At 40.2% G+C, this 144179-nt stretch overlaps 7 protein-coding genes across 10 annotated transcripts in view; 2 read left to right on the top strand and 5 right to left on the bottom strand.

The window, feature by feature from the left end:
- The window catches only part of LOC122640487, an 8109-nt gene extending 396 nt beyond the window's left edge, over positions 1-7713 (top strand). Inside the window, exons 2-3 of the mRNA XM_043833706.1 lie at positions 2149-2315; positions 7507-7713. Of these exons, the coding sequence (XP_043689641.1) occupies positions 2149-2315; positions 7507-7524 (185 nt within the window). The 3' untranslated portion in view covers positions 7525-7713. The remainder of the gene's footprint in view (positions 1-2148; positions 2316-7506) is intronic.
- Positions 7714-10529: 2816 nt separating this feature from the next.
- Positions 10530-14997, bottom strand: LOC122640498 (probable F-box protein At3g61730). Its single transcript, XM_043833716.1, has 8 exons — positions 14899-14997; positions 13502-13701; positions 13361-13405; positions 13078-13242; positions 12839-12886; positions 11541-11711; positions 10856-10963; positions 10530-10632 (listed from the first exon to the last, which is right to left on the bottom strand). The coding sequence occupies exons 1-8, from the start codon at positions 14985-14987 to the stop codon at positions 10550-10552; spliced, it is 909 nt and encodes a 302-aa protein (XP_043689651.1). The 5' UTR covers positions 14988-14997; the 3' UTR covers positions 10530-10549.
- Positions 14998-22611: 7614 nt separating this feature from the next.
- LOC122640469 (glutamate synthase [NADH], amyloplastic-like) lies at positions 22612-36409 on the bottom strand. Of its 3 annotated transcripts, XM_043833677.1 has the most exons (22): positions 35839-36409; positions 35600-35719; positions 35246-35359; positions 34206-34358; positions 33665-33765; positions 33409-33505; positions 32780-32889; positions 32205-32308; positions 31769-31948; positions 31318-31661; positions 31166-31236; positions 30624-31093; positions 29567-30436; positions 28984-29138; positions 28503-28664; positions 26676-28277; positions 25469-25684; positions 25018-25286; positions 24430-24735; positions 24001-24268; positions 23435-23692; positions 22612-22986 (listed from the first exon to the last, which is right to left on the bottom strand). In XM_043833677.1, the coding sequence occupies exons 1-22, from the start codon at positions 36217-36219 to the stop codon at positions 22720-22722; spliced, it is 6618 nt and encodes a 2205-aa protein (XP_043689612.1). In that variant the 5' UTR covers positions 36220-36409; the 3' UTR covers positions 22612-22719. The 3 variants fall into 3 exon arrangements, with proteins under 3 accessions (XP_043689612.1, XP_043689630.1, XP_043689621.1); XM_043833695.1 differs by lacking the exons at positions 33409-33505; positions 33665-33765; positions 34206-34358; ... (1 more) ...; positions 35600-35719; positions 35839-36409 and adding an exon at positions 33067-33094 and having other exon boundaries at positions 22617-22986; XM_043833686.1 differs by lacking the exons at positions 33409-33505; positions 33665-33765; positions 34206-34358; ... (1 more) ...; positions 35600-35719; positions 35839-36409 and adding an exon at positions 33015-33047 and having other exon boundaries at positions 22617-22986.
- A 17449-nt stretch (positions 36410-53858) lies between these two features.
- LOC122662971 (vesicle transport protein SFT2B) lies at positions 53859-69003 on the bottom strand. 2 transcript variants are annotated; one of them, XM_043858682.1, is made up of 6 exons: positions 68781-68999; positions 68609-68662; positions 63335-63408; positions 62197-62314; positions 55707-55765; positions 53859-54157 (listed from the first exon to the last, which is right to left on the bottom strand). In XM_043858682.1, the coding sequence occupies exons 1-6, from the start codon at positions 68877-68879 to the stop codon at positions 54079-54081; spliced, it is 483 nt and encodes a 160-aa protein (XP_043714617.1). In that variant the 5' UTR covers positions 68880-68999; the 3' UTR covers positions 53859-54078. The 2 variants fall into 2 exon arrangements, with proteins under 2 accessions (XP_043714617.1, XP_043714619.1); XM_043858684.1 differs by having other exon boundaries at positions 54113-54225; positions 68781-69003.
- Positions 69004-73585: 4582 nt separating this feature from the next.
- Positions 73586-89787, top strand: LOC122655926. Its single transcript, XM_043850319.1, has 7 exons — positions 73586-74743; positions 84629-85277; positions 86892-88308; positions 88400-88477; positions 88709-89392; positions 89513-89609; positions 89720-89787. Exons 1-7 carry the CDS (start codon positions 74011-74013, stop codon positions 89785-89787), a joined length of 3726 nt encoding a protein of 1241 aa, XP_043706254.1. The 5' UTR covers positions 73586-74010.
- A 1271-nt stretch (positions 89788-91058) lies between these two features.
- Positions 91059-93812, bottom strand: LOC122640410 (pentatricopeptide repeat-containing protein At3g57430, chloroplastic). Its single transcript, XM_043833593.1, has one exon. The coding sequence runs from the start codon at positions 93795-93797 to the stop codon at positions 91131-91133; it is 2667 nt and encodes an 888-aa protein (XP_043689528.1). The 5' UTR covers positions 93798-93812; the 3' UTR covers positions 91059-91130.
- Positions 93813-96699: 2887 nt separating this feature from the next.
- LOC122667891 (histone-lysine N-methyltransferase ATX4-like) lies at positions 96700-119977 on the bottom strand. The gene is given in 24 exon segments (XM_043864369.1): positions 96700-96948; positions 97478-97578; positions 97838-97912; positions 98648-98734; positions 99085-99174; positions 99266-99322; positions 99435-99521; positions 99847-100054; positions 101580-101644; positions 107754-107858; positions 108480-108625; positions 109081-109205; positions 109337-109436; positions 109563-109668; positions 111046-111181; positions 115128-115220; positions 115295-115386; positions 115512-115580; positions 115682-115750; positions 115854-115979; positions 117872-118085; positions 118169-118224; positions 118373-118786; positions 118789-119977. Coding segments are annotated over 24 exon segments (3354 nt in total). The 5' UTR covers positions 119431-119977; the 3' UTR covers positions 96700-96857.
- Between the last annotated feature and the right edge of the window lie 24202 nt (positions 119978-144179).

Raw genomic sequence — 144179 nt, 5'->3', positions numbered from 1 at the left:
TATGGCTTTTGATTTTAGGTTTTATTGTTTATATATTGATTTATTTAGCTGAAAAATCTCGAATCGATCTACACCGCTTGGATTCTGTGAAGAAATCCAAATCAGATAACTCAAGTATTGAATCATATGCCTGTTAGACAAGCCGATCAAACTAAGCTCAACTTTATCCTTGCCCTGGTTGTTAATTCCTTGCCGCCGGTGCATTTGACACAGATTGGGGTTCTGCTACTTATACATCACTTTGTTGGATCAAATTTTAAATCCATCCCCATGGCCTTATCAAATAGAAGAACTTTAAAAGCAAAATGTAGGAAATAAATGCCTCTATAGGAATAACGTAAGACTTTATTTTATGGCAAATAATTCTTCAATCAATGTCACACTTGGAGAGTTGGTATTTGGATCACAATCACGTGTATCAACGATAGAAGCAACAACAAGACTGAGGCGTGCCAATAGGTCACTCTCCTTAAGATTGTATTTGCCCCCTATAGGTGCAAACTAGGTTCACTTGCAACCCAATCTCTCAAGATACAACTGCCTACAAGCCCACCCAAGAGTCCTTGCACTTGACTTGAGGCCACGTTGGTAGACAAGGTTGTGCTTAACACTCAATTAAAACTCACAAACATTAATACGAGAGAGAGAAATGCCTAATTTTTTGAATTCTTTTATTTTATTTAATCATTAAAACCACAATTCCCCCACAAATTCAGAATTTGCGATAAAACAAAGATAAAGTATTGAGCACTTTAGAACTTATAGAACACATCGTTGTAGATATCTTTTGGACTTGAATCTACACTAGGTCTCACAAGACATGCTACTGAGTATGGGTGAAAACATCGTTTCTTGAACCTTTCCTCATCAGTGTAGCTGACTAGCCTGCTAGTCATATCCTACAATCCAACCTTATGTTATCCTGTTCGAATAAATGGACAATTCTCCTTTTAAAGGACCAACCTTGTCCAATTGTTTAGAGAATTTCCCTTTTAAATTCTCATCAAAAGTGGCCCTACTTCTTTCAACCACTTAGGTCAACTCATGGTGTGCACCACAGATAACACACCACCACAGTTGTGAGATGTAGTTGATTAAGGGCTATATACTCATCCTCTTGTCATTGTGGTGAGTACTATTTTCCCATCTAACCAAGATGTGCCAAAATTGTAGTAGTACTTGCAAGTCATCCGGTGATTTCGTTTTTGCCATTTGAACCTAATTCCAGGGATTCTCTCTCACATAGGTTGAGTTTCCATCACATGACTTATGTCACAAGTCTTAGACTCATCCCTTTAGATGTATCATGTATAATCTTGGGAGTTTGTGGTTTTGTAAACATGTAAGTTAAATTCATTTCTGATCGTACAAAGTCGATAGCTATCGTTCCATCATTTATCAACTGTCTTACCAAGTTATGCCTCAGGCGTATATGTGGTGTAGATCGAAGCATAAAGAAGAGAAGGACCAAAATAAAAGTTGGTAAAAATTACTTTTCATGTGAACAGTACCCGAGATACTATTCATCCCGTACTGTTCACATGAATAGTGTCACAGTCATATTGCCTTGGTGGGAATGTTACTAGGGTTTTTGGGTTCCCTAAATATTGTCTCTGTATGGAAAACCCAAGACACAAGGAAAGAGAGATCACTTTGTGAGGTCGAGAGTGGTGTAGAGCATTTTTCAGGTTGTGTGGAAAATCTCTGGTTTGCTCGGATGGATGTAGGCATTCGTGACAAACCACGTTAAATTCCTTGTATGGTGTGTGGTTGTTTGCTTGGTTTCTTCCTCGTGGTTGCGCATTCGTCCTCAACAACTATTACATAGTTTTCATTCATTAATAGCTTATCTAATTAAACTCTTTCTTTATTGTTTTTATTTAATGTTCTATGCATATTATGTGGAATAAATAGTTTTAGAAATATAACTTCTGATTAATCAAACAAACTGAATGGGCTGCATTTCAACAGTTTTGAATTTGTAATGGAAACTACCCTCTTTACCTGTTTTTGAGCTCTGAAAGATATCTTAGTTCAATAAAGGCTTTTTCCCTGTGCTATGAGCCTCTCTCTCTCTCTGTCCCTCCTTGTCTCTGCATGTGTGCCCTTGTTTTTCTGAGCTTACACTGTACTTTGACGAATGAACAGGCTCTGCTTCACAACCTGAAGCAGCATTAACAACTGGAGATGTTCATTCAGCTCTGTTTTCCAGGTCAGGAGTCCCAGGGACACCTACCAACACTTCTGTAGGAGGGAAGGCTTCTTCTCAGCCAAAACGCACACCAGTCACTGACAGGGAGATTGAAGCTATTTTGGTATGCACACTTCACTTTGTAGTTTTCTCTGTGGAATAAAATATTAACTTGGCACTGCTTGAGAAAGAATTTAATTGTGGTTGCCGAGGTCAGCGACCCCGAAGACGTTATGTGATCACCCGGCTGGTAGCATAGTTAATTGCCTAGGTTAGCTAGGGGGTTCCAATGCATTGGATGGGTTCATTTTTTTTCCATGCCTCTTGCTAGTATAGTATATGTTAGATGTTTGAAGTGGAAGGCGAAAAATATTTTTCCCTCCATCCTACATTGATTGCCCCCGTTTTTTTTAGTTTGTGTGTACGTGCCTGTGCGTGTGTGTGTGTGTGTGTGGGATAGCAATGTCGGAAAGTAAGGGGGTCATAAATGCTTTTTAATACAACAACAACACCAACAACACCAACAACATCCAAGCCTTACATCCAAGCCTTATACCAACTTAATGGGGTCGGGTACATGGATCCTATAAGAGAATAATAATAAACAAGTAAAAAAGGGGGGGGGGGGGAGGAACAACATCGACACAATCTCTAGGGCATCAACTCTTCTTAACTACGTACTGCTTCTTAATTGCCCAACATTCTGCACTTGGTCTCGAAGATGAGTGTAATACAAAAAACAGCATCACAGCAACAAAGACCAACTAAATGGGGTCGACCACATGGATCTTTGATCTCCAATCAGCTCTATTTGAGGTCATACTAGGAGCAAGACCTAAGCTAAGCATGTCTTTCTTCCCCATTTCTCCTAAGGTTATCTTAGGCCTACCCCTGGTTCTTTTGGTTCCCTATCAAGATCATGTCGCTCCTCCGGACTGGGGCCCTTAAAGACCTCCGTTAGACATGGCCATACCACCTCAAACGACTCTCTCTAACTTTATCATGAATCAGGGCTATTCCCAACCCAGCTCTAATATGATCATTCCTTACTTTATCCTTCCTAGTTTCCTACTCATCCATCTCAACATCCACATCTCTGCAACACCAAGTTTATTTATGTAGCACTTCTTCACAGCCCAACATTCCTACCCATACATCATAGCTGGTCTAATCCTGTAAAAAGTTTTAAAAGGATACGCTGATCATGCAGTATTCTGGTCATGCCTCTCCACTTCCACCCTATTTTAATCCTTGGGGCAACATCGTCATTTATGTCTCCTTTCTTGTTTACGATTGATCCCATATATATAAAGTGGTCATTTTGCAGGATCTCCCTCTCCTCAATAAGTCAACATTCACCACTTCATTATTCGTCCCAGAGTTGCTAAAGTTACACATCATGTATTTGGTCTTAGTTCTACTTATCTCAGACCCTTTGATTCCAAGGTTGTTCTCCATAGTTCCACTTTGGCGCTAATCCCTGCTTTTATCTCATCTACTAAAACAATATCATCTGCAAAGATCATACATCATGGGACCTCTCCTTGTATACTTCTCCAGATCTATAAAGACCATATGAAGATCTTTCTTGCTCTCTCTATATCTTTCCATGAGTCTATTGCCTCCATTGAGGTCTTCCTGGCATAAATCCGAATTGGTTTTCCGTTATAGTAGTCTCCTCTCTCAAGTGAGCTTCAATAACCCTCTCCCATAACTTCATCGTATGGCTCATTAACTTTATGTCCCTATAGTTATTACAATTATGAATATCTCCTTTGTTTTAAAATTGGGACCACAAAGCTTCTCCTCCATTCATCTGGCATTTTCCTAATGATCATAATCTTGTTAAACAACTTGGTTAGCCAGGATAGACCACGGAGTCTTACGATCTTCCACACCTCAATTGGGATCTCGTCTGGGCTTAGAGCTTTGCCTACTTTCATCCTTCTTATTGCTTCTTTTACTTTGGGCATCCTAATTTTGTGTACATATCTACGCGAAGAGGAATCCCTATGAATGACTCTTTCTGCAGCCCTGTCACTCGTGGGGTCTTCATTAAGGAGCCCGTAGAAGTACTCTTTCCATCTCTCTTCAATGTCCTCATCCTTTATAAGAACTCTACCATTAATGCTTTAATCACTCCTTAAGATTTTAGGTGTTTCAAAGAGGACAATGATTGGTTTAAATATGTTGTCTTAGCTTAATTGGTTGCTTCATGGAATTTGGTCAATATGATTGTGGGTTCAGAAGTATAACAATAACATTTAAACAAAATTACAAGGTAGGTACAAGCCAAAAACCAGGTCTAACTGTCAGTCATCTAGGTGCACTTAGAACCCCAAGCCACCTCTTAGTTATGCATTCCCTAAGTTGTTTTTCCTGGACACCTTTGGGTCCACTGGTCTCCTAGAAAACAGTCAAAACACCGGCTGAGTAGACTCCAGAATGTTAGCCACATTGCATCTCCTTGTGCTCTACATTTCATCCTTGTATCCTTCTGCCTTGTGGCAAAAAGTATGCTTCTTTACTGATTTCTTTCATAAGAAGAAAATGTGGCTGTTGTTCATTAGGGAATCATCTAATTCAGGTTTTGGTTTAGATTTGAATTGTTTGACATTGAAGGGTGTTCTCATAGCATGGCCACTCTGGGAGGAATGGACTCGCTGTCTCATCCCTCCACTTAAAGAGCAGTAACTCAGTAAGGGCTGTTGGAAGATAGTATCTGGAAATTCCATCAAGCAGTTCTTTTCCAATTATCATTTACTTGTGATTTTATTGAATGCGGATGCCATTGATCCTTTGATCAGGGCCACTAGTCACTTACAAAATCGACAAACTACGAGAAGAAAAGATATAAATTATGATTCTTCTCGCATTCTCTACCATGTTGATGTCAGATCTGTTAGGGGCAGAACATAGATTTTGGGGGTATGTATAACAAAAGGCTTTAACAAGTTGGTTGTTTGATGATTGTGGTGTTTCAAGGGATTGATTGCAAGTGTTACAGAATAATGGTGTTGGATTTTGGTTAAGGATTTTATTTCCTTTCTGGGTTGCGCCTCATTCCTCTTAGTTCCATCTTCCATTTTCCTTTTATTTGTTTTTGTTTTTGTTTTGTTTTTTTTTTTTCATTTCTCATTCCTCATCTCATTTCCCATCTCTCTTTTCTCCATTTCTTCATTCCCTTTTTTTGTTTAGACCTCAATTTTCCCTACTTTGTTTTGTTCGGATCCATGTAACCGACCCCTTTAAGTTGGGATAATAGTGTTTATTATTATTGTTTTGGGGTGGGGGGGGGGGGAGGAGGGGTTGGGATGTGGTCAAGGTTGTAGAATATGGTCATTGGTTGAGAATCAGTGAGTGATATCTTAAGCAACCAAGAATTGTGAAGATCTTCACTAGAATCGCACCAATATTATTGCTATTAGTCTTACCTAGTAGTAGTTGAAAGCATCACATCTTCAAACAAATTGGATGAAACACCATAACAACATTGAGCTAAGCAACACAATATTCTTTGTTAACTTTTTTAAAAGAAAATTCAGTTGTGAAGCTTTATATAAAATGTCTTCATGATACAGGCCCAATTACAACACATTAATCCAGACAGATGCCAATATGATACCTTATTGTGGCCTAGGATGTGTAGGCAATTGCAGCCTGGGTGAGCTATAACTCAGCGCTAAGCTGCGCAACTAGGCCGCAACATAGACATTGGTTATGGCTAGGCGCCCACTTGACATTTTACTTTGAGATCATATACCTTAGTGAGTCTCTTCAGTTTGTGTGTTCTTGTTCTGTGACCCAAGAGCAATTACAGAATAGACAAACCTTGAATCCAACTCCAGACATAAGAAATTTTTTGTCAATGTTCTTAGTATACTCTTGGGATGGAGATTTCAACTCTCTCCAAAATCCAAAAGTACCAACCATTCCAGCCATTCCCTTTGTTTTTATGCTCTATGCAATCCTGTCTTCCACTCATTTATGCCTCATTGCGCCACTTGGAACAGAGCCTTGACTTTCGCAGGGTGGGCTTTGTTCAATCACTAGGTTTCCTTTTTAAATTTATGATACCTGATTTTAAATGGCAGCTTACATAATAGCATCTCTACATATGGGAGTGAATTAGAAATCTGGCGCGGCCTCACTCAAACTCTGCCTACTACCATAGTTTTAGTCATTCTTGGACCACCTCTTAGATTTGTAGTAGCACAAGATAAGTAAGATAGGTGATCCCAAGCATCTGGATTAGATGATACCTTCTGAAATTTCACTCTTACAGAAGGTAGTCCATAAGATTGATCGTTATGGACATTGGAATACCTGATCCTTTAGAAATTTCGTTTTACACTGTTACATGTGTTGTTTAGAAGCATGAAACATCATAGTTAATCTCCGTTGGTTTCTGGGTGAGCTACTTAGTGGTGCACCTTCTTACATTTGTAATAGCTTAAAATCACCCTTATTAGACCTTGATAATTGTAGGATTTTTTCTGCACCATCATAAAATCCAGGAATGGGTAAAATACAATGGGTGGTACTATTCGGGTATAATTTAGTGCGATAAAATACAATGGAAAATTGGGTATATATGTATGAAATAATATACTTCAATGCATTATTTATATAAGTTGATATTTTAAAAATGGGAAAAGGAAGCATGCACCGCCCTTGTACAGATTCTTTTATACCCTTCTCACATAAGAAACAGTGGGGCCAACATTGACACTCTCTCCTATTCTGATCATGTGGACCCCATATGGATGATACCATTTTCTAGCTCCTCATTGGTGTAGCATGTAGATTCCTTCTTACACTGCCGTTGTAGGAAGCCCTCCCGCTTAATATATATATACACGAATAAAAATACAGGAAATATTTGGAATAATACCAAAAATATGGTGAAAGTTCTCAAATAATTGATTTATAAAAATATATGCACTTTTCCGTAACTTTGAGAATTACAAAATTCAGTACATGCACAAGTAAGTTGCAATTGAGAAACAAAGTTACTATATTCTGGACACTGCTAATCAGTGATGTAGTCTGTATTTCATAGGGTTTGTACTAATTTATGCTATAGGGTCCTCCAAGGAGGGTTAGGAGGCACCACTGGTTAATGGTTTACTCCATATGCACACCAAGAAAGTAATAACTAATTTACTGGGTAAAATTCCTCCTCTCCTCCCCACCTTTCTTCCCCGGGGAGCATTTTACTCTTGTGTGTGTGGCCTTTGATTTCTTCTTGTTTTCCTGATTTGTTACCAAATTGGTCAATTGTTTTTGATTTTGTTTGATTCATTTATTGGCAGTTGGGTGGCTGCACCTGATATTTTGACCTACAACTCCAACAGAAAGGAGGGTATGTTGGGTTTGTTTTACCCCTTTATTTGTCTTTCTTTTGTGAAAATGTCAAACATATACCTAGTGGATAATTTTCTTTCTTCATCGTGTTATATAGAAGAAGGGATGGAATAGTTGGGTACTTCACTAACAATAACCCAATTAAATATTTGTCATGTAAACTATTTACCAAAAAATAAAAAATGAGAGTTTTTGATCTTTTAATATTTCTGCTGCCATACTTGTATAGCTTGTAAGTTGCATTGATCTGAGAAGAAAAAATATAGAAGCCTGCTTTTAACAACATTCGAAGTATTTTTCACCAAAAGAGAAAAGATTTGAAGCGTTAACAGCTACAGTTGACCATTCTGTGGAACAGACAACTCACATAGGAGGATAAAAACTCTACAACTCTCCAATCTACCCACCCACCCTTTTCATGTGGGATTTAGATTTTTAAAAATTTTATGGGTAAATTACTTCTGAGGTGCCCAATGTTTGATAACAGTATGTTTTGGGTACCTCAAGTTTTAAAAGTAACGTTTGGGATTCCTTGTGATTTTAGTCCTACCCCAACTGAATGCATTTCCAACTTTACCCCTCCACCTCCTCTTCACCCTTCCCCCCCCTCCCCTCTGTCCCCACCTCTGTCCGTACTCCTCTTGCACAACCCACACCCACCCCCTCTCCACAAGCCCCATCCCATCCCTTTATGCAAATGCAATCTCAAGTTCAAAGACCAAAGTCATCAAACAACCAAGGCATCGAGAATTTAATTGCCAGTCTTAGCATTGGGCTACTCATATCGGCCACTTACGTGGTCTTTAGGAATTCCGATGGGTTATTCATGGATGAGAGTGAAGCTGCGTCCACGGATTTGATCAGATCGTCCAGTTCCAGGTATGGCGTGATGATATGAGATGAGATCAATTCAAGTTCAAATGATCTCAAATTCATGGCTGATGAAGAGGAATGCCAATGAAAAGTCCTAGCTTCTTTCTTCCCCACCCACCTCCCTCTTTCCCCTTTTCTGGATTTGATCTTCGTACTTTGCTAGACCCTGTTTCTTTTTCTGGAAGAAAAATAACTGTGTTTGGGTTTTTCCCGCTTCATTCCAAATTTCTAATTCCAATTGAAGATCTTATACTGCTGCCCTGCAAAAGAACATTCCCAATTCACAAATGGGCTACTGGAAGGCAAAACGAAAGATGAGGATGAACAGTTTACGGCCGAGAAAGAAGGGATAGGATGCGGTTGACCTTTCTCTGTTTCTTCATCTTTAATGCAATTCAAATTCTCGTGTGTGCGTGAATGCATTCTCACAATCTCACTTGGAGGGATTTTCTGTTTGTTTCCGACGGTCGAGAGAAAGGACCTCGTAGGGAAATGAGGACAGTGACTGTGACAGTTTTAACTGTCCTGATGCTAACACAAGCCCTACAGAGCTCTTCACCACTATAAAAATTCCCACCTCTTTAAAAACTACTTAGCTCTGGTTTCAAGCAATGTACCCTTCAATAACGTCAGATCTTGCCAAACATACTCATCCTCCTCATGGTTAAACTGTGATTTTACACATATCGTGTATGTGAGACAGGATTTCTCGACCTCTTCAAGGACATTTGTGCAGGACTTCATAAGCTACAATGCAGGGTTGCACTGTGAGAACATCATAAAAGTCCAGACTGATGAAACTAAGGAGAGCTGTCTTCTTGATGAATAGAACCATATCCATTACTTTCAATTGAACAAGGAGAAATCAGATTTGAATCCAACAAGGAATGCAGAAGCCCAAAGTTGGTCAGAGTGCAGCACTTGATTCCCTATCCTTCTTACACCTTGGGGGAGGGAGATAGGGATGGTGGTGGTGGCCATGGTGGTGGGGCAGAGAGGGGAGAAGGGTGAAGAGGAGGTGCAAGGGTAAAGTTGGAAATGTATTCAGTTTGGGGTAGGACTTAACTTACAAGGAATCACTTTTAAAACTTAAGGCACCTGAAACGTACTTTTATCAAACATTGGGTATCTCAAATATAATTTACCCAAAATTTATTCACAGTTTGCAAAGTCCACTAGTAACAGGAGGCATTTTGTAGACTTTACTCTCCCTGTGTGTTTCATAGGGCTAGCATTTATTTTCATATAGGATTTTCTGTTTGGGACAATAATGGTTGCTAAGGCTGCAATTGTTTTTGTGATAAAATATTTTAAGGGACCTGTTGAAAATCAAACAAAAATGTATAAAGATTAGAAAGGAGAAAATTATTTTACTCGAATGAAATACAAAATATTAGAAAGCAATTACCGTGTCAAAACTCAGTGATTGTAACTCTTGGAACCTATGGAGGATTCCACTCCCATTGTATGGTTGGATTATTTCAATTAATCATAGTCCCCTTGGTGGCCAACTGCTGGCCATAACCTGCATATGTATTGTGATGGTGTTTCTATAATTCTGGTCCAAAAATTTATTCCAGCAGATTTTCTTTTCAGAATTTAATCTGAATTACCTGAAGTAGTGGAGTATCAATAATAATAATAATAATAATAATAATAATAAATAAGTGGGAGAGGGTTCTCTGAGCAAGCTGCATAGAGGACAGCACAAATAGGGTGCAACGAAACGGTACGGAGAACCTTTTCCCTATATAATAATCTAGTTTACTTGGTGAGGCCCCTTGTATGGGCTTGAAACAGTTGTGTTCGTATTGAGGAATCATAAGAACTCTTGTGAAAACCACGGAAAATATAAAAAACAGGCAGAGAAGTGATTGCCTTGCCCAGATTAAAAAGAAATATCTACACAGGTGAAGGCTACCCTTATACCATAGTTGTCATGAAGACATGAACAGCGCAAGTATCGGGAGGCAGGAGAAAAGGCAAATCTAAGCTACTGAAACTATTTTTTTTTTGTGTGTTGGGGGGGGGGTTTGGTTTGGGTTTGCTGTTAAGGAAGATACATGGATTTGGTGGTAAATCACTAATCAGATTTTTTTTTGGTCAAGAAATCACTAATCAGATAAGTTGCTGAGAGATTCGTATGGAAACAATTTCGCCTTCAGGTCCTCCCTTCATTGCATGGTATTTTACTTGAATTCCTGAAAGATAGTAACAGGGTTAGCTGAAGTAGACATTTTAAAATTATGTTTTTGGAAATTTTAGTCGCTGATTGAACTAAAATAACAGGAAACTTTGGTTTCTAGCCAATCATCAATTATGAAATTTTCTGTGCTATTTGTTATGGTCTTCATAACAAGGATCAGAGGATCAGGTGTGTTTGCACTCCACTGGGGAAGTGTGTCGAAGTGGGTAGTGGCATACCTTCATTCTGTTGCAAGTTGGTGCTCACGGCGACTGCATGTAGAGTTATTCGAGCCTTGGGTTGCCAGTCGATGGGTTTCCCTACCCATGATCGGAGATCCAAAACCTCTGCCAATATAATTGTAAAGTAAATATGATTATAGAACATTAAGGCTGCGTTTGGTAGGCATTCCAAGAAATCATATCAAATGCAACCCAGGCAGTGTTTGGTATGCATTCTAAGTCGATTTCACATTCTCAGATGATAAAAACATGCGAAATCAACCTACAATGCATACCAAATACAGCCTTAATTGAAAAAAAAAAAAAAAAAAAAAAAACCCACTATATCATGTTAAACGCTTTCAAAATATAAAAATATAGTTCATTCTCTTTGACACGTTTTGGAGTTGAAATTTTCAAGAGGGGTTGTCATGACCCACAAAAGATATCTTGAGATTGAGAAGATGAATGACAAATATACGATAAACCAAAATAGTTGATCCGTATATTTAAGATTATGGGTGGAAGACTAAACTGCATTTGGTATGATTTCTTGAAATGCATTATCGACCTGGAATGCATTTCAAGAATGCATACCATATACAGCCTATTAAGTTTTCAAACAGACTAAAGCTTCCTGTGCAGTTAACTGAAGTACTAAACTAGTAAGGTGCGAAATTCATTGGATTGTTTTGACAGTTACCAGAGGTAGAAGAATCCTTCAGGTGCCTGATGTCGAAAATGCCTCCGCAGGCCCAGTCTGTGTGCTTCTTTATGTCGTGGCTTCCGATTTCCTCATACTGCCAGCTCCCTTTCTTGAACTCCTCGTTTAAGAACAGCTCAATATGCCTCACATCTAATGTCTGCATCGTCCCTACAAAACAAATTAAGCAAAGAATAGTTTACGTGGACAGGAAACTACATCTCTAAAAGTAGACACATTAATCAGCTGCGTTTCCTGGTTAGGGTCGGTTGGTCCCTCAACCCAACCAGCTGAGGTTCAGGGCCTGAACCTCAGGCAGACATCAAAATCCCAAAATCAGCTCATGCTTTCAATAAGATTTGTACACCTGACTGGAGCCCTTGTACTCTAACGCATCGAGTTGTGTAAATTGTAATAGACTTGAGGATCTCACTCGGGACATGGTCATCATCTGATATAAAACAATGGGAAAAAGATCTAGAAGACCAACAAATAGAGAGCCAAGATCCTAATTATTATCCTGCAAATGATACTCCCTTTGCAAATTCTACAGGGCCAGAACATTTTATCAACTTCTGGGAAAAGATTATCATCTAATGATTATTCTGCAAATGATATACAAGCCCAAGCATTGTTGATCAGTGGAGCCTACGTCATTCCACATCCCACCCCTGTTGAAGGGCGACGAGGTCATTCTTACCGTTGAACGTGTATTGCAAGTTCTACAACCAGTGGGATATAATTCACTAGGAATTTTGCATGGCAGGTAACTTTTCTACTTCAGAGTTGTTCTTTCTTTTTTTGGCTCTATTATGCCCACTAATGGGGCCAGAAGATGGGATTGGGCGCCCAAGAGGGCCGCCCTTAAGGGGGTGGGGTGGGTGCAAGCCACGCACTGATGCACATATGTGAGTATTTGATCTACTGACCAAACCTCGTGCACTCCTAAGTGAGCAGTGCCAAACTCCCAGGCCAAGCCTGGGAGTGCACTTCAGAGTTCAGTCTCTCCTCCGTTTGTCATGGCTTGTTTTCTAAATCCTACAGATTGTGTTACAAATTGTAGTGTCTCGTAGAGCAAGGGGACCATAATTCAATGAATTCCACGCTGATTTGATGATCAAAACTAGAAACTTGTCTGTTTAATTGGTTCTGTCGCGGCTGGATTGTTCAAATTGCCATACTCTTCCTCTTGAGTTGTGTGAAGCAGAAATCTCCCGTGATGAGGGCAAGGTGTTTAGCTTTTATATCTTAGGATACGGAAACACATCTCATTTATTTTAAACTCATGAAATTCTCACCTTCGCAGGTGTTAAGGTTGCAGACAGGGCATCTTACGAGCTGTAGATCTGTAAAAACAAGGGCCCATCGAACACTCATTAACTCTATAATGAATTATGAAAAAGTTTTCCTTTACAGGTTAGGTTATTGCTGTAAGTTAACGCGCTGGTTCGTCTGATGAGCAGTGACACTACCAAAATAAAGAAGAAGGTGGACCATTTAAGTCAGTTCAGACTTCAGAGAGGGGAGATAAACTTACCAGCTATCCAAATTCCAGTTTTAATGTTGCTCAAGACACAAGAGCCGGTACTTTGCACCATTTTCTTTGTGGTCCCTCCTCGTGGGATTTCTACGGGAGACGACAGCTTCTCCGTCAGCAGCGCAACCGGCGAATCAAAGAAAAACGCGCCGATTCTCATCCAATCTGTCTCGTACAGTGGAAAACAGAGTTAATTAAAAGCATATTTTATAATTAGGAACTCAGTCACGGTCATCATGTCAAAGCCTTAATGTTCAACAGGTAATTCACCATTTCACCGCACCTATGTGTTTGTCTTGTTGATCAAACGAGTAAGAGTGACTCCCATCTGTAGAGATCGAAAGTTGGCGCAGTGAGGTACTACTACACTACACTACTATGCTAGTTTTATTGCCATGACATGTAACGTTACTTAAAACGTTACCAAAAGCTGAAGCGTAAAGTTCAATCCAGTTGAAAGCCACGCGTTCGGGTTCCGGGACTTGAAGATCTCGCAGACATGCAAATTTCCATATGCACTCTTCCATGGCGATGCGATGGAACCAGCGATTCGTTGCTCCGAGCATCACCAGAGATTTTCCATCCAAGTATTTGGCGATCTCCGTCCATATATCCTCTTCGTACCTTCGTGTGTGCATGTACACGAAATCAAAAGATATAGTAAGAAATTGTACAACTGAGTAATCAACTTTACCAAAGAAAAAACACAGAAATTCATCTCACATGGTTGTAGCATGCAGGATCATAGATTCATAGTTTGTAAATCCTTCTTCCAATCCAGGCAAATTTTAAACAGTCGGATCTACGTTTAGGAGTTTGAATGAGCACCATTCACCAACAAAACTATATTGGAAGTTCAGTTAAAAGAACGATACCAAAATTTCAAACTGACTTACGGCCGGGAAACTAGATCGTAGGATCTGTTGAGAATGCTGATCACTTTTTAAAAGAATTTGATTTTGAAAACTTCAGAAGCACATAGGAAGTAGAATGCTAGTAGCACTACTAGCGAATACATCTTTTGTTTCACATTTCACAATGAGAAGCTCAGTTCTAGATCCAGTATAAATTTTGATTTCAATTTGTTCGGTTCGGGTACAATTACTGATTCTATCACAAGCTATAATGAATAACTAGGAATGAAACTTTAAAATCGATGCCAGGTTACAAATAGTGCTGAATGAAGAAGAGTCTCCGCAGTTATAGTTTCTAGAAACCGTTCCACTAATGGAAGCTAGTCAAATTCTTAGATCACCAGATGAATGAGTTTGTATGGTGAAAAATGTTTTTGGAGAACAAACGAATTAAGCTGGTCAGAATTCCATGCTATAACTACAAAATCAACCGGAAACTGAGGTATAACCTTCCGAGAAAAAAGCTCGTCTCGAGCAAAACAAATCAGATTCATTGAATCGGCTAAAGTTCAAAAGTGTCGATCCATTCGTTTATTCCAATTTTTCAGAATGTCACAACGACGGACGAGAAGTTTTTCTATCTTAAATTTCAGATAAAATGACGGTAAGCTAGTACACAACTTATCGGTCATCGAGTTTCTAACTGAAAACACTGTCGGATGCAATGTTATCGATCAGAAAGAAAGTAATATGCTCTAATAACTTCCGAAAGTAAGATCTACTCAGGGAATAAGTATCGGTACGATAAAGAAAGAAGATTCCGGTGGATTTCTTGGTTCTCGCCTTCAGAACAGAGCACTTACCGCCAGATCTTATAGTTTTCATCATTTAGAAACTTAAAAATCCGAATTCACTTCGATTAAATTACGCGCAGAGAGAGCGAGAGAGAGAGAGAGAGAGAGATTACCAGGAGAAAATAGAGTTTGGATTGAGAGAACTCGATCGGGGAGAAGAACAGGAGCAAATTGAGCTGCCTCTTCGCATTCGCTTCCCCATTTGCCTTCTACTTGCGAATTCGAAAAATCAGAGGCGCCAGAAGACCGAAACGGCTATTTATAGACGCGGGAGTGCGGGTAGAGATTTAAAAAACAGAAGAGAAAGAATAAGAAAATGTACAGAAGGGTAGTTTTGTCCAACGATGTCGCTCTTTTCTTTTTTATTTTTGCCGGTTTGTAATTTGCCAAGTGGCAGAATACAGGAGAATGTGTTGAGCATTCAAGCGAGCATTCAAGGGATGCTTGGAGCCATGGCCATACATGGGAAGTATCTTATACAAGTGGTGAAGGTAAATGATTGGTTTAGGTCTGAAAATTTACATGGGACGAATCCAAATCAAAAAATGCGAACCCAGGGCACGAGTCTACCACCACGGTAGGGTCTCGGAGGGTCATAACGCACATAGTTTTACCACTGTTTTCACAGAGAGATTGTTTCTAGACTCGAATTCGTGACCACATAATCACAATTGAGCGACCTTATCAAATCATTCCCTACATATCTAATTATCATAATCACTAAATCACCCTTTCACATATCAAAATTGCCATGCTCATTCAGAAAAATCTCTAGATGTGCCTATAGAGATATTTTTGCCTATAAATTTTTTTTGGGGTAAAATTTTTGCCTATAAATTTGCAAAACTTGTTTACATAGATAGTCCTCCAATTCTTAGCTACATGGGTAGCTAGTCTAAGCTAATTGACCGTTAGATTAATTGTACATTTAATGAATTAACCACTTGTCGAATTTGAAACTTTAATTCAATCAAGTATCCTCTCATATATGTACAAGCATTGTTGTTTTTTTCAGCTATCCGTATATAGTCATGCACCCTCTCGTAATCATATTTGTATAGTTTTGCTAAATTATTAAGCCAATTCTGTTTAGGCTGAAATTCAACTTGTCGTCAGGGTATCTTTGATTGATTCTTGAGGAGGTATTCACAAAATTTGGGCCCATCCAATCCCCACATGGCAGATATTTGGACCATCCTGGATTACTCAGTCCATATAAATTATAAGGCAAATGTCTCTGTATTTTCGTGGAAAAAGTTAAAAATTTCTTTATATGGCAACCTAGACTTGGAATTTGTGTACATATGCACCTCATCTGACAAGTGGAAGAGTGAAGTGACAATTTTGAAAATTGGACATTTAGAGAGTGACATAGACTGATCACGTGTCAAATTTCAAATTAAAATTCAATCATTTGTTGTTTACGTAATTGCATACCTTCTCAGTATGTCATTTCAAATTTTTAGTGTTTTTCTTTTACCACTTGACCAACTCTAATCGAGCTAAAATTTATCATGTGAGCAAGTAGGAACACCACGAATTTTTATCTGCTACTGTGCACTACAGTGCTGCTGTGCCGCATGGGTTTGGAACACCACCATCTTCATAAACTAAGATTATTCTAAAGCATGTTTTTAAGATAGCATTCCTAAATGGATCTTTAAATTAACAGTCAAATAATGGGGCATGAAGTACTAGTCAAAATTGAAAGACTAAAAAAATATAAAGGGCTTGACCTTAGTTATCATAGCCTTTTAAGTCTTAACAAATACATAATATATAGGGTTAGGATGTGAATTTGTATCAGTTCCAACGATTCCTAGTTGGTCTATCGGTTCTAGAACTATTGAGAGACCAATAATTTAATTAATAGATCTAAAATCGGATCAATAAGCTATTGGATGGGTCGATTGCGATTCCTAGCGGAGCGGAGCGGACCGGTTCCGATCCAATTCCCAATTCTAATCCATTGGTAGAAAGTCTAATCCAAAATTGACACCGTTATTCAGGTATTTTTATCTGCTTCGTTTCTTGTCCGATCCATTTCTCTAAGTTCCTCTAATAGAGGGGGTTGGACCCCACCTTGGCAGTGTGTTCAGATAAAGGTAGGGTGGTCATTTCTACCCCCACTTTATTAGAGGAACTTGGGGAAATAGAACACCCAGGAAATGAAACAGATAAAGATCCTTCAGAGGGCATATCAGATTCTCGTACGGCCATAACCGCATAGATGGAATCTATTTACTCCCTTAGATTGCATATGTGCGGCGAAGACTGTAGGAGAATGGTTCTCGATCCAGCCTCTTTGATTCTTGTGTTTAGATAAAATATTCCCAATAGATTGATAGGGTGTGAGCCTGGAAAACCCTAAAGGTGTCTTATAAAAACCATATCTTTGAAAGCTAGACCTGGTTCAATCCAGCCTCTTTGATTTTAATCATGTTTTCCCATCGATTTCCGGATCTGGATGTTTTGGTTTCTGATTCAATTTCAGTCGCAATTTTGCTAATAACAAGGTTTGATTTTTTTCCATACAAGCTATAATTCGCTCGTCCTATATTTTTGTTTTCCAGATCCGGAGGTTCTGGTTTCTGAGTCGACCTCGGTCGCAATTTTGTTAATAGCAAGGTTTTATTTTTTCCATACAAGCTATGATTTGCCCGTCTTATTTTTTTTTTTATCTGATTCTGGCTTCTGAGTCGATTTCAGTCACAATTTTGCTAATAGCAAGGTTTGATTTTTCTCCATACAAGCTATGATTCGCTCGTCCTAGGTTTTTTTTTCCCGATCTGGATGTTTTGGCTTTTGAGTCGTCCAAACTCCTTTTCTAAATCTTGTTTTTGAAACCCAGCTTGGTGTCGTTCTATCTATATTTTCTTAATCTTAATCAATCTCTTGTTAGTTGTCTCTATTTTCTTCGATTTCCCGTCTTATGGGTTTTGGATTTCCCATCTTATGGGTTTTGCTTTCGATCAGGAGGTTTTGAATTATTACAAAAAAAAAAGAAAAAAAAAGGTCAGAAGGGAGAGTGAAAGTGAGAACTAGGGGTCTCGAACCTGAGACCTAGTAAAATGGGTTTTTTACATCTCAAATTTGTGCTTCATTTTGTACGGACGGGATTGGCCGAGTCATCAATGGAGCCTGTTCGATGTGCTGGAGAGAAAAACGAAAAATCCTTGAACCCTAATCCGCTGTCGTCACAACCACTGTTAAACCGTACCCCGCCGCCCTCACAACCTCAACCCTACTGGAAAATTCTTTCCATCTCTATAGTACAGGCATCTATCTCTTCTTATCTTTCATTTCATACTAATTACTTAAACCTGACCCGTTGGATGTGCTAGAGAGGATTAACGGCTCCATTGATGACTCGGCCAATCCCGTCCGTACAATACGAAGCACAAATTTGAGATGTAAAAAACCCATTTTACTAGGAGGTCTCAAGTTCGAGACCCCTAGTTCTCACTTTCATTCTCCCTGACTTTTTTTTTTTTGTAATAATTCAAAACCTTCTGATGGAAACCAAAACCCATAAGACGGGAAATCGATGAAAATTGAGAGAAATAACAAAAGATTGATTAAGATTAAGAAAATATAGATAGAACAACACCAAGCAAGGTTTCAAAAACATGGTTTAGAAAAGGAGTTTGGACAACCCAGAAGCCAGAACATCCAGATCGGGAAATTGATGACTCGGTCAATCCCGTACGTGTGGAAAAAAAAAAGAAAAATAGAGGAGAGACTGACCAGGTACAAACTATCCGGACTACATTGATTATAGGATGTTATCTCTTACCTAAACCATTTTAATGGTTGGTATGTCGTGGATGATTTAGAGAGATCTTTAGTTAGAACAAGAAATGAAGATTTCAAAATGACCAGAACTAGAGTGGCGAAAGTAACGACAGAATTTGTATAATCAATCATTGTTTGGATGCATTACAAGCCTTGATTGTTCGGAACTCGCAACACTATCGTTGTTCATTCATTTCCGATTACAGTAAGTAATTTTTCAGAAATGAATGAACAATGGTAATGCTGCGAGTTCTGATATCAGGACTTGTAGTGCATTCAAGCAGTGATTGATCATACCAATTCTATCATTAGTTCCCACCACTCCAATCCTGGTTATTTTGAAATCTCCATTTCTGTTCTAACTAAAGATCTCTCTAAGTCATCCACAACATACCAACTATTAAAATGGTTTATGCAAGAGATAACATCATGGTTTTGGTAATAGAGGGGTATGCAGGTCCCATGGATCCTTAAGGTAATCTCAGCCTCTCTTGTCTCGATCAGGTATCTCTCTCTTTTCATTGCCAACATAGTACCAAAGGAACTTACTTATTGGGGAAAAAATTTGCATTAAATTTGACTGCGAAAATGCGAAAATTTGCATTGAGTGATTATGGAGAAACACTATGAAAATATCTGCAGAGTGGCAGCCAAGAACCCCATGGTTCCCATTGATTTTGATTATGATTCCCCCCCTCCCCCCGGTCCCTTGACTTAGCATGATGTATTTAGCTAGAGGTTTTATTCTTTATTTACTTGGTTTTATCATTACTATGGTTAGTTTTGGGCCATTTTCTGTTTGATCTCTTGTAATCTTATTAAACCCTTTCCAATTTTTTGTTAAGTATACCTTATTGATCCTAATTTACAAATCATATTGGACTACAAAATCTATTCTATACTATCCCAGGTTTATGTTAAATAAAATAACTGAAACGTAACCCTAACTTAGGAAATAAAGAAATAGATTAACTAGGAAGGAAACTAAAGGTATACCACACAATAGGGACAGCCCCCCAATGACGCAATCTTTAACAGAAGAAACCTATACTCTTCAAATTAACCAAGAGTGAGAACCTTTTTTAACAGCAAACAAAATGAAGAAATTTTAACTATATTGATACTACAATAATCGTATGAGTTGTGTATTCAGTTAATAATCAGTGATTACATTATAAGATGGCAAAAAATATTGTACTTACAGTGGTACCATACTGCCATTGATGCAACCTGGAGCATTGTGGAGTTGCAACTTTGAAAATAGAATTATTAATGCACTGCTGAGACTAAAGATTTAAAATTCGATATTATAAATTTTTGTATAGCTTGAATTCCTTAGTGTATTGAGCAGTTCTTTGGCATTGATAGTATGATGATTCTTTATAACTTCTCTTTCTTGTTGGACCTTCAGAAGCTGTTGAGAGATCAAACTTTTGTTCCCCTAACCACAGTAAAGCTTCTGTGTGGCAGAGAGAAAGACTTATTTCAATTGCCCCCAAACTTCTAGTCACAGGTCAATACTACGCTTGGAAAAAAAAGACCAGAAAATAGGTTGAAATCAAGAACTCAAACAATTTCAAAATACATACTAGGATTTTGGTTTAGTTTTCAGATGGAGTTCATGGAAAAATTGGCTGAGGGATTTGATGGGATTTTAGATATTGTATTGGTATGGTGGAACAAGAATTCCATATTTATATGAAATGTAGATCTTCGTATACATGGATTATGGATAAGCACGGGAATGAGGACATCAATGAAGATTGATGTTGGGGTCGTTGACACAGGTTGTTTTGTGGGGGGAAGGAAGAACAAATAGGACTTTCTAAAAATCTGGACAGAATATTATTGGAATTTTCTTTAGTTCAGACTGGTATGATTTGAGACTAATTAAGCAGGCTTATGTTTGAGTTATCTGGTTTTGGACGTCATTACATTTACAGCTTTTACTTGTAGAGATTACATGGTTTTCAGCTTTTTGTGTATTGGGTTATATCTGGTTTTGGGCATCATTACTTTTAGGGTTTTTGATTTGGACATAATAGCAGGCTTATAGATAACCTATCTTGTGTTAATATTTGGTAATGTTTCATACTGGTGGTGCCTTTAGGTGAAACAATTACTTGGATAGGAAATAAACATGTAGAATAGAACACGGTTGGTTCTTCATCTATTGACTATTGCAGTTGTCCTTCATTTACAGTTGCTATCCTTGAGTCGCTACTGATGTTCTTGATCATCTGCTGTTGTTTGTTATTGGTATTAGACTGTTGATGTTCGTTATGCACTTATGCTTCATATTCACTATATTTGTCATTTACAGTTGCTATCCTTGTGTCGCTACAGAAGAAAATCTCTGTCGTCTAATCCCAACGGTTGTGGACTGATGGAGACGATATTGGACTCTTACAAGGTCTCCTCGAGTACACGATGCAGAGAGGATCCCACAATTCTTCCCAGCAAGCATCGTGACACGCCCCCCTTCTACGACCAGATCAAGACTCGATTGCAGCTCGATTTCAACAAGAATCAGCTCGTGGAGAAGCTGCAGCAAACACTGCCCTTCATTATTGATTTCAGATGGCTAAGATATCGAAATCTACATGGAGAATTTGGGTTTGATGTATTGCAAGATGTCCCGAAGAAGCTCTCTTGTGTTCGTCTTTCTTATCTCACATCAGGTTTGTAATATTTCCAGCAACATCAGTTAGATCTTGTAGGTATATATACTGGTTTGTTTCCGCAATTTGATTGTACTCTGTACCAAGTCTCAAATTTCTGTTCTTTTCTGAGATTACTGAAGATAAACAAGCAATAAAAATAAATAAAATTTTTTGGGTAAATTACACATCACCCCTTAATTTTCAAACAAAACTCAAATCACCCCCTGATTTTTGAAAATACCAACTCTAATGGAGCTAAAATTTATCATGTGAGCAAGGGATTCATATATGGCAAACACCACTACATCACAGCCATCCCACTTCTTGCGAGTGCAAGCATTTGCTTTGGCATGGATATCAACTCATCTTAAGAACACAAGAAAAAATTAACTGCTATGTTGCAATTACAAGATCGGTCAAAGTGACTGCAGTCTAAGGAGACTCGATGGTATGCTTGGAACACACTCCCATTGTCCACCATACAGGAGAGGGTTGGCTTTGTTTAATTATAAATTTAAAAGGACCATCACCTTTGGTATTCGGCTCTCCTCCAGCTGTGGCGGGAGTTGGAGGATCAGCCCAGCAAGAACAGGGGGGTTTGGGTCATTTCACAGGCACCCCTCCCCCCTATGCAATGACCAACCCCCCGCCCCCTTGTTTTTGCTGGGCTGGATCCTCCAGCTCCCGCCACGGCTGGTGGAGAGCCAGGTCCCCACCTTTGAGCCAGACTTCTACAATTCCTATTTAGGTGTCATTATGGCTTAATCTTTTGAACTCACTCTAAAAGCGATCTTTACTTTTAATCATGGTGACATGGTTTTAAAAACTGGTATCAGTCATATCAACTAAGGGTGTCAAAATCTAGCCTGAACCAATAAGACAGACCAAAACCGATTGAAAAAACCTGGATCAAACCAAACCGATCCTTAGCGGATAGATTTTGGACTGTAGAATGCTAGAAGATGAGGTCCTTGTACTTCAATTCACTCATAGGAACCATTCATATAAAATACAAATCTGAAGAGGAAAAAAAGGCCCCATATAATTTCAGCAGAATTAAAATTAACTGTACATTATTCTTTAACCACACAAAATAAGGCTTTCCACAAGAATAAACCAAATAAATATGAGCATCTATATTGTAAGGGCGAGGGCTCTCTGAGCAAGTGGCATAAGGGAGCACACCAATGAGAGGCAACAAAACGGTTTCATAAATAGGGTGCTAGCATACCTCACGGTTGGCTTAGAGAACCTTTTCTCGTATAGTAATCATAGCAAAATCTTCCAATAACCCCATCGTATCCCGCTTGTAACCACCATTTCACGCCGCCACCTCTCAACTCCAAGCATGCCCACACTGCCCAAGTGCCTCTTGCCATTAGCACCCTCCACAGCCGGGAAGCTTTTTTTTTGGAACATATCTTCTTCTCCTTCTGGGTTCTATTCGAAGAAGGGGAAAGGGGGAGAGCAGGTCATCTACGTCCTCACGGTGAGTCTGCTGTTATTGATGGCATCTCCCTTGTCAGTGGCTATGCTGAGGTCCATGTCTTCCTCTCTCATCAGATACTTGTCGACCTGGGATGCAGCTTTTCGGCCTTCTGAGATTGCCCATACCACCAGTGATTGTCCACGTCTACAGTCTCCAGCTGCAAAGACCCCTTCTACATTAGTTGAGAACTGTCCAAACTCAGACTTCAAGTTTGAACGGTTATCTCGCTCCAAGTGTAGCTGGTCCGCAATTGTCTGCAGATATCCACCAATACAATATTCACAAGTCAAACATTGGTGAGTCCAAACCAGAAAGAGAAAATCTTATTGTAACCAAAGTTGATGAAAAAAAGTTGTAACCTTACTTTATTTACCCTTCTAGTATAACACATTTTTTTTTCAACAAGAGCAAATCCTGTCATTTCACTTTCAACTTATTTTGAAACTATTTCATGTTAAAAAGTTGGAACCAACATATCAAAGCTCCAACATTATAAGGCCCCTTTTCTTTTTCTTCCCCTCCCCCCCTCTTTTTTTGTCTTTGTTATTCTCAAATCCTATCTCTTCCAAGCCAAATAGCAGTGTTAACCAAATCGAGCCTAAAGCAAATGAATCTGAATAATGCACTTCTGGAACTGGTTGCAGTGTACAAATGCACAACCAGGTCCAGGGGAATTACAAATGGAAGATCGAGAATACTAACCGACTCAGGACCGAGGAAACCCAGTGCTAGGAGTATGAGATCAGACTCGATTATTTCCTCAGAGCCCTCAACTTCCTTAAACTGAAACTTCCCACTGGCATCCTTCTCCCAGCGTACTTGCACCACCTCAAGTCCTTTCACAGCCCCACTATCGTCTCCTACAAACCGCTTCGTCATGACCTCAAAAGTCCTTGGATCTTTCCCAAACTTTGCAGCTGCTTCCTGATGGCCATAATCGACACGGAAAATGCGAGGCCACTACAAAACAAGAGTAGGACAATCAGAATGTATCGCTCGACTACATCCAAACAGAATGTACCTTAATGCAACTTCCATAGGAGGCAAATGCTCCACCAAAGCAATTAGTAAATGAAAATATTAACCCAGACAACAGAAACCATTCAATTGATCTGACCACCACATGATCAGACAATATTTTGAATATTAGGCACAGGACAAGACCCTACACGCCACTTTCTCACGGAAAATAGAACCTCTTTCCTTTTGAAAATTTGGATGTTCTAGTGAACAGATGCTTTAAAGAAAATCTAGTGAAAGGGCTGAACCTGTGGCCAAGGGTTGCCCGGAGCCCTGGTCTGAGGTGGTTGAGGGAGAATCTCTAGATTTATGATGCTGGAGCAGCCATGCCGGATTGATGTCCCTATGCAGTCAGTGCCAGTGTCTCCCCCTCCTAGGACCACCACCCTTTTCCCCTTTGCAGATATGTAGTTTCTATCCTGGAGGTTACTATCCAGCAAGCTTTTGGTATTCGCATGAAGAAACTCCATGGCAAAATGTATTCCAGTGAGTTCCCGTCCTGGAACAGGAAGATCCCTGTAGACCAACAGTGCAAGAGATCTTAGTTTTGTACTACCATACGGCACCAGTTAATGACCAACAATCAACATGCATGGCCATTTTAAATCCTCATGTTGAAAAATGATCTTGGAAATCATCATGAAAAGGATTGCAACAGTGTCTGTATTTTCAATTACCTTGGCTTTGTAGCTCCCAAGGCCAAAACAATGGCATCATTCTCTGCACGAAGATGTTCCAGAGAGTACAAGGGATCTGTTCCAACGCTTGCATTGACAACAAAATTGACACCTTCCTCAGCCATAAGATTGACCCGCCTTTGAACGACTTCCATCTTATCAGCCTTCATGTTGGGAACCCCATACATCATGAGTCCTCCTATTCTGTCAGCACGCTCAAACACCGTCACCAGATGGCCCATTTTGTTCAACTGGTCAGCAGCAGCCAAGCCAGCAGGTCCACTACCCACAATAGCAACTCTCTTCCTGCATTTAGAGGCACATACAGATTTTTATTTTGAACAATTTCTAAAAAGAATATTATAGATATTGTTCACCAAAAAACTAATGGGCAACTTCATAACTCCCACAAAAACATGGGCAACTAGGTACCATAGTGGACAGAGGTAAGGGGGGAGGGGAGTATCTAGATCACGATTTGAGAATATTAAAAAGCGGGCCTCCAAACGGGATCTCAACAGTGTGGGGCCAACCTATCAAAAGAGCAACAATCTCATTGGTTAAAGCTTATAAGAAGGGAAAGCATACCCAGTCCTCACAGGGGGAGGTTGAGGTACCATCCACCCTTCCTCAAAAGCCTTGTCTATGATGGAGCACTCTATGCTTTTGATAGATACAGGATTCTCAATAATACCAAGAACACAAGAACCTTCACAAGGTGCTGGGCAAACTCTGCCAGTAAATTCTGGGAAATTATTTGTCTCTAAGAGCCGATCCAATGCTTCACGCCATCTGTTTTGGTATACCAACTCATTGAATTCTGGTATCTTATTCCCAAGGGGACATCCTGAGTTATCCTGATATAAGACGAAATGAGAAACAGGCAAAGAAAAAATTGAATGAGAAAAATAATCCTTGCCATAGAACCTTCTTTCAAAAGTATTTTATTTTATTCTTTTTTGGATGTGGGGTGGGAAGTGGGAACAGAGGTACAGAGAAGAAGACATTTAACCATAAACAGGAGCTCTGTGCCACTCACCTGATGGCAGAAGGGAGTTCCACAGTCCATGCAACGAGCTGATTGGGTCTTCAAAAGTTCTCCTGGTTTTGACTCTTCCATAACTTCTTTCCAGTCATTAATCCGAGCATTAGGATCCCTGTATGAATTGCTCTCCCGCTCATAAGCAACAAAGCCTCGATGCTTGACAGCATCAGCAACCCGGGTTGGCCTCTTTACTAGTTCTTCCTGTGCCACCTTCAGTGAATACAGTAACTATTGTCAGAGAATTAAAGGAAAAAAGAAGAGATGGGAGAGGGGAGAAAAACCCAAAACAAGCTTAAAACTAGTAACATCCACACAGTAAAGGATGTCATGTATTCACCTCTAGAAATAGTAGAGCTTTCCTGCTTTTCCCACTAATGCTATAATTTCACAGAACAAGACAGAGAACTATAGAAACCTTTTCCTTTTCCTTCATTTTTAGGGGGGAGGTGGGGTCGAATGTGGGTATCTGAGTAGACTTGGTGGACATACAAGTCATTGCAATTCAAGGCTCCAGCCTCATTACAAGTACCTGTGTTTGGCTACAAAAAATCTTGTTCTCCAAATCCTCTTTAAAAAAAGGGTGTACCTACTGCACAAGGATCCCGCCACTGCGGGGTCTGGGGAGGGTCATATTTTATGCAGCCTTACCCCTGGCTCCCCCTTCGTGGAGAGGCTGGCTGTTTCACTAAATCCTACGCAGTAATGTCTTTCACTGATCTTGAAACCTAGTTTCAATAGCATAAAAATGAACTACTTTTTAATTTCAACTCCCCACCCCCACCCCCACCCCATAAAAAGACTAATTACCAGAGTAAAAAAGGAAAAGCAATATTCATCCTTCAACTTCCTTGGATAAAAATTTTACACACTATATCAGCTGGACAATCCATTTGGTTCATTGTCATGTTACTCAGATGACCCAAAAAGGACCCAACCAATTTTGCAAGAACCACAGGACTGTCAATTGTAATATTTCAATAGCCTACATTGTGCATGAAACTTTTCTGCTTAGACATTTTTACTTGGCTCAAAATTAAGAAGCTGCAAACAGATGAAGACCACAGCCTGTTGTTCTTTTGGTCCACTAAAGCATATGTAGGATAAGCCTGTACTATATACTAGAACGACTACTAGAATGAAAAAATTAAAAGAAATTTTTACGATAATACCTCAATAAAGGTCATTATATCAACCACATTACCTGACTTGCATTCCCATTTAAGGATGCAGCTGCCAACTTCTTGAGCTCTTCAAAAGCATCCTTCTCCATCAACTCTACCTCATCTTGTTCTTCAGATTCTCTGGCAGCTCGTTCCTCTGCTTCTTTATTGGCTTTCTCAGCCTTCATGTTTGCAAGAACCCATTTATAATCCCTTGGGAATACTTTGACAAACTTTGGAAGAAGATTCTCAAAGTCAGCAAGGACTTCCCTAGCTAATTTGCTGTCAGTGTGTCGCTGATGTTGCTGTATCAACATTCTTAGTGTCATAATATCCTCTTCATCCTCAACTTTATCAAGATCTACCAGCTCAAGATTGCACCGGGTTTGGAACTTCTCATCAACATCAAGAACATAAGCAATCCCACCACTCATACCGGCAGCAAAATTCCTCCCAGTTTTTCCAAGCACAACAACAACACCACCTGTCATGTACTCACATCCATGATCACCAACACCTTCTACAACTGCCCTAGCTCCTGAATTGCGCACACAAAACCTCTCAGCTGCCATCCCATTGAAATATGCCTCCCCACTTGTTGCACCATAGAGAGCCACATTTCCAATCACAATGTTTTCTTTAGGATCAAATGTACTTTCTATCGGAGGGTAAACTACAATTTTACCCCCCGATAATCCTTTCCCAACATAGTCATTGCTGTCACCTTCAAGTTCAAGCATGATGCCCGGGCAGAGGAAGGCTCCAAGACTCTGTCCAGCACTCCCACTGAGCTTGATGTGGATTCTATCTGCCGGAAGACCTGACATGTGGTAACGTTTAGTGACTTCGTGGCTGAGCATGGTTCCAACAGCACGATTCACATTCTGGATTGACATTTCGATGTATACGGGAAGACCTTCCTCAAGAGCAGCTTTGGATAGAGAGATAAGTTTTTGGTCTAAAGCCAAGTCCAATCCATGATCCTGCTTTTGGATACAGAATTGGGCTACTTCCGGACGGATATCGGCAGCAGGTCTGAGCAGTAGTGAAAGATCAATGTTCTCCAGTTTCTCATTGTTCTTAATAACTTCCTTATCGATTTCCAGCATATCTGAACGACCAACCATCTCATTGATGCTTCGGAATCCAAGCTGAGACATGATTTCACGCACCTCCTCGGCTAGCATAAAGAAGAAATTTATGACATGCTCAGGCTCTCCGGCAAATTTCTCCCGAAGAACAGGATCTTGGGTGGCAATACCAACAGGGCATGTATTCTTGTGGCATTTACGCATCATAATGCAGCCAAGGGTAATCAAAGGAGCAGTGCTAAAGCCAAACTCTTCCGCACCAAGAAGTGCTGCAATAGCCACATCCCTTCCAGTTTTAAGTTGGCCATCTGTCTGGAGAGTAGTTCGACCACGAAGGTCATTTGCAACTAATGTTTGATGAGTCTCAGCCAAACCAAGCTCCCATGGTAGCCCAGCATTCTTGATACCGGTCCAACGTGAAGCTCCTGTTCCTCCATCATGACCGGAGATCAAAACATGGTCTGCATGGCCTTTCACTACCCCACTAGCAATAACTCCCACACCAGCTTCAGACACCAGTTTCACACTGATTCGAGCACCAGGATTAGAGTTCTGTATAACATAAAATTGAAATAAGTCAGTCACAGAAAACTACCAAAAAATAAAACTATATACGCTGCTGCAATTAGGAGGAAATAGCACAAATAAGAATCTATCCCAAAATAAGAAAAGAAAGAAAAAGAAAATCGCATATACAGGACCAAAAGGGGATGCATATCATGAGACAACCCTCCCCTACAAACACACACACACATACAAAATGATACATATTTGTACCTTTAGATCATGAATTAATTGAGCGAGATCTTCAATAGAGTAGATATCATGATGGGGGGGAGGACTGATAAGCCCCACACCAGCAGTAGAGTTTCTAGTGACTGCAATATCTCCTATAACTTTGTGGCCTGGAAGTTCACCTCCTTCACCTGGCTTCGCACCCTGCGTGAAAAGGTAACCTTATTTCAGATAAAAAAAAATCCACTCCACAAGGAAAAGTAAAATACCAGTTCACATAAACCCTCACCAAATGCCAGAGGTGTATCAGTTAAAAGATGCAAAGACACCCAGGAGGTGCTTTGCAGATTCAGCGACATCTGCCCATGAACATAAATAAATAAACAAGAGGAACTTTTGTTCCGATAGGAATATAGGGGCTAGGTAGGAAAATAACCTCGACAGAGAAAAGAAAAGAAAAGGGGGGGAAAAAGGGGTCTAAACCAGAATGGAGTTTAACTAACATATCGTATCCAGCAATTACCTGAGCCATTTTTATCTGTAGCTCATCAGCATTTGTAAGGTAAAAGCTAGAAACCCCAAATCTCCCGCTGGCAACTTGCTTAATTGCACTCCTCTTAGAATTCATTGAACCATCTGGAAGAGGCTGCATTCGAGATGGATTCTCACCTCCCTCACCTTCAGTAACAACAAATTAATGATTATAAAACTCGGGCAATCAACGAAAAAAATGACAAGAATCCAGAAAAGTTGTTCTAAACAAATTAATACCTTACCACCTTTGACCACAAAAACCCCACCCCCCCCCCCCCCCCAAAAAAAAGTTATAGCATACATACTATGCTACTCAAAACACTTCTAAAAGGAGTCAAAACCCAAAACCCAAAACCTAAATGATGAATGTAAGCCTAGATTTACAAATAAAAAACAGTATTTAGATGTTATCAATTGATTAGAGTTAAGATGATTACTGTATTCAACAATTGATTACTGAATTTAAAAATTCTAGTAACTGAAAAAAGACGACATAATGAAAATTGCCAAACAGCTAAAAACTTCCTCAAACAACTACAATCTACTAATGAAATTCAAGTGTCGATCAATACCAGTATTTGATTTCCCCCCTATTCTGTTCATGGCGATAGCAAGGGTAGTATGAGCTTCTAGCGATATTGAGCCATAACTCATGGCCCCTGTACAAAAGCGCTTCACGATCTCGCTAGCTGGTTCAACTTCATCCAAGGGAACGTTAAACTCTGATTCCTTAAACTTCAACATCCCCCGCAAGTTGCAGGATTTATTTAGTTCTTGGATGTGCTTGGAGTACTCTTTATATGCAGCTACACTGTTTGCTCTGGCAGCCTCTTGCAGCTTTGCTATAGCAAGAGGGTCATTAAGGTGCACCTCTCCATCTTTTCTCCAATGATAATCTCCAGGATTTGGCAGTGCAACAGCTTCTGCACTTCCAGGAGGCAGAACCCTAGTTGGAAAAGCCAATTCATGTAGTTGAAGTGCATCCTGAGCAAGCATTTCAAATGTTGCACCCTCAACCCTGCTTGGAGTTCCATTAAAACATTTCTGGATCACCTCGGATGAAAGACCTAGAGCCTCAAAAATCTGAGCACCCTTATAAGAGGCCAAAGTCGATATTCCCATTTTCGCAAGAACCTTCATCATTCCATAGTTGCTTGCTTTAAAGTATTTCTTCACCAGGTCCTCCTTAGAGTGGAACTCACCATTTGCTTTAGGCGGGATCTTCCCATCAATCTGCAGTCTCCAAATGGTTTCTATGGCCAAGTATGGGCATATAGCATCAGCACCAAATCCAACCAGGGTACAGAAGTGGTGCACTTCACGTGGCTCAGCAGATTCAACTATTAAACCGATTCGAGTTCGCTCAAGTTTTGAGACTAAATGGTGATGGACAGCACCAACAGCTAATAGGGAGCTTACAGCAACACGATTTGGTGAAAAAGCTACATCAAAACGATGAAAAGAGAATGATTAGAATGGTACTGCAAATGGATATCTTAAAAAAACAATTAAGTCAGGTCAAAGAACAAAAAGATGTTTGAAATTTTGGCATGGTTACCTTTTTTTTTTTTGTAAGCATTTCATTCACAATAGAGGTTTATCAGAGTCTCATAAGTTGAGAATTGTTACCTCGATCCGAAAGCACCAGCGTGGTATAACCTTCCTTGATCGCATTACGTGCATCAAGGCAGATCCTATCCAATGTCTCCTCCAAACCTCTCCTACCACAACTTTTAGAATAAGTAATGTCAAGCACCTTGCTCCGCCAATCTCTGTAGTTCATCTTTTTTATTGCCTCCATTTCTCCAATGGATAGGAGAGGCCCTTTCAGTGAGAGGCGATGGCACTGTTCTTCAGTAGTCTCTGTCAGATCACCTTCTGGGCCAATCATGCACTCCATAGAGGTGACTATCTTCTCCCGGATTGGATCGATTGGTGGGTTCGTTACCTGAGCAAACATCTGCTTGAAATACTCAAATGTGAGCTTCTCCCTGTTTGACAGAACAGCCAGAGGAGCATCATTTCCCATTGAGCCAAGGGCCTCAGTTCCATCTTTGGCCATGGGAAGTAACAGCATTTCCAAGGCTTCAACTGTGTAACTGCACAACAGAAGCATTCAGCTCAGTTTTGTGCAAAGTGCAAGAAGGCTGAATGGGTTAGGATTTACTTACCCAAAAGCCTTCAGTGGAGCCAACAGACCATGAATACCCATGCTCTCCATGCTCTCATCATGGCCAGAAGCCTAGACATAAAAATAGAGTTAAACCTGACACAAAATCTCCCAAACAGATGAAACTGCAAGAGAAAACATTAATGTACTCACTGGCACTGCTCCGGACAGTGCTGGTGGAACCCTGTTAGACTCAGGAACAGAATCAACTATATCTTTCAGTTCTATCTTCTGTCTACTGAGCCACTCGCCATATGGCTTTGCAAGAGAATACTGCTTTTTCAGGGCCTCATCATCTACGACAATATGCTTCTCAAAATCTACTAAAAGCATCATTCCAGGGTTCAGTCTTCCTTTCCGACACACATCTTCAGGTGGAATGTCCACAACACCCACTTCACTTGCCATGATAACACGCCCACTATGAGTAATGTAAAAGCGACCAGGTCGCAGTCCATTTCGATCCAATGTGGCTCCAAGATAACGGCCATCAGTAACTGCAAGTTACCATAAAATATATTTGTGGAGATAAAAAAGAGGCATTTATTTATAAAAACAGATATTTCTTAAGCAAGGGGAATCTTATTTAAATTGGAATTATTACATGAAATAAGAGCAGGCCCATCCCATGGCTCCATAAGAGCTGAGAAATACTCATACAAGGCCTTCCTCTCAGGATCCATAGTCTTGTCATTTTGCCATGCTTCAGGGATCATCATCATGACCGCTTCAGGAAGGCTTCTGCCAGCTCGAACCAGAAGCTCCAGGACACCATCAAAAGCCCCTACAAGGATCAGACATGTTTCGATTACGATAAAGAAATACTCATAAAAGCAGAGATAAGCTGTCTGACTTCCTCCCTCCTTACTCATACTGTTCTCCCTAGGTACTGAATCATATATATGCCTTATAAACATAACATAGCTTTACATATGTATGTTTAGAAACAAATATGCAATCATATGCAAATGCATGCACATGCCCAAGCATATGTGGCATTTGCATATGAACAGATACACCATGTTAGGCTACAGTCTCACCTGAATCAGACGAGCTAGCATCCACAATAGGTAAAAGCTTCTTCATCTCATTCTTCGACAATGCAAGCTCCTTGCACTTAAGAAGACCTTCACGTGCCTTCATCCTGTACAAAGGAAAACGCATTAGCATCCCATAATCTAATAAATCCATTATCAACAAGTGTAATAAAGTTCATCATCTGGTGATATTCTTCAAATCATTTTAGTTTGCAATGTTCACTACACACAGCACAAATCTACGAATGGGCCCTAGAGTAGCAATGTCCACAGACATGATATATCTATATCATATTGTGCAACAAATAGATGTCAGGAAACACGGGAGAAGAAGAGCAAGAATAATATTAATAACATAAAAATACAACTTGTTGAAAAAAAATAAGTAGAAATTCTCTTGCAACTTCAACCACTGGGTAAACTCATTACTTTCAATGTAATTGAATAACATAACACTCAATCTTAAGCAGCTAGAAGTTTCCTAACGGCTACTTCATATAAGAAAATCACCAGAATCTCTCCCCTAAAAAAAGGAGGGGGGAAGGGTAGGTTTGTATTCACTGGAATTGAGCACATACCAGTTTACATTGCCTCGAAGAGTGTTGATCTCCCCATTGTGGCCCAGGACACGCAAGGGTTGAGCACGGTCCCAGCTAGGAAAAGTGTTTGTTGAGAACCTGGAGTGAATCTGCCACAATTGAGACAAATCCACATTGTCACTGACAATTCCATCTATTCTTTTCATGGTATGGAGAAGTCATCTCAGAAACGAAAAGATAAATGTGTGTTCAGGACACCCAATAAATATTATACATTTGCCATATCTGCGGTGTCAATGCAATACATGGTGAGAACCCTAAGCTACCTTGAACAAATCAATTTCCTTTTCCACCTCCAAGTCTCATCCTCAAGAATTGACCAGAGCTCATCCTCAAGAATTGACCAGAGAGAGGAGCACTGCATTCTGCAACATGGTTTACTAGGCAATAAGGTTCCTCACCAACTCACCCAAGGCATGCAAATCCAGCATCCAAATTCAAACAGTAATCAATAAGAGTACAAGCACTTAAAAATCATTCAAATTTCGTCGCCTTAAAAGTCATTGTAACCTTACATCTTTTCAGTTACCAGTGAATTCCTCATGCGGCAGGTTGTTGAAGAATGAAGTTTGGGGAGAAGAAAGCAAGGGGATGGGAATTATATTTACCAGGGCCATGTAGCTCGTAAACCTTTCGTTGCCAAGATCTTCATAGTAATAGTTCTTCAACTGATCAGGCTTTAATTGACCTTTGTAAACAATAGTCCTGGACAAAAAGGGGGTAAAATATAAATTATTTGCGTCTAATACGTAAAATAAATAAATAACTAATTTAATTATCTTGATGCAAAGCTACAATACCCTTGAAAGTTAAATTTTCTAACTCATATAAATATAAATAAATAAAACTTTCCAAACACCACACCTTGAAGAGAGAGAACATATATAGAAGTCCCTGACTCTACCATGTTGGAGGTTTAAAGCAGCACGGATAGCAACCATTGAAACCCTCCTCAATATGTACATCTGCAATATAAACAGATCATGGTGAAAAAATAATCATAAATGATGAGAATGAAACAACAATAAATTAAAAAGGAACAACAGGCTACTAATATAGTAATACTGCTCATTTTCCTTCAGCACAGACGCATTATTTAGGTTGTGGAGGGGGTTGAGACCTCCAGTGAATGCAGTTCAGTAAAAAAAATTGCTCCCAACTGCTAAATTCTAACCCTCTGGGTCAAGCTAATTTTTTATTGGAGACCATAGGCCATGGTTTAGGTAGAGAACCATAACACGCTGGTAACTGGTAAGCAAGTGGACAAAGTGTATGCTATAGAACCCAAATTTCAATAATTACAAATTCATAATACCCTAATGTACCCCAGTATACACCATGTAACTTGAAAGCCGCAATTAAATGAAATACTGATAGAATAAATATAACCAAGAGAGGTGACTACCTGTTGCTCAAAATCAGCTTCTGATCTAGGATTTGGGGTAAGAAATGCTTGTTCAATAACAGGTTCTGTTTGCAGAGCAGATTTGCCCAGTCCTGTGTTATCGGTTGGAACAGAGCGCCACCCAAGAACAACATGTCCCAGTGACTCAGCTACCTTCATGTACAATCAAGAACTTGAGTAAATAACGTATTCAAAAATTCAAACAATAATTTTTTGTACAGAAGCAAGTCATATAAGTGACTAGATGACGTTGCCGATTTATGTTGATTTGTGCCTATGAGCATACATCAATCTCTGAGTAGGGGGCTGAATGTTGGAATCATCCATATCCAAAGTTCTGGCCATATTGCCTTGAATGGCCAGAGCCAGAGGAGTGATAGAGAGTGAGGAATCGAAGGAAGAGAAACTCCTTCTATCCCAATGATGAATACAAAGGTTACAGCAGAGGATATAACTAGTATCTATACTGAAATACAAGGCAACGACCTCTAAAAATATCAGAGGTTGTTGACCGGATGTAGAACGTGTAGTATAGCCAGTAACAGTATGATGGATCAATTATTTATCCAACACTAAATATGAACATGAGAATAACCTTGAAGGCAGTATCCTATTCTACCTGGGAAAGAGTTTTCTACCATCATGCTTATGTGAATGAAGCACTAACCTTTATATCAAGTTATTCACAGTCAATAACCAAGATGCATACACAAAGAGTAGAAGTCTTACATTAACCTATCCTTGCTTACAATACAGACCATTACATGTTAACACAACATAAAAATACAGAGAGATGGTCTATGGCTCTATGCACATAAACTTATAAGGAAATACAGAAGATTATCTTGAATAATTTACAGTAAAACCAACATAAGATGAATGAATTGATTTTGAACCAATTAACATGTTATTTAGACCCACCTTACATATGAGCAAACTTGTCATATATCAGATTTGAACCAGCTACAAAAGCAAATTCCTACCTAATAACGATATACCTAAATGGGAGCATGACTAATACTGTAGTGTCACAAAATTACCTTTGCAAATACTAATTTACTTTCTTCCCTGCGACTTTCAGATGTTGGCAAGAAGAACATACCAACTGCATACTGTCCTGGTGGGGGTAGCTTAAACCCAATATCCTCAGTAACCTGGTAACGGTCGAAAAAGGAAATAAATATCAAATAACAATATCATTTGTGTATCCCATCACGAAACAAATCAAGTTAAAACCAATAGTATTCCAGGTCCAGTCTAATTGGATCCCGTAGCTAGTGTTCATTAATGAATAATGCAAAAATCCCGAGTTAAATGTTCGGAACCTCAACCAAGTGCACTCTCAAAGCCACGACAATTAAAGGTTTTTAAATTTTTAAAAGAGGAGGACATGCCTCGGTAAAGAAGCCATGCGGAAGAGCCACAAGAATGCCCGCTCCATCACCAGTGTTCGTTTCGCAGCCACATGCACCTCTATGTGACATCCGGACCAACATCTCCATTGCATCCGTTACCTGCAAACAGGAGCCGCTAATGCAGAGTTAAATAAATACGAGGGCAGGAGAAAACCCAAGAGCACCCACAGGAAAGCTGGGGGAGGGAAAAGAAGATAAAATGTTAGGAAGGGGCTTACAGTTTTCCTGCTGCTTTGTCCCGACAACTCGGCCACAAATCCAACTCCGCATGAGTCCTTATCAAAAGACGGATCATACAAACCCAATGGTTTCTCAGGCACCTGCGACAATGCCGAGCGCACCATTACCCTGAGCTTTGGCGTATGACCAGGACCATCCGATCTCCATAGATGGAAACGTTCGGGAGCCGATGAAGACAATCTTGTCCCGAAGAACTTGTTCTCAATAGCGTTTTGGCGTTTGTTAGCAGAGCAACATGAAACTTTCTTCTGACGGCTAGGAGCAACATTGCACTGATAATTCAAAGAGGACCCTTGAATAGAAGGGAAGGTTCCCGATTTGATTCGGAGTTGAAGAGCGGAACCCGATAAAACCGACATATTGTGAAAAGGATGATTTTTTACAAGGAGTTCAAAAGAAGAGTTCTTTTTATTGATCGATTTCACTGTTCGGAAGATTCATCAATATGCTTTGCTTCAAATGTTTGTACGATAAAAGATCGAACTCTCAATGCAACCTCTCGCAAGAACTTTCACCAAAAATAATGTATTTCTTAGGCTTCACAACACAAAAGAACCCCTTACCATCCGTACAAAAGAAAAATCTATGCTATAATTCTCACACCCAATTCACCATTTCTTCCGGTTCTGCAACAATAAACGCAGAATTTTGTCAGATCACACGATTTTGAACAGATTCTTCACCAAATCTCTGAGCTTTTTCACCTGGAGTAAAATTTGAAGCTCTAAAAACACGAAAGTAGTGCTTATAGACAGAAACTAATTGATTTAGAACAAAAGACACGATTTTCAGTCTATGATTCGCAGATAAACAGCCTCTGGTTTCAAATATAAGGCTCAAGCCGATTTGATCATCAGTCGAAGACGCTCCAAGGAGGTAGAGTCGAAGAAGCTAGAATGCAATTCATAAAAGAAACGGTAGAGAATACGATTCACAGAGAGAATGAGCACAGCCGAGAGCGAGAACCTCCTCACTCATACCGCTAATCCCCTCCTCAAAGAGTCCTCAATCCTCCCTATGAAGAAGAAAACCCGTTATTTATAGGGAAAGAATGTTGAACGGAGGGTAGGTTTGTGGGACCAACACCCCCAATCTACCGTTGAACACTAGAACTCCTCCTCTACCAAGAGAGTTTGTGGGCTCCACTCTCTGTTTTCGTCCGAAATGACAGGTCGGATTTCTTTATCAATTACACGTGGAATAGACACCGATGCGGCACGCGACAGCCGCTCATGGTGGGTCCCGAAATTGACGACTTCACGACGCCCCGAATTTTAACCATAGCCGGCTGTAGGTTCGGTTCCAAGCCTCCGCCGCTTATTCTCGGTAAAATCAAAAGGGCTTTCCACAATCAAGCTGAAAATAGATGACGAATTACGAAAGAATAAAAATGGTATGAGATGATAAGTCAAATACCAATATACCCTCGTCCATTGTATGAAACCGAAAATAGCACGAGATGATCAATCAAATACCAAAAATATCCTCGACGGAGAAAACAATTGGGACCTAGGTAGTGCACTATTGGTGATAGGTATCTAAATGGATATACGAAAATTCAAATTCGATCCACATTCGAATTCATTTAGAGATATGTGGAAAAAAATACGAATACTTCGATAAAAATCAGTCTGAAAAATAAAATTCAAATATTTAATAATAAAAAATTAAATAAATAATGATTTTGAGGGTTTTTGAAGATTCAAGAGGTTCTAGAATATGAGGAAAAGAGAATCATGATCTAAGAGATATGGATTGAGAATGAATTGTATCCGCTAAGGGGAGGAAGGTCTGGGGTGCACAAGGCAAAGATGTAAACGGATGATCGAAAATCTAAATCCAATCCGTATTTGAATCCATCCGAATCCATTTAGAGTTATTCATATTCGGCCAAGGAATATCTGGATCCAATCCATATCCGAGCATCCGTTTACATCCTTAATTGGTGGGGTGGGGTGGGGTGGACTGCTATACTGAAGTGTGATGGAATGATTGCATACATAAAAGGACAGAGGGGTAATTTTGTGTAGCTGAGATGAAGCATTTTTCATCATTGTTATTGGTCATGCCACCTAAGAAGAGAATAAAGTGAACTTCCAAAATTGCCCCATTCCTCAGTTATCATTTTAGACAGCTGATCTGGATAATCTCCTAGATAATTGAATTCATGCCATATTAAAAGTGAAAAAATAATTGTTTTACACCAGGAAGATTGAGGTGTTCTGGGATGAGAAGATTATGATAAGTGCTCCTTAATCTTTGGAGTACAAATCAAACCTCCTATTACCTTTAAAAAAAAATTCTAAAAATAAAATCAAAATTATTACATCATCACTAGCACCTTAATTGTTGAGATAGTAAACAAATGAAACCGATCAAAAGAAAGGAAAAAAAAGTCCAAACCCATCATCTAATCCTAATTTTTATTTTTATTAAACATCTAATTCTAATTTGTTTCAAGGCATTGTCACTCATCCATTCTCACCATCTAATGTTAATTTGCTTCTTTCATTTGTTTGATTACAAATCAAAGCTCCTATTATTAGTTTATTATTCCAACAAAAAAAAAAAAAACTCTAACGACAGAGTCTAAACCAAGGTTTTAGTAAGCGACATCGGTCTCTGTCAATTCCAATCCAGATAGGCCATATCGTAGGTCTAGATCGGTCCTCTTTTCTTCAAAACTTTAGTTTTTCTTTTCTCTCCTTATTTTTGAGCCAAAATCACATTCACGTACGTGAACGTTCGAGATGGAATCCACTCTGTGGGACCCACATGGAGTGGATTCCATCTGAACGGTTGGGAGACGTTTTTGTACGTAACGTGAACCCAACTCCTTATTTTTTCCATTTCAATTTTCATTTCTTGACCGCACGGTCTTCCCGTTTATTTTTCCCAAATTAAATCTTTTATTTTACCAAAAAAATTTCAATTTTGATAAAAATAGTTGTTTTTATCGCTCAAGAATGTGAAATAGAACTAGAATGCATACCATACACAGCCTAAGTGCTTGGAATATCAATTTTTGGATCGTTCTGAATTTCATTACAATTTCCAAGTGTTTAAACCCTGATTCAACTCTCCTTTGGCCTACCTATCTCTCTCTCTCAAAAAAAAAAAAAAAAAAAAAAAATTAAAATATTTTAGGGAATTAGTTCTCTGCCCGGGAGTGTGGCTTACACTAGCACTCTCATATGTTTATCTCTCTCTTCTTAAAAAAAAAGAAGATAAAAATGTCTTTTCATATAAGGAGAAGAGAGATAGACTCATGGGAGTACTGATGTAAGCCACACTCCCAAACAAAGAACTTTCTCCCAACAATTAATTTGGTGACCAACAAACATGATTAGGATGAAACGAAGGCGTGGCTATTTTTATTTCTATTCCTCACAAGTGAATATAGCTTCAACTTCCTACACTCGAGTGTAGACGACTTAAAAGAAAAAGATATAAAAAAAGAGGTAGGCCTTGAATAGAAGTCATGGGTCCCTCCTTGAGAGGACCTCATGAGGTCAATATCTCTCAATCGGTCCTTGTCAAAATTAACATAATACCCATGTCGAGGTGTATCAAATGAAGCCATGAAAACAACATTTTTCAATAATTGTTAAGGTTGATAAAATTGTATTACATAATATGAAAAGCCCATGGCAAGAGTTCTTTTCCAAAGTCCAAAACCCTTGAAAAAGAAAGTCAAGAAAATGTAGAGCCCACGATAACAAATTAATCATATAAATTCAAAATCTCCAGGGTAGGTAATTGTAAATTTTGCACGTTTTGTTTCTATAAATCTATACTTTCTCCTACCCACTTAACGTTACAATCAAGTAGAAAGAGGGGTGGCTGTTGGCCTTTGCAGCAAAGAGAGAAACCACTTGGCCACCAAATCATTAAAGGGCAAAAGAAGGCTGCCAGGTCGCCAGGCCCTTGCGCTAGTGTGGGGGAATTATAGGAGCTCGTGCACAAGTATTTAGCAGGGGTGGGTGGGCTCACGAGGGCGGGTTGGTAATTTCACCCTCTTCTTGTGTCTAGCTCAAGGTCACAAAGGATTATTATCCTCTAATTTCTAAAATTCGGTAGTGCTAAGTGGAGATGTTGACATGTGGCAATTTAGACATCCAACGGTCCGAGCTCAACATAGTCAATGAGCTCGGATCATTGGATGACTGAGCTACCATGTGTCGGCATCCCCACTAGCACTGTCGCACTGCCGAACTTTAAAGAATTGGAGAGGATAATTTTTCGATGACAAGGGCCAGAAACCTGACAGCAATCCCCACCTATCAATAAATTACTACATTTTTAGCATTTAAAAGAAGAAAATTTTACCCTTTTTTTTCTTAAAATAAGGGACAATTTTCAGTTTTCATCAAACCATGGTGAATGAGGAATTCCTTCACCATTAACCTTTATTGCCATAGGATGGGTGTCAGAAAATAATTAGGGGTAATTCGGACCTCCAACAAATAAAGGGAGTAAAATGGGCTCTAAATTCATCATTAATTGTCACCCTTTATTATTTATGGTCCCAAGTACATTTTTCTAGTCTAGTCAAAGAGTTAGATGGGTTGGATGAAGAGATTCTCTCTTTACCATGGGTAGAGAGTCATTGTAAAGAGAAATTGGATATAAAAAATATAAAAAAATTATTGTTCCATAAAAAATAAATAAACAATCTTACATGGGAAAAAGGTTTCTACACGCTTGTGGTGAGAACCATTCCAACATGTGCACTATTCTTTTGTCATGTGGACAATTGATGTGGCCACTCTAAACGTAGGATAGAGGTTATGGTGTGGATTAGTCATATATCAAATTTTTTAGAGCCTAATTCAATTAAATATCTTATCATGTATTGCCATGCATTTCATTTAGGCTATGTTTAGTTATAAAGGAAATTAAAGGGAAGGAACTGAAAATTTCAAAACTAAAAAGAGAAACTTTTGTTTCAACCCAAAAAAAAAAAACCTTTTGTCCTACTAACCCCAAATTATTCCATATTTATTTATAAAATTTCACTTTACTTTGCTTCTAAAATTCTAAATCCATTGGATTTGGAAAGTAAAATAAAAAATATGTTTAAAAAACATCATTACTAAATATGATAAGAAATTTAAACAGTTTATAGAATCATGTTGAATAATGATTACCAAAGTTTTCATTTCATATTAAATTTTTCGCTTCCCGGCCTTCCCTTTAAGTTTCCTTACACCAAACGGAGTCTTACGTCGTTGCAATAGCACTACTCTAATCAATAATATGCACTTTGACATTGTCCTGACTTTTCAAAGATCTATTTTTATCATGTGGCAACTTTTATAAGGATTAAAACTTAACATATGAGGAGTTTATTTATCCACAATATTTGGGTCTCACCTAATCTATGTTGGCATTTAAAGTGGTTGTGTGAAAAAAATTCCTACTATAGGCATGTAGTAATGGGATTTGGTAGGAACCAGATTTTTTCAGTGACGAGGGATGGTACCAATAGTGATAACATATTCTTGTGTACAGCAGGTTCCTACCCTTTGGAAAACCCAATGCTTTTAGGTTCTGTTTGATTGGATGGAGAATGATGACAAAGAAAAGCATGTAAACTTTGAGGCAAATTTAAACCAGGGAAAAATCCAAGCAATCATTTCTTAAATCTAAGCGATCTTTTTGTAGGCGTTTGTCTCTAATTGGATTAGGGGGGATCAAATTGATTATATATTTTTCTTTTTTAAGGTTTTCTTGTTTAGAATCTAGGTGTTACGTCAAGAAACTTCCACAAGTTGTCTTTCTGCACTGTAGCCTGCAGAAAAGAATAGAGGGGATACCAGAGAGTCAATTTGTACCAACGGGAGACTCTCTGATGCCTAAGTCATATTTCTCTAAGCAACAATCAAGAATAATCAAGATAGTTTGTATGTTATTATACCTGAGCATATATAGAGTTTGTGGTTGATTGAGGCGGTGAAGGAGAGAGTCTCAATATGGCAAGCTTCATCTTTGGTAAGAGGATTGCTAGGTAGAGTCCCCTTAAGAGTGTGATCCCAAATTGGCCGGGATCGTGAGCCACTTTTCTAATAGTTTCCTTAAAGGGATAGGTTGGCACAAGAAGGGATTACTCTATGTCAACGTAGCACATTGGAACGTAAACACATTGATGAATTAAATTGTCATGTCAAGTAATTTGCTTTAGCCGGAAAATTAAAAAAAGAAAGTAATTATTTCTTTAGCAGGTATAACAAATTAAGAGAGATTGCTTCTATTAATATGTTGCATAAAATTATTAGCAGAATACTAATAATTTAGAGGGTGGATTATGGATAATAGTTAGTCATAATTGAGAATTTCATTTTTTTTCTTCTTCTTTTTTAAATGTCTGATCAAAGAATTAGAAGAGCATTTGATTTAAATTTATTTTGATTACTCATCTATTGGGGTTAGAAACAAATTAGTTTTGTTTCCAATGTAAGCAACTTACGAAATTATGTGTGACACACAAAATAAAATTGATGTTCAAAGCCAAAAGCCAAATGGAGATACTCTCATTTGGAAGAATCAAACTATCCAGCTATTCTTCGGGAATATTAAGTGAGCTACTTTAACTTAATAATTCTAGCAGGGCATCCCACCATTCAAAGGTATTAGATGTGGAGCATCAAAATCATAGAAGCATTTTGTTCCATAATGCTAAAGATTCCATACTCTTTACTAAGACCAAATTCATTTATGTAGCTTGTTGATTTACATAACATGCACGATAGTGGTGAATATTTATTTTAAAGTTATCAAAAAATTATCTACTTAAAAGGGAAAAAGTTCTCTAATTCACCAGGGGAGGGTAGTCTAGCATCCTCTCTCTATGTCTCTCCTCTTGACGTAAAATGACTTCATTGCACCTCATTGGAGTACTCCTCTATGCCACTTGCTCAGAGAACCCTCTGCCTCTTCTTAAAATTTGACAACTAAATTAGAGTATAGCACAACAAAAACAATGTATATATTGTTGGATCATTTCCAAGTGAAATATAATGCTTTACTATTTACCACATGACAGTACATGGGTTGGTTGGTCCATGTGATAAAGGACCAGACAAATATCTCATTGGTCGATTGGTCCTCTATCACATGGACTAATCCATGTACTACCATGTGGCAAATAATAAAGCATTATACTTCACTATGGATAATGACACTTAAGAAGATGAAGAAGTGGCTCCTCTTTTTTTCCCACCAAAATTTCTTCTTGCTTTTATGCGGTGGGAAGATTAATGGTTCATTGGGAACAAACATTTAGGCTGCATATGGTATGCATTCTTAGAATGCATTCAAAGTCGATTTTGCATTCTCAGATATGATAAAAATAATTGTTTTTATCATCCGAGAATACAAAATTAATCTAGAATTCATTCCAAGAATACATACCAGACACATACTCACTTTCAAGCAAATAATTGCTATCTATTGAAGAATATATACTCTATCATTAAGAAAAAAATGCAAGGCATTTTCCCATCTTAAGTTACTTTATTCTGTTTCAAACAAGAAAACCAGGAACTCATTGCTGTATTTTTGATGTGATATATATCTACCCTCTAATAGATCTCAGAATAACACTAAACATTATGTCACCAGTGGGTGGGTGAGAGTTGTGTGAAATAGACTATACATTTTGCACCATTTTCATTGATCTACCTAACAACTATATATGCATGGCCCATCAGCTGATCAGCCATCTCATTCAATCAATTTTGAACTACATTGGATTAAGCATAAGGTGAAAGTTTTTTCCCCCATCGTGGGTGAAGAGAATCTAGTTTTTTTTTTTTTTTTTTTTTTTGCTTTTTTCTTTTTGATGATGAAAGTGAAGATAATCTAGTCATTGGCGCATTATTATTGAGTCCTGATCAGCTCCCCATACGTATAGTTTCATGACAGTAAATGTATTTTTTTTTTTTCCTTCTACACATACCCCTCTAAACACTCGTAATGGCAACATGGAGGGGCATTTATGGAAGTAAAAGGATATATGCCGCCACGAAACTGCACGTGAAACCTTCACATATAGGAAGCTGATCCAGTTTCGTCATTGTTCCCTCTGCCCATTGTTTTATGAAGTCTGAAATGCCCTTGGTATTATTTCAAGAATCGTATCAAACTATTGTAACACATAGATTAAGAGATTCTCTCTACATCATGGATGAAAAAACAACTTTAGTAGTCCTTGGACATAAACTATTAGAAAACTGATTAATCGTTTTTTCACTTTTAACCAATAGCAAAGAGCAAATAATTGCAAATAACTCCCAACTAGTTTTTATGCATCTAAACTTCTGCATTACTTTTCTACCAAAAAAACAAAAAAAACTTCTTCATTACTTCTTGTTGTTGTGTGATATCATCCATCATTTACCTTAAAAGGGTTCCTCGGATGTCAATGTGTGGGGAATCTCCCATGCCACATCAATGGTGATGCAAGAAATGGTATAATCCACATAGGATCCACATAAGTAGGGTATGGAAGATAGAATAATAAAATTTAAAAAAAAAAACATGTGAGAGAGCGATAGTACACTAGCATCAACTGTAAGGGGAAACTTTCCATTAATCTATTTGTTGGTATATCACAAAGTCCATGTTCCAATTAATCTAGCTTTACAGGCTAAATCATGTACTACTTTATTCACTTTCCTACTAATGAAGCTAAAGAATGCTACAAAGATATTATTACATCAATGTTCACCATAATATAAAAAAGTCAAGATTTACAAGAAGACTTTAAACTTGCCAAATCCCCTATCTAATTAGTAGGATGACAAGAATCACTATGAACATGTACAGTTAAAGGAATGCATCTAATTCTGCCACTTTTTTTTTTTTTTTTTGTAAATAGGGGTGAGAACTTGATCACCCATAGTATTGTGGACCTGGCTCTCCTCCAGCCATGGCGGGAGCTGGAGGATCCAACCAAGCAAAAACAGAGAGGGGGGGGGGGGGGTTTGGTCATTTCATAGGGGTGGCTTGCCTTTGAAATGACCCAAACACCCCTGTTTTTGCTGGTCTGGATCCTCCAGCTCCCGCCACTACTAGAGAAGAGCCGAAAACTAGTATTGTGAAATTGGTTTTGAGTTACCCTCGTTAGGGTTTGTTTGGGATTCCTCCTATCCGAAGATTTTATTTTGCATGATAAATCAGTTTTTGCCTAGGGTGGAATAATGAGTTTGCCCCACTAAATTTATTTATGTTTTTTTGGTAATGCATGGATAGGTGGAGGGGTGATTATGAATTGCCTTAAAAATAAGGGAAAAAGATCCCCGTAACAACAAAGTGTCACTTACTTACATTTTGTGGGTTTTGCATGATTACGTGGGTCTCCTGGGACAAAATCATCTCCCACACAATAAATAGTGTAAGGTAGGAGATTCTCCCGCATTGTTGGCATGAGAAGAGAAACTCCCTCTATTCTTACCAAAACAGGAAGAAAAAAAAAAGAAACTCTCTCCGTAAAAATTAATACGCTACTTCATTGCGCCTAAACTTCTTATTGGATTGTTTTCTGTATGTTAGAGTCAATTGGTTTTGAATCTCAGCGTTGAGAATTTCAGTGTAAACAGCACTTTATATTTCTCTCTAACAATCAATGAATTTACATGAAATAAATCCATAATTTGAGATAAATTTACATGATTGACCTCCACCAATTCCTATTTTGGACCAACTAAAATAGGCTGAGAATTTGTCGGAATCACCTAAACCCTAAAAACCTCTCAAATCGTCCGGAATTGAAATTAATCAATGTCGATTCAATCTTTTCTGATTTCGATTCCCAAATAAATATTTATTTTACATTATTTTTGTCTTTTTAGTATGATATACAATTTTTTTTTCAATGAGGATAATAATACCATTTCAATTGTATATTCCAAAATGTGCATGATAATGACATTTTTTTATAATGATATGTCATTTTCAAATTATTTTGAAAGTCATTTTATACTCATATTTTAAACAACTTTTGGGAATACGATAAAGGACAATTAAACAAAGGTGTCAAGTTCTAAAATACACCTATAGAGGTGCCATTCAAACTTGAAAAAAGGCTGTGAAAAGATATTAATATCCTCCTTAGAAAAAAATTATATTATCGAGTATATTGGTGAAATGATTATCAAAAGATGTTATTGTGATATACATTTTTCAAGTAAACTTGTGAAATATATTATTATCCTCATTAGAAAAAACATATATATACCATACTAAAAGGATTAAAAAAAAAATTATACATCACAAAAGCGATTCTTTGAATTTTATCCTAGAAATAAATATTAAGAATAATTTGTAATCTAATGAATGGAGATACATTTTGCATTCTCAAACAATAAAAACAATTATTTTTATCACTTAAGAATACAAAATTGACCTGAAATGTATTCCACGAATGCATACCAAACACAGCCTTATGATAACAACATTTTTGAGGCTCAAAAGAAAAAGAAAACCTTTTTAATTGCAAACCATTATAACCGACCATCATTTCATATACGTTGGAGAGAGACAAAATTCTTCCATGGAATTCAACAAATGTGAATCTAATGAAGATAATGAAGAGGGCATGCATTGAATTGAATTTCCCATACCTTATCAACTACACACAAAAGCTTCAATTCATAGATCTATGTAATAAAATGATATGTGAGATAGTGAGAGTGAGAGTGAGATCTTTCTTACATTAGCGAGGTAGGGATCTCCTTTCGATTGTGGTAGGTGGAATGATGATTGATAGATCCCACATTACCTGCCAAGAAAGAAAGATCATTCTTTCTATGAATCTCAAGTTCATTGATGTGACAAGCAATGAATTGAAAGCAAACTCATGAATCCCCAGAGCCCTCCTCCTGAGCCCTGCGCTTTAGCTTGGTTCACCTTAAAATGGTATAACTTGCAGCCATTGGTGTTCCGAACCTGGTTAAAAGTTAAAACCTACGTTCGGTCTCCTCCGAACCAAGACCTTGAGAAAATGGAGATAGCTCCCTCACGGTAATTTAAATCAGGGTATGATGGATTGGACTGTTTTACCCCTCAAAATACGAAAGAAGAATATTGTCAGGTCGTGTGGCCCCTTGCTAGCGCGAGACCAATGAGGGGGGATCTTTATCACCTTCAGTTCCCTGCCCAGCCAGTTCCCCAGTTCCTCTAACAAGGGGGGTTGGAATGAGCACCCTACCCTTGCCCAAACACTCTGCCCAGGTGGGGTCCACCGCTCCCCTATTAGAGGAACTGGGGAACTAGGCCGGGCAAAAAACTAGAGGAGATAATTTTCCACAATGCACAGGTGCGGATCTTTATCCCCTCAATTTGCCTGCCCCTGAATTTTCTCAAGTCCATCTAATAGGAGGGCAGAAATGATCACCCCATCCCCTGCTCGAACACACTACCCGGGGTGGGGCCCAACTCACTCTATTATAGGGAATTGAGGAAATCGACAGGCAGGCAAATTGAGGTGATATTTCAATGGGGGCTGTGTAAGGGCCACATGACCAGGCAGCCTTCTTTTTACTCTCAAAATATCAATACTTTGGTTTTTTTATCATTTTACCCTCCTTTATACTGATACCACTACTACAGTATCAATATCATCTCAGTATTGAATGCTGACGATACCAAAACGTATCGATGGTTGATTTGATACTAATACCTGAACCGTGTATAGGTTTTTTTTTTGATAAAAATATTTCATTAACGAGGGAACAACGTTCTGGAAGCATATATTAGATTGATTCAAGATTTTTTTAAAATTCATTTTTATTTAAAAATAATTTTTGGCGTAAATCGTTCGAACTATATTAGATTGATTCAAGATTTTTTAAAAAATTCATTTTTATTTAAAAATAATTTTTGGACGTATCGACTCAATATTGATGTCGGATCTGGCCGATATCGATACATATTAGCTGATATGCCAACCAGATACTAATATTTAAAACCGTGCTCCTTCAAAGCAAGGTTTAAAACTCCAAAACACTTCCTGAATCGTACATGGGATCGATCTCCACCAGCTCTGATTTTGATTTCGATTTCGATTTTGATCCAAATGATCTATTGGAATCAACTTGCAATTGGTATAAACCTTAGAAATGGAATCGAAAATAATAACCAACTATTTTTCTATAAATTTTTTTTAGTTTTTTATTTAAAATACTTGTAAATCTTGCTACAAAGCTTCTTTTTTTTTTTTTTTTTTGGGTGGGGGAGGGGGAGGGGCTATTTTAGAGAAGAAAAATGGCAAAAATAATGATCCAAATGCATTTGTATATATGGCTACAAGAGATAAGTTTTGTCGATTTTTTGCTATTTTACTACAATAAAAAAAATAAAATTCTCTACATTGAGGGCACAGGGTACGCCCAGATACATGGGGTTGAAATAACCCCCAAATGTCCAAAATCCTATCCCATGTATCTGGATTCTGGACGCTAGGAGCGTCCAAATGTGCTCCCAAACAGAGAACGTGCTATAGTAAAACTAAGGATCCAAATGCTTTCTTTGGGCTATTTCAATATAATAAAGTTACAGAAATCGAGAATAATTGAAATTAGGGTTGACCCGTTCCAGTTCAGCTTAAACTAGGGATTCTACAGATTCAGATCCGAGTTCTAGAGCCATGCTGAAGCATGGTTCTACGTATCGTCTGTATCGTGTTGTCCGTATCAGGAGATACATATCGATTTTACTAGTTACCGATATCAATACCGTGTCGATACTATATCGATAGCACGGTACGGATAAGGAGTAAAATGGTTAGAAAACTAGTTTTTTAAGAAAATTTAGGAGTATTTTTGTCTGATATAACCGATCCAAGCCGATATCGTATCGATATTGTATCAATTTTATGGGTCACCGATACCCATTTCGATACCGTGCACGAAAACCATGTGCTCCAGTGTTCAACCATGCAAAAAGAAAAACAAATTTGTGACGTCTCTTTCATGGTAGATATATAAGAGGGAAGAAAGAGCAAATGCAGTTTTTCTCTGTGGTCCCCAGGAAATTTCCTCTTATTTTATCCACAATAGACAACAAAACGTGGTAGCTGGGAAATTACACTTGGAAGGTGAATCTCACATGGCTTATTTTAATAATAGAGTTTATTATTATTTGTCATTAAAGGCAAAGAGTCAACCAAGATTAAAGAAAACGTAATTAAAAAAAACGAAAGTTATTGGCAAATAATAATATATTATGAAGTGTGGTCCCTAGAATTTTTTTCCCCATGCAATCCCTTCCCATGGAGGTGTGAAATGACGACTTAACCTCGTCCGGGCAGTATATTTGGGTAGGGGATTAAGTCATTATTTCGCACTCCCATGTGAGGAGACAGCACGATCCTGTCCGGACAGTGGATAAGAGAGGATAACGATTTGTGGTCCCTATGGATCCTTGTTGATCCCCTTCATGGAATTTTTATCCTCTCCTGTTATAGCACGGTATTGTACTGCATCGTGCGGTGACTGCAGAGGCCATGTGCACCATGTGAGGCCCACTGTGTCACATAGCCTCTGTAGCACCGCATGATGCAGTACAGCACTGTACTGTAACAAAAGAGAATAATGATTCCCCCTTCATGGGCATCTGTGTTGACCCCTATAGTCAATCGTCATGCATGGCTTCCGGGCCTTTGAATGCGCCCCTTCTCCCCCCACCCCCCCCAAAAAACATAAAATAGAAATGTGTATTTATATACATAGTAGAAAAAGAGTGTTGTGGAGGCCGAAGGGTGAACGATATAAAAATTGGATTGAATCGACCAATTAGGGTTGATTTGGATTAGAATCGACCGAGTCCAATCCCGATTCTTGTTGATTTGAATTGGACCAATCCGAAGTGAATCGTAGAGTTAAGGATCTACAAGCTGATTCTGGGGTTCTCAAGTTCGGGACTGATCCAGATTCAGATTCCTTCGCTTCTTCGTATAAATGTTTTGTCAAATGGTCTTAATTTTTTGGTTCCTGATGACAGCTCTATAACTCAATTGGTGACTAGGATAGCCCTCTTTGCTATCAGCCGTAAAGATTTTGTGTACATCAAAGACAATATAGATATTTCTATTTTCTTCTAGTTAATTTTATTTTCCTTTCATCAAAAAAAAAAAAAAGGGCCAAGACTGATCCAGATTCAGATTCCAGGTTTATAACCTTATAGAGGATACTTTAGCACCATCTATCTTAGTTCTTCATAGGAAATGACCTTTTTGCCTCATATTTACAAAACTGTTCTTTGGCCCCTTATTGTTGTGCTCCTTTATACCGTTTGCTCATAAAACCCTCTCCACACACATAGAGGGTTTGTGAGCTCGACATGTGGAAGATGCTTCATCCAATGGTGGAAGGAGCTCGAGTAGACCCAGTTGTTATAATTTTTTTTTCTTTTTGCTCGAGGTCGTACTGTTGGATGAAGCATCTTCCACGTATCGAGCTTGCAGACCCGAACTGCAAAGGCACCACAAGATTAAGCACTGCAAAGGATTTTTATCCCCAATTGTCGGGGCAGCGAGCTTGCTATGCCTCTAGAGTCCTTCAATTGTATTGTAGCTCAAGATTCAGCGTGGCTCCATTGGCTTACAACTTAGCATAAGTGAGAGAAAATAAAAGATAGAGTTTCTCTTAAACCATCGATGAAGAGAACATCTTAAGCCACGACATTTGAACTTTGGATTGTATAGAAACGATTGTTTTGATTTTGTACACCAAGGGCGGGAGATAATGATGAAACTCACCTGCCCAAGAATCTAAGAGAGAACTCTATGTCATGAGAAATTCATGATTGGGGAAAGTTTTTCATTGCCCACAATGGGGAGAGAATCTCTTCATCCACCAAGATATGATGATCTTATGATTGGCTTTTTGAGTAAGCAAGATTGCGAAAATCAGAATTAGATCAGTCGAATAGCCAATTCAAATCGGAATCGGCCATGATTGATCCCCAATCCTGGCTGTTTTGAAGCGATTGATTCTAGGGGTTTTGGGACCCATTGGGTTTCATATTTGAGGGGCAGGTTCTGGGGTTTTTAGGATCGATTCTGACCGATTTCAATCCAATCTGTATTATAATCAGTAAGGACCGATTCGACCCCAATTCCAAGTTTAAATCCTTGCATAAAGATGGGTAACTTCGTTCACTCCCACCCTCTTTTAAAAGATGTCAAAAACAACTATTTTTCGATCCAACTAAAAGATCAAATATTGTGACTTAAGATGTTCTTACTTCACCGTAAATAGAGGGAAAAGTGGTTGGTAGCTTCTCTAATGATGGTTAGGTCCCGAGGGAGCAGCTTTGCACCTTCCAACAGGATTAGTTGGACCATCACAGTCCTGAAAATACCAATTACTAAATAGCAAGCAATAAGCCAATAACAACATTAGAAATTTAGAATAGGGGTGAGCTCAAGGTCTAGTGCAAATTATAGAATCATGATTAGCAAAAATTTCATGTTTCTTTTTGGAAAAAGTTTTGTTTCCCCTGGATTCAATGATTCATCCACAAATCTAAGATCATCATTTCTTCCCCCACAATATGTTGAAAGTCTGAAATGCCCTTCACTATTCCCTCACACCCATTCAAGCTTAATGATGGTCATCGATGAAAGAATTCTTCCTTCACAGTGGTTTAAAAGCAAACTCGGTCCTTACTTTTTTGAACTTGTTTTCTTTCCCCTCCTTTTACTTGCAATTAAACAAAGTAACACCCCCCCCCTCCCTCCCACACACACACACACACACAGTATAACTAATTTCTAGATTCCCACCTCGACGTTGAGTAAACCATCTTGATAAACCTAAAATCACACCGATCAATCGTAAATCGCCACGTGTCCCGACCCAAGTGGGAAGGCTATCCCAAGCCCGGCCCCCTTACGTTTCACTTGATTGGCTCGAATAGGAAACTACCACCACCAAGGTCCAAGTCCAGATACTACAAGCTACTATCACCTCCAAGGAAGTCCAGGTACTACAGGCTACCATCACCGCCAACAACAAGATATACATCATCTCATGGACAAAAGGCACCGCCTACCAGCAACATAGTCCCGGATGGACTCAAGCACCAAGAATCTTATCCAACACGTCTAAGTGTCTATCTACTAGGGACACCCACCCTACCGGGACTCTACCTCCCGTAGGGAGACAATCAACCAAGAAAGAATCCTACTATCTAGGAACTCTATCAGCTATGAGGACTACTCGTCATCAACTGGGACTCTCCACACCGCCACACTCCACTATAAATGCGAAGGCACTCTATTCCATCAACCCATCTAGAATATCTTGAATTCTAACTATTCATCTGTTTGCTCAGAGAGATCTAACTTAGGCATCGGAGAGTCCTAGGCCAGAACCACACTGGTTCTCCTTTGTCACCCTGGTCCTTTTACAGGTTACGACACTCGAAGGGGCCACCGAATGATTTCTTGACGCAACACATCTGAATCAAGACCTTGTAGTAGAACTTCATCCAAAAAGAAAACTGTATAGTAGAACTTCAAATATTTTCCAATGCATCAAGAGAAACATTCTTGAATTCCATCTTTATGCTCAAGCAAAGATTTGATTTAAAATAGGCTAAACTTTCTTCACCCCATGATTGGACTCTGAGGTCATCATAATACTCCCCCCTTGGCAACCCAATGGTACAAACGCCCATGGTGAAGGAATTTCGAAGGGAAACTTGGTGCTTCGAAATAAACTTGCAAACTTCGTTGAAGCTTCTTCCACCCATCGAAAACCCTTTTGTTCCTTTCAGCCCATAGTCACCAACAAACTCTAGAGGTACCATACAGGCCTACACAATAGTATCTTCCCTTTTTGCCCCAATAGAACATCAGCCAACTGCAATAAAAAGGAAATGTCTTCTGTTTCACATAAGGCACATCTACTTGCCAAATCAAAGCCTCTTGTCATTATCTCATGTTAAAAGCTCATCAAGAGCCAAAATTAATCCCAAAACTTCAACACAGGCAGCACTAGTTTACCCCAATACTAGTTCAAATCTGAAAACTGCATATTTAAATAAAAAAGATTTAATAGAAATGATACCAGATTGGATCACTCCCCATCTCCTTTCATCCCTTTCATCAAAATAATTAATTGGCACTCCTGAAGTCTTGATGGCAATCTCCATTGTCCCAATTCATGTCCCACTGAGAATCTGAAACTCCATTTCCATGAATCTGCACTTCTTGAAATATAATCAACAGACCCACTCTTTCTTTCAATGATTCTGTAACTTAGGAAATTTGTCACACAAACACCCTCCTTCACAGCACCAGTCTGCCCACATGCTATTTCTCTTACCCTTACCAACTACCAATTTCATTGTTCAAAAACTTATCATTAACTGAAATGATTCCTTTTCAAACCCCTCTTCCACATGACATTGTAACCATCTTAGATTCCATCCAGAGCTGCCTCACCATGCTTCATTTCTATGACATCCTTCCAAAATGCACCTTGCTCACATTCAGGTCTCCATAACCATTTTCTCAACGGTGCTTCATTTCCATGAATCTGCACTCACAATAGTGCCTAATCAGGCAATTAATATTCAGCCAATACAAATGCAATGGAAGAGTATCCCAATAAATATACACATAGGCTAAAGCACCCAATGCATAGTCGAAGGTGAGTGCTATCACCACATGTGCCGTGTGACACGCTGATCGGATCCTGTGGGTTCCATGGGCCAGGATCCCAGCTGTTCATAAATTATTCTCCAAAACATGGTTGTATTTTCACTACCCCTGGATGTGTCAGGAGCTCAAAGGCAAACGCACAGGACAGACCTGTCTGTTTACAGTCCAGTTGAGTAGATTTTGATCTAGTGGAAGACATAAAAATGTTATATGCCTTAGAGAGACAAAATTAAGTCAATACAGTTATATTAATCATAGCATCAAAGAATTGTCATTAAATTGTAGTGTTTGAGATGAAGAGCCAAAGTATTGAGAAAACAAACGTAAGCAAACAATTGGAATACTTCCTCAAATCACCAATCTCATAGGGAACACAAATACACCCTCTTAGGCGTCAAAAGGCCCAAAATCAAAACAAATACCACCATTCATGCACACACAAAGAAATTATAAAAGGAAGCCAAATCTGGAGGCTTCATGACACTCCAAGATGATCATTCTCACAGACTCCCATTTCGGGGTCTGAGTACGGGAGGAATCTCATCTATATCTCAGTGTCACAACAACTGATGAACAATTCAGAGACCATTCTACGAGCAAAAGGAATGTAACTTAAACCGTACCTGGAAACAGCACAAAATAGGAGTGGTCAGCACTATCCACTGCATCCAGCCATTAAGTATTAAAACGGCCGTAGGGCAAGGGGCAAAAGAAGTCAAGAATGCATATCAAACTCATGAATGACTTAGAAGGGTAGTATTTGATCGGTCCAAGCCGAACCAATTAGTTCAAGACAAAGTTGTCATATAGCCAATGGTCAATGTACTAAAAGGGCTCCAGTTAATTGGAAAGTAAATGTTAAATATGAACTGGTACAAAATGCCAGATACGAAGGCAAGAAAATGACGTGAGCGTCACAGTCGAAGTTGTTGTGCTGTCTGGTAATCACACAGAGATGTCAGCCATTATGTCCTACAGTTTAGGCCAGTCAAATATCATCAACCTTATCGTGCTACATAATTCCTATATGGTTAACAGAGAAAAGATGGAGGGCAGTGTCCGGCCAACTGCCATTAAAACCATTAGCCAAACTATCTGAATGCGAATCTGAAAAAATCGTTGGTTTGACCTAATTGTAAAGCACTCCATGAAAGCAAAGCATTGCATTATCACCAATGTGCAGTGAAATATGCAAGGGTTAGCATGCCTTAGAAGCAATGCACTACACCTGCACCTGCATCTGGTTGCAGTGAGAAGTATGTTGTCTATGGTGCTGCTTAGTCTATTGTTTACTTCACAGTACACAGATGTTAAGTTGCAAGTTGCATCAGGTCAGCAATTTGTTGGAAGTTGGAACAAGCAAAAAAACACTTCAATGAAACACAAATAAAGTTTAGGGACAGTTTGGTCATTAACGAATATTTCTTGACAAAGTAAAGGGGGAATTCCGTACTCTAAAAGAAATGTCACTTTGTCAGTTCGTTTCCTGCAAAAGCTATCACAAATAGCTATTGGAACAGTTTTCTCCATAACCCGAATTTTAACTTAAACCATCCCTAAGTGATAAAAATTTTAAAATGCCAAACATAATTTTACAAAATAAGCAACTTGTTTTAAGCAAAATGCAGCCGCAAGTAATTTAGAGTAGTGAATACTTGCTTTAAGATGCACCAGACAGCCATAGTCAAATTCAAAATACCATATTCTATGACTATAATTCACTAATTTGTCACCCTCTAACTGGTTGACATGAGTATGACGGGATGCTTATTATGTATAACAAAGGACTGCTCTCAGAAGAGTAGATGGATAGTGGCTCGTCGTAGCTTTCAAAGAGAAATATCCATAGCTGGTCTTCATATTGCGATATGGTGAACATTTAGGTCATCGGACTGATGTGCCCCACAGGGGTACACTGAACCCCAAACTACAGAGTTCAAATTAATCAAACCATCAAACAATCATTCCCTTTCAAGATTGTTTGATGGTCAGAGTAATCTTATGGCATGGTTTTAGGGCTTGGAGATCTCCAAATCAAGGATGATCACAGTGGTCCTGTGGATGAGCATATACAACATATGGCGGTAAAAAGATCTAAGCTGCAAATGTTTCGCACTAGTGAGGTTGATCCATTATTTTATATTATGACTTCCACAGAAAATTCAAACTTACCAAATAAGCGCACAAATCTCACATATCATAGCAAGTAGTGTTAAGACCTTGTTATGAATCTGTAAAATAGTAACAAAAACAAAGATGCAATTACTTGATTTAAAAAGAAAATAATCAGAAAAAGGAACAAGAACCCACAATACAGTCTTGTGATCATTACGCATTAACCTGAAGACCAAGGAACATTAACAAACACTAGAAGTTCCTATCTTGGGTTTCTATGGAGGTCATATATCATGCATACGAACCAGAATAGGCCATTAGACACAGGGATTTTTTATATTACAAAACCTATTCGATGGTTTGGCACTAGCTTGAGCCATACAAATAGAATGGAGAAGTATCCTGACCATTGGGAGTCTCAAACAAAGGAAAACAATTAGGATAGCAAGAATAGGGGGACAAACAAATGATCTTCCCCAAGGGCAGATGAGCAATCGAGGAAAGACCCTTCCCTCTTCGAATCCTTCCTCAGGTTTCCCTGCATCATCGGAGAGGGATTATTTGAGGAAGGCAGTGGTGTGATAGTTTGATCATGATAGGGGGAGTGTCCCTGTCATGGTCTATGTTGAGTCTTAGTGTTAGGAGAGTTGTTTTACCATGATCATGATAGGGGGAGTGTAGAAAACCTAGGACCTGTAACCAGTAACCTTAGAGAGGAGAAAAGAGAGAACAAAAGATGGAAGTTGTAATTCTTGAATTAATTAATTGATAGGTAAGCCCCTCTATTATAAATAGAGGGAAAATTACAAAGCGCCTAAACTAGGTGATGTGGGACTAAAACCCACATAGCCAACATAAACTTAATAATATAAGAAGAATAAAATTATCCCAAAAAGACCAAAATACCCCCATGGTATTCTGGATTACATATTCCAACACTCCCCCTCAAGCTGAATTATACAAATAAGAGGAAGAAAAATCCAGCTTGAACTAAATAAACAAAGAACTCCATAATGATGCTAACACTCCCCCTCAAGTTGGCGCATTCAAGGTACTAATGCCCAACTTGAACAAAATGGGAAAAACTAATTTGCAGCAGAATCCAGCTTGACATATGAATGCAGCTCCCAAATAAACCTTCAAGAACTTGAAACAATAGATCTTCAAAACTTGGATAGACATGATCAGCAAACCGGGACTGAAATGTCTTCCAAAAAGGCAACTTTCAACGATCTTCAATAGCTATCCAGTGATGAATCTCAGATAGTCATAGTGACATAGAATCTTGAAGTGAAATAACTAAAGCGACAGCAGCGAAAACAAACTGAATCGGCGGAAAAAAGTGTATCAACCCAACTGAAAGTCCTCAAATAGGCAACAACCAAATATCTTCAATACTCTTCAATACTTTAATCTCCCCCTTATGGCAAACTCAACCCAATAATGAAGGATACCCGATGGCAATGGTGGAGAAAACTGATCTTCTATGTTTTGCACCAATGTTCCTGCAAGTTCTGCGTTCTGCAATGTCTGCAGGTGTATTGTACATAATCCCTCCCTCAAGTGTAGTACACGTGGACATAACAGAGATGATGTAAGAGATAGGGCAAAAACATAATATTCCAGAATTTTTCAAGAGGTGCTCAGGGTAATTAAAAAGGAAGGAATGGCAAAATTGTAATTTACCAGAAGTGTCCAAAGGTGCTATGGGTAAATACCAAAGGTATGGGATATGAAGGGAATTAGAATTATTGACAGGGAACGGTGTTGGAAAAAAAGGATGGCATGACTGTAATTTGGTGGAAATCCACTTTTAAATACAATCCAAGCCAAAGTGTAAACTGGTAATAAACCAGAATTTTTAAGGGTCAATTGGGTAGATAAATAGGGAATGGTAGAATGGTAAATAACACAAAGTTGAAAAAGGAATGGCATAGCTGTAATTAACCAACCAGAGGAGGGTCACTTGATGGATTAAAGAAAATGATATAAAAGGAATTACCAATTATTTAACTAGGGATAAACTTGAAAGGGAAAATAAAATAAGGACCAAAGTGAATAAAAGAAGAAGCAACGAAGAATCAGAACTTGAAATAAGGAATTAACCAACAGTACCATCTTCAACCTCAAGACTCGATCGAATCAAAGAAAGCAGCGAAGAACTCGATCACATCAGAGGAAGCAATGAAGAATTCTATTACGATTCCAACAGAAATACCACGATACCAAGAAGACACCTTCAAGTCCATCAATTGAACCAATCGAACCACACAGCAGCAGCGACAATGACGAGTTCGATCAGCATATCATCCCTAGTTCAGAAAAAATTAAATTGGTAGAAGCAGATCATCAGTAGCAGCCATCGACTCCATCCTTCAAACCACGAAATACCAGAACCCTAGCAGCGGCAGCCAGAGGTGTAAAACCAGAGGCTGAAACAGCATCTCCTCTTTGAGGTTAATTGTAGCAATGATACTTGGGAAGGACTTTAAAGAATCGTGGACCAAGGCAGGGAACGATGAAAGCAGATTCGAACAAATTTGATGCAGCAAAAACGAGAGTTCCAATAGATCAATTCAGCAAATTGATGTCTATTCTTCAAAAAACCAGATCTGAAACCTGGAAGACACAATCGAGTTTGGAAATCCCTGCAAGATGGAGAAGAAAAAACCTGCAACTGAGTCTGGCGGCAGCAGCTTGATCATAGGGACTCCATAAAAATGCTTCAAACGATGGGTATCGCGATGGCAGGGGCATCCACTCTACCATATTCGCAATCAACTCCTTTAGAGTCAATTCCAGATGGCAAAAAAGGCATAATAGCACCGATAATTATAGCAGCGGCAAAAACATGTCGATAGTAGTAGCAGCAGATGCAGACTAAGAATGATAGCCTGCAGTGTTGAAACTACCAGAAGAAGAAACCAAAACGAAACCCTAGTTCTCCTTTTATGAACTAGGGTTTCTCCATATATCGGAGAACCTTGACACGACTCTCAAATCGACAATCTTGGAGAGAATCAATCACTAGTTGCCTAGCTCTAATACCATGTAGTAGAGAGGAGAAAAGAGAGAACAGAAGATGGAAGTTGTAATTCTTGAATTATTTAATTGATAGGTAAGCCCCTCTATTTATAATAGAGGGAAAATTACAAAGAGACTAAACTAGGCGATGTGGGACTAAAACCCACATAGCCAACATAAACTTAATAATATAAGAAGAATAAAATTATCCCAAAAAGACCAGAATACCATGGGGGTATACTGGATTACATATTCCAACACTCCCCCTCAAGCTACATTATACAAATAAGAGAAGAAGAAAAATCCAGCTTGAACTAAATAAAAAAAGAACTCCAAAATGATGCTAACAGGGAGTGTCCCTGTCATGGTCTATGTTGAGTCTTAGTGTTAGGAGAGTTGTTTTACCATGATAGGACTCTGTCTCAGCTATCTCCTTGATATCTGTTTTGAGAGTCGTGTTAGGGTTTCTAGTAAGGGATGAGGACATTGAGAAGAAATGGAAAGAGTATTTCTACAGCCTACTAAATGGACACATGCCGAGTAATAGTGACTCGGAAGACTGTATTACTCATCAAGACACCACATGGCATAGATATATAGGAACAATTAAGGTGTCTGAAGTTAAAGAAGTTGTAAAAAAAAATGAAAGTAGGTAAGGCACCAGGCCTAGATGGGGTCCCAATAGAAGTATGGAAGAGCCTAGGATTATGCGATCTATCTTAGTTAACCAAACTATTTAACAAGATTATGAGCACGAAGAAAATGTCAAATGAATGGAGGAGAAGCATTGTGGTTCCGATTTACAAAATAAAGGTGATATTCAGAACTACGATAACTATAGAAGCGTAAACTAATGAGTTATACTATGAAATTATGGGGAGAGTTACTGAAACCCACCTGAGAAGAAAAACTATTATTTTGGAGAACCAATTTGGTTTTATGCCAGGTAGATCCACGACAGAGGCTATTTACTTACTTAGGAGGCTCATGAAAAGATTTAGGTTTGCAAGAAGGATCTCCATATGGTCTTTATTAACCTAGAAAGCTTATGACAAAGTCCCAAGAGAGTTAATTTGGTATATACTAGAGAAGTGTTTCATGTAAATATGTGGACAAAATTAAAGATATGTATGATGGAGTGGTGACTAGTGTGACAACTGTGGGAGGTCAAGGTAGTGAATAATCCCAATTAATATTGGGCTACATCAAGGATCAGCATTAAGCCCTTATTTTTTTGCGCTAATCATGGATGATTTAACAGGAACATTCAAGATGAGGTTCCTTGGTGTATGCTTTTTGCGGATGATATTGTTTTGGTGGATTGACTCAAAAGCAGTGATTGACACTAAGTTGGAGTTATGGAGATCAACCTTGGAATCAAGAGATTTTAAGATAAGTAGAACAAGTGTAACTTTAGTTACACTACGATGGCTAACAAGATGGTAAAAATTGGTAAGAGAAAGATTCAGCAAAGTGATTATTTTAGATATCTGGGCTCAATCATAAATAAAGAATGTTTTTCACAGAGAATTAAAATATGATGGATGAAGTGGAATGGTGCGTCCGAAGTATTGTGTGATTGACGTATTCCTTTAAAGTTTAAAGGAAAATTTTGTAGGACAATTATATGACAAGCTATTATGTATGGAGCGGAATGTTGGGCAATTAAGAAGCGTCATATAAATAAAGTGTAGCAGAGATGAGGATGTTGAGAAGGATGTGTAGCATGACTAGGAAGGATAAAGTAAGGAATGACCATATTAGAGTTGATTTGGAAGTTGCCCAACATAGGATAAACTACGAGAAAGTCGTTGAGGTGGCATGGCCATGTCCAACAGAGGCCTTGGGATGCTCCAGTACAAAGGAGTGATTTGATTCAGATTGAAGGAACTAAAAGAGCAGGTACAGGCCTAAAATCACCATAGGAGAAGTGGTGAGGAAAGACATGCATAGTTTAGGCCTTGTTTCGAGTATGACCCCGAATAGAGAAGATTGGAGGGCTAGGATCCATGTAGCCGACCCCATTTAGTTGGGATAAGGAGGTTGTTGTTGTTGTTGAAGGTGTTTTTCATAAATGTTGTTTCAGTTTTATATTTTGTATCGATGCCCGAGCCCATAGGAGACAAGGATCCATGTAGCAGACCCATTTAGTTGGGATAAGGCTGAGTTTTGTTGTTGCTGCTGCAAGGGTTTTCTGGTTTGTGATGTAAAACCACCTATGCTGTCCTTTTCTCTTTGTGAAAAGGACAGGGTTTCATATACTGATGAAGATTGAAGTATTTGTATGAAGATCATACCTAAAGATGGTATCGATTAATACCATGCTGCTATTTTGTGAAGATCATATCGATTGCTACCTTGCTGCTATTTTGTGAAGATGGTATCAATTGCTGATGCCGTATCGTTTGCTGCTATCGATTGCTGATGGTCTCATGACTTTGGTATAGTCCCTGATGCTGTTATCGGAGGAGATTGAAGGATCTTTTACTACATGGACTGCTTTTATTGCTGTTTTCCGCCTCTTGTTTTTTGGCTGGAGGTAGAAGACACCTCTGGTTTTCAGCTATCAGTGTTTTCTGGCATTTCTGCTATCGTTTACTGTTCCAAGGCTCGGTCGGCTGGTTTTCGTGGTACAGTACATTCCCCTGCTGCTACTGCTGAATCGATTCACATCGTGTTCTCAGCGACCGCAAGAGAAGAAAGACAAGAAGTTAGTCTAGGGTTGAGCTCCGATCCTCTCTTCCTGCGTAGCTTCAATTGCGTTGGTGGTGTCGATCTGCTATCGTTCGCTGATGGCCTCTGGTTTTATTGCTGATGCTATCGTTTGCTGGTTTCAGCTGGAGGTAGAAGACGCCTCTGGTTTTCGAGGTTCTCGCCTCTGCTGTTTGGCGACTCAGGTTCTCGAAAGGGAGGTAGAAGACAATCTTCACCCCCCACGATTCTAACAGGGGATTTGACAACCATACCCCTATTCTACCAACCGTCCCTGTCGTGGTCTATGTTGAGTCTTAGTGTTAAGAGATTTGTTTTCTTATTGATTGTTTCCTTGTAATTAGATGTGTACTCTATTTGCTGGTTTATAAATAAAGGAGGAAGACCACGATAGGAATAATAGAATCCTATCATGGCATATTGGGTTCTTTTACTTCTCAGGTACTGGTTTCAGGTCCTGATTTCGCTACAGAAAGCAACCAAGGTTTGGTTCAAGGAGCGGTTCAAGATGGGAAAGAATAGACGGTTCTTTACAAAGCTCAGGTTCTGAATATAGTCAAATCTCTCTGCAATAGATTGGTATTTTAGTGGGCATTACTTACCTAATTTATTGAATTGAGGAATCCAAAAACTGAGAATAGGTTTTTGAACTCATTCAGAGTAGCTGTAGTCAATGAGGGGTCCCTATCACATTCACAATGGTTTCTGGACTCTACCCAACAAAAGAATTTCCGATGTTTGTAAAATATCCTTCAAATTTCAAAATTAATAGGAGCAATTAAGTTCCATACATTAGTAGATCAAGACTTACCCAAAGTGCAAAAATGAGAGCAAGAAAAACACTCCCAATATACATAGCTGTTGCATAAATGCGAGACGAATCAAGCATCATTCTTATTTGCTGTCCTGGCCCAATAAGGAAGGCTGTGCTGCCACACAGAAGTTCATGTTCAGAATCTGAATTTTCACATAACAGGAAAAGCAGTTAAGGCAAAACAGCCAGCAAAGCTTAAATCAATATAACTCTGGCCAAATCATATGGACTCAAATGTAATGTTCTAAGAGAAAGTGACATTTCTCTACTGCTTGAGAACCTGAGGCAATTAGTGTGCAGTCCAAGTCACTCTATCAATGTTCCTTAATGCCCATAAACCACTTTAGGGAAGAGTGCTGAGGTGAACCAATCTCACCTGGTGAACAAAACTGCCCATCGCCATTCATAGTTTATAAATTGAATCTTTCAACCCAGAAAAAAAAATGGGCCAGGGGAGGGGGGGTCGAGCAGTCCATTTGGGTGACTGGTTTCACAGCCGAGGTTGACCAGCACAAGACAAGGGGGGGGATCTCAGAACACAGGTTGCTTGTACTTTCTGGGCTCTTTTTTTTTTTTGGGGGGGGGGGGGTTGGGGGCTGGGAAGTTCCAACTGGGCCTCTGGTAAATTTGTGGTTCTAATGAAAAGGAAAAAATGTTTCTACCACGTCAAATCCTAACATAGCTCATTAGGTGTGTGGGGGTGGGGGGGAGAGAGACCAGTAGAGATCTATTCTAAGATAAGAAACCAAAATCACTTGTGCAAAGAGGAGGAGGAAAAGATTCAAGGACTCTTCGGTTGGATTTTATTGGAAACATCAGGATAGGAGTGTTTGGATTTGAAAATTTAAATACCCAGCCCAGGCATTCACTCTTACTCAACTTACATGATGGTCTTTTATTTCTCAATTACCAGGTTCTTCTTGGCTGCTTTAAATAAAAATTTACCAGTTCTATAACAAGTCTATCAAACAGGTTGTCACCTGACTAATTAACATAAAAAACAGAGTTTAGTCCTATATATAGCCAAACCAAATTGGTGGGTGGGTGTCCCAACTACACATCATTCAAAAGATTTAACTACAAGTCCAAGACATGCACACAAGTCAGCATAGTAAGCCAATGAGTACTAACAGACCTTCCCACTGCCAATATGTTGCCAAAGCTGAACATTATTGCGAACTTGATGGGTCTGGCAAAAACGATCAATGACTGCAAAAGAAGAGAACAAAGTGAAAATGTACAAGAGATAAAAACAGTCACATGTGAAAAATTCCGATCAGCACTTCATCACAAGCTTTACCAATTTTAATATCCAAAGCACTCCCATTTCTATTGTCCAACCAATAGTATTATGCCACGAATACAACTGAAATGACTAATTTAGCAGTAACTTGAAGAAAGAGGACAGAAAATAGAAAAGGACTCATAACATTCTGTTTAACAAGGACACTTCATATTTCCATATGCTGCCCTGTCAGATGCCAACAACGATAATATGATCTCCTATATAACATCTTATATGAATCCCGAATAACATGGTTTCAACCTGAAAGTGCTCCACATTGGATAGTCACATCCCATCAGTGGAAGAGTGTCCATAATGATCTGGATTGGTATTGACAAAGAGTAATCCAACCCAAAGCCTTAAAATGGTGCTATATGAGCCAATATAATTTCCACAAAAGGCATCACACTGGATAGCAACAGAATCCATGTCCGTGTCACCTAGACATTATGAGAATCCATCGTTCATTTTTTTCTTTGTTTTTTCTTCACAACGTAAAAAAAATTAAAAAAATAATAATAATTGTGACAAACCAAGGATATGTAACCAGTAACTGTAAGTGTGGAAAGAGAGGAGAGAGATAGAAGATGGAAGGAGAAAGAAGTTGCTGAATATGATAGTCCAGAATACTTGACTACCGTGGGTTGCCTCTTATTTACAATATCAGTCGAAGAATCCTGCCTATAATACAACTCTAAATAAGGAAACCAAATAACACTAAAGCATCCTAAGACACTTAGAAAGCAAAGACACGTCATGATAGGAACTCTTCCTATCGTGATCACTTAACAAGAAAACAAAGTAGATAAGGAATTAGACACAAATACCCCTGCTTCCCAGTACATTACTTAACAAACAACAACAACAAACACAGCCTTTTCCCAACTTAATGGGGTCGGCTACATGGATCCAGACAAAACAAAATACAGAAAACAGAGATATACTCAAAAAGAAAAAGAGAAGAAAAGATTGGAGAAGAGGGATGGGGAAAGAGATGAGAAAAGACAAATGGAAGATTGGAAATAAATCGAAAGATGAAAGATAGTAATAAGCAAAAGGCACAGCCCAACATGTCAGGATAATCTCAGCTAAATGGGGTCTGCGACATGGATCTTTGGCCTCCAATAAGCTCTATCCAAGGTCATACTTGGGACCAGACCTAGACTATGCATGTCCTTCCTCACCACATCTCCTATGGCCATTTTTAGGTCTGCACCTAGCTCTTTTAGCTCCTTCAATTGGAATCAAATCACTCCTCCTTACTCAGGCGTCCCTAGGTCTCCGTTGAATGTGACCATACCACCTTAAATGACACTCTCGGAGCTTGCCATTGATCGGGGCAACTCCCAAGTACGCTCTTATATGTTCATTCATTCAGTACTTTATCCTTCCTTGTTTTTCCACACATCCAGCGTAACATCCTCATTTCTACTACACAAAGCTTATCAATATGACACTTCTTAACTGCCCAACATTTTGCCTCATACATCATAGCCGAGCGAACAACAGTCCTATAGAACTTTCCTTTTAAGTTTTAGAGGAATATGTTAGTCACACAACACTCCGGACGCACCTCTCCACTTCATCCAACCCACTTTAATTCTCTATGAAACATCATCCTCTATGTCACCTTCTTTATTTATGATTGATCCCAGGTATCTAAAATAGTCAATTTGTAGTATCTCTCTTTCGTCACTTCGCACCATATCAGTATCCATCAAGGTGTGACTAAAATTACACATCATATACTCCGTCTTCGTTCTACTAATCTTAAATCCTCTTGCTTCCAAGGTTGACCTCCAAAGCTCTAGCTTAGAGTTAATCCCTTCTTTTGTCTCATCCACCAAAACGATATCATCAGCAAAGAGCATACACCATGGGACCTCGTCTTGAATGCTCTTGGTTATATCGTCCACAATAAGTGCAAAGAGGTAAGGGCTTAAGGCTGAGCCCTGATGTAATCCAATTGTAATTGGGAATGCCTTGCCCTGACCTCCCACAGATCTTACTCTAGTCATTACTTAACAATTTATAAAATTAAAACCCAGTTGATTGGAGTACCTCTTTGTAGCACAAACCAACCGATTAAGATGTATCATTGAAGAGGTCGTCAATCGGAGTACCCCTCCTTAGTTTGACGCTTTTAGGCCTCCGGTCAGTTAGAGGTTGACAGGACACCGGATTTAGTGGGAATTCATTCATTTCCCCCACCAACCAACCTCACTTTGGAACTCAATATCGAACATAATAATAAGTAAAATTTTATATACTTCATGGAGACCATAGGCATTCGATTGTAAATTTTATTATTCATTTCAAAATGGGAGGAGAAAAGGCTGCAATAAGAGATAATTGAGGGTTTAAGTGTTTCTGCTTAAGGATGTTTACCTTCCATCTCTTTCTTTTCTGTTTTCCATTGTTTTTCAAGTTAGGTAGATGTTATTCTCTAATGAAAGTGAATTCCATCTGCCTTTAGAAGAAGAACGCATAGGTATTAGAAATTTCAATATATCCACAGTTTATTGGTATGAATATTTCTTGAAAAAATATATTGGAAGAGCACATGAATGGAAGGTTGTTAAATGCAATGGTTGATCTGAACGTGAACCGAAAATCTCTGCATGCATCAGATCAATCATTCAAAAATGGCTATATTCCTTCAATTGATCCTTCGTCTTTTCTGCCTGCCACTGTGCCACATTGTCTGTATTTCTGACCCTAGATCAAGATGGAAAACAAGAAAATAAATTGGTTCATATTTTTCCACTGGTTGAAGATTTGCATACAATTCATTCCGATGGTTTTAGAATTTCAGCTGGGGATGACAAAAGTGATTCAAAGGCTTGCTGACAAAGATGCTTAGTAACCAAATGGCCACCCAAATGCTTCTTAAAACAGAAAGGTGATTATAGTTTAATGTGCAGTCCCTGAATTATAAGGAGTTGATTGCACTGGAGACCAACAAGGGAACCTTAACATGGCATTTAATGAAGTTATGGTACATGCTCAAATATCTGTGTTATTTCAGATCACTATTGAATTGGCTGAAGATTTTTGAAAATACATATATATTCATCAAAAGTGCTCCAAAATTTTACTTATAAAACAAAATTGAGATATTCTCTCTGTAGGTGTGCATGGTATTTATTGTCTGACATTACTCGGCTAATTCTTTAGCTCAATGTTATGGATGTGAACCACAAACGTCTGTTTTATCAAGAATTATCGTTTCTAGACAAAATTTCTTCCTACAGTATCAGGTCTTAAAGCTTTCAATGGTTTAGGTTTCTTGAAACAAGCATGGCTTTCTTATACTTTTACTTTTGAATTGTGTGACCATCATTTTTCACTACAAAGTCCATTTATCCATTCAGAAAAAACTTAGAAAGGAAGAAAAAGGATCTGCAAAAACAATGAAGGGGTTGTGAATCTCCCATAATTCATTAACTAACTCATGACCAAGAACAAACCACTCTAAACTATGAGATTCTGGGTTTAAAGACCTGGAAATAGAGATTCAAGAAACTGAAAAACAAACATTGCCTATGCAACAACAAAAAAAAAACCATGGCCAACTCTTTCAGCAAAGTTCTCAACTTATAGAAAGGAAGGTCCCGCTACTGCAGTACTCCTAAAGTAGCCCTACTAACCATTACTAGTCTTCGAGACAACTTTCATGAATCGACAGTACATTACCACTTGGAAGAAAATGTACAACATTATTGATGATCACACAGTTCATTACAATTTGAACCACTATAAATCAGGGAACTATCGGAAGTTTAAGTAATCCTAAACCCAACTATAATTTAAAAAATAAGTCAAATTCGGGAAAGTAACTCAACAATTGTAAGTTTGTCAAAAAGTAAGAACCAGCTCAGCTCAGCTCATTGGTTATTGATTCTCAACTAGTTTGATCCTTTGGCATGATGCTATCTTTAGGCGTTTTCAAATGACCATTTAACACAAATTTATAAAGTCCATGTACCATGGCATATTGCAACCTTTTCTAGAGGTGCTCACAGAACTTGATACATCAACCATGGGCATTTTAGCCTAAGACAAAGTTTCTTGTTATCTATTAACTTTGAGATTCTTTCTTCACAATTTAACTGAATTTAAGCTAATCAAGTAGAGTACTAAAATAGGATGGATGAACTGGAGAGGTGCGTCCAGAGTGTTGTGTGATCAACGTATTTCTTTAAAGCTTAAAGAAAATTTTGTAGGACTGCCATACGATTGGCTATGATGTACGGTGCAGAATGTTGGGCAGTAAAGAAGTGTCACATGGATAAACTAATTGTAGCAGAGATGAGGATGTTGAGATGGATGTGTGGCAAAACTAGGAAGGATAAAGTAAGAAATGACCATATTAAAGCTAAGTTGGGAGTAGCTCCGATACATGATAAGCTACAAGAAAGTCATTTGAGGTGGCATGGCCATGTTCAATGGAGGCCTTGGGATGCTCCAGTCTAGAGAAGTAATTTGATTCAGATTAAAGGAACTAAAAAAAAGTCAGGGGTAGACCTAAATTACCATAGAGAAATTTACTATTTTTGTTGATGGGGCATGGAAAGCTAATTCCTCTTTGGGTGGCAGGGGTGTGACCTGTAGAGTTTTTGTATGTTCCAAGAACTTTGAACGTGGATGCCCACATTCTAGCTCAAGGAGCTTCTAGGTTGGGGCTTTCAGTGGTTTGGTGGATTAAATCTCCAGCGTTCATTGTAAATCCTGCCCTCATTGGCAGGAACTTCTCTTATCTTTTCAATTGATTTGGGTCTTCGGGCCCTTCTTTTGTCCAACAAAAAAGTGAAGTGGTGAGGAAAGACATATATCTTGTATGACTTCGAATAGAGCTGATTGGAGAGCAAGGATCAATGTAGCCGATCCCATTTAATTAGGATAAGCTTATGTTGTTGTTGTTGGGCAGAAAGCTTATCAGTTAATCATTTTAATTAATTAAATTTTGTAGCCGAAGTACTTCCCAACCGGTTACTCAATGCCTAATCGAATACGGTTACATCTAAGTTCAAATAGTCAAAACCAATAAAATCATCAAAATCTAAATGAAAAAGGAATATCAAATTTATAAAAAGAGATAATTAATGGGCATCATTGATATACCAGAAGCATAAAAGCCAGGCCAGCAACAAGAGACGCTGCAAACCCATATATTCTCTGCTCAAATAGAAGTACCAAAAAACCAGTAAAAACAGAAGAAATCGAAACTGCCCGAACAAGATATACTGTTAGGATTAATATAGGGGGAAAAAATGACGTGTCGAAATCACTAAACCTGTAACGGAGACAGCGAACAAAGACCATCAGATTCGCCAAACAAGCTCCCTTCTTGCTCTTCCTCTCCATCTAGAAGGGATAGATTGAGTTTCCACATTTTATGATCCGTGAATTTGCACTTTACTGATTGCTGATTTCGATAGAAGAACTTGATCGCATCGTTGCGGTCGGGCGAAGAGAGTGACCTTCGGTGCGGCTGTATTTTGCGGTGCGTTCCGGTCGTGACATGCACCTCCCCTTCGTTTTTTTAATGGAATAATGCTAAAGTTCCCTGCTGTCGCAGGCTCACAGCTAAATATGTGAATTGCAAACCGAAACGGTTCAAAAAATGAATGGACCATTTAAACCGGAGCCGGTAAATGGTTTATTGATTACTTGTTGAATTTGAATCGATTAAAACCGGTTATAACTGGTATGCTATTGAACCAATTATGCATACTTTTTTCTTTTTTTTTTTGGTAAACAATTATGCATACTTTAATCAATTGAAAATTTTATTAGTAATTTTTGGGAAAATTACGTATACAACATTGCACCCCTTTTGCTTTGCCTAAAACACCAATAAACCTATGGTTTTCAATAACCACCTTGTACACTTCCTCGAATAACAGTCTGTTAGCAATTCCATGTTAAGTGATGACACAGAGTATACTTTGAACATGAAATGATTGTTATATCTTTTCATAATTCCCTTAACAAATCAATGACCATCGTCATCTCCAGACTCTGTCTCTATTCTACCCAAAAAGCTTAAATCAAGCATAAGACAGTGTAATCAGGGTGGATTCGGTAGTAGATTCTCACACTTATGGCAACGTACCACCCGAAATTTTGTTTCTTCTGCCATATCCAACAATTTGAAGGAAGAGAAAATGAGCAAACAAGTAGCGAAACTGCTACAAGAGCTTGAAGAAACATGAGCTTCCTATAAACTCAGAAAAGAAAAAGGACTTATTTAAAAGAAAACCCAATAATCAAACAATCATTGCAGCAACAAAACACAAATGAAAATAAATCTAAAAGAACCAAACAGATTCAATAATAAAGAAAGGTAACTCCTCACTGTTGTGTCAAGTTTTTGTCAAGAGGGGTCCTCTTGCGAGGTCGCCTACACAGTCAAATGGAATAAGCACAAGAAAATCGGTTTGCTCTGGTGGGGGACTCTCTGATGCTTAAGTCAGGCCTCTCTTAGCAACAGTCAAGAATATAGAAAATCACGCTGGTCTAGTGAGGGTTGTACCTGTGTTTATATAGCGCAGCTTGTAGGTAAAGATGGTTGTAGAGAGTCCCGTTTTAGTAAGTTTCCTATTCCTAGTAGGGAATCCGTAGTGGAAACCTTTTAGGAGTGAGGTCCTTGGTTGATAGGAACCGTGGGTGCTACCCTTGTAGTTCACTTGTGGGAGTGAATTAGCGTCAAGAATGGATTGACCCATCATTACGTGGCAAATCACTTCGTTTTATGAATGGGCTCCTCCTTGGAGTGAGTATGGGTGTGACCCAATGGACCTTTAGCCATTAATAAATTGCAATGATCCAATAACGTGGCATGACGCTATTGGGTGTTTGGATTTAAGTATATCACTCACCAATGAGAAACTTAACAAATTAAGCTCCCTAAAGGAAACCCAATAGCCCAAAAATCATAGCGAATAATTGGAGGAAACGGAAAGGCAGCATTATATCAAAGAAGCAAACAAAAAGTCCATAGCTTGGGCAATGTTTTTATCATTCTTGAATCAGTCACTTTTTCGAAGAGTCGTGTGCGAAAACGCCATCGAAGATAAACAAAACTCGAAGGAAAATAAGAGTATGAATGCAGACTAAGAAAGTTAGTCCTGGCCAAACTTACACCCCTACTATCTACATACCCTTTCCCTATAAATCATTCCATATTGTAATTACAAATTTAAAGAGAATATATAATTTTTGGGGAAAGTTTTCCTTGTTACAAGCGTACCATTCATCGCTCTCACACTTTTTTTTCTCATACCCTGACCATATGGACGCCATATGAATGATACCATTTTCTATGCTACCATTGGCACTGTGTGAGAGATTCCCAAAATGCCACATTATGTAGGCCTTTTCTCGGATTGTGAAATTAAGGCTATTGCCTTTTAGATTGGGACCTACAAAGCCCCAGACCTAGATGGCCTCCCTAGTAGATTCTATCAGGCTTTTTGGTACATTGTGGGGCTTGCAGATGTGCCAACTGCTCAAAGGTTTTTCAATAATGGTTTCATGCTCAATAATTTTAATAAAACTACCATAGTTCTTATTCCCAATAATAACCATTCTGAAATGATGAGTCATTATTGCCCTATTAGTCTCTATTCATTTTTTGTATAAAATTAGAACTAAATACTTTCTGAATAGAAAAACACATGAAATCAAAGGCCCAATATATACATAGCCTATCCCAAAACTTATTTTCAATCAAATAAACCCTTTAGGTGAATCATTAGACAAATAGGTCACCTTAGTAGTGATAATGTTCAAAATGCTCTCAGAACCGACATTTAGTATTGAAGATGAATCCTGATATGGTAACCTAACTTTTCCTATGTGTAGACAAATAGATGTCAATCATGGGGTCCTATGAAAAATATATGTAGAAAATAAAAAAAAGGGTAAATTAAACGTCACCCCCCTGGTTTTCAGACGAAACCAGATCACCTCCTAGTTTTTGAAAAAACTCAAATCCCCCCTGGTTTAGACCCTAATATGATAAATTAGTCCCTACCGTTAGTTTTATGTTGTTAAGTGATGATGTCAACCAGTTAAATAAATTTAAATCCCTAAACTACCCTTGATCAATGTTGAAGATGAAGGAAGGGTAGCATTGTAAATCTAATTCTAAGGTTTTAGTACAAGGGTAAAATAATCCTTTCACACCAATAATTAACAGCAGACTAACATTGTTACTATAGAAAGGGTGATTTGAGTTTTTTCAAAAATCAGGGGGTGATCTGAATTTCATTTGAAAACTAGGGGGTGACGTGTAATTTACCCAAAAAAAATGACCTACAAGGCTTCTCTTGTGTCAAAGACACGAATCATATATACAAAAGAGGATGAGAATTTCATCCCTTGGTGTTACCACAGTTTCTTATGGAATACTTCATTCATCATGAATGACAACTTTATAGTACATTCATCCACCTTTTTTTTGACGAGTCAGATACCATTACTAGTTAGTCCAAATCAGAATAGCATACTAATCCCTTTCTATTAGACACTAAATGCAAGTATTGTTTAGGGAGCTCACCACAGGTTATGGAAGCTGAAGCTGATCGTGATGCTTTGCTACTGGGGCGCAGTTTGAATCTTAGTTGTTTGGTTGTTTTTTTCGGATTCTATGACCCTTGTATCTTTCCTTAATTCTGCTTCCAGTGTTCTTGACTGAGCTTCTTGTATTGTTGCAAAGGATTTTTTTTTTTGGTTGAACTGCAGAAGAAATTTTAGAATTTTGTAAAAGATTTACACATGTTAGGTTCTTGTTTGTACCCCATTCCCTTAATAGGCAGGTTCATCTAATGGCCTCAGGGGCTTCTGGATTGTATATTTCTAAAGTCTGGTGGCTTACTCCACTTGGTTGTCTTGTATTCCTTGCTTTCTCGCAGGATTTTTGATGTCTCTTAATGAATTTGTTGGTATCTATTGCTACCCTTCATTGATCCCAAAATTAAATTGCCATCCAAACTAAAGTCCTTGTGTGCGTTCTTATTAGCCCCCGCGTTGGTACAAGGACTACAAGATCATGTAGTGATATCTTGCCCCAAAAAAGAATATCAATTTACTAATACACATAGTTGGAAAATCAGGTTTTTTAACTTGATTCGTCTTTCAAAAAACCTGGTGACTTGAGCTTGTCAAATTCGATCAAGGTGAGTCATGCTTTTTCTTGTTCTTAATGTAATAAATATATATAAATTAGTAAAAGAATAGAAAAATATGAAAAACCAAAAAATAAATAAAGAAATCACATAACAATGCATTTTGAGTTTATACCATTAAATAAGAGAAGAGATACAAGGAGTTGAGGGTTTCTTATTATTTATAATGTAGATTTACTATCTTACTCAATTTCTAATTGAATAGGTTTTATGATTAAAAAAAAAAAAAACCAACGAATTATTATTGAATATGGCCATTTTTTATCATAACCTAATCTACACGACTCTTCGTGCCAAAAAAAAAAAAAAAAAAAAAAAAATCTATACAAAAATCTAATTATCAAAGTTTTCAAAATTTTGATTCCAATCAAGTAACTTGGCTTGCAAACCCAAAACCTCAACTATCCTAAGGACTTAATTCCTCTCAGGTTCCTGCGCCAATAATACCTACCCAAAACCTCAACTATGCTAAGGACTTAACTCCTCTCAGGTTCCTGCGCCAATCCAGCATAATACCTAAAACCGTGGTGGCATATAATCAAGAATTGGAATCTGAAATTTAAACGTGGATTATAGCAAAAATATTCGATTGGTCCACGTGGCTAAGATCGAGCCTCCTATACCATTAAGCCCCATCTAAAACTGTCGTGTTATAATCAGAACGATCATCTCATCTCTGAACTACAAAGTACAAACCACAGGGAAGCTCTGCCGCTCCAGAATCAAGTAGCCCGGCCGACACGATACCCCAACACCGGCGACATGGTTTAACAGTCAACACAAGGAGCAATGCTAATAAATTTCGCGACTACTGATTAAAAAAAAAAATTCGCGACTGAACCGTGATTTTTGGAATCTCTCAAGGGTATTCTCGTCACGTTGCAAGGAATTATCCGGATTCACCAGAGACGGCTTGGAGTCACATTCTCCTAATTTTCGAAGAAACGAACAGGTTTTCTCCTTCTCTCTCACTCCCGACTCCGATGTACTCTCCTACATAGGCCCCAGTTTTCTTGCGCGTTTCTTCTCTCAGTTGCGGTATTTCTTACTGGATCTCGATCCTGCTGGAATCCCCACTTATTTTCCGATCTGAACAGTCAGGTTATTGTGAAAGATTAATTTTTTGTCCGGTGGTGTGTCGGTGTTCCGGCTACTTTTCCGTCGATTCTTTCCCGATCTCAGATTCTACGCTCGAGCGGCGACGTGTTTTAGCGTTTAATTGAAGGTCAACATCGAGTACAGCGCGGGTTTTGGTTCTGGTTCCAAGCTTCCATATTAGGGTTTCGCGCTTTGTAATTGCTGCCTCTTTTGTGTTATTTGTACTTTGTCGTCATGCCGCGGAGTTCTCGACACAAATCTCACAAGCAACATAAGCACAGTTCTAAGGATGATAGGGAATACTCGGACTCTGAAGAAGATGGGAATTTGAAAAATAGGAAGGGTAAGGAAGAAGTTGCTGTTAGGGCTTCTAGGGATTCAGCATCTGGTGAGAAACGGAAACTTGCTTCCCAGTCTCATGATGGCAAAGATCTGTTTGGTCCTGGTAATGGTGATTTATCAGACGAGTATGTCTCTTCGAAGAAACGAAAAGATAGGGTCGATGCAACTGCCACTGATCGGTGGAATGGTGGCGGGGACCAGCGCGTAGCAAGTGTAGTTGGGGATAAAGAGACGAATGGGGATAGTTTTCGGCAGGAGTCAGAGAAAGGCCCAAAGTCAAAGGTTGCAGTTGATTCAAAGAGTAAGTCTAGTAGAAGGGATGACAGTTTAATGGATAGGAAGGACGAAAAGGTGGGTATAGCAGCGGAAGGTGAGGAAGTGAAAAAGAATATCAATAAGGTCGAGTCAAAGCGCAAATCTGAAAAGGATTCTGGTCGGAAAGAGGTCTATCAGTACAAGGACGTGAAGGAGGAACGAGAGCCAGAGAAAGACAGAAAGGTTCAAGATGGTAGACGTGAGAAATCAATTGACACCGTGGTACTGAGTGAAGTAAGTAAGAAGCAAGGATCTCATTCAGGTAGTTTTGAAGAAGACCGCCCAGTGAAGCGAGAAGTAGAAAATACTGGTAAGGTAACTGATCATTGTTTGAAATTTTATCACTTGGTTATCAAGAAGTGGCATTCTTATACTGCTCTTCTTAAATACACATTTGTTGGCGATGAAGAAAATTAGAGAGTAGGTGTTTGAACTTTGTTATATTTCTTTTTGTTAAATAATAAGTGAGAAAACTAAATCCTTACCCACTTAGCAGTTAGGAAATTTAAGCTAAGGTTCGTCATGGAATTCTATTTTAGGTAGGAGGGATTGAAGGTCGATAAAGGGTTGCACGTTCCATTTTGGTCAAATTTTACTACTAGAATATCTGAAGATTTTGGTATGCTCATGTATAAGTTCAGGGTTATGAAAATTTTCCCGTTTGAAGTTGGATATGGTTCTGCTCAGAAGATTTCTGAAAACGTAGTTGAACACTGATCTTAAAAAAATGGTAGTTCTCTGACCTTTGTTCCTTAGCCTGGTGGTTGGGCCCTAAGATCCCTACCTAGAACCCTAACTGTCAAATGTTTATGGAGGAGTTCATCTCCCTATCTAGTGCAAGGTAATTTGTTGACATTTTCCTACTTATAAAGTAGACATATGATCTGATATTTTATTAACTAACGCAATTCTGCTTGTTAGAAAGGAAGTGGGGCCTCAAAACATAAATGGAGGGCAACTGTCTTAGAGCTATTAGTTGTGAAAAACAATGTCTAACACAACATCTCTCGAAATCCAGAAATAGGTGTATGCCTATATGCTTGATGTATCGGTTACCTTAAGAAATAGTTGAATATCCCCAAAATGGAACATTTTAAATTCTTACTCAAAGAGTAACATTTAATTTGGGAATATTTGTGTCATATTCTTATGTTATTCCTTATTTGTGTCATATATATATATATATATATATATATATATATATATAACTAGTGAAAATTGGTGTAGGGAGATTCCGTAAAGTGATTATTTTAGGTATCTTGGATCAATCATAAATAAAGATGGTGATACAGGGGATGATGTTTCTCAGAGAATTAATATAGGATGGATAAATTGGAGAGCTGCGTCTGGAGTGGTGTGTTATCAGCATACTCCTTTAAAACTTGAAGGAAAAAATTATAGGACAGTCATACGACCGGCTATGATGTATGGTACCCAATGTCGGGTAGTTAAGAAACATCATATAGATTAACTAAGTGCAGCTGAGATGAGGATGTTGAGATGGATGCATGGCATAACTAGATATATGATAGGCTACAAGAAAGTCGTTTGAGGTGGCATGGCCATGTTCAATGGAGGCATTTTGATGCTCCAGTATGGCGGAGTGATTTGATTCAGATTGATGGAGCTAAATGAGCCAGGAGCAGACCTAAAATGACCATAGGAGAAGTGGTGAGGAGAGACATGCATAGAATAGGCCTTGTATCAAGTATGACCTCAAACAGAGCTGAGTTGCAGCCCCATTTACTTAGGATAAGGCGGAGTTGTTATATTACACATAAATAGACATGTACATATACATAGGTCCAAAATCAACTCAATGGCAAGCAATGTTAAAAAGGACCGGGTTCTCTATTGCTTGGGTCATTGCAGTTTGTGACTTTGTGGTCTAAATGACCCCGGCTGCTCAACAACCAATGGTTTGATCTGGAATCTTTGCTAAAACTGTAGCCATATTCTCTGTCTGTCCAATTGGTCCATGGAAAACTCCGTCATTAAGTCAAACCTGGTGCTAAATGTATACTTGTATGAAATTGGCTGTATCATAAGACTTGTTAGTAAATTCAAATGAAAAGGATAGAAAGGGAACATCAAATTGGGACCATCTTAATGCGTGGCATCTAGAACAGGCATATACAGGATGGCTGTAATGAAAAAATGTATTTCCATGGGAAATTGAATGTCTAGCATAGCCATTGTCAGATTCATGTTTTAATGCAGTAGGGCTGTGATGGAAATCCATAGGCTTAAATTGTTTCCATTGGAACAAAATTCGTAGTGAATACCTTTTCATTGGCTAATTGATGCTAGATTACATATGATTTATGTCGTGTCTATCAAGATAGTTCCTGCTGCAAGCTTGGTTGAAATTATGATGTCTGTAAGCCACATGTTTAGAAGTCGAGTGGATGGTAAGGCAATAAACAACTGAAACTAACTTCTCTTCTACAGAGGGGCAGGAGGATATGGAATTGTGGAGAAGGTTTTTAATAATTGCTGCTAGGTGAATGTGAAGGCATATTGAAGCTGGCTTTTTGGGATAGTGGTAATGCTGCATGTAGAATTAGTAATTTGTTCAAAGGAACTCTTTGATAGTGTTGAAATCTTCCATGAAAATTCTCTTTGAAGTGGACCTAATTAATACTGTCGAAAATCTTGTCCTATATCTGAAAGTGCTTCTGTGAACCGATTACGTGGTTGCCTCAGGGAAGATTGGTCTTTGAGATCCTATTCCCTTTTTATCTGGAAGCACCTACCTTGTGCATTTAGCATGAAAAAATGATGTCCTGAAAGTATTAAGGAAGAATAAATCAATATCTGTAAGTAATTTTTGGCCTTGAGCATGATTAAGAGGGTCAATCATCTTTTGAAAGTTTTGATATTCCAAATTTGAAAAATGTTATTAACTTCGAGCAACGATGACTGTTGTTGGAAAGCTCTGATTCTATTTCTAAGCAGTGCTGGAGAGTGGGATACGAGGAAGGGAATGGATCCCTTAAAATGAAGATTGAGTGATAAATATGAAATTAACCTTTTCTAGTGGCAAGAGTTAGCTGTTAGTGGTTTGTGTAGGTGAAATATGATGATGTTAAATATTTGTTGCATCTCAATGATGTCTACAAATTTTGCACTATCAGGAAAAGTGTGAAAGTTAAATAAATTGTCATGATTAATCACTGGAACTATGCTTTCTTGACCAATGTACAAATAAATGGACCTTGTGTTGTATTTTAGAAATTGTTCTCTTGTTATAAACGAGAAAACCCATTTGTGTGGTTCTTATTTGCTGGTGAATGAGCACTTCAATATGGTTATCAATCAAGGTTCAGACGGATGAGAAACTTTTATGTGAATCCTTAATGCTGTGGCTGATTCTGAATCTCTTTTGTTTTTGCCCATATGGAGGTTAGTTTTATAGTGAATGTACGTGCTGAGCTATTGCTTGCTGAGCTATTGCTTAGTTTTAGTGGGAGTTTCTTCCTTTAATATATTTTCCAAAACAACATTTGATATTCGTTTTATTTTTCTCAAGCCAAATAGGTAATTGCTTTAGTCTGGTAGGTCGGTCAATATTTATTATATATTTGCACAATTGTTTTATGTTTAGGATTTTTCAAGTGTACTGTCCTTCTAGGTAATGTAGTCCTATATAGGCAAGACCTAATAGGAACCAGGGTAAAACAGAATTCTGTAACTGTTTACAATTGGGGCTGTTTAGGGTAAAACTAGGGTTAAGTTAAGGAATTAGGGTAAGGTTTATATATGGTTTTAATGTGCAGGTTTAGGGGATTAATATGATGTAAAGAAAGTAGGATTTGGGTAGGTCTAGAAATTCTGCCATTTTAGGGTTAGGGTTAGGGTTTTAGATTTCAGGTTTGAGGTTAAATCTAGGGTTTAGGATGGGATTTTTGGGCTGGGCCTGAGGTCGAGTTTTACTGGCAGGGGGAACAAGGTTCGATCAAAGTTTAGGCCAATTCTGATGGTTAGAATAGGCTGTGCAGGTTTTAGACTATTTTAGGGTTTTGGGGTGTTAATGGTGGTAGGGGAAACTAGGGTTTGGACTGATCAGAATGGGCTGCAGGTCTGGTTGAGTGGAGGGGTTGGTATGAGGAGGCTGTGGTCTGATTTTTAATGAAAAAACAGATGAAGGATGAAGGCTGGACAGGTTCTAGGGTCTCACAGAGACAATGTCAGATTAGGGTTTATGGGGAAAATCAAATAAAAATAAAGGGGGAATCGATTGGGGAGGGAGGATGAATGGAAAACAAAAATTAAGATCCAAACTTACAGCAGAACTCCACTGGCAGCAAGTCTGAATAAGGGATGAACGATAGAGCCACCTTCAAAGAGAGAACCTCCCAGCCATCACGGCGTAAGGAGTCACAGGAGATCCACCTGTCCTTCTTCCTTGATAGATCCACAAGGCAACACTCCAAGGAGCAACAGCAGCAGCAATCGGCAGCAGCAAATTCTGTTTTTTCAATTCAAATAATCTGTGGGGGACCTCCCACGATTTGACTATTTATAAAATAGGCTAACAGCCAAAACCTAGTACAACTTAAAACAGTAAAAAGACCTATTTAACCATACTAACTTAAGTTAAAAGACATCTAACTAAATAACTTAAATTGACCCAATTGAACCAATTGGATGCAACCAATTTTAAACCGGTTCAATTAAAAACATAAAAATAAGACTAAGTATTGGGCTAATCCCGTATGCAACCTATATACCCCTATTCCAGGCCTATTAAAGTGGCCTATTACATAGAAAACCCTTGGGATCAAAGGCCCAACATATATATATCCCAACCCTAGACTTATTCCTAATAAAAGAAGCCTAGTTTGGTGATAGTTCTGCATCACTAGGGTTCTTTTTCTTTACAAATCACAATCTTCTCTAGGTATGGTTTTATGAAATTTCCTGTGGTTGTAGGCTCTTTGGAGCATACTTACGACCTTAATGTGTTTATTAATTGCTCAATTTTTAGGGGGCTAACTCCTCCCTATCTCTCTCTCTCTCTGATAAGTAACATTATCTCCTCACAAGGAGGTACCATGATTTTAGTTTATTAGTGAATTTTTCTTTTTTGCCCTCCTTAAAAAATAGGCCAACAGAAATGAAAATCTTGCGAGAGAGATAGTATTAGATTTACAGTTGTACAAGTATATCTAATGAAAATAAGCAAAAGATTTACAATTCAGCATGCTATTAAAAAAAAAGAAAAAAGAGGCAAGTGGCAGTTTTTCTCTTTGCAAATTATCCGATCTCCAACTATCGAGCCCCTATCGGAAAAGCTTCTGGATCATGGAATCCATTTGTAGCCATCACCCATCTCATAATTCAATCACCATCAGCAGCAACCTTATGAGGCCCATTTTGAAATTTACCATCAAAGATACTTCTGGTCCTCTCCTCCGACAAACCCAGAATTCCAGAAGGTAACAATTTCCATAGATTCATTGCTTTTGGGTTACGGTGCAGGCTAGGCAAGAAGTAAAATGTTAGGTTCAAATTGAGAACGGGTGCCAAACTAGTGTACTGGCATTCAGGCAGATTACATGCCAAACATGCCTATTTAAGACTGCAGAAAGAATCTCACCAAGTGACCCTCCACAAAAAATTGCACGCTTTTTACAGCATCAAAGCGTCCCACCTTCATGCTATTGTCTTGTTGTCCCCATCTTCTTTTGGATATGGGAATGATTTATGTCCTCTTTAGACATGCTTATATTTGATCTATATGTGGCATTCAGTTGCTGCATATATCAGTGATGATTTGGAAATCTTGCTTAAGATCATTGTGTTCAGATCCTTAAGTAGAGGCTGCTATGGCCTGCCTTGCTCTGACCCGGCATTAAAGGGGGGTTTTTTTGTGTACTAAATTATATTTGTAATTTATATGTCTAGTTAAATGCATTTATTACCTGTATTTTCATTGATAAAGATTGGTGTATTTTGTCTATGTGTGTGTGTGTAATATATATGCTACTATGTTGAATATCTATGTATATATTATAAAATATAAAAACTATTTTTTAATAAGAGAAAAGTAAATTGTCTTTTGTTTTTAAAGCCTGTAAACATCACACTTGATACACAGCTAGATGCAAGGTTCTTCAACCTTTTAATTTTCCTTTCTGAATGGAAATTTTGTTAAATAAGGGGAATTGGCAGTTGATGATTTGGGTTTTGAAATCTTTTAGGTGGTTGGTTAAATCTTATGGTCTCATTCCCTTGTTTGAATCCACTTCTCACACACCCCCTTCCCCCTAAAAAATATTTATTTGACTTCCTTTTTTGGGACATACACAGCTTATTTTGTGATTGTACCGGAGGTTCAAGTTGGTTTCTGTTGGTTTTTCCAATTATGTGGTGCTGTTGGTAGTGGTGGGTGAGGTCTATTGTCTTACTGTGCTTTATGTAGATATTTTGCTACATTTAGACTTTTGATTATGTGGAGCACTGGTGGTTATTCTTTTTTTTTTTTTATGGTTAAATACCATGGTGGTTATTCTTGATCACTATATGGATTGTTTTATATAGTTGCCGTCTCTATGCTTGGATAATTTCTTTTTTGATTAAGATTTAAATGGTGCTTACACCTAGAGTGGTTGTGAAGTTTTTTTGGAAGACAGTGTTGGTTAAAGGCTATTTTGGTGGCCCTGATTTGTTATGGTGATTTGGACATTCCCATTGATCAATTAGGAACGATGTTACTCAACTCAACTAGGAAGGATAAAATAAGGAATGATCACATTAGAGCTGATTTGTCGTCTGAGGTGGCATGGTCATGTTCAACGGAGGCCTTTGGATGCTGCAGTTCGGAGGAGTGACTTGATTCAGATTGAAGGCACTAAAAGAGCTAGGGGCAGGCCAAAAATGACCTTGGGAGAAGTGGTGAGGAAAGACAAGCATAGCTCTGATTGGAGGGCAAAGATCCAAGCAGCTGATCCCATTTAGTTAGAATAATGCTGTGATGTGTCATTGTTGCTGTTATGTTCTTTTCTTTTCTACTTTTATCAATCTCTTGTCGTTCCAAGGTTCCATGTAGCCGACCCCTTATAGTTGGGATAAGGTTGAGTTGTTGTTGTTGTTCTCAACTCAACTTGTAAGTTGACATTTCTAAAGTTCACCATGTTGTTTTAGTTTACGTGATTGGTTTTCTTGGAAAAGTTGTTGACACCTGTTCGTATTGTTCTCAATCTTTTTGTCCTCTTTTTGTATTTGGAAGCAAGTTACAATCTTTATGGTTTTGGAGAAATGCCTCCATCGTGGGAGGAAGGAAAACCACACGATATGACTGCCATTATTATTCCCTTCCTACTAGTTGAAGGTCCAAACTACCCTCCCTCATTTATGACACCCATCCCCACCCATTAATGTCCACGGTGAATGAATATCTCCTTTGTCGTGGGTGAAAGAAAACCACCCCCTATGGTTTTTCTCAAATTGTGTTTTATTCACTATCTAATTCCAATTGATGCCTAAGTGGCAAACTCGTTAGCTGATAAGCTAGCTAGCTGGGGAAGATGTGAACAGTGGGTTTGAGGCACCCTTGTGATATACTGATACGTGCCTAATACTACATCGATGCTCCTATCTTTGAATTTTTTTGGCCATGGATACATGTTAAACGTGTTGATAGTTGATATTGCTGGACACTTCAGTTATTATTATTAATTTTTTAATTTTTTTTAGGAATGAGAGTGGGTGAAAGATACTGACTGTCGAAGAAGGGAGAAGAAAACATATATGATTGGCTTTAGTTACAAGTTAAAACATAATTGTTATGTGCCATTGTACCTCTATGGATGAGTTTGCATGTACAGTTTTATGATTGTCGTGTTTGATACCTTTTATTATGGTTGGTTACCAATGTGCATTGTGCACCTCATTCTTTGTATTATTCTCTTCGTCTAAGTACCAAGTTAATTTGAACGGACTAAGGTTCATTGACTGAATGTCAGCTCTCCTCCTTTTCAGTCTCCTCCCCAAAATGGTTTGTGTTTCTTTTGCCTGCATTTACGTGGGCCCCATTAACCACCTTTTTTTGGGTTCATTCCTCATTGTGCATTTGTGCCACTGGTCCATGGTGCTTGAGCATTTTATGTGCAACTGTTAGTCTAGTTACATCCTTCTTTGTCAGTCTAGCCTTGGTTGCTTTTTACCTCTGGTTACTGGCAGCCAATGAAGGCAACATTTTCTTCTAATCTTTATATCGTCTTGGAAGGTTTACAATGGAGGATTAGTGATATTTATACCAAGGCCTAAACCTTATTTTTTATAGTACTCAAGTAAATAAAGAAGCAAACTACTAGAAAGAATGAAAAATAGTAGTTCCTATCAGAAGCCATACCTTGTCTGTAAATTGAGTATAACTTGCTTAGATCGTACTTGATTATATAATCTTGGATTCAGGGGAGTGAAAGAATTTGGAAAAGGTTTACCAATATGGTGACAGGATTTTAAGTCAGTGGCTTGATTCCTTGCTCTGTAGCATCATGAAACATACATACTTTGGAGTTTTCTCTTCTTCTTGGTATTTTTGCTTGCAATGCCTTTTCTTTATTTGGAAAAAGTTTCTACAGGCGGCTTGCTTGGAAAGGAATCTCTTGATGGAGGCTTCAATCGTGACACGTGGAAGGCTGAAGTGACAATTCTGACTGTTGCATATCTAGGGAATGGTGTGGATTACCACATGTCAAATTTCAGACCTATATTCAATTACATATACTCTCTAATGTAATGGCATACTTTCCCAATGTATCTCCATGCACCCTCTTGGTAGTCCTAAAATTTTTAGTGCTTTACTTTTCCATGTGGCAAACTCCATTTAGGTTGAAACTTGACATGTCCATGAAATTTGAGCCCTAATTGGAATGGCCATCAGGCCATGTGGCAGAAGATATTTGGGGGCTGTCAAGAGATTCCTTTCCAGTTGGGCGGCCTGCACATGTTTAGTTAGCTTAGCCATTGGATAAACTGTTTCCTCTTATGAAACTGGTAACGAATTAAAATATGTTCAATAAATGTAATAATAGTGACACCTTTTCTGAATTAAAGTCTATTGTCCCATCATTTGTAAGACAGTATTTTCTGGCTTTGAATTAATGTTTGAATAAATGGAATTCAAAGAGACAAAAGAGTGTGTTGGTATTCTCTCTTTCTCTCTCTCTCTCTCTCTCTCACACACACACAAAAACACACACACACCCATACATGTGTGGACTCGTGCACATTATCTAGTCTGACGACCTTTTCCTGTCTCATTAATTTTGCAACCACATGGTTCGGATTTAGTGCATCCATTGAGGTTTGGGTTTGAGCCCAAAATTTCCTTCAATTTCTGTTTTAGTCACACAGCATATTCTAAATACATTACCTCTTCATTCACATTTTTTGTTGTTTCCCCCCCCCCCCCCCCATGGGGAATTAGTCCAGGAGATTCATCTTTCTTCAGTTTTTGCCATAACCCAGTGCTCTTGAAGTTGCATTTCAGTTGAATTGGAGAAACACTCAACCCCCTGTAAAATATGGAGAAGCAAAAAATCCAAATAGTACTTTAGTTTCTGATATTTTTAACTTTTATGGAACTAAGAAACTGAGTTGAGTAAGCATGAAGAAAGAAGTTACTCAGACTTTCAAGTGAGTGGATTTGATCCATTGTATTTCAGGTTTTTAAAGATTCTGCTCCTTTTTCAAACACAACTCATGTAAATTTTTTTATTTATATTCATCCTTGATATGGTTTCCACCAATGGTGCTGCATGTCTAGAATTCCCTTTTAAGTGTAGGAATTGTCATGTGCAGCAAACTTTAAATCTTGCATGATTGTTCCTGGGTAAAATTGAAACCAGAGGAATGTTCATTTGAATATCATTGCCACACAGTTGTTAATGGACATCTGCTATTTTTTTCCTGCTAAGATATGAAAAAGTTCGGAGTATGCCACAATGTCGGTTCAAGAAAGTTGTGTGACGTTCTGTTACTGATTTGGTAGTCTCCTTTTCCTCGCAAACAGATGCTCTAACGTTAAGGCATAAATTAAGTTACTACACATAAAATCCAATTGATTTTCACCAATTCTTTAAGAAAATTTGTGCTAATGATTTCACGTGGCATTTATTGAGCTATTATTGTTTACTATCGGATTCTGTTCACATCTTGATCTTTTTTATTGCTTTCTCCACAGAGTGGCAAATACAAGATGAACTCCGGAACCCTGAACTGGAGAAAGAACTTGAGAAACGGATCAGGCGGAGGAGAGACAGCTCTGGTGACAGGGATAAATATCAGGATGATGCAAGGGATGGTAATGATAGAGGATTATCCTCCAGAGACGATAGTGCCAAGAATGGGAGATATAAAGAGGAAAGGCATAAAGATGGGAGGTATAGAGATAAATACAGAGAGGATCCAGATAGGGATCGCAGGCACCGAGATGAAAAGCACAAAGATGAGCGTTCCATCAGAGATCACACTAATGACAGGCCTGACACTAAGCATTTGAAGGATGACAGTGATCGTCATAAGAAATCTAAGCCTCATGACAGCGATCGTGATGGCAGTCCCCACCTTGATGATCGGGGATCTAGGTATAAAGATAACAGGGGGAAGAAGAGATCTTGTGATGAGAATGAGGACCATATTGATGTTAAATCTCGTAGTTCCAAAGAGCACCGTTCTGATGTGGAAAAGAAATCAAGCAGTAGTAAAGTAGAGTCAAATGCTGATAGGGGAAGGTCTCAATCACACCATGTTGATGTTGACTCCCCTGTAGTCAATAACAGACGGAAGAGCTCCCCAAGCTCCAGTAGTCATGTTGCTAAAGATCAATTTAGGTACCTTTTTTTCCCTCTTCAACAATTTTGGTATATTCCATTTTCTTATAATTATATTTGTAGAACATAATATTTCTCCAGAAATATTGGGGACTTTTTTTTTGCTAACGAGGAAACCCTTGAACCTGCCTGGGTTTACGGTTCAGACCCAAGGGAAAACCCCAGTTACCCGAAGCCTCCCCCCACCCTGGGTAACGCTTCACTCGTGGGGACTTGAACCTGGGACCCCGTGGGCGAAGCACATCTTCCTAAACCAGCCAAGCAAACCCACAGGGGGTGGGGAGTTCTTTAGTATGTTTGGCACAATAATCTCCACATCTTGAGAACCACATTTTTTTAATCATTGGCCAAAGAATTGTATGCCTGTCAGATGATCATGATAGATATACCACATTTTTGTGGTGGAACACTGATGTATCAATGTATTCGGTCTGTCCAGATCTGTGATTTTGGATATCTCCATCAGTGTTTAAAGAGTGAAGGTACTAGAGGAGAGGCAAAAGGTTTTACCTAGTATGAGCCGTTAAGTGTTATTCTTTAATAGGAATCGATTGATTATGAATTCATGAAAACTTGATTTGTTAAGAGAAAAAAGGGGAGATTTATACTGTTCTCTTATGCCATTTAGAGAGGGCTATTAGGTAAAACTTGCCAGATGGATGGGATGTGATGTGGACATATTTTCTTTTGGACTGCCATCTCTGCTGCTAATTATTTTCCTTGACTAGATGACTCAACTAGGTAGTGATTCCCTAATAAGGGGCTTGTGTCGTGGTCCAGCAATCTGGATGAGGTGTTTCAGATGGCTCTAAAATCTACTACGTGGAATTTAGTTGTACTCAAATTTTGGGCTGATCTACTCCAGTGAAAGCTTCAGCCAAAATGCATCAGCCAGATGCTATGCATATTGTATCATAGATTTCTTGTTTGCATGGCTTACCTATTTTACGCCATGTTTTTTTTTAAGCCATAGCTCTCAATTCTTTGCTTACCAGTCCATCCCATGTCACATATGGCCCTCGTAACATCTCTAATTTGCACAGTACCACATGCTGGTGTATTTGGTCTTTGTTACACTTGTGTGATTGATTTGAGACACTAAATAAACCATCCTGTGAATCTGCAGTGGCATATCATTTTGTTAATCCAGATTGATGGGCAACTGTGCCTGGACACCAACTAGTTAAAAAAAAAAAGTACCAGACCACCAGTGAATATGTGGACCAGCACCCTAAAGCACTGCCTTGGCTCTTTATTAAGTGAACAAGTCTTTCAACTTAAGATCAGCAGTAAACATTACAAATCTTTATTAAAGGAATATGGGGACCACAGACCACCATTCTTGGTGATATTTGTGTTCATGAATTCACTTTTTTCAGTCGTCGTTCTTTGCTAGGATTTTTGTTATTATGTTGGTAACCTGAAGTTTCTCAAAATAATTGTTAAGTTAACTCAAGGTGTATATAGGGTTGTCAATGCGTTGGACTTGTATTGGCCTTCTTTTCAATGCTGGCGATGTTTCATATTTATTCCAATATTCTCTAAGAAATGTATCCTAAGTATTTTTATATTCTAAAGTACTGGCTTCATTATGTTGCTGTTTTCTGTTATCAGGAATAGCTCTAAACAAGCAGATTCAAGGTATAGAGAGACTGTCTCTGAAGAAAAAATCCGGTCAAATGTTGCAACTTCCACAAGAGATGTTAGTGGTGGCTCTGCTGTCCTGGAAAGAACTTTTGACGCTCGGTCCTTGGACAAGAAAGATGACAACCATTTGGGTGAGTCATTTAGTGAGAAGTCCCCAAGATCAGATTACCAGGTCTCACCTATGCTCTTAATGGAGAAATCTCCGTCATCGACAAGTATTGACCGTAGATACTCGAACAGAGCGGGTGCAAGGAGGAGCCTTGATGTCGAAGATACTGGACGTAGGAGCAGTGGTTCCAGGGATGTAAAGGATTATTCCACTAATGAAGAAAGGGGGAGCCGTGAGTTGCCCTTGGAGAAGCCAACAGTTGATGAGTATTCTCAAATAGAAGGAGATACAGTATCTGTTACTTCATCCTTCAATAGAACCAATCACTTGCCCAGCACCTCACCATCTATTCGTCCTCCGGCACCTCCCGTCAGGGCTGGGGTTGACAGCCCTGCAGTTTTGGGCCCAACTGAAGAAGACAATCGAGGTAAATCTACTAACCGCTTCAAGAGGAGTGGTGAACCCAGTGTGAGCCGAGGGCAGGGAAATGCTTGGAAGGGTGTCACAAATTGGTCTTCACCGGTAGCAAACGGCTACATTTCTTTCCCACATGGTCCGCCTCCTGGAGGTTTTCATCCAGTTATGCAGCAGTTTCCTGCTTCACCTATATTTGGTGTTAGACCTTCTCTGGAATTGAACCATGCGGGGCTTCCATACCATATCTCTGATGCTGACAGGTTTTCTGGTCATGGACGCCCATTTGGGTGGCGGAATCCAGCTGATGACTCTTTTCCACCTCATATGCATGGATGGGATGCAGGTAATGGTGTCTTTGGGGATGATCATCATATGTATGGCAGACCAGATTGGGATCAGAACAGACACCTGATGAATGGTGGTGCAGACATGTGGAAGGGGCAAAATGGTAGCATGAATGTGGAGTTGTCCAATGCATCCCAGAAAGAGGTTTATCTCCCACATGCCCCAGCAGAAGAAATTTGGGCTGAACAGCCAGGCCAGCGGTCTCGAAATGAGCGGAACCGTCCAGGTCCTCGTGCAGAAAGCATTGAGATAAAGAGAACCAGCAGCACTCCTCCACCAAAGGATATTATTGAAGCTCCTCTGAAAACTATTAATGAGAAGACAACAAAGCCTAGTAAAATATCAAGTGATGATGGTACTCGTTTTTGCCATGTTTATCTTGCAAAGTTGGACATCTCTGCAGATCTTACTCTTCCAGATTTGTATGACCAGTGTATGGGCTTATTGGATGTTGAAGGGAAGAGTACTACTGATAGTGAGGATGCTACCAAACATGTGCATACAGATCCCAAGGTAGGATATCTTAGAGAAAAGGTTGCTTCTTGGATGATGTCTTTAAATTATTCATACTAATGAGTTTGTCTTTTTCCCCTCTCTGCAATAGGTGGGTGTGGGAGTGAATATCTCTAGTGCCACCTTGAGTGTGTCACTTTTCCCTGCAGTAAAGGATTCTGTTTTTCAGGTATATTAATCTCACCATCTATTGAGATGTTTTTGCATATTCTAATTCGTTTTGGCCAAAAATCATATCAATTGAGGACCACTAACTGTGTCCAAAGAGCATTGCATAGATTGGAATTTATGCCGATATTCTTGCAATAGTGAAGAATAAAATAAAAACTGGAAAGAATGATGTAGTGCTAGTTTTGAACTTTAACTATTACACAGCTGATTTTGTGTTTTGAATCTGCAGAGAGCCATGGCCCTCTACAAGAAGGAGAATGAAGAGATGAGAGCCAAAGTAAATGCCTTGTATCCTGAATCAGAACCGCCAAAGGTGATGACCGACTTCCGTGAAGGAGTGGAACATTTAATTTCCAACAATGAGGTGGTGGAAGGTCCTATTTCAGCTTCTAATCAGGAGGAACTGAAGGGGCCACTTCCAACCTCCAAAGAAGGGGAAGCGAAGGATTCATTTCCAGTTTCTGAACCAGGGAAGGTTGAGGAGCCAGTTCCAACTTCCGATGAGGAGAAATTGACTGAGGTGGAGGTTTCAGTTTCAGCTCCTAGTAACGAGAAGGGAGAGGAGCCAGTACCAACTCCTGGTGAGGGTAAATCAGAAGAAGAGTTTCCAAAATCTGACCATGACAAAGTGGAGATGCTTGCTAGTATTCGTCAGGAGGAATCAGAGGAAGCAGCTGGGGATCACTTATCTTCCCTCGAAAATGCTTTACAGGTTACCAGGGACGCTTGCGTAACCAATTTACATTGCCTCGACGATGACATGGATGATGCTAGTAGTTTGAAAGTCAACCCTCTTGCCAATAGTGCCGAGAAAAGCCCGGCTTTTGGTGATATTATGTGTGGTCCTATAGGTTTTTCTGACAGTTCTGAGGCATGTGAGGCTTTGATGCCGGAGTCAATTGAGTGTGGGTTGGTAAATTTAAGTCGGATACATCATTCTCCTGAAAGTACACATTGAGACAATTTCTATATCAAGGTTTTGGGAATGCCAATTTCATAGAAATTGTGCAATTCCTTTCATATTGTTCTTTAGTGTTTGTCTGCTTCACCCACCTGTCTTTTGTTGTTGATCTTTGTTTTGACGGAGGAGACAGGAAGGATGGGATCCCTTGAAGGATTCACCAACCCCCGTATCTGAATTTATGATGTGGTGCCAAATGGATCCTATTGTGTGGCTCTTCCCTGGAATATCAGGTATTCTATTTCAAAGTATGTCTTGTTTCTTAAATTTGTGTTTCAGTTTTTGAAACTGACACCCCTGTGCCTCCTAGGGAAGTCAGGAGTGCTTGGCGGAAACTAGGTTTGTGATGGATTTATGTGGGAAGTTTCCACATGGTGTGTGGCTTTCTTGCTGCATGGTGAGTCTTGCTATTGAGTAGAGAACCAAATTTGTCTGCAGAGTTCTGTAGCATGAAAGGATATCATTTCTATTGACAGTGATAGTATAATAATAGATTCTAGGATTCTAGCGTCCTTGTTTAGTCTAGTATCGTTCAAAAGAGTTCCAACTGTGCTGTTAGAGATTGATGTGTTGTATCGTTTTTTTGATACGCTCGTGACAATCTCTAGCCATATGGGAAGGTCTGAATTTCTGAAAAATATGAGGGGTCGGTCTATCCAGGGTTTTAGAAATCGGGATTGGATCGGATGATATGGATTGATATAGGTTCATATTGGTTCAGCCAATCCCATTTTAATATCTAGGTAGGTGACTTTGGCCTGATTTTGACTGATTCCTCACCGATCCTGATCGAGTTGGGTGTTTCTTGATTTACAAAATAGCTGAAAAATGAGTGAGATTTTTAGGGTTCGCTTGTTTCCCATGTGAAAAGATTGCAATTGTTTTTTTTAATTAAAAAATAAGATTTTTAATTGTATTTTTTAATATAACAACAATAAACTAGTCTTATCCCAATTTAATGAGGTTAGTTACATGGATCCAAACAAAACAAAGTAAGGTAAATTGAGGCTTAAACATAATAAGAAGAATGAAGTATGAAAAGAAGGATGGAAAATGAGATGAGAAATGAAAATTACAAATATTTAATTGAAAAAAAAAAATGAAAGAAAAAGGAAGGCTTTATCTCTTAAAGATGATTTGTAACTCCGGAGGTTTCTCCCAGAGGTAAAAGAGGTGGATCCCCTCCCGAAGTTGGAGCCCATAACATCTATCTTTACGACTCCCGATCTTATACATTAAAACAGACGACGAATAAATTATTTCTATTGTAATCCAACTTGTACAAAGATGGGGGTTATCTTCGGTGTTTCTTCTTTCAGTTCTCTGCAAGTGCTTGTGATCGATGGATGCATGTATCGAACCAAAGCGGCTTCTTTTCTCCCGGCTCCTCTCCCCCGTGGCTCCTTTGTCATTTTCTTCTATATTTGATTGACAAGTTGAGCACAAACCCAGATGAATTTTGATCGATATGAGAGAAGCAGAGACCCAAGTTGCCGGTTCCAATTTGCTGCAAATCTGATCGTGTTGCAAGCTTTTCTATATTCCAGTAACTCGTCTTCCCACCTTGTGTAATGAGATAGTGTTCCCAGAATGGCTATAATAATACTATGCAGTCAACTGGGAGATTTCGTTGTCTCTAGCATTAGTGAAATTCAACTAATTTGCCCCAAAATATTGATTTGGATCTTGCTCACCAATAATCTCCACAAGAGCAGGACCCCTCCCTGAAATGATGGAACCTCTTTACATCCCTGACGATTATATCCCTTTCCACTATCTTTGAGATGAATTTAGTTGCCACATGACAGTCATTACAAACCCTCAAGTTCTTGGTGACCCTAATGGTAGTTCCAGGAGGGGTGTTAAGGATACCAAACGCTATGGCCAATCTCTCACTGTGCCCACACAGAAGGTATTCCTTCTCCTCCTCATCTACATTGTGAAGAACACATGATGTGTCAGGGACATATCCTTCTTTCCTCATTCTCTCTGACAATCTCTCGAGCAAAGCTTGGAGCTGGGCACTTTGCGAGTGCAATTCGTCCCCAGACATGAACTTATGGACCTCATTCCCAAACTCAATCCAACTGCAACCGGGTTCTTTCCTCACTCCCATTTCCTTCATGTTCTTTCTAACCTTCATTGCTTTGTCCCAAAGCCCGGCCAAGGAGTAGATGTTCGAGAGCAGAACATGATGGCTGGCTACATTAGGTTCCAACCGCAGCAGATTTTGTGCTGCAATCTCCCCAAGCTTTACATTTTGATGTATCCGGCATGCCCCGAGAAAACTACTCCAAACAATTGCCTGGTCAGGCCCAAAAGGCATGGTGGCAATGAGTTGATAAGCTTCCTCCAGCTGACCCGCTCGACCTAGCAAATCCACAACACAAGCATAGTGGTCTGGCGACGGATCAATGTCATGGTTGTCTTTCATGCTGTGAAACAGGTCTAGGCCTTCCTTCACCATGCCAGAGTGACTACAAGCAGCAAAGACTGCAATGAACGTGACCTCGTTTGGTTTCACCTCTCCTATCATCTGTTGGAATAGTTTGAGGGCTTCGTGCCCTTGTCCATGCATCCCATAAGCCATGATAAGGACATTCCAAGTTATGGCATTTCTCTTGGGCATCCCATCAAATACTCTTCTTGATAAGCTCAAGCAACCACATTTTGCATACATGTCCACCAGTGCACTGCCAACTGTAACCTCTGATGCCAAACAATTTCTAATGGCATACGCATGGATCTCTTTTCCTTTTGCCAGTGCTGCTAAGGCAGCACAACCAGGAAGAGCTGTCATGAGTGTGATTGAATTTGGTCTGTATGAAATTGTTTCATCATCTTCAAAGTCTCCGTTGTTTCCATCTTTAGCTTCTCTTACTCTCTGCATTTCATGTAGCAAAAGAAGTGCATCATCATGCCGGCCACTAGTGACATAAGCTGTGATCATGGTGTTCCAGGAAACAAGGTCTTTCACTTCCATGCTCTCAAATATCTTCCGTGAAACATCCAACTTCCCCATCCTAGAGTACATGTCCATTAGAGCATTCTGCACATACCTGTCTGTTTCGAAACCCCGCTTCACTACATACCCATGCATACCCTCCTTATGAGAGAATTCTACACAACGAACACAAGCCGGCAACACACTCGCCATTGTTGTTGGGTTTGGGCATTGTCCAGAAACCACCTCCATCTCTATGAAGAGTCTTAATGCCTTCTCATCAAGCATGTGTTCAGCATAGCCCGCAATCATGGCGTTCCAGAGCCCGATTCTCCTTTCTGAGATACCATTGAAGACTCGACGGCCGCTTTCAACCTGCTTACAATTGCAGTACATGTCTACTAGTGCACTGCACACATAGGAATTCTCAATGAAGTTATAATTTTTAAGGGCATAAGCATGGATTTCCTTTCCAATATCCAACATCTCCAAGTGGGAGCAGGCAGGAAGCACACTAGCAATTGTAACTTCATCGGGTTTAGTCCCTTCAATAATCATGTGATGCAAGACAGCCAATGCCTCTGCAAACCGATCGTTTTGTGTAAATGAACTAATCATGGTGTTCCAAGAAATCATATCACGGTTCTCAAACCGCTCAAACAAAGCTTTGGAGCTGTCAATCCTACCCAATTTGGCATACATGGCAATCAAGGCGTTATTTGTAAATGTCTTATCATCACCATTTCGCAAGCTATACCCATGAATTTGCTTCCCAAGCGGCAACCCGTAGTGCCTACCCAGATGGGAACATGCAAGTGCAGCACTAACCAAACTAAACGAGCTGGGATGCACCTGATCTGAATGCATACACCGAAAGGCCTTTAATGCCAAGTCCCACTCCTCAAACCTGCACAATGCGGCAATCAACGAATTCCAAGACACTTGATCTCTCAGAGGCATTTTGTCGAACAACTGGATAACACCATCGATGCCTCCACATTTGCCATACAAATTAAGAAGGGTGTTGCCCACAGTCACCGAAGATGAATGGTAGCCAAACTTGATGACAGCAGCATGGAGCTGCTTCCCTGAACTCAAGTCTTGGAGGCCCGTGACGGCCTTTAGGACTGCCGGAAAGGCAAAGTTGTCCGGTGAAATACCTGCAACTGTCATCTCAATGTAGGAATAAAGGGCTTCTTGAAAAAGATTCAGTCGAGTCTGGGACCGGAGGTTCTCGATCCATAATGATGGAGAGAGCGTTTCGGGTTTGGGTTTCTGTTTAGTGGTGTTAGTGAAAATAGATTGAGCTTGAAGTCCTAGTTTCTGAGAGGTCGGTGGTCGAGCATGGCGGGTATTAAGCGTGTGAGAAGGAAGAGGAAGAGAAACGGGAAAGAGAGGTTGGGTGGATGTCATCGTTGGTTTTGACAATTGAGAGAGAACTCAACTTCTGCAATATAAGATAGGAACGAGTGAAGAATGAGCCATCGAGCTTGCACGTCTTCGTCTATGTCTTTCCATCTTGGAGCTATTTATGGAGAAATTCCTTCCGACGATTGATCCTTAAAAGTGATTTTCTTTACTGTAAACCATGCAAACCAATGAGCACCCCTCATATCATATCCTTCCAAGTGATGGTCGATGGATAATTCTCAAAAGAAATGATTCCTTGGAATGAAAACCACAATCCACAATCCACTTCAACAAGTCGAAAACGGATTTTAAGTTGAAATCGCTCTCAAATACCAGATGATTTTACTAGTATCCCGCGTATTCACCCCACGACTAATATCGGAGTGCCCAGTCCTTGATGAGAAGCCCTTCACGATGGCTCTTAAATTAAGGGTACTGAGCGCTTAACACCCAACACTAGTATAGGCTTCGTTTGGTCGCAAGGAGAATTAAATGGGAGAGAAGTGAAATTTTCATACTTAAAAAAGGAAGTGTTGTAATTATTTCTGACTCCCATGTGACAATGTCACTAACTCCTAATCATTCTTTATTTGATTATTAAATTTCACTATTTTACTGTTTAAAATGTAAAATAAAATTACATCTAAAATGTATCAATTACTAAATATGATAAGAAATTTAAGTAATTTATAATAGGGTAATGAATAATGATTACAAAATTTTATTTTTTAGGTCTGAAAAATTCTCTCCCTTTCCCTTTTATTCCCCTTGCAACCAAAAAAGTAGTCATAAGATTTTGGGGCTAATGGAAAACCATAAGAGTGGTCTGCCTACATCACCTTGAGTTCCACCAAATCAAAGTTTGATCTTTTTTTTTTTTCTAGGGGGGGGGGGTGTGGCGGTGGGAACTAGGGATTCAAGAACGAAATCGGATTTCGGCTGATCCAAAGCAGCGACCGATTCATTTTGGTTCCACCAAATCAAAGTTTGATCTTTTTTTTTTTTTTTCTGGGGGGGGTGGGAACTAGGGATTCAAGAACGAAATCGGATTTCGGCTGATCCAAAGCAGCGATCGATTCATTCTGGGTTTCTAAGGTTTAGACCAATTCTAGCTGAATCAGAATCAAAACCAGTTGGATCAGATCGGGATCTCTCTTCTTAACTCATAGATACCTCCCTTGAGGTTTGTCTTAATTACATTTTCACTCGTGAGGTGTGAGAAATTTCACATTCCTTCCCTACTTTTCAAACTAAGTAACAAAAACACCGAATCCATTTACTGTAGAAGTTAAACATTAAAATTGTGTTTTAATTGATCAAAATGCCCTTATCCCCTACTGCGCCGCATGATAGCACAGCAGTGTTACAATGCACAACAGCGGATAAAGGTCCCATCTTCTCCCAATCATTTAGGGTTTGAAAAAAACTTCAACTCATCTTCCCCAAAACCTGCAACTCATTTCGAAGAAGCAGCTCGTTCTTTGACAATCCGATGGAGAGCATGCACGCTGTATTCGTTTTCTCAGCGATTTTGTTGTTTGGGTCACTTCTCTCTCAAGGAACAGCCGATCCGATGTGGAATAAACAAGCTTTGCTCAATTTCATCAACAATATCCCACACACTCACACTCTCAATTGGAATGTGAAGTCACCTATTTGCGGCAACTGGACCGACCTGTAGTCCTGATAACTCTCGAGTTATAGCCCTTCGATTGCCTGGAAATGGATTTCAAGGGTCCAATTCCACCCAACAATCTCAGTCGCCTTACTAAGCTTCAAATATTAAGCCTCAGATCCAACGCTCTATCTACCCCACTCCCTCCTGATTTCTCCAACCTCGGAAACCTGTCCGAACTCTTATCTTCAATTCAACCACTTCTCGAGCCCGTTGCCCTCGGATTTTTCTCAGCTTGGAAAAATCTCACCACCATCTACCTCTCATACAACGCATTCAACAACGACAGTAATCCTATTTCCATTTCAAATTTGACTCATTTAACATCTCTAAACTTTCATAATAACTTGCTTTCTGGTGAAATCTCCGATCCCAATCTCCCAAGTTTGCAAAAGTTACACCTAACGAGCAATAATTTGACTGGAAAAGTACCAAAGTCGCTTCAGAGATTTCCCGGTTCAGATTTCCTTGATAACAATATTTCTTTCACTATTTCTCCTGTGAGAGATGAGCCGCATGTTTTTGGGAAAGGATTTGGGGAAGATGAGGGCATTTTGATCAATTAAAACACAACTTTAACGTCTATGGTTAATATTTAATAGACTGGGTGTTTTTGTTATTTTGTTGGACAGCAGGGGAGGTACGTAAAATTTTCTATACCTCACGAATAAAAGTGTAATTAAGGCAAACCTCAGGGAAGGTATGTTAAATTTTCACAGAAGAAACAGCATAGATGTCTAAAAATCTTTGAATTTTAGAGACGGAAAACTTATGTGCATTCATAATCAATTACAAAAAAGATTCTCATACTCAGAATATAGATCGATCAATTCTGATTCAAATCAGTCAGATCCAATTTTTTAAACCAGGTTTAACAATCCAAAATTTACACTAGCACAGTTCGCACTTCGCCATTAAATCTAGGTCATGGCTAAGCTGAAAGCCTGAAAACCCTGAGGTTTGCTAAATCATATAACTTCCATTGCTAAGCTGAAAGCCTGAAAACCCATTCAATGGCAGAACCTAATCCAATTGTGCCAACAATAATTCCACAATATATATTTTTTTGATACACATATACATTACATCAAAATGTATTTGCAACTTATCAGGTGAAGAGAGACCTGATATTAGATGGGAGGGACTCGAAATATAAAATTGAGGATGCAACCACAGAATAATTTACATTAAGACTGCCGAAAAGGGAATTTTTTTGGGGGGAAATTAAAAAAAAAAAAAGAAGAAATTTTGAGCTTTTATTAAGCTTAAAAGATTTATCAAAGAAATGGAAAAGAAAATAAATACTCAGGCAAATAAAACTCAGATCTTGCAAAAGGGAGGGGTGGGGGTCAGTGCTCCATTTGGAGAAACAATGGCAAGTATGTAAGCTAATTCATGAATTTCCGACAGTTGGGTGCTTTACAGAGGCAGGGAACCTTGAACTCATCACATTCATCAGGATCGAACAAGTAATCGTAACTGTCAGATGTAATCATGGGGAAAATTGTCAATTTCTCAGAAATGGAAAACCAAACAAGTGTACCAAACGAGTTAAATTAATAATAAAGCAATTTTGCCTCTACATAATCAATGGAAACAACTGAGGGGGTTCTGCCATGTGCAAGGTGATGTGATAATTCTGACCATTGGTTAGACAAGGGAAGGTCTAGATAGGCCATGTATCAAATTTCAGACTCATATTCAACCATATACCTCCCATATATGTCTACACATGCCTATGGCACTCCCACCACTACTGCACACTCTCCCATAGTCTTAGACTTTTTCAAAGCTTTATTTTGCCACTTTGGAAAATTTTGTTTGGGCTTTGAAACTTGACATGTGTGCAGGGGTCTTGTCCAAATTTGGGCACAATCCAATAATGCCACTGGGAGAAAAAGGTGAGCCAGTAGAGAAGGCTCTAATGATGATAACAACCTGAAGATTCTTTTTTTTTTTTTGAAACATGGCTTGTAGACACAGAGAGAGAGAGAGAGAGAGAGAGTACGTTAGCTCATCGCCGGAAGAAACATTTGTCTTTGCAATTAGCACAATCCGGCTCTCATCATCACCGACGCTCATAATCCTTGCATAGCAGTTGGGCATGCACTGTACCAAGAGCAAGTAATTGTTTTGAATCAGTGATTGTCTAGAGTAAACACAGTTAACAATACTGTATGTACCCATAAGAAAGATTCCACACCAGTCTGAAGGTTTTCCTCAGAATGATGAGTATCTTAACCAAAAAACCAAACACTAAATGCTGGTTACAGGAAGGAACAGAATCAATAGGTAATGAGGACGAACAATAAAGCAATAGCGACATGCAAACAAACATATTCTCACTAATCAGTTTTAGTTGACTTACAGAATGGTTTATTAAGCGTGCTATGTTCCCTTTATCTGTGGCATCAACCACTACTTCTTCACTGATCTTAAATAGCTGCAGAATAGAAGTCAGTAGATTCCAGTGTTAGGAACAAACCCAAGATCGAAGGTAAGCAAACAAAAGATACACATGAACTTTAGCCTGAATAACATTTGACCCTCACCATATGTCACATAGGTAAGAGTAGAGAAAGGCCAAAAGCATAAGGAACTAACTATCTAGCACCACCAAAAATATCACTACACAGCCACAAATGCAGGAGGGAGGGTCCCAAAACAGTCCCATAATCTGATGCCTTCCCATTCACATCTCCTATGCCAAAATGAATCTCTAGGAGGAGCGTGAGCATCTGGCTCACCACAGGTCTCCAGAAAGAAATAGAAGTGATGAGACCTTACACCACCCACAAGAATAAGCAGGCACTACAGTAAGCACACAAAACCACCTCCCCCCCCCCCCCCCTTTTCTCCTCCCGGCCTGGGGCAGGGGAAAAAGGAAGAAAGCTCATAGGCCAAGAGACCTCATGTTTCCCCTTAACAATATGGATGCAGTGAAGTAAGCACATCTGCATATTAAGTAGATGGCAGATTTTTCTTTTCTTTAATTTTATGTCCTTGATCAACTAGTAGGGAAAAATAATCTTCTTTTACCTTAGTCCTTGTTTGACGGTTTCAAGATTGACAATACAGGTCTTTCAAAGACCTACCTTTTTAGAAGTGCCAATGATAATACAGCCATTAAAACATAAGATCAAGAAAACAAAGTCCAAGTGAAAGAAAAAAAATTTACATAGCAGTCTTTGCCTTCCAACCGGTAGCGTGCTTCCCTTAGATCTGCAACACTGCGTCTCACCTGTTCACCACGATACTCAAGAACCTGCATGCATAGGAAAGTTTTATTAAGGAATGTACTTGTTTTTTCGGAGACACAGCACTGGTTTTGTTAAATAACTGCATCTATTCTGTACTAAGAATTGCCTGTATATATTATCTAATTACAAAATTTATTCTACCTCAGACAGAAGGTTCGTTTGATGAATAATATGTGCTAATACATAAAAACAAATCTAAGTCTCATTCACCCAAAAGAAGGGGAAGGGAGTAGAATTTGCAAGCCATTAGTCCCTAGAAATACTTCTTGACATTTTGACATTTCAAGGTGAAAAAGACAAGCAGATACTTCAGAAACTATAACTTCAGAATCAATATTAAAGTTCAAATGCATACCATTTCTCCCTCTTGAATATTTCGACGAGCAAAGAGACCCCATCCATGTATGCCGGATCTACCAAAGCAAACTCTCTCATTTTCGGTTCTCTACAGTAATGAATAAACACTAAATAAAGATTAGAAAAGAAAATTGGGCAAGGCAAAACAACCAAAAACAAAAAACAGATGGATAATTTGCCTGTAAGTGTTGAAGCCGTTCCTTAAATGTTGAAAAAGATTTGGGATCCTTCTCTTCCTGTTGGAAGGAAAATCAAGTCCATCAATTTTCAATGATTTGTCTCAATGTCCCATTAAAAAAATAACAAAGAAACAACAAATTTTCACTGAACATGGATAAGACACATTACCCTAAACGTATTCAAGCATTCTATGGTGTCTAACGGATGATGACATGGCCCCTTTACTTGTAGTGCTATTGCCTCTTCTCCAGTCCTCTAACAAGCAGACAAACAATAGGAGAAATTAAAGAAGCATGATTCATCATTATGCTAAGAATATCAGCTCCAACCAGAGATATCTCTAAGGCAAATATTTGACCCCAGTCATAGAAGCCAATCTATTATGGCATGCATTCCTTCTGAGAAACAATGTACTGATGTTTACAAAGTACTTGATTTGATCAACTTTCAGAGATGCAAATCTGCTAGAAAAGAACACATCATTTGTACCTCACATTATATCTACTCTAAACAATAAGGTTAAGGTCATATTAGTAATAACCATGCAGACAATTATCAGATGACTTCATAAATGATGTACCTTATGTTTTGATCTTTTAAAGATCCGGCACCTTGCAGCAGATGATGGCTCAAATTGATCCATCTCCGAGGCTGAATCCTCTAGAACTTCTGTCCTGTTGGATGAAATTAGCCTTGAACCAGTCCGCTTCTTATTTTGAAGCAAGCTTTTGGCAGAGAAGACCCCTATTGGTGTCTGTATAATTAAAACAGTATCTGGATTTGGAGCCCTGGCCAAAAGATAAAACCATGAAGGGATAAAAAACGGATCAATATATTGTGTAAATAAAGCATTCAGCGTAACCAGTTCTAGCAGAAAACAAATCACCCATGTAGATTGCTGCAGACTAGGGAGCCCCATGGATAAAGAGAAACATACTAGAGTTTCTAATTGATGAGTTACAAAATCCGATTTTGATAACAGGATCAGTGATGGACAGAAGAAGAACAAAAGGAGAGAGAGAGAGCTAACGCAGGGGAGAAAAGAAGAGCCCATGGTTAGACTTATTGTCCTAACCGTAGGGTGGTGTGCTTCATTTATAATAAAGTGAAATTGCGACTCCTAAACATAATCTAAACATAACTAATCTTCCCACTAATTATAAACATCAACATGACTCATAAACACATCTAATCACTACCACAAATTATAACCATCACCATGTTCACTGATACATCACCATAATTACTAGACACCACCATAAATTCAACAATGACAACTAATAGTCACCCCAGCATTAACTGTCTTTCACCAGTCAATAATAAGGTACGCATTAGGTGTTACCAAGCTCAGTGTGATGCCCAGAATAAAGGTATTTAATTTTTTATTAGCACAAAAAAACTTGGATCCCATTTAAAAACAAGGACAGATAAGATAGAGAAATTAAGATGGATTAGGAGGAAATACTAAAGTATGGAATTACAAATGAATTTGTTCCCAGGAAATTGGGGAATTTCACCAATAGACGAAAAGATGAGGGGAGGTAGTTTGAGATGGTTAAAATGTATGCAACTAAGAGTCTAAGACCACAAATGCACCAATAAGGAATGATGCAGCACAAATTCAAGGTGGTAAAAGAACAAGAGGGGGACCTGGTTTGAAGTGGTGAGACATATGACTACCTAAGAGCTTCTGTGGCTTTAAATAGAGTGTTATAGAAGCAGGATCCATGTAGCCAACCCAATTAATTTGGATAAAGCTTAGATGATTTGATTAAAGTGGTAGCCAACCGAATTAATAAGTTGATTTGAGTAGAGGCTTGTATGCTCATTAAGCTTAAAAAATACAGGAAATCCAAATTGCAGAAATTGCAGGCATGTGCTTGTGTCTGCAAACTTCAGTTTTCGCAAATTTTAATTCCAGATCACACATACAAGCACAAGCAAGTCCATGCATGTACACATGTCTTTATAAGCCAAACTAGGACAGGTTTTAGACAACAAAATTAATCCTGTATGATTATTACACATCATATCTCTCATGTTCTTCTCGACAGAACATGGGCTAAAAGGTATGGTACAGGAACCCAGAAAAGAAAGTAGGTCAGGTGGCTACAAACACAATCAAACTAATTCAAAGCCAGAAGATCTTCTAGGAAGGATCCATTACACAGGGAATCTCAGGGACATTATAAGGGCTATCTGCACATGTAGGGCCCTCCCCACCAACCTCTTACAATGCTATAATTGTTCATGGTTCTATTTATAAAACATTCGGTAGAAGCTGACTGCTGTCATAAAGCAGATAATATTTACCTGTGATAAGCACAATATGAGACCATTTTTGTGACCTGTCTCCCATTTTTCTCCAAACAGTGCAACTGCAAGTTAAATAGTATAAGTCAAAGAATAAAACTTGAGAACCCTGTTTCAGTTTGCATCCCAAAACAAGAAATGCAGTTTAAGCATATTAATGTCACTCTTCTGTACAGGAAATTACAAGATTACAAACCATATGGATAATTACAGATTCATGAGAAAATTCATTTCTCTGATAGAGATTGAACAAAACTTTAGTTCGTAGGTTGATGACCTTGGCATTGAGACCTAAAAATTAGAAATCTCTTCCATAGTGGCACTAAACATGCAATGTTCCCATTATTTGGGGTCCTGGGTAATCTTACTAGGTCTTCAAGAAAGACAGAGGTCTTCTCTATACTACCTTACATCATAAAAGGTATCAAACTCAATATTATTAGTGTTCATGAACCTCATATTTCATCAGTCCAAAATGAAAGAAACTGATAGACGAGAGGCTTTGTATGGTGCATGAGCTTTTTCTGTTCTTTCCCTTTTTTTTTGGTTTTGGGGGGGGGGGGTGCGGAGGGGTGGTTTGGGGCAGGGGAAACTAGATCTAATTCAGAAGCCAAAAGCTCCACTATACGAGATTCCATCAAAATGTACCAGTAGCCACCCAAAGCAGTTTAAATTCAACCATATAAAGGAAGCACATGCTCCCTTGAACTCTTGCATGTGAAAGCCCATAACAAGAGTTTTCACTTTGAGGTACTAGTTAAAATGGTTGTGCATGGTTTTCAGTCTCATGATTAGAACCATAGAGAGTCTCTTAACAGTTATGAGGTAAGTCTATAATTTTAAGGTCTTGGCAGCACATGGCCCACATGAGACTTGCAAGTTAATGGAATCCACATGTCTTAAGGGCCCATTATGGTGTCTTTTGATTTGCTATTTTTTTCTCTGTTTTGGTTGTATTGCATTTTATTAGCCGTACGAGTTTTTGACAATTTTGTAATCAAGCATAACTTGACCTGGGGTTGGGTCCACATGAGGGTCTGCCTCTATTTCATGACAATGGGATGTGAGTGGGTTAAATAAAGTAGAGTTGTGTAATTGGACTGATGTAGAAGCCAAGTTGTTTGGCAAGAAATACTCTAAGTTAACCCATGGGAGAAGGGCTGATACACTTCACCAACTGGTGGACCAACCCAATGGGCCATAGGGCCAACCAACTTTAACTTGGGCCAGCCCAATAGGACTGGGAATTCCTCATGGGGCACTCTTGTACCTCCGGTGGAAATAGGCAATAATAGGACGGGGAGCCCAGGGCGATCTGGCCAAAACCGAGTTGGGGGGGGGGGGGGGGGGACACTCAGCGGATATGGCTGAAATAGGGTCCGGCGCTAAGTGACTAGTGCAAGAGAGGGCAAGGGTAGAAGCTGGAAGCTCAAGAATGGAGGGGTCAAGGGTGTAAGAAGTGGGTCGGGTCACGGGTGAAGAGGATGACAGGTTAGGGTATGGGTATAAGTAGGCAAGAGGGGTTAAGAGCTAGGCTGGTGTTAAGGGTAGGGTCAGAAGAGTAAGAGGTGGTAAGCGAAAAGGTGGGGTCAGGGTTAGGGGGATTCTCGAAATGAGAAGCCGGTTAGGTAGGAGGGGGGTAAAAGTGGTCTGGGGGTCGATAAAGAAAAAGGAAGGCAGCGTCCAAAGGGGGAAAGGGGTAGGCTGAAGGTGGAAGCAGACGAAAGGTTAGAGGAGCAGGTACTTGATAGGGGTAAAAGGCCAGGTATTGAGGAAGGTGAAGGGGTTGCAAATTCTAAAACAGGATAATGTCGTCTACCGAGAGAAGAGCTCCTGGCTAGTGATCGAGACTGAACCACTACAGAATCTGTGACAGAAGAGGTCTTGAGGGGCAGGTAGCTGCTCTTTGACTCATCTGAGGAACCAGCAGATCTGCTCAACAATGCATCTAGTTTTCCAATTGCAGCATTGGCGATTCGATCTCTTTGTAGCATACGGGACTGATGAGAGAAAAGGGTTCGCTGATGAGCCGGGCCTGACAGAAGGGGAGTAGGGGCTCCAATAGCATCGAAGGAGGTCGAAAGTGCCGCAGGTCCCAGGCAATAAGGACCATTGAGGGGAGAGTCCAACTGGTTTGCTGTTGCAGGTTGTGGCAGGCTGATGAGGCTTCAATTGAAGAGTTCTGACAAGTCACAGAAGTTGAGGAGACTTCCTCGCCTGAAGGAGAACCAGAGGCTGGTTGGTCACAGCACTGTCGTTGGTGGTGGTGAACAGGCAGGCATCCACGGCTGGGGGTCTGGAGGAGCCAGACAGAGGCGGAGGAGTTGGATAACGGACTGACCCAGGAGGGTGGCCAACAATGGAACTTGGAGCCACAGAGTCTCCAGGGTCAACAAGTGGTGGTGGCGGAGCCGAAGGGACCGTTGCAGAGGTCATTTCTGGCTGAGAATCTTTAGTGGTGGAGTTGATAGTGGTGGGGATGGGGGCTTTACCAGAGCAATCCTTTGAGTGATGACCAAAGACCTTGCAGTGGATGCAATGAGGTGGAACCCAGTCGTATTTGACAGGCTGTTCAAAGCTGAAACTGTCTTCTTCCACGATGGAGATGCATGAAGGAGAAGGGCAGCTGGCGGAGACATCTATACAAATCCTTGCAAAAGAAAGTCTATCCATCTTCTGGCTGAGCCGGAGGGACCGTTGCAGAGGTCATTTCTGGCTGAGAATCTTCAGAGGTGGAGTTGATAGTGGTGGGGATGGGGGCTTTAGCAGAGCAATCTCTTGAGTGATGACCAAAGACCTTGCAGTGGATGCAATGAGCTGGAACCCAGTTGTATTTGACAAGCTGTTCAAAGTTGAAACCATCTTCTTCCACGATGGAGATGGATGAAGGAGGGGGGCTGCCGGCGGAGACATCTATACAAATCCTTGCAAAAGAAACTCTATCCATCTTCTGGCTGAGCCAGAGGGACCGTTGCAGAGGTCATTTCTGGCTGAGAATCTTCAGAGGTGGAGTTGATAGTGGTGGGGATTGGGGCTTTACCAGAGCAATCTCTTGAGTGATGAGCAAAGACCTTGCAGTGGATGCAATGAGCTGGAACCCAGCCGTATTTGACAGGCTGTTCAAAGCTGAAACCTTCTTCTTCCACGATGGAGATGGATGAAGGAGGGGGGCTGCCGGCGGAGACATCTATACAAATCCTTGCAAAAGAAAGTCTATCCATCTTCAGAGTTCGAGCATCAGAGTAGAGAGGATAGCCGATGACCGAACCAATTTTGCTGAGACAATCTTGGCTCCAATAATGGAGGGGGAGACCTGGAAGGGAAATCCACAAGGGAATGGAGCTGAGGGAATCCCCAAAATATTGAGTTGATCCAACGGTTGGTTTGCACTATATTATAGCCCACTCACCAAATTAGCAGGTTACCAAGAAATCCAAGAAAAAACAAATCCAATCTGGCAGATCACGTGACCAAGTGTAGTGATCAGTCAAATAAACGTGACAGCAAAAATTGGTGGTAATCTGACAGCTGGATCTTCATATAAAGCACCAGTACCAAAAAAAAAACGGAAGGAGGCTAATGGCAGTTCTGTAAATAACCATAATTTTAAATGGTTCACTAGGTAAGTACAGGGGAGAAGATACAATAGGAATTAGTATTTATTAGTCAGGGAAAGACTTGGAAGGGTTTCTAAAATATCGACATAAGGAATTAAAGAGGTAGTGGGTATTAAAGGAAATTTAAGGAATAATATAAAAAAAAAATCATGGGGAGATGTTGTCTCCTACCTCCAACGTGAACCAGAGGTGGAAACCAGTGAACTTCGAAGGAGAGAACTTCCGTTGGTCTTGAAATATTAAAGGAAGATCGGTGTTGAGAAGGCCTCTTGCAGGCACACAGATATCAACCCAAACAACAACCAAGAAGAAGAGGATGGGCTGCTGAAACCAAACCTATCGGTAGAACTCAGAACCAGAAATGGGATTGAACTTAACGTCACAGCTCAAGGAAGCTTCGGGTCTGAGTCTCAAACGTATGAATCACCCTAGAGAAGGGAGCTGATTCCAAAATCTGATAGGTAAAGGAGTGTCGAAAGAGATCAACCCAATACTGTGGGGCTGAGGCTACCGCCCAAAAACAAGGAACACCAACAAGGACAAAACAAGCAGAAGAACCAGCAACTGAAGATTTTGTGCACAGGTATGAATAACAACTTAATGAAGGATTATAACCAGAATAGGCATAATCCCAGGCAGGATCAAATAGAAAGCCTCCAATAAATAAGAAAGAGAACCATACGATCTCAAATTGGTCGGAAGAGAACAATGAGATCTCAAATCGATAACCAAAGAGAACAATGGGAACTCAAATGAGAGAACAATAACCTGCTGAAGTAACAAAAGGGTTGAATTCTTTTCTTGCCAATGGGTTGAATACTCTTCTTGAAAATAGAATGAATCCCCAATTAGAAGACACGACCAAAATAGAGAGAAAACAGATTGAAAAACTTTTAGGGTTTTGGGAAACCCTAATTTTGTCTCAAATCGATGATGGGGTTGGCCCCTGATCTGAATTCCAGCGACTGGTGTAGATTTTCCATAGCAGCAATAGTAGATGATTAATGGAGAAGAAGGGATTAATGGAAGGGGAAATAAGGAAGTGGGTCCCTCACCGTAGGTCTCTGGCCCTAGCTCTCACAGCCAATCCTCACACAGCACAATCACTTGCCAAAGCAAAGTAACTCTAATTTTATTAACTCAAATCTCCCCTGCTCCTACGAGCTGATTAAATATATAGCCCAATGGCTGAGACAAAAATAGAAACTAGAATCTAACTAGGATTCCCAATTAGGATTACAACTCAAACATAAATAGGAACTAAATAAAATTTAATAATATAAGTAACAGCTAACATCAACTCCTCTAAGCCAGTTGTTCGGGTGGGGCCCATCACTGAACGGTTTTTTTTTTTGCTCTTTTCTTCATGCTTTGATCTACATCACACCTTTTCTCCAAAAAACAGCAATACCACAGTAGAATAGCAAGGCACCATTATAACATCAGAAACCCTAGTTCTTCTTTATATTGGATTAACTAGGGTATATATTAAATTTTTTTCCCTTCCTCTTCATGGCTCTGATACTGTATATCAAAATCAAATAAACCAGAATCTGTAAAGAAGTAGATAAGAAAAGAAGAAGGGTAGAAGCAGAGAGAGCACAATGAAGATGGAGAAGGAGGAAAGAGGGCTAGAACACAACGGGAATGGAGTTCCCCTATCGGGGTCTAGCCCCAAACTTCTATAATATTAAGTCACCAACTCTTAGTAGGATCCTATTAAGATTTAAGTTTAATTACAATAAAGAGGAATAACTAGAGAAGGAAATAACAACTATTGCAACTCAACATTGTCGCATTATCCCACGGTACACTTTAACAAAAACCTTGGCTCGTTTTAATTTATTCTTCATTACACAGCTGGTTAGTTGTTTCGTTATATCCTATATCAGTCAAGTTAGTTCAATCATCAGTCATTTACCTATTACTATAAGCTTCAAATACTCAAACCATTTCTTCCTTCCATATATGCAAAACAAGCATCTCTTGATAATATATATATATATATAAAGAAAAAAAAAAAAGATAAAGAAAACCCATGAAGGAATTGCCAGCACCACCTCCCCAACTATGATATGATTGGAGAGGTGGAATGCAGAACTTAATCAATAATATAAACTTATAAAAAGAATTAACCTTTCCCTGGTAGAAGAAAAGCAATAAGCATCTTCTTGTGGTTATCATGACACAGATGTGCCATCTTAAAATGACCAAGTAAACATGACTCAGGACAATGCAATAAATTGCTTATAGAAACAGTAAATCAATAGAAACAATGGATCAAGAGATACAAAGAGACACCTACTGCAAGATTACAGAAGATTTAGTTCCTTCCCATAGTAATTAAAACTGTAATTTACTAATTTGAAATCTTCAGCTGTAACTTATAAACTGTTAGAAGTCATAACAGACGATCAAAAGTGGATCACAACAGTACACACACAAGCACTAATAAAAATATTATGCAATTTAGACTCCAGAACTTTTGCATAAAGCAGTGTCCTATCCAAAATCGTGCAAGTTCTATAGCATGGCTTAATCAAATTATGCAAATTACCTCCATGCGATACCCTGCTCTGGATGCGCACATTGCATGATAATATGTGGAACACTTGCAACACTGTGTGCAGGAACCATGCATTTGCTTACAGATCACACAAACCTAAAGCCCACAACAAACAAGAGAAGCACTTAAGAAGGCATTTATTGAGCAGTGATAATTACATTATTCAGCTGAACTACCAAGTAACATAGACCAGAAAACAGAATCACCAAAGAAAACACGTCCGTGACTATAATGCCACATGGGCACATGGCTTATTTGAAGGAAAACTATCATGAAGAAATATATAATTATATACTTATTGCAAAGATTTTGTCTCCATTTTAACAAATTCCACCTTTAAACATTTTAGCAAAGGAAGTACTTGAAAGATTTCTTGCAGAGAAAACCGGAGTAGAGCATATGCATAATGTATGTAATTATTGTATATATGCACGTCTACCTACTCACATATCAATATAAGCATAAATAACTACTAATACTCACCATGGACAGTGACGGACAGACAGACAGGGAGTAGGTACAATATTTTACCTTACCAGGATACTTTGATGGTTATCTTTTAAGAGGGGGGAAATCCATTTGAAAAAGGCAAGATAACCTATTTCTCATAAAAACTAAAGCTTTATATTTCTTGAAAATATTAGAAAAATATTTAACTATTTTCTAAAGCAACTCAAGCAGTCTAGACAACCAGGAGAGTTTTTCTTTATTCCTTACCTTCACAAAAGAATGTGATGGAATACTCAAGATTCCAACAGCAGGCTCCATCTTCTCGTCACTTGAGAAAGAAACTTCAGGTTGAAACCACGCACATGTCACATGAACCCACAGATCATCAACATCAGACGGCTTTAGAGCACCCCCTGAAGGAAAAGTACAATTATAGTAAGGTCACCAATTAGTAGAAGCAACTGACACAAATCATTTCTTCGGAAAAAGAAAAACTAACACAAATTATAAACTGGCAAGAACTGGAAAACACTGTATTTAATAGAAAGCCATCGATAGTAATATTGGTAGAGTGAAAAGGCAAGAAGATAAGATGAATTCCTGACAGAATTCCGAACTGCTTTTTATAGTAAGAATTAACCCACAACTTTATGTTGAAGCACCAAGAAAGTTACAAGCTCCAGTGAAAAAGAGTTTTAAAGCATACGGAATATGTATTGTACATTTGTACTGTCAAAAGATTCAATAAACCTAGAACTTCACTGGAAAGATTAATCTGAAAACTACATAAACAATAGACTTCAAAAAAAAAAAATCAAATGATAAAAATGACCAAATCACAAGCTTCAGCTAAATCTTGAGAACATGCCTTTCACAGGACAAAGGCAACACTCGCGTTTTACATCAGGTGTTTCACATGCTCTACAAACCCATGAAGTGAAATCACGAACATTTCTTGCTCCGTAGCACTCTTGGTGGACTGCTATTTGACATCTGAATACATCAAATTAATTAATAGACATAATTGGAATAGTGATAATCTTCAGAAATTGCAAAAGAAAAATATAATTCAGATTTGACCCTAGATCATATCACTCAAGTAGACAATAGTACAATGGAACTACCTGTTGCAGATTATAATTTTATTGTAATCCCAATCCTCGACCCATCTACAAATAGCACACCGTTCTGTCGTCCACTTGGCTTGTACAGGTTCGTAATTTTCTGCCATAGTAAACCAAATAACTTAACCAGCTAGACCATGTAAAGGCATCTCAGAGGTCTTGCCAATGGGACAAATGACAATTGACAAGATAGGAGAAGTCTCTGTGCTAGGATGAGCAACTTTACCTTGCAAGAAATCAAGCAACTTCTGCTTCCGGACCTTCATAGAAGGCCGTTTAAGCGGAGCAACAGAAACGAGACCATGTGCGTGATACTCTCCAATTTGCAGCATCTGCAAAATCAAAGGACATTAACAAACAAGAAATTCTACTGCAACTGCAGCTGCATGTACCATTTCCAGAAAATAATACACTCAAAAGAAAGTACCATTTAACAAACAGGGAAAGCATTGACAATTATTCAAACAAAATAAAAGAAAAGAAATGGAAAATTTAGCACCATCACAAACCCAATTCCATAGAGACATATCTAAAGCCAATAGCAGCACTGAAACATCAAGGTTAATAGGTACTTTTGGATCAAGACTCTCAAAACTTCACCTTTCTCAGAATTAAAAAATGCTCAAGTGAATTATCAACTTTGTCGTATCTATCTTATTTAATCTTGTCTCAGTTCTAAAAACAATATACAATAATGATGTATCAGTTACACTCCTGTAACGATATGTCGATATATCATCAGATGCATGGATCAGGAACTGATGCTGTAAGCAAACCAAACCAGGTAAGCCCCATAATACATACCTTGAAGCAGCTTTATAACTTGGATTGCAAGGAGAAGAGTATCATTCAAGGCTCGGACAAAATAAGACCTGCTAAGCATGTGTTTTAAGGCAAGTAATAGATGTGATTACCACTTTCTATTAGAATGTCCCTATACTTAATCTGTGACGTAGTTTACTATACTCTCTCACTATTGTAGAAATAATTTTGCCATCAGCTAGGCTGAGGTAAAAAGAGTTAAAGATGTTTTGTGTTACAATTAAGCTGCTCAATTCACAAAGAACCCTACTGATATCGCATAATATGAATCACAAGGTCTAACTAAAAATCCCACACATTATTTGGCTTATATTTATGCAGGAACTAATGAAGCAGCCAATTACTTTGCAACAATGCAAAAAAGCTTATCATCTTATTTATGCAGAAACTAATGAAGCAGTCATTTACTTTGCAACAATGCAAATAAGCTTATCATCTTGAAACTCCCTGAATTTCCAGTGGATCTCTTTGATCACTGCCCTAAAATGCCACTGTAGTTTTTCGAAAAGGTTGTAAATTGCTATTGTTGTTTCGAAGGTCTACCAGGATCTGCCTAAGCCAATGCTAAGCAACACTCCCCTCAAGAAAGAGGGGGGGGGGGGGAGAAAAAGAAGAAGAAGAAGTAATTTATATAGCATGGACTTTGAGCCAATGGACCACAGAAGCACTATACAGGGGAAAAATCTAAGGAAAAGATATTAAGTGTTGTTAGAAATGATTTTTAAACTTATAAATTATTAGATGAAATGTTCATGTGCTACAATCATCAGTTTCCAATACAAGAAGCTATTTGTTTGTGTAAAACTATCTAAAAGTAGAAATATGCAAGTAACAGAAGCGAATCGAGTAGGATGCTGAACATAACAAGATTCACTTCAAGTACAAACCCATTGTTCCAGTGGTAGCATTGGACCTTTCACTTTAACACTGGTCTTCCAGTTTTTCTTTTTGGAACCTGTATGCCGTTCCCAATCACTAAGCGATCGCTTCTCTGTTCCACATGAACCACACCGACACACAACTCTGAAACAGAAATCAAACAAGAATTACCAAGTGAGAAAAGTTCTTTCACAAAGTCAAAAGGAGGAGGAGGAGAAAAAATATATTATGCAAATGTCAAAAATTAAGAATTTACTAAGACTTAATAAGCTCAGCCAAATAAGCCTATGGAAGTCAAAATGACCTCTCAGATCTACCATTATTATTACTTAAAAATTGAAAGTTATGATTCAAATTCAATAAGCATACAAGATAAAGACAGGACAGAAACTAGTCCATGGAACCTTCTGCGTATCCTATGTACAATAAAACCAAGCAAATTCAATAAGCAAAGAAGATAAAGATCAAGTGTTTGCTACCAGTCCCAAGCCTGGATAAAAGAAGGTTGGAGTGTCAGGTCGGCAGCCAGCACCGAAAAAAACCCTAGCCAAACCCTTTTTACATGGATTCTAGAACCTTATATTTTCAACGTTATGCTAGGTCGTTCCCTGCAAGTGATGCACTACACTTTAACCCGGGTGTAGGAATAGTGAGCAAGGGTTAGCTAGGGCATCCCCTGTAAGCGACGCGCCACGTCAGTGTTCAGGTGCGGCGCAAGTGTGCAAGGGTTCTCACACTGTATTAGTATCTTGGAACATTGGATCTTAAATGGATAAGAGTCTAGAATTGATAGATTGAGGAGAAAAATGATTAACATAGCTTGTATTCAAGAGACTAGATGGAAGGGTAAAAAAGCTAAGGAGTTGGATAACCTTAAACTTTGGTATACGAGGGATAAAAGTAATAGAAGCGGAGTGGGCATAGTAGTGGATAAATATTAAAAGAACGATGTGGCGGATTTTAAAAGATTTGGTGATAGGATTATATACATCAAGCTTGTGTTGTTGATATAGTTAGTGCTTACACACCCCAAGTACGATTGGATTAAAGTAGTAAGTAACAATTTTGAGAACACATGGATGGATTAGTGCAAGGTTTTAGTCAAGGAGAAAAGTTTATTATAGGGGGTGATCTAAGTGGACATGTTGGGAGAAATCATAGAGGCTACGAAGGTGTACATGGAGGATACAGAAGAATGGGAGTGCATTTCAGTTTTAAATTTTGTTGTGGCTATGATTAATCCATTGTAAACACGTACTTTGAAAAGAGAGAGGATTATTTAGTTACCTTCAAAAGTGGGCATCATAGTAGCCAAATAGATTTCTTTCTAACTAGAAAGTCTGATAGGTTGTTGTTTAAGTTTTGTAATGTTATACCAGGAGAGAGCCTAACCATACAATATAGATTAGTGGTCATGGATATGTGTCTCACCATACTGAATCATAAGAAATGTGAGTTTATTTGACCTAGGATAAGATAGTGGAGCTTAAAAGGAGATACCTTGAAATCATTTATTGATAAAATGGTCAAACAAAAAAAGTGGGACTTTGATGGAGACATTAATACGATATTGGAACGAGATGACTGCTTATATTAAGAAGGTTGCTAAAGATGTCCTAAGCAAATCGAAAGGAAAACGTCATTCCTCTAGGGAGACTTGGTGGTGGGATGATGAGATTCAAGTCGCCTTTAAGACTAAGAAAGCTAGTTTTAAGACATGGCAAGGGACTAAAATAATAAAGGATAAAAGAAGGTATAAATAGGCTAGAAATGCAGCTAAGAAGATTGTGGGAAAAGCAAGGGAGAGGAAATATGAAGATATTTATAACAATCTGAGCACAAAGGAAGGGGGAAAAGCTATATACAAGATAGCTAAAATGAGGGAAAGGAAGAGTAGAGTTTTCAACCATGTTAGATGCATTAAAAGTGAAGATGGTAAAGTACTAATAAGGGATGAAGACATTAAGGAGAGATGGGAAGACTATTTCTACAGCCTATTGAATGAAGACATTTCGAGTAATAGTCCTAGAAGACTGCATTATCCATCACAACACCATATGTTGTAGATATATATATGAAAAATTAGGGTGCCTGAAGCAAAAGAAGCTTTAAGAAGGATGAAAATAGGCACGGCACCCGGTCTAAATGGGATCCCAACAAAAGTGTGGAAGAGATTAGAAATTTGTGGTTTATCTTGGCTAACCAAGCTGTTTAATAAGATTATGAGCACAAGGAAAATGCCAGATGAATGGAGGAGAAGCCTTGTGATTTCAATTTATAAAAAAAAAGGTGATATTCAGAGGTGCAATAACTATAGAGGCATAAAACTAATGAGTCATGCTATGAAATTAAGGGAGATAGTTATTGAAACTTGCCTGAGACAAGAAACTACTATTACAGAAAACCAATTTGGTTTTATGCCAGGAAGATCCACGATAGATTCTATTTACTTACTTAGGAGACTCATGGAAAGATTTAAAGATAACAAGAAGGATCTCTATATGGTTTTTACTGACCTAGAAAAAACTTATGAAAAAATCCCTAGAGAGTTAATCTGGTAAGTACTACAGAAAAGAAATGTTTCAAGTAAATATGTGGACATAATTAAAGATATGTATAATGGTGTGGTAACGAGAGTAAGAACTGTGGGGGATCGAGATAATGACTTTCCAATTTCAATTGGGTTACATCAAGAATCAGCTTTAAGCCCTAATTTGTTTGCGCTTATCATAGATGATTTAACCAAAGACATTCAAGATGAGGTTCCTAGTTGTATGCTTTTTGCTAATGAATTGTTTGGTGGATGAGAAAAAAAGTAGGGATTAACGCCAAATTGGAGCTATGGAGATCAACCTTGGAATCAAAAGGTCTTAAGATAAGTAGAACAAAGATGGAGTAAAGGATTCATCGAACGAAGCGGATTAGAGAATAAGGATCCATGTAGCCGACCCCATTTAGTTGGGATAAGGCTGAGTTATTGATGTTGTTGTTGTTGTTCTTCTTCTTCTCCAGGTCTCATATGCTTTGGTTTAGCATCAATTCACATCAAACTACCTCCATGGGAAGAAAAAATGAGTAAACTCAATGTAGTGGATTATTCACCACCTAATTTAGCATACATTGAATGATTGAAATAACCAGATTATTAGCTTGTAAATAATACAAAGGATTCAAGTATCGGTATCAGATATCGTATTGGAGAGATGCACGATACACATGGAAATGACCAAGAAATGCATGGATGTATTTATGATACATATAAAATACAGTTGTGATGCATAAAACACCTTATTATGCAATATGTAAATATATATCAGCTTGATGCAAGGATTTGGATAGATTTTACCTAACCTAGTGATGGGGGGGAAAAAAGATCTGCAACTTTGCCACTTTTTCTCCCAAATCCGTTTCAATCCGTGATTTGAGCACTGTAAATCCCCAAAACTAGTTGAAATGGTGAAGATAGGGTCTTTTTTTTATGTTAAATGATTTACTCCAACTCATATAGAAGGGAAAAACAAGTTTACAGGCCTTCGGTTGCTCTCAATTTCGTTTCTCACTCACAATTACTGTTTTGCAGGATTAAAGGAGGCATATCAAGTATATCCCTTATCGACCTGAATCGGTCGAAACAATTTTTTAAAAAAAAATAAGTATCGTATCAATATCACCAATACCATTACGTATCAGCCGATACGATACTTATCGATACTTAAAACCATGACTGATACATCAAAAGAAGGACATAACAACAGAGAATTATAAATGTTCAACCTTAGCCATCCTTGGCAAATTAGCTCAGGAGGTAGCTGCGTTATGGAGATGCCATCCACAAGTGAGCAATTGAAGAATGCTCTAAGTTACATTACATCATATAAAAGGTCCATACAAAATAGTTAGAAGACTACACAAGCCTAAAAAGAAGCTATCCGCTAATGAACTTAGTATTAATTAATAAAGGAGGAAAGAATATAAAAAGAGCTAATTTAAATACAAATAAGAAAGAAAGAAAAATATACAAAGAGATTCTACATTTATTTGGGGGGATAAATGAGAGAGAAAGAGCAGTAATAAAGTGACTGATGCTTACAAATGAAGACTTGGAATATATGTCCCTTCGATGCCACTGCACACAACAGTTATCTTGTCCGGAAGGAGTAATTGCCCAGTGTTTTTGTTAGATCTGTCCCACAAATTGTAAAATCCTTATGATTCTTCTAAAAAGGGAAACATCCAGCAAGCAGTTCAAAAAGGTACCTTTGTTTTGTCTCCCATATTTCTGAATCTGATAATTCAAAGTTAAACTTTGCTTTGCAATCGGGACAATAATAGTCAGTGTCTTCAAGATCCTTTGATGTATAATAACTAAAGTCAGTAACCTCATCCTTCGTACTTTTAGGGAAGATAGACATTAGCAAACAAAAGCATGGAAGACAAATAAATGTAAGAATTAAGTGATATCCAAAGTCCAAACCTTGAAAAGATTGCTGGAAATTTTGTCACATTCTGCGTGAACCCAAACTTTACATCCATCACAGCGAACCTAATTCAATGAGAAAGTCCAAACAACAAATTAGTTAATAAATTTTTAAACTGATGAGAGAGAGAGAGAGAGAGAGTCCATTAGATTGTAGATTGGCTCACCCAACTCCCACCATCAGAGTGATGCCAAATCTTCTTGCATATGCCACAATATTGTTTTGATTTTAGCAACTTCATAAGAGAAAATTTGACCATGAAATAAGGCTAAACTGTAGGACAAGTACAAGTAAACAAATTAAATCAAAACGCCCAAACTAAGAATTGTTATACAAACCGTAGTACAATGTTTGCATAAAAACTGGGATTTAAGATCTGAACTCTTCTTTTTCTTCATAGTTTTCAGTAGGCTCAAACCACAACCATCACACAGTCGTGCGCCTCTCTTTTTCTCAAGCACATCCTGAAAAGTAAACTGGATTTAGTAAACATACTTGTAGTAGCCAAATCTTGTGTACCAAGTTATTGAGACATGCATGCACGCTCACACACACACACTCACATGACCAAATGAATGAAGTATGACAATACTCTCCAAAATCATTTCATTCAAATGAAAAATCAAAATCTAGGGTAAATTACAGGTTCTCAATTCTGACAAATGGACATAGTTCCCCTGTAGTTATGACAATGCTGCTAGCTTCCCTTATGTTTCACTAAGAACATGCACATGACACCTCTTCTATTTGTTCAGTGAGTCAAACTGACTAACGATAGGCAAATGGTGATTCAAACATTTTTTAAAACTCTTTCCATCACTTTCGATGGTTAAGCTATTCATTAAACTATACTAAAGACATATGTGGCAATAAACTACACCGAGTGCGTACAAATATATATGCAAGTATGTAATGCATCTAACATGGAAATTTGAACAAAAATTAAAACCCTTAATATTATTAGACAACACTCACAAAGGAAGAGTCAGTCCCGTATCTCGCCCTTCATTTCCCTTCTTATACCTTTTTTTTTTTTTGGGGGCTCAGATTTTTGGCATATGATATCTGCTACCCCTCAATCCCCTCTGAAATTCTCATATGCAACACCTGCGAAGTACTTTCCCATTGTTCCTAGATATCATATATCTTGACTCTTGAGGTTTTGCAATCTCCACCACTTACCTCTACGTTGATCGATGGAGTGAAATAAATTTCTTTTCCTGACAACTACAGGATGCTAGATGAGGAGATAAAATGAAGAAGAGTCTCCCACTTTTATGAACATTCACAGAATTTAGAGTCACTTTCAATGCACTTCAAAATAATTGAGAAATTATTATCTGGGATCATGTCCTTCATTTACAATTGGTGTATGAGCTGCTTGAAAGCATAGACAGGCCATTCTCAAGACTGTATTCCTTCCCTTCATATTCAATATCCTTATGTTTCCACCAAAAATAGGGGGGGGGGGGGGAAGATGAGAAGGTTCTGGCTAGTGCGGCGGGTAAGGACCTCAGCTGGTTGTAGCGAGGTCTTGAGATCAAATACTGTCTTCACGGAGGAGGGAGAGTTGGGGATTTTGGAGGTGGTGTTAAAATATAATATATCTATCCTATTCAAAACAATAGAATAAATATCATAAAAGCTAGTTGTCTTATCACTTCTTTGATTTTTAAACTCCCCATTGCAGGGTCTCAAGCCTTGATTTACGTTCCATTTCAGCAAGACAGTGGTCAAATTCCCTTCAGACCCCCAGATTTATGCAATCAAGTACTGGTTTCCACATATCCAAGACCTACAATTACACACAAATTTCAGAATTTGGACCTCCATATTTTATTTTTATTTTTTTGATAAGTAAATTATATTAAAAAAAAAGGGAAAAAATTAAATATACAAAAAAAAAAAAGCAGCCAGCTAGAACCCCCTTTAAAACAGGCTTAAAGAGGGAAATGGGAGGCCCCTAACAAAAACGGGACGGGCCACACATCAACAAAAGTGCCAAAAACAATGAAGTTACAACCAATAGTAGATACAGAAATCAGCAATTGAAGGGTGGGTTTTTCTGCCCAGTACCGCAGGCTATGCAGGCAGGCTACAGTCAATGAGCACTCCAATCGGTTCAATCAATAGAGGACAGAGTTCATTTCATGTGGGGAGGAGAGAGATAGAGAGAGGGGAGCTAGGAGGCTACGCCCCCGGGCAGGAAACATTCTCTTTTAATTAAAAATTAAAAGGCATTAAAAAATGATCCATTTATTGTAAATTGTAATGGAGCTTTGAGAACACCGTCATGAGTCCCATGCCCCCAATTACAGGAGGGAGAGAGTAGGAACTGGAACACGAGAGAACATACCTTGTTCTGAGAGTTACATTCCTGATCCTGATTTGAATCAGTGGCCTCTTGAGCACCTCTGGGAATAGACTGTTGGTAAGCTGACTGCGTAGCCACTGTGCTTGCCTCTTCTGTCAACACCTCCATAAAACCATGTTCTGCCAAAAATGCCTCCTCTATAGCCATCCGAAAATCACTGGGCTTGCTCTTGTGCAACTGAGTCTGCCCCTGAAATCTGAATGAACCAAAATTTCCCCTAAAAGCGCCTTCTTTATTGCAATTGAAGTTCAAGGTAACATAAATCTTATTTCTACACACCTGTCCAGATAATCTACAAATGGAAAAATCATCCCATGCTTTACCCACGCATAGTCCTGCTCATCATCAGTCGCAAAGAACTAAATAAATTTCTGATACTAAAATGGTTATTCACTTCGATTGATTGTAATGAACAAATCCTAGTAATAAATCAAACAAGACAAGCACGTCAAATAATCAGAGAGAGAGGATTCAGTAGGTTACCCTTTCTATTCCATTTCCAGAGAATCCGAAGAACATTACACAAATTGCTCCGGCAACACAGGAATTCAAGACTCTTTCAGGAGCTTGCAACATCGGATCAATGACTATAGCAGGCCATGCAGGATATCTCTTTCCCGATTTTGCCCAAACTATATCACCCAGAACAAAGTCCTCCGGCCGGTAGATGCCCTTTCGTTTCTCATTGTTCTCCTTTAACGACCTACCTATGCATGTCACGTCAAAATTCCTGATAGGCTCTTCTACCTTTATCCAGGGTGGAGACTTCTCAACTTCGGTCAGCGGCTCGTGAAGAGATGTAAGAGAGCTACGGGAGCTAGAATACTTCCTAATATCAAAACTCTTGAACCCCAAATTTCCCATTTCTTCGTCTTCCTCTTCCTCTTCTTCTTCTTCTCTTCTTCTTCTTCTTCTTCTTCTCCGTCCTCCTCTTCTTCTTCTTCTTCTTCCTTGTACAATGGAGCAAGTTTGGGGCTTTGCCACGTGAATTTATCCTCCTTGCGTTGTTTCTTGGTGATCCGGTTTTCGAATTTTGGAATTTTACAGTTAAATTTCTCCTTTTTGCATAATGGTGTCTCAGTTGTGAAGATGCGTTCAGGGGCAATGGTTTTGGTCTTCTCCTTCTTCCAAGGATCGAGAACCGAGTCGTTGAAACGAGAAGGTAGTACCTGAACGCGACCTCTAGCCGTTTTGACTAGTGGTGGACGGAAAACCTCTGCAGTATGATTCTTCACTCCCCAACCATCTCGTCTCCTTGGTTCAGATTCCACGTCACCGGGGCAGTAGGAGACTTCAGTGCACCACGATGCTGCGACACTGCTAAACTCCTCGCCGTCATCACCAAACCTTCGACGAAATCCAAAACCAGTTAACGGAATTCTGCCGGCGGCGACCTCGCCAAGCAGATCGAGCGGGCAATACCCATTCATCTTCCGTTTCTTTGGAACCCCTGGACTCTCGTCGTCTTCAAAACCAGGCTCTCCTACTTTGCACCGCTTGAGAGTAGGCATTTTGGATTTCAAATTCCGTTTGATAATCATCCTCCCTATCAGCAATTAAACGATAACCAAAACCGAAACAAAGAGCAAATTCCTCTCTCAATTCCGAAAGCAAACCCTACTTCCGCCGGAAAACCCTTGAATTAAGGATCGAATCAAAAGCCAACGAAATTCAACATTCTACGATACGGTTTCCCGTTCCGAAACCACCTTCTGCAACACGGAAAACGTAAACCTCTCTTCCGAATCCAATATAAACTAAAATCATCGCAAGAATCCTCAATCCAGGTAACGTATCAAACCTCTCTGCAGACTCAACTGATAGAAAGGGATTTTCCAACGAATGTGCGGAGATTAACGATGAAGAGTTTCCAATGTTCGACGGAATATATATCAACGAAAGGTGAGAAACGAGTAATTTCCACACGAGAAACAACAACAATAAACGATTTCAAGATAATGAGACGAATTTGCAGAGACGGAATTTGAGCGGTTGAAGGATTAGGGGATCTATGTGACCAGCTCCAAGCCTCCAACTGCCTCTGCGTCGAGGGGAATACACGGGATTACTTATATTAATAATTATTTGCAGCCTTAAAGAAAATAATATTAAAAGAACAAAAATATTACAAGGAAAAAAAAATGCTAGTGTTGTGTGTCTAAAGGTTCTGGACCTTCTGCTTCGTTTGGACTCCAAACTCTTCGTCCAAATCCAAAAGAAAAAAACTGAAAACGAGAGGAAGACAGTAGCAGAAATCGTGTAATCAGGAACTCGGGATAAGCAATTAGTGAAGTGATCTCAATTTTTAAACGTTGGTGACGTTGTAATCTACATTGCTAGATATCCGTGCAAGCTCTTGGCTATTAGAGACTACAATCTTTATGGGTTCTCAGAGTTCGGAATCGAAATCCACTGCAAGTTAATACCCAATAACTAGTGGATTGAATGCAACGCAGAGCTCCATTTTAATGGTTCTACCAGTTTCCATGGATTTTTGATTTCCTCCAATTAAATTGTAAAGCCAATTGCGAGTGTTTGAATTTTGGGGTTTGAGCTAAGGCAATCTGCTTCGAGTCTCTATCCCTCTCTCATACCTCGCAACGCAGCCAGCAAATTAATTGGGGTCCAGCAAAAATCCACCAAGTGGTACCAGATGGTAGGGGAGTTGAGCTCGTCTCCAGGGAACCCAGCACCCCCAGGGAGCATCCAGCCGTTGGGCTATGCCACATATATCCCTAGATGTGCATCGAGATGTGTGCAATACAATCCCACCTTTGGATGCCCCCTGGGTACTGAGCTCCCTGGAGAAGGGCCGGATCCAATGGTAGGGGACTAGTGATGTCAATAGCTTGGTTTGGTCCGGTTTTGTCAGATTGAATCAGTTTCAGCATTGTATTAGATTGAATTGAAGCCAATCCGTTAACAAAATTCAGTTCTGGTCTAGTTTGGTTCGGTATTTTTGTCAGGTTGCCTTGTCAAGTTCTTATGATTCCATTATTGGGTTGTTACCAGTCTAGTCTCAATTTTTCATGCATTCAGTAAAAAAAAGTATACACACACGTTAGTAGTTAATGAAAAAACATCTTTTTTTTGGGAAGCCCATGCACCCAGATAAGAGTGCACAAAATTATCATTGGCCCTTGTGCAATCAAAAATTTCATCCATGTTGATGTGGTGATGCCCTTATGCACGCTCTCATTGACACCCACATTAATGCAAGGGCCATGCAACCAAGCAGTGATTTCTTACCCTTTCTTCATAATATTTTTTTCAGTTTTTATTGGGGTTTTACGGTTTTGGTTGGTCAATTCAGTCAATCTGGTTTGGTTCATTTTCTACCGGTTCATAAAAATCTAAATCGAAACACTAGGGTTTGGTTAGATTTGTCTGGTTTTCCCAATCAAATTTTGATCCATCTAACCGATTCGGGCTGGAAATTGACACCTCTACCGAATGGTTTAAAAGCTCCACCAGTCATTTATATCTTACGTGAAGCTTAACTCAGCTTAGACTACTCTATAGACTAGCCTTCCATTATCTAAACACATAGACTAGGTCGTTCAATCAATGATAATAAAATGGGTTCAAGCTATTTAGGAAATGCTGGCACTATAGAACTCAGCTTAGCTTTATTGAATCTATTCTATTTTCAAATATCCCAAAAGAAAAGGAAGGGGAGGGGGTTGGGAGGGTAGTAAAAATAAAACCATTGAGAGAATGTTGGCAACAATAAATTATTCCATCATTCGATTATGTAAATAGGGTTATATTTTTGGAAAGACTTTTCTTCCCCATCACTCTACCTAGTGAAGTATAACATTTTATTATTTGTCATATGACAATACGTCAATACGTGGGTTAGTCCAAGTGATAGAGGATCAGACAAGCATCTCATTTGTACAATTTTAGTTTAAATGGAGTAGAGAAAATAGTTAAAATTAAAAAAGATGTCATTGTGTATTTTAGATTCATCTCCAGTTGATGGCATTTGGTAATATCACTAAAACTTTAAAGTAGAGTTTGATCAACTTTCTTGATTTACTTTGGGTTAAAATTTGACCATTGAGATGTATGTGGGGTCCTCTATCAAATGGACTAAACCATGTACTGTCAAACGGCAAATAATAAAGCATTATACTTCACTAGGCATAGTGATGCCCAAAAGGACCCCTTTGAGAATTGGGTTTTTGCAAAACTAGTATTTGGCTTTAATATGGTGCCCTGGACATTCAACATATATAAGTACTATTCAACTCCAATTTGGATAGTATCATTTTAATCTATAAATTAGAGAGAAAAGAATCCCCACACCATTAGCATAAGAGGAATATCCTACACCACACCAATGGCAATGCATCAATAGTTACATACTTAAATGAATATGGGCCATAATGGTTAGGGAGGAGAAAGAAAATGAATTTAAAATAAAACGTTTGAGAAAATATATATATAAGGGGATAATAAGGACTTATAAATAAATCACCAAAAAAAAAGGACTTTATAAACAAGGTAATGTAAATTGCATGTTAAAAGGGTAAGGAAATTTTTAAGGATACACACAAGAAATCATTTAATTGGAATCTCATAAGGGCAAAGCAAGATAACAAGCCTCAAACAAAAACTATAAAACCCTTTTAAGTTGGGGAAAATCTTGTTTATAATCAAAGCTGGAGAAAAAAAAATCATAACCTTTTTTCTGAGTGTGAATAATACAATTTTCTTTCTTCTAATAATGATAAATCCTCTCATTGGTCCATGTGTGCGCACAGGGGCTACACCTACCTATAAAATATGTATACACACGCAAGGGCCATGCTCTCCCAAAGAGAACGCTGGCCCATAAGATATATATATGATTTGTATCCTCCACAAGGGTTATCTTTTGTTCATTTTAACTATCTAAGGCAGAGAAGTACACATGTTTGCTTTTTTCATGAAAATTTACCTTTTGCATTTCAAAAAATTATCTCCTCCAGTTCCCTGCCCGGCCCAGTTCCTCAATTCCTCTAATATGGGGGATGGAGCACCCCACCCGGACAGAGTGTTTGGATAGGAGTAGGGTGATCATTCCAGCCCTCCTTGTTAGATAGAGGAACTGGAAAACTGGACTGGGGGAGGTGATAAAGATACTTATATTTCTTTTTCTATTTAAATAAAAAATAAAAAGGAAAGAAAAAACAATGAATTATCATTAAATCAGGCACAAACAAGTAACCCATCCAAATACTAGGACAAATTAAGCCGTTACTTTGCTTTGAATACTATTTCTGTTTTCTTTTTAAAAAAAATTTGTAAACAACAAGAAACGTTGTGGTACATTTTGTTCTCTTGTTCTTTTTCCAAGGAACACTATGGTAGACTATCGAGTTGCACAAAATCCACAAGAAGACGAGACAAGAGGAATGCAACAAGGAATCAGGGGATCCGGCTCCTCCCCAATGAGCCTGCCGCCAAAGGAGTATCCAATGAGACATCTGACGTTGGGATGTGTGTCAACCAACCCAATCGTTGGATGATTTATTGGGCACTCATTGGAAGGATTCCTTGTTGGAGAGTAACCCGACACGGAATTAAGAGGGCAGTGATGTTGCAAAGCGAATCTATAGAAATATGAAAAGACAATGAAGAGCTAGTAAGATGGTTGTCAAGGGAAGATCATGAGAATAATTGGCGTTGAGAACTCTTCTCTTTTCTTTTGGATGCATTTTTAGATTAAAACAACTCAAGATAAGTAAGTTAAAGAGTCGTTGTGCCCTCCAATTCCGCACTAGGGGCAGAAATGACAACCCTACCCCCTGGTTGAAAACACTGCCCAAGCCCCAAGGTGACCCCTATTAGAAGAATTGGAGGTGACAATTACTCTAAGTTAAATGGAACTATAACCAAGAGTATGTTGGACTCTTGTTTTGATGTTAATTATACTTTTGTTTTCATTAAAAACAAAAATAACCCATCCAAATTCAATTGAGGGTTGGATTAATCAAAGGCAAAGAATCCCAACAGATCTAAAGAAAAAAGAAAGGGGGTGGGGGGATCGGATCCTTCTACTGTGCAGGCTGCCCCAATTGCTCTGTTGCGCAGACACAAGGTCGCGTGCAATGACCACCTTACTCTTGCCCAATTGGGGGTAGGGCGGTCATTGTGCGCAGCCCTGTGTCTGTGCAACACACAATAGATGATCCGGATCCGAGAAGGGGATAGTAGATTTCCACTGTTATTTTTTAAATAGAATCCTACTGATAATTATGGAAAGATCACATACACATTGCTGGTAGTACACACTCTTTTCTCTCTAGCACTTTTTCTCTTCCTTTCTGGTGTGGATCCCATTGTATACGAGTTGTGAGGCCTCCTATGTACCCATTGCCTTAGTGTGGGAGATGCCAATACATGTGGGCAGCGTATAGACCATTTCTCCTTATTTCATTTCAGGGAACACTTTCTTTATCCGGGAGCATGTGCGAAAGCATCAACAGGGATGACATTTTCACCTGTCATTGGGGGTGGGGCGATCATTTTGTTCCCCTCTGTGTCTAAGTGCAGTGCGCATGCTCTAGACAAAGTTCTTTTCCCCTTTATTTTAAATGGTAAGCAATCATTTAAAAAGTTTTTGGGCTACATAGCTATTGAGGTATGACCTATTAACTTCAAACCTGATTTCATTCATTGTCCCATGTATTTGAGATCAGGGAAAAGGTTCTCTGAGCCATTGGGGTAGAATACACTAGCACCCATTTTCTCTCTCCTCCTTCTATAAAATGACCTTGCTACCCTCTTATGTACGATAATGCTTTGTTGCATGTCATTGGTGTGTTCCCTTCTACGGCTTACTCAGAGAACCCTCTCACTTGAGGTAAATAATCTTAACCTTTTATGAAATGATAGTACATGCTTATGTTCTTACTAAACCATTACCTTTTCTCGATGTAACATTTGTTTTAAAAAAAAAAAAAAAAAAATTTTATGTATTTTTTTGGTAAAGGAATTTTTATGTTGCCACAGTCCAACAAAACAACCAAACATGGTTCCATTCCTTGGCCCATGTATTTTATTTATTTTTTCCTATAATAAAAAGCCAAAAACTACACACATTAATTTTATACAATCTTTATACCCAAAAAATATATATATATCCAATCGAGAGACTTGGTGTAAAATCTTTATACCCAAAAAAAAATCCAATCGAGAGACCTAGTGATCACCCCAACCATTCATCGTCTTAATGGTGGTTGGATCCGCAGGACATCATCTTGTAGCAAAGGTTCCAGAAAAGAACCCGGATCTAGCTCTCCTCCAGCTGTGGCGGGAGCTAGAGGGTCTAGTCCAACAAAAACACCAAAAAACAGATGTATGGTCATTTCATAGGGGTCCACTTGGATCCCACCTGTGAAAGAACCAAAATCACCCTTGTTTTTGCTGGGCTGGACCCTCCAGCTCCCACCACAGCTAGAGGAGAGCCAAATTGCAATAACTCTCCCCCCACCAGAAACTTGCACCTCCACTTCCACCTCCAAAGAAAAAGTTCATTTAAGAAAGCAACGTTTAACGTAGTAGGAGATGCCATGTGGTGGAAGAGCATTGGTTCAGTTAGCATTGCTCGTTAAAAACGTTTTCAAGAACACTGTATCCTGGGATGCTTCCAATTGGAGTGCTATAAAGCAAAGTAAGAAGACTGTTTGGTCCTTAACCCAAAAAAAAGAAGACCATTTGGTCATTGGTGGTGACTCTATGGAAGGATTTTAAACTCAGAATTGGGATCAAATTGGTATTTATCCATTTTGATTTGGATCAAATTGGAATAGATCAAAATCGTCCCAAAAACCCTAGTGTTGCGTTAAGAAATAGTCGAGCGGTCCTGCGAGTGCCGTCACCTGCAAGTGGACCAAGGGGTCAACAGAGAGAACCGGTGTGGTTCTGGCCTAGGGCTCTCCAATGCCAAAGTTAGATCTCCTGAGCAAACAGATGAATAGTGATTATTCAATAGGAGTTTAGATGTCCCTTGATGGGGTTGTGTACCTTGCCTTTTATAGTAGTGTATGGCGGTGTGGAGAGTCCCAGTTTGATGGCGATTGTGCCGTTGAGTGGATAGAGGCCCTGGGTAACGGGGCTCTATCCTAATTGACCATCTCCCCGCGGGAGGGAGTGTCCTGGTGGTATCAAGATCCTTGGTGGATAGATACCCGCGTGTGGTGATAACGTCATTGGTGCTTGAATTCGTCTGGGTGACGTGACTTCTAAGCGGTGGCCTAGAGTCCTGGTGGTGACATGAGTCTGTAGCGATACGATCGGGTCATAGGTGAGTAGCCCCGATGTTCGTGCACCTCACGTCTGTGCCCACGATGCCGTGCCTGGGTGCAGGCCGCGCCTGGGCGAGAGGCCGCGCCTGGGTGTGGCCACGCCTTGGTGAGGCCGCGCCTGAGTGGTGGTCGTGCCTGGGTGCAGGCCGCGCCTGGGTGAGGCCGCGCTTGGGTGTGGCCGCACCTGGGTGGGGCCGTGCCTGGGTGAGAGGCCGCCTGGGTGTGGCCGCACCTAGGTGAGGCTGCGCCCGAGTGGTGGCCGCGCCTGGGTGAGGTCGCGCCCGGGTGCTGGGACCCCGGTTCGTTCCCCTTGGTTCTGGAGTGGGTTGCCCTGTGACACGTGGCGGCCGCTGATTGGCCCGGTGAATATTGGATGTATCATTTGCCCCCCACTCTCTTGGGATAGGATGTCCAAGAGAGTAGATGCCTTTACATAGTGAGGGGTCCGCTGCGAATAGACTTTCCTTGCTGGGCTTGCCTGTAAATCTAGTAATGAGGTAGGAGAGGTTGGGGGTTCAAACCTTTCCTCCTGCACTTTTTCATCTTTTATTTTTTGTATACATATGTCCCTCTCCTTCACTTTCTCTTCTTTCACTTCTCATTCCTCTTTCTTGCTTTTTGTCTCCCATTTTGCTCTTCTTTAACTTTTCCTTTGCATTCCACTTTTTGCCTTTTGTCCTCTTTTTGGTGCCCACCATGTGTTTGTCTTTGGGTCACCTAGACTAGTATCCATTTTTGCTTGATTTTGGGTCCTTGTGTTTGCTTTGTGCTCACTTGGTGTCTTATTTGCTGGGAGGGCTTGAGTAGTGCTTGGCTTGAGTGCTTTGCCTCTGGTGGTCTCTCTCACTTGATCGTGCTAGTGGTGTGGCCTCATCGTCGTGTGCCTGCCTCCCCGTGCGATCGTCTTCCCCCTGAGGTAAGTTCGATCCCTTTTCTTTCTTTTCCTTTTTTTTTTTTTTTGTAGGGCGGCGCCTAGGTGAGGCCGCGCCTGCGTGTGTGGCCGCACCTGTGGGTGTGGCTGCGCCTGGGTGGTCGCGCCTGGGGTGGCCGTGCCTGGGTGGCCGCGCCTGCGGGTGCGAGGCCAGGGTCGCCGCTCTTGTAGGGCGTGAGGTCGCGCCTGGGTGACCGCGCCTATGGGGCGTGAGGCCTCCTGGTTGCCGTGCCCGGGTGGCCGCCGCCTACGGGTGTGAGGCCGCGCCTATGGTGGCCGCGACATGGGTGTGATGGACCCTCACGCTTCTTCACTTTTCTTCTTCTTGTCTGTGATGAATCTGTTGTTTATACTTTGCAGGTGGCCTTCATTTCATTTTTTCTTGCTAGCTTCTGGGAGATCGCTTTCTCGAGTAAGTAGTTCATTCCTCTCTTGTCCTTCATGTCATTCCCGGGTGACCTTGGCCCTGCTTCAGTCGGGGTTGGATCTTCAGAGGAGCGTTCCCCAGGATCGCCTTCTTCTGTGGCTACTCCATCCTCTATACCCTCCCCTAGTGCTATTGATGGAGGTGTGGGACCTTCTAGTGTCTCCGATCCCAGTAGGGATCGTCGATCCTCTGGGGTGGCATCCTCAGCCGCCAGTCCTGCTGATAGGTTGGGCCCTGTTGCTAGCATCTTGTCACCTTCTGACTTGGTCTCCCTCCGTGAGGAGTTCCATATTCCCGCTAAGGTCATGTTGCGTACTCCTGGGCCTGGCGAGTATGCCTTCTCTCACCGTGTGGATGAGATCTGTCTCTACCGTTCATTTTTTCTCCAAAGCCTTCGCCTTCCTATCCCTCGCTTTGTCGAGTTGGTGTTGTTAGAGCATTGGCACCTCACCCCTGGGCAGGTGTTGCCCAACTCTTGGAGGGTGATGGGTTTCTATGTCTTCTTCGCCCTCCTGGGGCGTGCCGCCATTGTTCCTCTGTTCTCCCACTTTTATCTGTTGAAGAAGGGGAACCATGGATGTTATCACTTTGCTCACCGCGTGCTCAAGGGGCCCTATGCCTTTGTGGAGCTTCTCACGGGGATCACTAGCAACGTGAAGTATTGGAGGGATCGCTTCTTTTTTGCCACGGTCCCCCGATGCCCACTACGGACTGTTAGGGAAGTTATTGACCTCAAGAGGGTCAATCAGGGGCTTGAGCTGAGTGATTTTGAGGGTGACTCCCTCAAGCTGTGCCTGGGTCGCGATCCGTTCCACGTCCAGGAGTTGGACTCGGAGGCCTTCCTGTCCCTCTGGAAGCTAAGTCCTGGTAAGAGCACTGTCTTTTGTACTTGATTGGCATGTTGGTATTTGAATATATATGTCATCTGATTGGTTGGGCGGTCTATGCAGTGGATACGAGTCCGGACTTCAGTTTGCTCAGTGGCAATCTGCGGAGGAAGGCCGCTTCTCAGGGTGGTCCATCTACTGGAGTGACCGATGTTGGTGGTGCTTCTGCGCCTGTGGTTGTTGGAGCAAAGCGGAAGGGTGGTCCAGGACATGCCCATGTGATGAGCTCTGGTGTGCGTGTCCTCCTTCCCCGTACTTCTCCTGATGATGATGGCATTTTGGGCTCTGTGCCTATGCCTCCCTCTGTCGCCCCTTCCGGGTCTTCTGTATTGCCCCTCTCCAAGGGGAAAGGTGTGAGTTCCTCTGGTGGTACTGCCACTGATCTTCCCATGCTGGATGAGTCCCTGGTGATCACCTTGGGCGTGCTGGAGGGCTTGACCTTGGCCGGAGCCGGCGTGTCTCGGGAGTGGGTGGACAGGGGCAGGCTCCCTACAACGAGGGTGGCCTTGCAGAGGGTTAGCGATGCTTGTCTGGCCCAGATTCTCTACCATGATATGGCTTCGGTGAGTTAGCCTTTTTTCGTCTCGTCATGTTCATTGCTCCATTTATTCTTAGATTGTTTTATCGCTTGCCATGTTGATTGTAGGTCCATCACCGTATTACTGAGGCGGTGCTTCGATTGGAGGGGCACGCTTCTCGTGAGGTGCAGATACAGCGTACCCTGCGTGACGTGGAGAGGGAGCTCGCGGTGGCTTCCGGGAAGCTCCTGGAGGTATTTGAGGAGCTGCGTGTGACCTCTGCTGGTGCGACCGAGAGCTCGACTAGGGTTCTTGCCTTGGAGGAGGAGCTTCATTCGTTGAGGGGAAGGCATGAGGCGGAGCTGGCATCTGCAGGTGAGCGAGCTGTGGCTGAGTTCTAGCGTCCTCTGAGGGAGGGGTCCGGGACTTAGCAGCTTGTGTCCTGGAGGTGTCCCGGAGGTGACCCCGATTATGACTTCTCTATCTTGGGGTTCTCTGAGTTTGCTATGGCGCTTCGGGTGTAGCTGTGGTGGAGAGCGTTCCAGTGTCAGAGGTGGAGGCTGCCCTGCCTGAGGGGGGTGCTGTTGCGCGTCTTCTTGAGGTGGACATGATGTCTCCTACTGGGTCGGAGGTGACCCACCACTCTGTGGTCCCTTGACCCTACGGCCGTACCGATCCTGTAGACGTCTCAACCTTTTTCCTTTTTTGAACTTGAGTTGTAACTATTATGACTTTTCTATGTGATCGCTTTTGCTTCTCTTTGATTGCATTGTCTCCTGGTCATTGTTTGCGCGTTGATGCTCTCTGACCCTTGATAGTCATGGGATTTTGGTAGTGGCGTTGCGCCTTGGTGATCCTCGGACCTTGGTGGGTTAACGCCTTAGGCGTAGAGCCTCAGTGTTGGCATGACGCCTTAGGCATACAGCCTCAGTGGTGGCATGACGCCTTAGGCATGAAGCCTCAGTGGTGGCATGTTGCCTTAGGCATAAAGCCTCAGTGGTGGCATGTTGCCCTAGGCATAAAGCCTCAGTGTTGGCATGTTGCCTTAGGCATAAAGCCTCAGTGGTGGCATGTTGCCTTAGGCATGAAGCCTCAGTGGTGGCGTGACGCCTTAGGCCTGAAGCCTCAGTGTTGGCATGTTGCCTTAGGCATAAAGCCTCAGTGGTGGCATGTTGCCTTAGGCATAAAGCCTCAATGTTGGCATGTTGCCTTAGGCATAAAGCCTTAGTGGTGGCATGTTGCCTTAGGCATAAAGCCTCAGTGGTGGCGTGTTGCCTTAGGCATAAAGCCTCCGGGGTGGCGTGACGCCTTGATGTAGTGGCAGTGATTCGATTGAGTGGTAGAAGAAGACAAGTATTCCTGAAACATCTCTTTATTTTGAATGAAATTCAAATTGATCTTGAAACAGTGATGTCGTCTCTGCTCTTGCTCTCTATTCTTCTTTGTTACCACTACCACTCTTGCTACTACTTGTGCTACTCTTGATGGAGTGTTTGCTTCTACTGGTAATACATCTTCAGATGTTCTGAGTTCCAGGTACGGTCTACCTTCTTGCCCCCTGGAGTCTTCAAGCGGTAGGTCCCTGGACGTATCTGCTTGGAGACTATGTAGGGTCCTTCCCAGTTGGCTAATAGCTTCCCTGCCTTCTGTGGCTGTGATGCACTTGCCCTCCGTAGGACTAAATCTCCCTAGTGGAATAGCCTTTCCTTGACCCTGGCATTATAGTACCTGGCAGTACGTTGCTAGTAGGCGACGTTCCTTAGTAGTGCTCTCTCATGGACCTCATCTATAAAGTCTAGGTTCGCCCGTAGTCCGTCGATATAGGTACGTTCGTTGAAGTGTAGAACCCTATGGGACATGGCGCAGACCTCTACTGGCGCCAATGCTTCAGTGCCATATGCTAGGCAGAATGGGCTCTCTCCTGTGGGTGTCCGTACTGTAGTTCGGTATGCCCATAGGACGCTTGGTAGCTCTTCGACCCATTTTCCTTTGGCTCCCTCTAGCCTTTTCTTGACTACTTCCAGTAATGTTCTATTGGTGACCTCCACCTGACCATTGGCCTGTGGGTATGCTACCGACACAGGCCGATAGTCGATGTTGTAGCTGTGACAGAATGCTTAGAATTTGGGGTTGTTGAATTATTTGTCGTTGTCTGAGACGAGGATCTGTGGTACCCCGAACCTGTAGATGACATCGTCGCGGACGAACTTCTCCATCTCTGTCTCTGTTATCTTAGCCAAGGGTTTAGCTTCGACCCACTTGGTGAAGTAGTCAATCGCGACGACCAGGTACTTTCTGTTTCTCGGTGCTGCGGTGAAGTTGCCTAAGATGTCTAGTCCCCACATGGCAAAAGGTATGGGGTTGAGGATTGATGTTAACTTGGTGGCGGGTAGATGGGGTACTGGGGCGAACAACTGACATTGCTCACACTTCTTAGCATATTGGATGGCCTTCTCTTGCATTCGTGGCCAGTATAGTCCCTGGCGGAGGATTTTGTAGGCTAGGGCTCGTCCCCCCATGTGGCTTCCACATATCCCCTCATGGACTTTGGCTAGGGCGTACTCTGCCCCCTTGGGTCCTAGGCACCGGAGTAGTGGTGTTGTTGCCCCCCGCTTGTACAGTACCCCGTCTAGGAAGGTGTACTTTGCAGCTCTCATCCTGATCTTCCTTGCCTCGGCCTTGTCTTCTGGTAAGACATCGTTCTGGAGCTAGTTCAGTAGAGGGTCCATCCAGCTAGGTCCCTCCTCGATTTCGTTAACCTGCTTTTCCTTATACGTTGGCTCATGCAGGATCTCAACATAGACTGCGCTAGCCAAATTTTGGAGTTCCTCATTGGCTAGCCTGGATAGGGCGTCGACGGCGGCGTTCTCATCCCTGGGAACTTGAACCATCTCGAACTTCACGAAACCCTCGATCAATGCTTGAGCACGTGCTAGGTATGATGTCATCCTATCATCTTTCGCCTCATACTCTCCATTCACCTGATTCACCACGAGCTGGGAGTCGCTCCGGGTGGATAGGTGTGTGACTTGGATGGCTCTGGCCACCCGGAGTCTAGCTAGTAATGCCTCGTATTCTGCTTCATTATTGGATGCTTGGAAGGTGAATCGGAGAGCATATTGGATACGAAATCCTTCGGGGTTGGTTAATAAGAGACCAGCGCCGCTTCCCGCCGCATTACTCGACCCATCTACGAACATGTCCCACGATCCGTGATCCTTCTCTTCGGGCTCCCCTATTTTTGATTCAATCTCAGACAGGGTACACTCTGCAATGAAATCTGCAAGAGCCTGGCCTTTGATGGCTGTCCTTGGTTGGAACCTGATGTCATGCTCACTTAACTCCACCGCCCATGCTATCAATCGCCCGGAGACGTCTGGCTTGTGCAGTATCTTCTTCAGAGGTAGGTCTGTGAGGACTATGATGGTATGGGCTTGAAAGTATGGTCATAGCTTCCTGGCTGCTATTACCAATGCATAGGCTACCTTCTCGATCCTAGTGTACCTGGTCTCTGCATCGATCAGAACATGGCTGATGTAGTAGATGGGCCTCTGGACTTTGTCTTCTTCCTTCAGCAGTACTGCGCTGACCGTGACAGGGGTGGCAGCCAGGTAGAGCTGCAACTCTTCGTTAGGTTCTAGTCGCCCAAGCAGTGGTGGGCTCTCTAGGTACTCCTTCAATTCTTCGAACGCCTTCTGGCACTCTTCCGTCCATGTGAAATCTTTAGGGCTTCGGAGGTTCTTCAACGTTTTAAAGAATGGTAAGTACTTATCACCTGATCGTGACACGAACCTGGAAAGGGCGGCGACCCTTCCATTCAACCTCTGCACTTCCCTGACCGTTCGAGGAGGTGTCATCCCTTGGATGGCCTTGATCTTGGATGGGTTGGCTTCTATTCCACGGACTGAGACCATGAACTCTAGGAATTTTCTGGACGTTACACCGAAGGCGCACTTTGCAGGGTTTAGCTTCATTTGGTTCCTCCTCAATACTGTGAATGCTTCCTCTAGGTCGATCAGGTGTTGGTTGGCGTGGATGCTTTTCACGAGCATGTCATCCACATATACCTCCATGTTGCGCCCGATCTGCTCCTCGAACATCTTGTTGACCATCTTCTGATAGGTGGCCCCTGCATTCTTTAACCCGAACGGCATGACGTTGTAGCAGTAGTTCTCTTTGTCTGTCCAGAATGCGGTGTAAGACTCATCATCCTCATACATGAGGATCTGGTTGTATCCGGAGTAGGCATCCATGAAACTCAGCATCTCATGGTCAGCGGTGGCGTCGATCAGTAGGTCGATCCTGGGCAGTGGGTACTCATCTTTTAGGCATGCCTTGTTCAGGTCAGTGTAGTCGACACACATCCTCCACTTCCCACTTGGCTTTGGTACCATGACCACGTTGGCGAGCCAGGTTGGGAACTTCTCCTTTCTGATGAACCCTGATTGGCTTAACCTCCTCCTCCTTGATTGCTGCTAGTCGATTGAGGGCGAAGTTACGCCGCTTTTGTTGAACGGGCTTCTTGGTTGGGTCGACATGTAGTCGGTGTTCCGCTATGGAACGTGGTATTCTCGGCATGTCGGAGGTCGACCATGCGAAGACATCCATGTTCGCTTGGAGGAGGTGTCCAAGCCCTTCTTTCTGTTCCTTGCTTAGCAGCGAACCGACCTGAACGACCTTGGAGGGGTCATCCCGGCTAAGGGGACATGGGATGAGGTCTTCCACTGGCCTTCCCCTTCTCTCTGTCAGTTCATCTCCCTGGTCACTGACCATGCTCTCTAGGCAGAGTGCCATTCCATCGGTATTACCATTGTTCTTTTTCATGAAGGTGGCATAGCACTCCCTTGCTTTTTCTAATCTCCTCGGACTTCGCCTACCCCATTCTCGGTGGGGAACTTCATCTTCAGGTGAAGTGGCGATATGACTCCTCTAAGGGCTGTCAGTGATGGTCGCCCTAAGAGGCCGTTGAAGGATACCACGGACTTGACTACCATAAAATTCACCATAATGGTTACTTGTTGAGGGTGTACCCCGAAGGTGACGGGTAGCTCTATGGTACCTCTGATGGAGGCGGTGGCACCTGAGAATCCATGGAGATAAGTGGGCTCTGGTTTGAGCTGGTCGTCCCCGAACCCGAACTGTCGATAGGCATCCAAGGAGAGTACGTCAACAAACGCCCCTGTGTCTATCAGTACCCTGTGTACAGGGCGGTTGGCTACCTCCACCTGTACTACCAGGGCATCTTCATACGGGAAGTTTAGTCCTTCCAGGTCTTCATCCGAGAAGGAGATCACCAACTCGGTCCTGGCTATCTTGCTTGGCTTCTCTGCCACTCCCACGAACCTGGCATGAGCTTTAGCTTTTCTGGTGGACTCTTGCCCCGGTCCTCCAAGTATGGTGAGGATAGGAGGTCCCTTGGTGCCACTAGGTTCTGTTGCATCTCTCTGCTCTTCTGGGCGGTCTCTCTCTTGATCTGTTCTTCTTTCTTCTTGTCTTGGTTCCACTCTGTCTCCGTCGTGACCTCTATCTCCTGGGCCTGAGCGGTTGTCACGTCTCCCCTTCACATACTTGTTCAAGCTTCCTGCTCTTACCAGTTGTTCTATCTCTCTCTTCAATTGATAGCACTCCTCTATGTCGTGCCCATTCTCTTTGTGGAAGAGACAATATTTGTTAGGGTTTTGCTTCTCTGGTCCTGCTAGCATGGGTTGTGGCCAATGGAGTAGGTCACGGTCCTGGATCTGCATGAGTATCTGGAACCTGGTGGTATTCAGTGGTGTGAACTCAGGGGTGCTTGCCCTCTCACTTCTCTCTGGGCGGCGGTCTGTCCTCCTAGATGGGTGGTCGCTCTTCTCTTGTCGACGCTCTGTCCCCGACCTCTTACCCTCTTTGCGGTCATCAGGTGCTGTGGCTTGGCCTCGATTATTTTCGTTCTAGCTTGTAGTACCTCGGCCATATTTGCAAACTCGTTGCACTGCTCCAGGAGTTCTTTCATAGTCCTGGTCTCATGACGTGCCAGGTCCTTGATCAAGTCCAGGTCCCTAATACCTCCTGCTAGGGCTGCATACTGTGTCTGGTCGTCCAAGTCTCAAACCTCCAGGGACTCGTTGGTGAACCTGGTAACGTACTCCCTAAGAGATTCCCCAGGGTTTTGTACCACATTCAGTAGATTGACGGTGGTCTTGTCACACCCCAATCCCGACAAGGGATAAAATATAATAGAAAAGGTATGACTAGGATGCTTACCAACATCCTAAACCGCCTCCAGGATCATGGACGCAGTGGCTTACCTCACAGTCATAAATGAGAATCAGATCAATTATCAGAATAGCGGAAGACTTATAATAAAGACTATTGATCCTCATTTAGGGAATAACTACAATGGTAATAAATACATAAGGTGGATTATCTTTGAATTTAAAAGTTAATACAATTGAAATTATTTTATAAATACAGAGAAAGGAATGAAACATACATCCAACAATATAATATCGAAAGCAACAAGGAGAAGATAAACATCAACGGTCGTAGACCAGCTTCGCATCCACATCCTTTACTAGGTCCTTTATCATCCACAGGTACCATATAACCTGCATGACATTCTAAAAAGAAGGATTCCCCGAGGGGTGAGCTTCCACTAGCCCAATGAGCAGGAAATTGAATCCACACACACACAATAAATATAGGACTGCAAGCCGAACCTGATGAGCAAACATCCTTGACGTCCCATACCACCAATGATGATTTACACATTAGATCCGATTTACAGTCATGCGACAAACACAACAATATGATATGTAATATGAATAATGATGATGATTATGATGAGATGTAATGTATGCATGAATGCTATGCTGTGTAGAGTAATCGAATTGTATCCTTGGTACCGGAACACACCCTCGATCCCCAACGATATACCCCTAACTACGTCAGTGGAAGCCTGTCAGTCCCAGAACACACCATTGGTCTCCCAGCAAGCCTCCGATAATCTCAACCACGGTACCAGAACTTACCCTTGATCCCCGGGTTGGATTACCAGTAAGGTGATACGGCGTAGGAACTTACACATCTACCTTCCGTATCCCTGATTATGATGATGAGATGTAATATATGCATGGATGCTATGCTGTGTAGAGTAATCGAATTGTATCCTTGGTACCGGAACACACCCTCGACCCCCAATGATACAACACCATTAATCTACGACATAGTAAGGCCATATCCCTGGTACCGGAACACACCCTCGATCCCCAACGATATACCCCTAACTACGTCAGTGGAAGCCTGCCAGTCCCAGAACACACCATTGGTCTCCCAACAAGCCTCCGATAATCTCAACCACGGTACCAGAACATACCCTTGATCCCCGGGCTGGATTATCAATAAGGCGATACGACGTAAGAACTTACACATCTACCTTCCGTATCTCTTTAACACAAAAATCAAATCAAGTATGCAACATGCTATATAAAACTATCGTATCAAGAGGTATTCCGAGTGCATCGATGTCCCATACCATCTAGTACCCAAGTACCAGCACGACACGGCACATGACAGACCAAATATAATATATGAAGAAAGACATTAAACAAACCACAGTATCATCTCATACAATTTCAACCACATTTGTAACACATAGTCATCAATTATCACACATATGAACACATTCATAGATAAACAGTATAAACATGTATTTATGCATGAAGTGCATCACATAACATGAATGCATCAAGCACAACATTTAATCATAGAAACACTCAAAATAAAACAAGATCCAATCCCCACTCACAATATAGTTCGTGTTCCATTGATTTGATTTGTCGTTCAATGTTCGCTAAGTGCGTCTCCTCACATAATTAATGAAGCCTAGGATAGTGTAGCAGAGTGTTAGAAAGGGTGGGGGAAAGTCCCTTAGGGGAAATCCCATAAATTACATAGCCAGTAGGCTTTTAGGGTAGCATGGATGCAAGCACGGTTGTAGGCAGGGCCTTGCATCCCCCCTTGCATTCGATCAAGGCATGATACAATTTTGAAGGTGTTCTTTAACCCAATTTGTCCTACTTGGATCTTTAAGTCCCAAGGACAAGGGAAGGGTGTCCTAGGATCTACTAGGACCTGGTTACATCATTAAATTCATTGGGTCTAGAGAACTCAAGGGATTGAACTCCCAAAGGTCACATTATAGGGTTTTGAGTAATGAAACCCAAACTCAACAACAAGGTTACAAGGAGGGGTTCTAGGATTGTACTTAGAGGCAAGGCCTTATTAATGAGGTCCAACACTGAACCAAGGTCACCCCTTAGGTTCCAAGTGGAACCTTAAGGTCCAACCTTAATTTCCAAAGTTTCCCAACCCAAAACTAATGAGGGAAAGGGGGTTTAAGGGCATTAAAGGTAGATCTTGGTACTATAATAAATCGATTAATTAGTATGATTAGAGGCACCTTAGGTTGTAATTATACCCCCATTAAACCCTAATAAGTTCTACTCTAATAGCCATGAAGTAGGCAAGGTCACCGACATAAAACTTAGATTCTAAAGTTGTTGTCTAAACACATTAATCAGGTTTGAATCCATTTTGGAGGATCACACACTCATATTGGGTCTAAGGTTTCTTCATAGTAATTGTAGCCCTTTGAGTCTAGTTTATAACGCAAGTTGAATCATATCAATACGATATGTGTAGATCAATTTATGGTCAAAATAGTGGGTCAAGGTCAAATATCAGTAGTTCTGGGAACGGGCGGTTTTATGGGTGGTTTCTCAGAGAGCATGAAACCGTATGTAAAATCGACTTTAACAGGGGCTCAGGAAGGGTTCTTCTAGGTGTGGTTTTACATGTGTTTTTATCTCATATGTGAAACCGCAGGTAAAACCGACTTTAATAGAGAGCTTCTTAAGAGATGGTTTCAGGGTGGTTGCAGGGGTGGTTTCTCTTAGGTCTTAAAACCGCAGGTAAAATCACCTGCTTCCAAACTCCAAAATCAAAGGATTCTCCACCAATGCTTCCATTTCCAAGTATATTGGAGGAAAAGAAACAATAAGAAGGCTTTCTCCTTGGCACATTAGGGTCCTAAGACCCCATTAGGCCTATGTAACCCATTGATTCAATAAAGGAAAGCAAGGAGAACCTCATTTAGGGCATAATAAGGTAGAAACCTTATATCTATTGATGGGGATGGGATTGGGAGCTTTGAGGTTAGCCAATGGAGTCAAATAGCTCCACAAAATCAAGGCCATGAGTTCCCATCGATTCTTGGGTCTCAAAACAAACCCTAGACCGATTCTCCACTATGGCTTCCAACCCCAAAACCCAAAATCGATCAAAGAAGGGGAGGAGATTCTAATGGCTTACCTTACCAATGAGAGGAGCTCCATGATTTGGCCACCAAGAGATGTGGTTCAAGCTTCAGCCAAGCCCTTCTCCCTTCTCCTTCCTTCACTTCTTCCTTCTTTCCTTCTTTTCTTCTCCTTTCTTCTTTCCTCCACGATTTAGGTTGGATGGGAGAAGTAATGAGGGATGAGTGCTCTCCCCCCCCCCTTTAGACTTATTTGTAAAAATGGGTCTTGGATCTTTTAAGTCAAATGGGTCAAGAGGTAATAGGTCAACCCATGGTCTTATTTAGGGTAAAGGAATGGGTTAACCCATCTTTGGGTCAAATAGAGTCAAATGGGCCCTCAAGTTAAATGGGCCTCTTAACTAAATGGGCATGCCCACAGATTTCAAATAGAAAAGAACCCACTTGGGGATGGGTCCATCCATCATGGGATTATAAGCCCATCACACGCTCCCTTAAATAAGTGGGACCCACAATTGAAGTATTCCCTATTCAACCATAATAGCTCGGGTGGTTCAAACCCTGACCCGCACTTTAAGAACATCGAAGGAAAGGATAAATAAATAAAATTAAAGGCTAAAACTTACTTTTCAGCCTTCATGGTTTGTCACCCATGACCCGAACAGTCTCGCCACGGCAGTGTCAAGCTCATCACTGAACGAGGTGTCCAAGTCAGGCGACGCTCTGGGGTACACTCTTTGGTACTCTTTACTTCCCGGACTAGTACTTGGAGGATAGTCAACAAAGTCGCCATCAATGAACTTTTCCCACTGGCGGTTGAGGAACCTTTCCTCCACAAGCGAGCCCTTACTGTGGTCAATGATTTTGTAGCTGGATTTGACCATCATGGAGAACAGGTCACTAGCATACATGGCAGCGGTATCTACACGTCACGAGGAAGAAATAATATTTAATTATACTCCCGGGGTGCGGGTATAACAGGTCTTCTTTTGCTTGACACTGCTTTGGAAGCGGGTGACGAACTGTTCGTATAGCTCTGCGAATGAGCATATAGATCTCGGTCGTAGCCTAGAGAACCATGATGTGGCTGCTCCCTTGAGGGATGCAGGGAATGCCCGACAGGAGACCACGTCCGATCCATCATACAGCGTCATCATGCCATTAAAGTAGTTGATGTGGTCATTAGGGTCAGTGGTACCGCTGTAAAGTTCAAAGGTGGGTAGTCAAAACCGGGAAGGTAGCGTGGCTGACATGATCTCCGTCGAGAATGGGTGTTGTCCAAGTATGGAATGTGTCTCGCCTTTGGTTTGCTTCTTCAGCCCTTCCAGCTTCTCATCCAGGTTGCGGAGTCTTCGATCGAGCTCCTCGTCCCGTGTCTGTCCCTCACGCCTGGCCGGACGTTCATTGCGACCCCGTTCATGCTCTCTCCTAGATGTCCCCTCCCGCCTTGAGTGTTGGCGGGATGGTGAATGGTCACGCCGTGATGATCCCTGTCGTGAAGGTGAGGGGCTTTCCTCTTTATAGGTCCGGCTTCATCGTGGTATGTGACCTTCTTCAAGTCGTCCGTCGAACACAGACCTCCGAACCGATCTCTACGGGCTAGACACCCTCGCCCTGGGTGTTGGCGTCCTCCCACGTTCTGACCGTGGCAAGAGTTCTCTTGTTCTCCTGGGATACTGGGAAGGCTCCCCCCGCTGCGGAGTGGGGGTTGCCCGTTGCGCTATTCTCTCTTATCTCACGCCCCTGGGAGATGATCTCCTAGGGTTTGGCTCTTGTCGAGGTATGGACTCTACCCTTGCTGATGGCGACATCCTTCGGTGGTGAGACGTCGCACACTGTGTCAAGTATTCTCGAAAGAGTCGTTGTTCATCGAGGATCTGTCGTTGTAGGTCGTTGATTTGACCCATAGTGGCTGGAGCATTAGGGTCAGGTATCACCTCCACCACCACATCGTCTGCCTCATCATTGTTGGGCTCGTCGACCACAAACTCGTCATTAAGGGGGATCTCTTCCTCCAGAGGGACATGGTCCTGGTCGTTGGCTCTGCGGCGAGAGCACTCTGGGGCTGGTGACCCATTCCTTGCTCTGTTGTTGGTGGTGGTAGTCTTCCTTCGTGCCATTGAATGAATATGGAAGCGAGCTAGTAGCTGTAATGGCTAGCGTCGTTCCCACAGACGGCGCCAATCTGTTGCGTCAAGAAATCGTCGAGCAGTCCTGCGAGTGCCGTCACCTGCAAGTGGACCAAGGGGTCAATAGAGAGAACCGGTGTGGTTTTGGCCTAGGGCTCTCCGATGCCAAAGTTAGATCTCCTGAGCAAACTAATGAATAGTGATTATTCAATATGAGTTTAGATGTCCCTTGATGGGGTTGTGTACCTTGCCTTTTATAGTAGTGTATGGCGGTGTGGAGAGTCCCAGTTTGATGGCGATTGTGCCGTTGAGTGGATAGAGGCCCTGGGTAACGGGGCTCTATCCTGATTGACCATCTCCCAGCGAGAGGGAGTGTCCTGGTGGTATCAAGATCCTTGGTGGATAGATACCCGCGTGTGGTGATAACGTCATTGGTGCTTGACTCCGTCTGGGTAACGTGACTTCTAAGCGGTGGCCTAGAGTCCTGGTGGTGATATGAGTCTGTAGCGATACGATCGGGTCATAGGTGAGTAGCCCCGATGTTCGTGCACCTCACGTCTGTGCCCACGATGCAGTGCCTGGGTGTAGGCCGCGCCTGGACGAGAGGCCGCGCCTGGGTGTGGCCACGCCTTGATGAGGCTGCGCCTGAGTGGTGGCCTCACCTGGGTGCAGGCCGCGCCTGGGTGTGGCCGCGCTTGGGTGGGGCCGTGCCTAGGTGAGGTCGCGCCCGAGTGGTGGCCGCGCCTGGGTGTGGCCACGCATGGGTGAGGCCGCGCCTGGGTGAGGCCGCACCTGGGTGCTGGGACCCCGATTCGTTCCCCTTGGTTCTGGAGCGGGTCGCCCTGTGACACGTGGCGGCCGCTGATTGGCCCGATGAATATTGGATGTATCACCTAGAATTTATCCTTTAAAACTGAAATATAATTATTTGAAATCGGGGATCAAATAGATTTCTGCTGATTTTGGTTTGGATTGGAATGAAATTGATCAAAATCAATTCCAAAAAAACCCTAGAATCGATCCCTTATATTTTGTTCCAAAAAACGTATAATCAGCCAATCCAAAATAGCCTAAATTGAAATTAGTCACAATAAGGGCTGCAATAGGATCAAGTTGGGCTGGACTTTTTAAAACTCCAATCCAACCCTGAGTCCCTTTAGTTGGGCCCACACCCGTCCAGACCCGATCCTGAATTAGGGCCAAAAAAACTAACCCTGACCCACCCTCAGGGTCGGGTTGGGTTGACCCTAATTAGCCCTAACCATGGGGAGGGGGAAGGGAGAATAGGAGTTGAGCTAGGTTGATTGGGGGGGAGGGGGAAAGGGTGGTGTAGGGGTTGGGCCAGCTTGGGGACTGCGGTGAAGAAGAAGATGACAGGGTCAGGCCGGGCCAATGTTGAGGCCTCTGGTCCGGCCTGACCCTAATTCAAGGCCAGAAATTCCCAATCCAGACCCACCCTCAAGGCCAGGGTATCTTAGCCTAGTCCTTGTTCGGGCTCAAGGCAAGCTCGTGCCATCAGGGCCAAACTTGCACCCTGAGTCACAACCGATTCCGATTCAACCGAACTTGACCACGCGGGTTCCTACTTTCTACAAAACAGAAAGGGAAGTAAGGGTAATTTCGTCTTTGACTAGGCCGTAAAAGGCTTTATCTTGTAAGAATGATAGGCAAACCTTGTACGGAAACTGCCACCAATCGGTCACAAGACTCAAAACTCGCGCAACTCCCGATAAGCAAACCTCTATAAGGTCAAACTCTTCGGACATCGGAGAGAGAAGGAATTCCATTGGCTTTTGTATACTGCACAGGAGAAAAGTATCCTTTGATTCATTCTCATAGGTGTTCTTCTGTTAAATTCTCTAATATTTTCTTTGTTCTACGAATTTACACGGCTTTCCTCGTCACTGTGGATTGTTGGTGCTTCTGAATTATAAACGTCACGGTTCTTTGAAACAGAGTTTATTTGAAGTTGATTGATCGAAATTGGGTAAGTTATTGAGCTTCGAATTCGAGTAATTGACTGAAATTTTTTCATAGGCTTGGGCCAATCACAATAGTTAAGTTGCTTATTTCCTTTACTGGGTTTTGGATTATACTTTTTTTCTGAGCTCTACTGATGAACTATGAGCTACGGCTTAAGGATTTAAGGACTGACTCAGATATGTATCTATCTTACCAATTGATATCTTTTATTTTCATGCTTCCTTTAGCCATCTGATCACCAATTTAAGTATAATTTACCTTTTATACTAATTATTAGCTGCAGGAGATGTTGCTTTTTATTTATTATTCCCTTTACCCAAGTTTTCGAAGTTTAATTGAATGGTGTCTGGAGCGAGTGATTGAATATCTGCGTTAATTACTTTCATTTTTGGGGCCTTTGAGCTTCCCATGTATGTGTGCGCGTGAGTGTGTTTTTTGGGTTGTTTTTAGGCAGGGTTTTCCTTTTTCAAAATGAACAAGAAATACTGGTTCAGAAATATGTGAAAAAAAAAGGAAAATACTGGAAGGCTCCGGATATCCTGGTAAAGGATGTAGCCATGGATCATCCATGATCTCCTTGTTATAACTTTGCCTGGTTCCCTCACTTTATGATTCATTCATGGTCGGTGGCTAGACCTGGCCATATCCTCTTCTTTTTTTTAGTGGGGTTTTTTTTTTTTTTTTTTTTTGGGGGGGTTAGGGGGTTTGTGTGTTGGGGATGGATAAGCAAAATTTGAATTAATAACATATGGGAGTTGCTGCAAACCCCAAAATCAACATTTAAATGGTCCAATAATGATCTATATAAATGATTAAATGCGTAGTTGTGTACAGTAAAGGATGCTTACTATCCAAATTCCTTTGAACTTTGGAATGCTTCAAATTAGATTGCTTTGAATTCCTCTTATATAAGAAAAGCAATCTGATTGATATTTTCCATGGCATTTGCTAAATGTCTTAAAAAAATCCAGTGGTTCCTCTTCTTCTGAATGCAAAAACCTGCACCCAATGGAATCAAATCCCAACAACTGGAGCAAACAGTTTACTGCTTCAATCTCCCTGCCCTTTTAAACATAAAACATATTGGCCATTACTTTCTTCCTAAAATTCAAAATTGTTCACCGTCAGTAATTTATCAATAGGACCGTCTATGTAAGGAAACATATGGCAGAGAGAGCATTATATCCTTCAGCGTGGCCCCAAATCTGAAATGTTTCTGTCCTTATTTGGAAGGTAGAATTTTGGCCGTTTTTGTTCTTGGATTTCAGGTTACCTTTTTCCTCATCTTGATGAGGCTTCAAACCTTTCCCAGCTGCAACTTTTCTGTTAAAATCCCTTTGATCCATTTTCTCTAAAAGATTGTGCCTGGTTGGATGGGATACCACAAAAAAGTATATGTAAGGGAAATTCGGTTCAATTGGAAAAGTTATCTTTGACACAATTGTTCATGCAAAAACGCACTTTCTAGTGGATTTCAACTTGTTTTTGTTTCACGTTCTGCTGGTTTTAGCCATTATACTTTCCAAACAAATTGGTTGGAATGTAATTATCTTCTGGAAATCTTAAGCAGGAACAGTGATCCCTGCATCTGATGATCAAACTTTTAGATGGTTCTCTGTGCAATAAAAAGCAGTTTTTCTCTATTTCCATGTGCCTCGGTACTTCATTTCCCTTTTCTCATTCTCTGTTCAAGCGGACATAGCCCAAGCATTTTTATCTTCTCATAATTAACACAACTCAGCATCCTTTCTTCTGGCACTGCCTTTCCTTATTTAGTATTCACTCAGATGCTCATCATATGATAAATAGAACCATTATAATGG

This window comes from Telopea speciosissima, chromosome 1, assembly GCF_018873765.1.
Source record: "Telopea speciosissima isolate NSW1024214 ecotype Mountain lineage chromosome 1, Tspe_v1, whole genome shotgun sequence".
Classification (NCBI taxonomy): Eukaryota; Viridiplantae; Streptophyta; class Magnoliopsida; order Proteales; family Proteaceae; genus Telopea; species Telopea speciosissima.
The sequence above is the reverse complement of the archived record's forward strand: the minus strand, read 5'-3'. Positions and strand labels throughout refer to the sequence as shown.

What these genes read in the sequence shown, in the direction of transcription:
- LOC122655926 (XM_043850319.1), top strand. Translation starts at nt 74,011, where the DNA reads ATGCCGCGGAGTTCTCGACACAAATCTCACAAGCAACATAAGCACAGT. An exon ending in AGTCAATTGAGTGTGGGTTG is followed by an intron (nt 89,393 to 89,512) that starts GTAAATTTAAGT and finishes ATTGTTCTTTAG; the next exon opens with TGTTTGTCTGCTTCACCCAC. An exon ending in TGAAGGATTCACCAACCCCC is followed by an intron (nt 89,610 to 89,719) that starts GTATCTGAATTT and finishes TTTGTGTTTCAG; the next exon opens with TTTTTGAAACTGACACCCCT.
- LOC122640410 (XM_043833593.1), bottom strand. Translation starts at nt 93,797, where the DNA reads ATGACATCCACCCAACCTCTCTTTCCCGTTTCTCTTCCTCTTCCTTCT.
- LOC122640469 (XM_043833677.1), bottom strand. Translation starts at nt 36,219, where the DNA reads ATGTCGGTTTTATCGGGTTCCGCTCTTCAACTCCGAATCAAATCGGGA. An exon ending in TGCTAGCTCGTCTGATTCAG is followed by an intron (nt 31,949 to 32,204) that starts GTGAGACTGTAG and finishes TGATCCTTGTAG; the next exon opens with GGGCTTTTGATGGTGTCCTG. An exon ending in CACTGTCCGGAGCAGTGCCA is followed by an intron (nt 31,237 to 31,317) that starts GTGAGTACATTA and finishes TTTTATGTCTAG; the next exon opens with GCTTCTGGCCATGATGAGAG.
- LOC122640498 (XM_043833716.1), bottom strand. Translation starts at nt 14,987, where the DNA reads ATGGGGAAGCGAATGCGAAGAGGCAGCTCAATTTGCTCCTGTTCTTCT. An exon ending in CCAAACTCTATTTTCTCCTG is followed by an intron (nt 13,702 to 14,898) that starts GTAATCTCTCTC and finishes GCACACACGAAG; the next exon opens with GTACGAAGAGGATATATGGA. An exon ending in ACTTTACGCTTCAGCTTTTG is followed by an intron (nt 13,406 to 13,501) that starts GTAACGTTTTAA and finishes CGATCTCTACAG; the next exon opens with ATGGGAGTCACTCTTACTCG.
- LOC122662971 (XM_043858682.1), bottom strand. Translation starts at nt 68,879, where the DNA reads ATGTGGAAACTCAATCTATCCCTTCTAGATGGAGAGGAAGAGCAAGAA. An exon ending in AACATATTGGCAGTGGGAAG is followed by an intron (nt 62,315 to 63,334) that starts GTCTGTTAGTAC and finishes TCTGTGTGGCAG; the next exon opens with CACAGCCTTCCTTATTGGGC. An exon ending in CTCTCATTTTTGCACTTTGG is followed by an intron (nt 55,766 to 62,196) that starts GTAAGTCTTGAT and finishes ACTATTTTACAG; the next exon opens with ATTCATAACAAGGTCTTAAC.